Source organism: Falco biarmicus, chromosome 1, assembly GCF_023638135.1.
Source record: "Falco biarmicus isolate bFalBia1 chromosome 1, bFalBia1.pri, whole genome shotgun sequence".
Classification (NCBI taxonomy): Eukaryota; Metazoa; Chordata; class Aves; order Falconiformes; family Falconidae; genus Falco; species Falco biarmicus.
In genome coordinates this window covers 101,735,117-101,878,043 of record NC_079288.1, presented here as the reverse complement: position 1 = coordinate 101,878,043, position 142,927 = coordinate 101,735,117, and the positions used below count along the sequence as shown (strand labels likewise).

Sequence of the window (142,927 nt, the reverse complement as noted above, 5' to 3'; positions counted from 1 at the left end):
TGCTATTTTGGTATGGCAAACATTCTGTCTCCCAGGGAAAGTAAGTTAGTGCAGGTGAGCAGGAGGGAGAGCACATTGCTTACGCAAACAAATATTTAATAGCCATTAAACCATTGCTGTTCCCAGAAAGCATATATGACCAAAGCGATACTGAAGTGAAGCTTGCCTTGCACAGTCATTTAGCTAATAAGCGGAACAATGTTTTGAGGTAAACCCAAACCTTTTTAATGACTTCATATCTTTTACTAAATTTTAAATCAAAGGAATTTTTAATATTTCTGTTCTCAGTGGAATAGGTTTGTCTGATAAAATTAATACCCTTGGTTACTTGTCCCGTGCTCTGCCTTCTGGTAGAGAGCTGGCTAACAAGCATTGAAAAGCTACAGGTGAGCTTTTTAGTCCTGGCTGAAGGGGTTTCCTTAGCTATTTGCTGCCTTACACTTTTCTGGTCAGCCCAGAGTCCAGATGGCTGAGGTCAGTGGGAAGGCGACCCACAGGTTGGGGTCAGCACACAGACCACTGAAGATTGCTGCTTAACTTATGACATGGAACAAGTTTAATTCCCATGGGTAGCACGAAGCAGAAAAGTATGGGTTTCCAGTGGCCCATAGCCTCTTCCTAAGAGAAGGGCCCGAACAACTTCATGCCTGGACGGTCCTACTGCATCGGGCCAGCAGCACACATGAGTGTGAGCTGGCTATCTTCAACTGACGCTGAGTGCTCAGCCCAAACTACCAGGCACCTATCTGCACCTGTTTAAGAGCAGTGTTTTTCTTGAAACAAATCTCTGAGTCATTGTTACCCAGAACTATGCTTTCGTAGCCTATGACACTTCTAAAAGTAAGGGATTGCCCCAGCACTGCTTGCTGGCGACAATGAGACTTCAGAAGAAGGGGATGGTTGGAAGTGGGTACTCCAGAGATAAGCTGTCAGCTGTAACTAGACGTCAACTGCATTGCCCTCATGTATGTTGTGGAAGGCGTGAGAAACTCTGCAAATCCCCTTTGCCAGCAGACATGAAATGATCTTAGAAGTACTGATGAAAGGGATTCAGTCTGTGTGAGACGGGCAAGGCAAGTGTCACTGACACAAGCTGTACCGTAGCCATACTGCGTATGACAGGTGCAGTCGCAATGCAGATGGGAAGGTCAGAGTTTTACAGCAGATGGGCTGGTACGGGTCTGGTCTCAGCCCAGTATCCTGTGAACTACATCATTAACTCATGGAAATCCATCTCTGTGCACCTATGATTTTCTCTGGCCAAAGCTCTAGCGTCTTTCAGAGGCTAAAATCTGTTTAAGACCAGCTCATTGAGCTAAGAGAAGGTGGATAATTTCAGGTGAAGGCTGAATCCTGCCTTTGCACTATGGCTGTGTACTGCGATTAATGATGATGCTGTCTGCAGAGTAGGTGGAGAGTTTGCTTGCTGGACCCGCTATGCCTAAGGATCTCCCTAACTGAGTGTGCTGGGACTCCCTGGCTGTACTACAGCCATAGTTATAGTTAACACCTTCCTCCACATTGTCATTATTTAGTCATCGTAGTCATAATGTCTTAGATCATTACTTTACTCACTCACTAGCTTGAGCTAATTGATATTTTAAAGGAACCCAGAACTGTTTTGTTCCCAGCTCCTTTTCCCTTTTTTTATCCAGTAATAATTGCACCCACTAATACAGACCTTCTTGCATACGCAGATGCCTTCTCACTAAACATCTTTGTGGGCTTCACCTTACCTCTTGAAAAGGCAGGGCTTCCTTCACAGAAACAGTCTGGGCCGTTGGCTTCAATTGAAGCAATTCATGAAAGAAAATTCTGGATGTGTTCTGGTGTAGCCCATACTCCAAGGCCTTATGTGAAGCACATATGTGAGCAAGAAGGAAGGTCCATTGTGAATTTTGAGTGTTTGGCTTGACAGTCTCTACTGCAGAAATGCACGTGTCATCTCACTGGGGCTTGAGGCAAGCATTTCCAGACAACCATTTGCTAGTCTATACCGGGCCAGTCTGAACCCCACTGAATTTGGTGAGAAACCAAGAGACTTCGCATGTGTCACTTGCTGCGTTGACAAACTACAGATATATTTAGGGTGAGGACTTTAGACAGCCACATCCAGATACTCGAAGATCCTTTTCTTCCAGCAAGAATGAAGGGTCTTACTATCTTTGAGTGTCTAGCCCTTCTCCCACAATTTAGAGACACCCAGATGTGTTCTAATGTAACCTTATGTCTCAAGTCACAGGAGGCTCCTATATATTTTTTGTGCAACAGTTACTGTGGAGCTGTTGGAAAGGCTAAAAAAAAAAAAAAAAAGGAAAGAGGAGTAGAAGACTGCTTTCCTAATTCATCAGTTACTGTCTTTTCCTTGGAGCACAGAGAAGTCAGCAGAAAAATATGTGCCTTAGAAATTTCCTGGATGGGGAATGAAGGGTTTGATTCACTGCTAATAAAGAACACCAGGAGCTGCAAGCCAGCTTACTGATGGGGGGACTCCTTAGTGCTTTTGGAACAGGTACTCGCATCTGTCGCAAGCATCTTCCCTTGCTATGGGAGAGGCACCGCTTGCCGCGTTTTTCTCTCATCTAATCCTGCCTACTCATACTCACAGGCCTTTGTTTACCAAAGTTGCCTTTACAAGGTTAGATTAATCACTTTAATCAATGTTGTAGCCAGGCTAGGAACCCAATTGTAACACAAGGTGCACTGACTGCTGCTGAAGGTCTCCCTCTAGCTCAGGGGAAAATACGTACTTGAAATGTGAATGTGCACCCTGCAACCATTTAACTGTGGTCTTTATTTCAGCCCAGGTTTTGCAGGACGTGTGCTGTGCCTGTTGTATTAGCACCAGGCTGCTTGATTTCATACTCCTTCCAGAACTTCCCCAGGTGTCACTGGCATGAGGATTTAGTGCCCCCTTCACCCAGCACATCTCCCCAACTTCTACCCACCATCTATTTCATTGCATCTCGTTCTTGCAAAGTGGTCTCTGCACCCCAGCTGAGACAAGAAGGAATTCACATCAAGCAACTCCTGTCTCCCCTTCTACCTAACATGTAGGTTTGGGCTACAACTGCCAAAATCTGCTAGCCAGTGAATTAATCAACTGCTCTTGATGCATGTATTTCTTCTGGTTATAGATGCAAAATAAGAATTCTTGGCCCATTTCTGATAGATACTGAGGACACAGATACAAAATGGCATTCACTTCAAGCTCTTTGTTGCTTTATAAAAAAATGTTGCATATACTCAGTGATTTTATGACAGAGGAGCCTCTTTCTATTTAGTACAGGGAAGGTCACCCAGTCATTATATAGGAGATAATATAATGGATCCACTAGTCACAGCTTGAAGAAAACTGAGATCCCGTTACTTCGACCTCCCTCTAATTGCATGTGAGTTTATCTGAAGAAGTGGAAGGTCTTCCACCTCATGCAATAATAGAAGAGAGGATTTCACTAATCCTTTTCTGCAGTCGGTTTGCAGAAGCGAACAACTTCACAAGCGCGTTGTTCAACAAGCATCGTGCTTTCTCTCCATTCTGGGGTTAAGATCTGAGGGCAGAAGCAAACATGGAGAAGAGAGCTGTCCTGTGACTATAAACGAAGATGTGTGTATTGATACTGACATCTCCTATGGCTTGAGCAATCCTGGACGTGGGGCGAGGTCATTCACACTTTCATGTGCTAGCCAGCGAGTTGAATTCTCACACCCTTATCTATTATACTGGCTAAGGCGTCGCTCTGTTTTCTCTTCTATCTGCATAACCAGGTGTTGAGCAACTGGAATGTCATTCCAGAAATTCTGACTGGTTTGGGTGTGTGCTCCTTGCAGGAATTACTTCTGGGAATCGCTCAGGAGAGCCAAACAATATGGTTTCCAAAAATTATGTTACTGTACAGCATGCATTTAAGTGAATTGCATAATTTAGCCAAACATGATCCCTCCATTGCACAGTAGCAGACTTCCCCGCCTGCTATTTCAGAAGGTGACCCAGCTCCTAGGAGCTGTGTGCTATTTACATAGTTATAATGTTTATTTATATTGTTTATGTGCCAGCAAGGAATTAGGGTTTATTTAATATTTTCTGTTGTTTCAAAGTTGCAGCAGCCCTCTTCATCCTCCCACAGCCCCATGTCTTCATAATTCAGCCCCATCATTCATTTCACTTGGCTACCAGCAGGACACATTCCCAAATGGAACTGACACTGCAGGAGGCACAGATGTTGGGAGGGAGCAACCTTCAACACAGGCACACACTGCTTTCTATGGCTTTGGGCAAAACCCTGGCATCTAGAGCAGAAGACTGCATCATGGTAAGCAAGTGGGCACAGCACACAGTAACGATCAGTGAGCCAGGGAGCTGCCTTCCTGCTGAGCCCCGATCTCTCTGGGCACACAAGTCGGGGAACTCCTCACCAAGGGCTGCCACAGGGCTGTCCTTGGCCAGAAACAGAGCACGGAATGAACTGCACATCCCTGCCAGGCACCACCGTGACATCAGGAGTCCCCCAGACTGGCCCAAGCAGGCAGAAGGTTGGGAGCAGCCTTGAGTGGCAAAGTCTGTTGTCTGTGTTGTTGCAGCATCACGGGGAGTTGCTCTGGCTTTACCTACATCACATCAGTGTCTGAAGCTTACATCTCACTCGCTCATCATCTGTACTGTTTATAAGCTGGCTGGCACTTTGGCTTTCACCTGAAGCAAATCAGCTCACTCTCCAGGTAGGAAAACTCACTCCCCAGAGTGAGAGCTGGTCACACAGAAGCTCCACCCTTACTGGTGGTGTGGCAGTGCTTGGCTGTTGGAGCAGCAAAGCCCAGAGTGAGAACAGCTGCCAGAAGGCACTGGATGTAGCTCAGAAAAGTATAATGCAGAATTCTGCCCTTTTTCTTCGCTTGATGCCTTCCCTTTGAAAGCTTTTTTTCCTGGGACTTCAGGGGAAGCCGGAGGATCTGACAAAGCAGACAGGTTAAGTGGAACTCAAAGGAAAGCAAAGCTGAAAACTCTTTGAGTGCCTGTCAGCAAATCCCAAGGGTCAGTTTGAGCACTGGCAGCTCAAGAGTCCAGACACGGAGAAGTGTCTCAAAGGGAATTTGAGACCCAACACACTTTTGCTGGCAGGGAGCAGGCAGTACAGAGCTGTTCACTGTTCAACACAACATGGAAACTAAGGGCTTAGTCTAGGCTGTACCTCCAGAGCTCCATCGGATGTTATCTGATGGCCCTAGGATACAGCTGGCATTATATTTTAAATATGATCCAAAGCTTGTTTATCTGAAGACTATCCAAGAGCATTTAAATGAGACTATGACAAAAGAAGAGAATCAGGGCCTTGAAGGGGGCATAGTCAATGTTCTTTCAGCAAGCCAATGTGATGAGACAGTGGCACTGAGTCATGAGAACTGACCAAATCTGCAGAATAGGAAAGAAATTCATTCTGTGCTTGTGTGCAGCACACCAGCCTTTAGCAATTTTTGTAAAGCTTGAGATTTCCATTTTGTTAGCATGGGTCTGCTTACGCTCGTTGCCAGGGCTCACATAAGCATGTGACTGTGCAGTTGCCCAGCCTCGATGGCTAGCTCGCTGCTTGCGTGGCTTTGGAGGGTCGCTCTGAATAGCTAGTCACATCATTGGGCCTACATCTCCCTTCACTCTCTCCCGCTTTGAATCTTGGTGCACAGGGCTCCCTAAAGGTTAAAGGACAATGTGCCGTCTTTGATGCTTGAGCTCCCTGTCAGTTAGGTTCAACAATAGGTGACCAAGGGCCTTCTGGAGATCTCCTGAGCTTTTGCACAGGGAAGGCAAGGACCACGTGAGCTCATACCTCCTTCCAGACCATGGTCAAGCATGCAGCATTGAAGTGGAGGACTATGCTAGAGTTAGTGGCATGACTTTGTGATAGCTTGAAATGTGGCCCCCTTCAGAGCATTTATAATCAAAGATAATTTGATTTTAAGCTGTAATGGTAAGGAAAGCGACTCATTTAAAAACTTTGACTAGCAAACATACTTCATATAGTTGGGATATGTTCTTAGCTTACTGTACAACCACATTTCAGCTGTGCATTATGCAACTGCTATTAGCATTAATGAGTTACAAGGCTAATGTACTGATACTGTTCCTAGAAACAGTCTGCCCGGGAATGCACTCTTTTGGACTAGTTAGGGCAGTTAGATGGAGCAGGGGCGACCTGTGTACTTTGATGCTTTATGGGATACCTGGATCCAAACCCAGACGTGAGTCTGGTCTTCAGCCGTGAATTTCAAAAATGGAAAAAAAAAATATGTAAAAGCTGCTTCTGTCTGGGGTCAAATTTGGATTCTGATTAGGAACAGTGTCTCTCAAATGCTGATGAGTTTGATATCCAGCCTGTTGTGGATCTAGGGGACAAATTTAAAAACCACTATTTAAAACCTACTAATTGAAGAGCAAAATTACATTTACCCCTAGACCGTGAAGACAACCCGACATGGAAATCTCATTTAGTCCTTATTCTGAGTAAGATGAAAACAACTATCACTTGTTAACTTTTCTGGTACCGGTGTACAGAAGTTAAACTTAGAAAAAGCCTCCAGCCTAAAAAGGAAGACCTACAAGGGCTGTGAGTGTAGCTTCACCCATCTCTAATAGATAGTGATGTCAAGAAATTGGCATTGGTTTCTAATGACTGGACTTCTTGCTTAGTTTTGAGATAGCATAGTAAACCCCAGTTTTCTGGGGCTGCCAGACATCAAACTGAGGTCTCATATTTGTGTTGCCTCTCCAAAGGCTGCACTTGCTCTCACCAAGGACTATTTGCATGTCCAGACTAGGCAGTGGTGCAGCCAAGTACTCAGCTGCACAAACCGGTACTGATTTTGCTTGTGCAAAATGCAAACACCCTCCATTACCTGTAGAAAATCCTCACTGAGGCTTGAGATTTCTGATCTGCTTGGATGTGGCACTTCCTACCATGTGCCCTGGCAGCTGCACAGGTCTTCATTTGGAGCCTGGAGGGAGACAAGGGGGAAGATGGTAGTTTTAGTTGAAAGGCAAATGGATCAAAGGCAGGCGATTAGCATCAGAGCCTCTCATCGGGACAGGGTGTCTGAGTGCAGCCTTCCTCTGTATCGCACCCTAGGGACGGGTCACTCCTTTGTTTGCATGAAAGTGTCTCGGGTAAGGGGCAACCTGTGCTTGGGTCACACATCAAACAAGTGCAGGCAGGAGCCCAGACAGACCACGTGGCTGGGACCAGCAAGATGTGACTGGAGATTCCCAGGACGCTCTCGGCCAAACACGAGACCTGAAAGACTGGTGGGAGGCAGGTTACCAGAGAATAGAAGCTGGGGTTCTTGAGCACGTAAACAATAGAAACCACAAAACAGCCACACTTGCTCTGGAAAATGGCACCACACTTTTGGGGCCAAACAGCTGGCCAGATGCTCAGGCTTGAAAGGCAGTGACTCAAACGCAGTTCCAGCCTCCGATTCGCTGCCTCGTGCCTAAAAGCCACGACATCCTCAAAGCTGTGTCAGAGTGGTGTGGAGGAGAAAATTGCCCCATCGTATCTCTGTTGTCTGCTTTCATGTTGGAGATACTGCATGACAGGCTGCAGTGCTGAGCCTAACGCTGATCTGTGGATATAGATCAGGAAGAGCCTGGCTAAAGTAAACAATGATTCCAGAATAAACTGGGAACAAGGAAGAAGTCTGCAGACTTCATTCACACGTTCTCACGCTGTTTTGCAAGCCTGAGCAATCCTGTTCTCTGTAGCCAGACTGCAGAAGTGCATTTAGCTGTCTATACATAATTTGGTCTGTGGCACCCCAGGACCCTGTGCTACTTGGGGATGTTTGTAGGGATTTGAGGGCTGAGAGATAGCTGGGGGATTTCCTGAAGCATCAGAGCAAGCTAGGCACTCAGGGCTGAATGAAGGGCTGTCTGCTGCCTCAGTGGTATAGTAAGTGGTGCTTGGAGAAGACTCCCTGAGTATATCCACCACTTCTTGCCTATTCCCTTTGGGTCAGGGGAAACATCTTCAAAAAGCTGTGCCTTAAGCATGTCACCCCAGGCCTGCCTTTCTCTAATTATCTCCTTTAGGCTGCACAGGGATTATAACCTTTTCCAGGTAGAAATTTAGCCGTTATTATAAGCACGTAGACAGGGTGCTCTGGCGTTAGCCAAATTCTGCCACCATTGGTGTCACTGACAGCTCCGCTTTAGGGGAGTCAGAGCTGGACCACTGCAAGCACGGAGGGAACCCTGCCCTTTATCAGCGTCTTTCCACCTAGCCCCTGTGCTTTCCTGGGATGCGGTGCCAGGGATCAGGCCAGCCTTTCAGCCGTTAGCTCTGCCAGTCCGTATACATTAGTGCGGTCCCCATAGTTCCGTAGTGTGTGCTTGGTACCCTAGCATTAGCCATCAGAAGAGGAGACATCAGGTCTCTTCTGACTGCTCTCAGTGGAAAGGTGGTAGGTTCACCCAGAGGGCAGTTCCTGCACCCTGTGCCAGATAACTACCCAAGAACAGTAGTCTGAACTCTGGGAAGATGAATGTCCCCAAAACAGAGATTGCTGTGTACACAGAGGAGGCTGTGGACTTCCCACAAGTAGTTTTCCTGAGTTCTGTAGCTTGTACAGTTTTACAAGGTACTCATTGTTCACAAATGTTTGGAAATATTCTTGTATTTGAATATTGCAAGGGAAAAAAATAAGAGAGGGCACTAAATATAGAGGGAAGTCTTTTGTAGGACTTGGCAAGTACCTTCAGCTCCCACTTTGAATCTCCGCAGCCCTCCATGCTGGGTATGGCTGTGGGAAATATTCCCAGATCTGTATGCTTATGCATAGTCAGCATATACAGACTCACACGTGTATGCCCAGCTCCCATTGTCAGCAAAAAGAACATATGCTCAATATTGTCTTGGGATAGACGTGCTCCGAGGCACACGTCTCTGGTCTGAAGTAAGCTATCTTCACAAAAACCTGTCAAAGGAGAGTTTGACTTGTAGATCCCACAGGAAAACCTCCGTGTTCAGAAGGTTTCGTACACCCATCTAGTTACTGTTCAAAGGACTGGGAAAACCTTTGCTGTCTTCTGTTCTAAATTTTAGGGGAATATGATCTATTCATTATGGCAGTGCTAGTAAATAATGGCTTATTGGTGGCAGCCTCCAAACTTCTTAAAGCTGTGCAGAATATTTTTGTAAAATGCTAGGTGCAAAACCAGGCACCTAAAAGAAACCCAGGGCAAACCTTACTAAAAGCAACACGTTCCATACGAAAATTTAAAAAATCTTTCCTTGGACTGTGGACTAAGGACATTCTAGAAGGTGCTACCTCACATGGTCTTCACCAGCCATCCCACGTCCCTGTCTGTCTCCACCAGTTTTGATACCAAAGAGGGAAAGGCCTGTCTCAACTGTGGGTGCCTTTGCAACCCTTGTGACCAAAAAAGTCAAGAATAGTTGATACAGGGGGATTATCGTGGTTGCTTACCATGCTGCCACACATCTGTAAAATCATGGAACAGGATGCATATTCCCCACAGGATATGCTGATAAAAAGGTTGTGCACTTTGGTGATGCTCAGAGCTGACTGCAGCTGGCAGGGTTTTGCTTGTCTCAGGCGGCACTGTTCTGTGCTTTCAGGCCAGCGGGATGCCGTTTGAAGTCTAGAGGGAGGGTGGGAAAGCAGTCAATGTGTTTGTCCATAGACATCTTGTTTTCAAGCCACTTTTATGACAAGTCAGGTCTGTGGGTTTCTACGTCTGTGATCCAGCCCTGTTGTTCACACTAGTGGAGACATCAGAAAAATTTCACTGAAGATTGCCTGATGAGTAGCAGGAAAATCTTTCACAGTAAGGACACAGAAATGATGCCCAGGTCCTTTGTCATTTACATGCCTGTGTGCCTCTGGCCCAACTGAGTCAAGCACAACCTAAGATGCCAATCTCTTCACAATAAAACAACCTGATCCTACTCCTTCACAGACTGTTTTCCTGGTGTCTCCAGGAACACTTGCCAAACAAGACGTGATGCTGTATGGAAAGATCTGTGCCAAACTTAGACTGCTGCCTGCCTCTTGAAATAGCTTTCCACTGAAAATGCCCCATTTTCTGGCACCCAAGAAAGAAAAAACTCAGCAACCTACTCTCTCTGCTGTGTCAGAATTTGCAGGAATGCTGTGCAACAGCTTCCAACAAGGGGCATCCCTGCTCAGATGATCTCTCAGCCCAAGGCTACAGGGACAAGCCAATGGAGGTGATGAGGAAAGAAACAGCAAGCAGTCTGTACATCTGTGAGGGAGTTTGAGCAGAAGCAGTGTGGTTACTTACTATCCTCTTGCCCTGTTACATCGCCAGGTATCCCTCATATTCAGAGATATTTTAGTTTCCAGAAGAGTTTACTGCAGTGAGCTATTTATTAAAAAAAAGTCTAACCCTGCAAAAATACATACATGCACTGTCTATATATTCCAGCTCCTGCCTGCCAAGAAGTGCATCCTTTCCCTGTACAGACTGGAATGTGCCTTTTACAGTGGGACCAAGACCAGCCAGAAAGTGCAGGTAAGGTCATGGGAATGTCTCTTTTTAAGTCATAGAAAGCATGTATGATTCTCAAACAAGGTGCCTGCCCTTAAAACACATACACTTACACAACAAGGGGATGCTCCCCAGAGCCTAAAGCCATCCCTAAAACCATGTGTCTTCTGCTTTCTCAGGGCTGGAAGCGGGCACCCCTGACAGAGCCACAGAGCTGGTGGCTGCAGCAGACTTGATGGGAGTTGGTGTGGACAAAGCAGGGTCTGCTCTACCTTGCAGACAATGACACCACTCTGCGCACAGACGCACAGACAGCTCCCTTCCCAAGTTGTCCTCACTTGCTCCGACGGGCCCTCTTCTCGTGTGGTACAGACAGACTCAGTATGGTGTTTCCTAATCCAAGCAGCAGGAAATAAATCCACTACAATGGTCTGCGTCGTATATGCAGAGGAAAGAAGAAATCGCTGAGAGCAGAAAGAGGAAGAGGGGTTCTCCTGAAGTCCGGGTGCTGGGTGTTAACACAGTTGCTTTCTTCGTGCCCAGTTAGAGCCTGATGCTATGTACTGATTTCTATGCCAGTTTTACAGTCCTGGATGCAGTGTTAAAAATAAGTAGGGAAGGAAAATTTTTTTCCTTCTCTGAGGCACAGAGATGAAGCTTAAAAAATGCTTCCTATGACCGTTACCAAATAATCACAGAAAAGAAACACCCCCAGACTTATAGGGGAAAGAGATGGCTTTAGCAGAAAGTAAACCTCTCTCACGTTCTGTCCATCTTGGGTGCTAAGACACTGGCATACTTATCTCTCATTCCTTCTGCAGATTGGCTATGCATGCTCTACTCTCTAATTAGGCCCACTCCAGCTTTGTGGAGGAGGCGAGAGCTGCATATGCAAAACGTGCACACAACAAACGTGCGTCTGCTGTACTGCCATGTTCCAGTCCAGAAAGACAGCATTCACCTGCACACCTCTGTGTTCTTTGTGGAGCTCCTAGGATGTAAAAGCAACTCTCTGCCAAGTAAGGTGCTGCAAACAAAACGTGGTTAGCTGTGGGAGCTGGTTGCAGGGAAATTCAGGCTGCAGGTCCAAGGGATTCAGAGAAGGGGCCACACTGTGTAGCCCGCTGCATTATCTGGCTGACAATTCCTCCATCACTGCACTGGTGACAGCTGGGGGCCTTTTCTCAGACAAAATTTCTCAAAATACTAACTTTTCTTGACCTTGGCACACCAAACAAGCAACCCTTACTATGTGACCAGGTCAGCCACCCCAACCAGCATGGGACACAACCAGCATTTCCACAGTTATCAGTATGGATAACAAAAACCCCCTATGCCTGCGCAGGAAGGGTGTATAGCTACATTATCTTACATGAAGAAGGCTATGGCCAAGCTTTAAATGCAACAGCTGCTTGGCCAGCTGAGCACCCTGTTTGCATTCCATATGAAATCCTTGCACAGCTCCAGACACCGATGACCTGACCAATAATTAACAATGGAAATTTCATTCCTGCATGCCCTTGAATAACAGAGCAATTTAAAGGAGGTGTTTTTCTTAGCTTGTCAAACACCTGAGAGCATGTTGAAAAGCTGGTTAATTTGTATGGGTGCTGTGCTTGGGATGAACCTACCTACAACAAACGGAGCATCCCTCTCTCTGTTCCTCTGTCATAGGCCTCTGTGGGACATTGCATCCACCTTGCTTGGGTACAGTTTATAAAAGCTCCTACATGATTTAGGATTTCTGCACACAATTCAGCAGCCAAGCCCTATAGTGTGGATGCAGTCAGGGCTCAGAGATGCAGAGAGCCGATATACCTCACTGAGCTGACCAGCCTTGGAAAGCTATCCCAAGCATCCATGATTTTCAGAAGAAATCTTTCCAGATAAACTACTCCCTCAAAAACTGTCTGCTCAGACCCTGCTCTGTACAAGTGCTTAGCTCAGTCCCCATAGGGGAAAGTCCACTTTGCTGGCCACGTTGTGGGATTAAAGTAGCCCTTCCCATGGTGCCTGGCAATGCATTATGTCCGAACTGATGTGGACAGGAGTTGGATGCCAGGCATGCTAGTGTCACAGAGAAGCAGCAAGGGGAAAGGCAGAAATAAGACCTTTGTGTGTGAGGCCTTTATGTCTGTGTTATCCATGAGGCAGGCAAAAGGACAGCATAGCGCTTCTCCATCAGGCCTGGCGTGGAAAAAGAAAAAGTTCTCTTTTTTCCATCAGCTTCTCTTCAGAAAGCCTTGAGATACACAGATGGTGGGGCTTTTGGCCCAGGGATCTGACTGCACATAAAGGACACTCAAGGGCCTTCTGTACGAATGCTTCAACCCCGATCTGCTCGTACCACACCACGCTTGGTGCTGATGTGGACACAGCCAACCTGAATGATGCATGGCTGCACCCAGATGGACATGTTGGGGCTGTAAGGTGTGTGTTTCCTCAGGTAGTGGGTGATCAGGGAAGTACCTGGGTTGTGAGAAAGTGTGCAAGGGCAGGTCTGTGGATTCTCCAGAACCAGCAATCACTGAAGAAGGAAACAAGCTAGAGGGATTAGCTCTGATGTTTGTGTTTTAACTGCACCTTCTCCTCCCAGGGCTAATAACTGACATAGAGATGAAGACAGTGTTATTGTGGCTGGAGCAGGCTGTGGAAGGTGAAAGATGACAGAGAAAGCAAGTCCCCACTTTTATCAAATCTCCCCTAGTAATCCTCATACCACAGCTGGCTCCCTTTGGAATAACTGCACTAAGAAGACCCTCCCTCTTCGTATGGGAGAATGGCAGCGGGACTCAGAGCAGCAGTTCCCAGACTCGGGGATGTCAGCCTGAAGCAGGCAGTCTTGGTTGTTTCAGATGGGAGTCTGATAATGCGGAAGCAGGAGAGTCTGTCAGAAAGTGCAAGGGCCAGCAAATAGAGCTGGTAGGAGCTCACTGAGAAAGCTTGGGAACTCTTGTATCTGACATCACCCCTGTCATTAGTCCTCTTCTGTGGAACTGGGCAGGCCACTTAACCTCTCTGCAGACAAAATGAGTAGAGTAAAAGTCTCACCTTCTGGTCTTTTCTGGGCAGTGTGTTTTTTCTCACGGCCCACGAACTGCTCACAAAGCAAGTCACCAAAGCATTTAGTAAACACCTAATGATTTCCATACCTAACGCTCATCCTGCAGAGCCTATTCTGAGCTGCACCTTCAAATTTTGTGCTTTATGGTGGCAATACAGCGGTCCCAGGGAAGTCCTGCCAACCCCCCTACTTCAGGCAGCTTTTCACAGAAGTCTCTTCCCCAAACATTATCCATGCCTAAATTTATAGTCTGGTAGTATCAACACTTTGGGGCCTCAGCAAAAGCCCTTGCATAAACAAGCTAATCCCCTGTGACTAAGCAATCAGCTGCAATTTTACAGTGAAGGTGTTTTAAAGATTAAGACATGTTTGACTGTGGAATGAAAACAAGTGTCTCCTCGCTAGTGGACTTTAGCATTTATAGTTCTGCATGCAGAAATTCTTTTGCTTTGCGTCTCTTGTTTTCGCTTTCATGGTAATAGCTGGGCATGAATTTGTGGGTTTCTTTGTTTGTTTTTAAAGGCAATGGATGGAGTTGGAAAAGGTTTTCTGTGCAGGAGCTCTGAGCCTATTGGTTTAGCTCTGAATAAGGCATCATAGAGTCAGAAACACGGGGAAACCCTGTTCTGGTAAGTCTGGTATGCATTCCTTCAAACTTCTTGGCATCTCTCCAAAGGCAATAGTGATTTATGTAAGGTATTGTGAGAGAATGACGGAAGCGTGAGTATAAATCTGCCTTTTGGTGAGAGGAGAAAATATGCTTGCTATTTCGTTCAAGCTTATTCAGGGGTAGAGAGAAGGGTAGGCAGGCATAATGCTGAGTAGTAAGGTAGGCGTTGCCAGTATCCACTAAGGAAACTGGGGTGGTTTCTCACATTAGTAATGGTTCTTCCTCTCATTTTCAGGTGAACAGTTAAAAAAAAATCAGCTTGACACTGCCTGAAACTTTTAAGAGCTTTGGGGAAAAGGTCCAGTATCATAGTTCAAAGCAAAACGACAATGCTTAGGAACACCTTGGGTTTGAAAGGATGCGAAGGCTGACGCTGGGGTTAGCCAGGCTGTTCTAGATGCAGCTGAACCTTGTAAAAAGGCTTCTGCCCTTGTCATTCAACACTTTCCCACCCAGGGGGAGGAGGTTGCCTCCCACCAAACTGATCCCTGGTGGCTCCAGGAGGAAGCAAGCTGAAAGCAGCAATTTCATTCACCAGCAGGAGCCTACCTCGCATCTTCTGTGGCCAGACCACACACACCCCTTTCTCGTTCTACCTTCCTTGAGGAACGAATATTGACTTGCATGGTGAAAGCATTCCCCTCTTCTCGTGTGCATGTGAGTTACATCCCACATAAAGCTCTGCTAGGTTCTGTTTACCCCCCAAACTGTCCCTTTCCCAAAACACAGCTCTCATAGGCTCCATTTTCTTCCCTGTAGTGAATTTCCCCCCCTCACCCCCACCCAAGAAAAACTATACTTCTCCCTCTTCCTGCTTGCCATGTGGATGAGCAATGATTCTGCTGATCCAAACCTTCCAAAGTGCCAAACCCATTCTGATTGTCTTTTTAATTCTCATTGGTTGCACATAAAGATCCTTTGGAGTGTACTGGGGTCAGAGATGCTGGCAACACCTCCTGGGCTGTAAATCTCAGCCAACCCACAAGGTCACTTGTTGTCCAAGAGGTCCATTGTTCTGGCCCTTTGTCACGAGGCTCTTCACACTCTGGGGTGAAGTTTCTCAGCTGGCTTTGTCCAGGCCCCGTGCTTTGTGCCAGGAGAGGGGCGCCTTTGCCCTCAGTGCTCAGCGATCCCCCAACACCTTCCATAGGGTGAGTACTCCTTGCAAAGCCAAGGTCAAGGCTGCCATCTACTGAGTCACCAGAGCTGCCTCTAGTGACACCTGAGAGTGCCTTTGAGGTTTCGAAGCAGGCAGGCAGGCAGGCACACCGTGGCACAGCGCTGTAGGGAAGGATCCTAGTCAGCGCAGGATTCAGCAGGACTCTTAGATCTGATTTTTTCATAAGCAGCATCAATCTCTTGCACTGTGATTATAGACACAATTTTTTTTGATAGAAGGACTTTGGTGTGAGTTTTCTTGATGCAGTCTTGCTTATTAAGGAAGAATCTTCTTCAAAACAACCCCAAGGATGTTACTCTGCGTTACCTGTTCATAATGTGGGGCTCCCACAGTAGCTATTAAAAACTGCTGCAGAGTGTTGTGCCCCAGATAAAACACTGGGGAAACCAGCTGCACGGTAAGTCAGGTAAACGCTCCTGAGCCTTAAATGCTGATGCTCTGACTAAAGTGATTTTTGACAACTTGAAAGGATCAGAAAAGAAGAGCTTTTTCCCCACTTCTCAGAATCGTGAGATTAAAAGCATTTGGTCCCCAAGAACTCTCGTGATCCCTGTCAGTATAACACACATACACAGGCATAGAGTAATTCCTGTGTCTTCAGCTCTCCCAAGTAAGTTTTTAACTCTGTGAGGAATTCATTCTACTTGAGAAGTGCCTCCTCAGAGCTGCATGCTGCCTGGTCTGGTTGTATGGATCGTTAATTGCATGGCTGCTGAAATCTGCAGATTTCCATTTCTGTCCCATGCATACTCACAGAACTTGATACGAGTCAGGTAAATGATACTGATCTCCTCACTTGGAGACTTCTTTGCCGGATGAGGCATCAGTCCCCTTGCACTTCTCACATCAAATTTTAACACTGAAGCAACCTTCTCTTTATTCTCAGACTCAGGTCTCTGTGTACATAAGGTGGGCTTTATTGTAGTCAGCTTCAACAGTCTGTAAGTTAGGCATCTCACACCTATCCTCCATTATAGCCAGTAGAAAGAAACATCTCCAGTGCATGATTCATCTGGATTGTTTTAAGTACCTCACTTTAAATTAATTTCTCTATAGAAATACCTTCTCCTTCACTGTCTGTCTCAAAACAGCTAACTGAAGTTTGGTACCTGTCCTCTCAGCGGGTAAATATGGGGTGGGTGAACACAGCATTAGTTTCTATAGGTAATTCAATACTTCAGAGCCCCCTGAAGTAGAAAAGACCGCAAGGGATAGACTGTATAGCAGTGGAGATTTAGCAACTGACGTCTTTAACAGGAGTGGTACTAGAGGCCAGATTTACTAGAATCATATTCTTAAAGCAATTAAGATCTGATTGTATAATGAATGAATTGGAGATCACCACAAAGCTGTGAGTTTCCCACCCTTGTTTCAAGTTGCAAGGACCTGGGATCATCTCATTTAAGCATCTGTTGCAAGTACAATTTATTGTGCCGTTGCTGGGAGGATTATGATAAGGGAACAAAGCTGCAGAGTTAATTAATTAATGGAAGTCAGTGGTGGGTGGGGAGCACTTCGAGGCTACGGGGTTCTCCGTACCTTTCACAGGGCTCTCGTTACCTTGGAATGTACTCACGGCTGCTGCCATGAGGTACGATCAACTTTGATCTGCAGTCACAGGCCTGCTTACAGCCAGTGGGTGTGTTAGCACTCATCTGTCGGGCTTGATGGAAGGAGCAATTAAAGCCCATTTATGTAGGAGATAGCCTCGAAACAAGAGAAGTCAACACCCCAAAAAATCACACGACATGGCCTGCGCAAAGCGAGGCTGCATGGGTGGCTGGCAGGGTCTTGCTCTTCAGCTTATGTTCACTGTGGGAAAATGTTTTGTTGCTGTTTGTATTAAGCGAACTTGTTGAGGAAAAAAATGTTTTCCTTGTTTTTTCCGATGCCTGTATTTAATCAGTAATTGAGTAAGCCCAGATAGCTTTTAGGTTTAGTTGAATGGAACTCTAGCCTGACTACCTGCTGACAGAGGCGAGGCTGAAGGGCTATGAGTGACAGCACTGAAAAGGCAATGATAAAACTTCAAACACATCACTTTATCAAAGCATGATTCAAGGCATCACTCAGCAAGCTGCTACAGACGTAAGTTATCAACTGAATACCAAGCACATTCCAATAACTGCCTCTGAAGTGAGGAGAGTACATTTCTTACTCAATATTGGTCAATATTACATCCTTCCCCTTTTGCATAGATATGAGAACTTTTTTTCTTAGCAGACATGGTAGGCCTGGGACTCTCTGCAAGTTCTGGGAATGAGCAAAACCTTCTAACAAGAAGAGCTCCACATTTTTAAAATGTCTCTATTTGTTTAGAAAAAGAAACAAAGAATATTTGCAAAAGCTACGACAGTCCACTGAGGAGTCTGGACTTTCAGAGACAAAGAGGAGCCATGGGAGCTGCTTCACTACATGTGCGTATGGACTGGTTTGTGCTGTCCTCTCCCTACAAGAGCAGTCTCCCCAGATTCAAACCTGAAGTGACGAGAGGGAACCATGGGCTGGAAATGCCCTTTGTTTCTCTGCGTGGATTATCATGCAGTGAGTCACCCTTGGAGGAGAAAGCAGCTGTCAAGGGCACAAGGGACGGACAGCCTGCTGGAAGCACAGCTCTGTCCTGACCTATGCTGCCCTGCACCCTGGCCGCTGCTGCCAGGGGACTTGCTCGTGAAGGCCACCCTTACACACCTTTTTCCCCTCTTCAGAGAGAAAGCTGCCTAAAGCTCATGTGCCAAAGTGCTTTGCGATACAGGAACCTTATGTTACTCAGTGAAGCCACAGAAGGCCTGCCACAGTGCTGCATCACAGTGCAGTATCTTTAGCTTATTTTCTGAAGGAAATGAGTCTTGGCTATTGTCAATGCATGTCTCTCTTAGTCCCTCTCTAACAACAAGTCAAATTCAGACACACATCAGGGATCTCAAGAGTATGATGTTCATGTCTGTGTCATGAATACAGTTCACTGGAGAAAGAACAAAATCCCTCCACCAAGTAGAAACTGCCAGTGCAAGCTCACCTCAAAAAGCTTGCAAGCTCCAGCTCTAGACACCAGTCTGGAGGAAACCTGGGATCATCAGTCCCTGGGGAGCAAGTCCTTTAAACAGGCAACACAGGGACAGACAGAAAAGTGAAGATAAGAAAACTGTAGGAAAAAGCCTTTCTAAAGCTCAAGCCCATCCTTCCTTTGTTCTTGCTCTGATCACAGTGTTTATGCAAATAATTTGATAAGCCTTAAGAAGTTGAACCGGTTGGCTGTTGACTTAAGCAGTTGTCAGCTCACTGGCTGAGGGCACCCACTGGTCCAGCAGGATGAAAGGTCAGCGTGAAGCTATAGTCTAGCTTAACACTCCTGACCCATGATCTGTGCAACACAAATGAGAGAGAAAGTCAACAGAACTTTTCCCATCACCTTTCTCTCTGACACCAAGCCACTGTTTTATTTACAAGGCTCAGGCAGCTCATTGGCCACAAAGCACGGTTGAAAGTGGTCAAAAGAGCATTCAACTACAGCTATACGTTATAGACCACATCAAGCATGTAAAAAATAAATTACTGGGCCTCATAACCTTGATACTGCGTAGAAACCGTATTATTCTCACAAAAATATGTATTACAGACACTTTCTCATTTGCCAACTGATTTCTCAGCTCGTTGGATGCACTGAAATCATGTTTTCAATTTTTTTGTCCACAGCCATGAGGGACGGAAACCTGTTTTAAGGAAAAAAACCTGAGATTCCTGCCTCATTCAGAAATCCCCATCTTCTGGGGTCTTAAGGAGCACTCAAAATATTGCCAAACTAGCCAGAGCTGTCAATTCTTAGTCTAGTATGTCAGAGAAGTTTGCATGGATTGTACATACATATAGTTATGCTTATGCCAAGCATTTTGTCTCCCAGCCTGCTTGAAATTTACTGATGCCTGGAATAAAGTTGTCTGCTCATCTCAGAGAAGCAGCTGCAAACATGGCCAGCGAGTCCTGGGCATGTGAAGTGGGCTGAACGCCAGCTGAGCAGCCCATGTGGCTGGGGATCTCATTCACTCAAATCACAAGTGAAGGGCAGGGACAGTGAGCTGCAAGGGTCCTGGACAATTGTTTAGCAAATACATTTTACTTAATCCTATTAAAACATGCAGCCTTACATATCTCACCAGCGGTTGTCTCCCTCCTCCACCCAGGGTCCAGTTGCCTTTAAACAGCAGACAAGATTCAAAATAAGATGTGTAGGGAAAACATACCCTTCCTTTCACTAAATGGTATAAATGGGACTCTGTGGAGAGGTCACAAATCCAGCTGTGCATCCCTTCAAGAGCTTCTCTAGGGGAGATACATTTTCTGGATCAAGGCCCTGTCTGTTCTCCTTCTCTTCCTAATTTATGAATACCAGAAAGCAACAGCATCCTAGCTATGCATTTGGTGGGCGTAAAAGAATGACTTATTAGCTTAATGGAGAGTTATCTGGGCAATAAATGCATGAATAAGAATATGTGACAGTGAGTCACCAATTGATTGTATGCCTGGGTGGAACAGATGCAGGTACCGTTTTGCTAGGGATTGGTGTAGAGCAGGGTTCAAGACAGGTTCAGGGAGGATAGGATGCTTTTTTTATAGCTTAACTAAAGACCTGTAGCTGTAAGATACAGTTGCCAAGTTTCTCTAGATTCACTTCACTAGCAGCATCACCCAAATAGGATGAGTCTTGCTGGATGCAAAGGTCTCGGAGCTGCTTAGATAGGTTTCCCCTGCAGGAGCCATCTGCAGGATCTCACAAAGAAAGCGCAGTCTTGTCCAAAGCGTGTCCAAAATGGGAACTAACTCTGAGTATCAGCAGGCTGATTTGGTGCAAGTTGTGCGGACGTACTGAACCACTGGACAATCCTGCACAAGCCCTGCACGTTGCTACACTCAGATCACCTCAGGCTGAGCAGCAAACCCACCTGGGGCCGATGAGGCTGTAGGTGGCAGGCTGCCATGCGGAGGGGCTGCAGCCCCCCGTGTACCACCCCACAAGCTGAGGAAGTGACCGTTGTGCCCCCACGCCATGGCAGACTCTCCAGTTTGCTCGTGGCCCCCATTGCACTTGCACTCCTGATTGCCAGCTGGTGAATGTGCTCCGAGCCTCTCCTTGCCCGTTTGCCTGCGTCCTTAGTCCGTTCAGCCCTCCTGATGGTCTCCTGAAACAAATGTAAACAAGAGGCCTCTGAATCCTTCCCTCCCTACCCAACAGACAGCAGCAGTTCAGTCTCCCACATGTATGCCGGTCACCCACAGCACACAGGACAGCTGCATGAAGGGAGACAAGCTGATAGGAAACGCCTCAACTGGACTTATTCCTTGGAGGCAAGGAGCCCCTCTTGTCAAAGTAGATCCTGGGGCTGCATACCCAACTTGTCAGGAAGGCTGGTGCCAGCATCCTTCCAGATGTCCCCCTGCCATGCTGGTTTTGATGAAGCACAGCATGTGGCAGGACTGCTTTGAGGAAAGTGTTTGAGGTGACACCTGGCACCTCCCTGTGAGCTGAGTGTGGAGAAAGCTGCGAGAGCAGCATAGGCTTGTACAACTCTCATCAGACCCTCTGTGTCCAACCCTGCCCAGTGTCTACAGCCCCTCTCACATGTCAGCCAGCTGGTTGCATGATCTTCAAAGCCTGACATGAGGCTGAGCTTGGTCATGTTTTGGTGTTGCTATAAGCCTGTCAGGGCTTGTGGCCTCAGCTGATGCTGGCAGGTGGCCTTGGGCGTTCCAAAGCTGTGTCCCTCATGCCTGTGCCACCGCTGTACCTAAAACCTGTACGGGGTCCCATAGCTGTGAGGATGCATGTGCTCCCTGAAACTCTGGGCAGGGATCTTCATCTGGGGGCTTACTGCTGACATTTTGCTTCAGAAGGAACTTTTGTGACTCATCTTGGGTAAGTGGTAGCTCTGCATCACAGCCTAGGGCTTTTGGTTTTGATGCCTGTTATGAGGAGGAGGTTTGGGGAGGAGGATTGTGCATGCCTGCCGAGATACCTCAATCTAAATGTTCAGCAGTCATGAGATCCTAAGTCACTAGCTGCTTTTTAAAGCTCTGGCCTGGAATTTCTGATGGATGGTAGATGCCACAAAGTGATCATGTGATCAAGTGAATCCTCCCAGTATATGAGGGAGTTACAAAACTTCATTGGCACCATTACACAACAAACAATTGCAGCTGGTTTGGGGAGAAGAGTCTCCACCCTGAAGTATGGTCCATACCACTGCTCTGCTCACGTTTTTCCAGGGACTGAACTGGATTTGCAGGTGCTGGTGAAGTTGCTTTATGTGAGGCTGTACAGTAGGCAGGGGCTGCAGCTGACCCGGCTCAGTCTGTGGGTCTTCTGATAACCATGAAACAGGGTGACCAGGCCTGGTGATGCAAAGGAGGATGTAGGACTTTGCTTCTGTATGGTCACGTGATGTTTCTTGCCTCAGGCTTAATGCTGACTTCTACGAACTCATGTGTGGCCAGTACCAGTGGAGCTGTGGTGTCATCTACAGTAGTGCTGTTAGTCCAGAATCACTGTGCTCCCCACATTAAGCCCATATCATTTATGGAGATCCATCCCATCATTCTCATCGGTGCAGTGACATCTTCTTAGAGGATGATCTTCCCCCAGCAAGCTGAGCCCAAACCCCCAGCCCACCTGAATCCCAGCAGGGAGTGAACAGGCAGCACAATGCACATGTGACTCCAAGCACTGGTGTTTGATGTGGCTCACTGCCCCAGGGCCAGCCAAATTCCCACCCGCCACGGCACTCGGGGTAACAGGACAAACAAGCAGTACCGACATGACAGCGCTGCCAGGTGTTTTGACACTAATGAGTTGGGGGAGTTCACAACGGAATAACAAACAAACAGCACCAATGGCAAAAATACTTTCCTGCTCTGTCTAACAACTCTGCAAAAGCCAACAGCCGATCAGTCCGCGGTGCCACACACGTATTAGGACTAGGTAATTGAATGAAATCATACAGCCTCGTGATGACAAGGCACAGAAGTCTATAGGGCATATTGCCCAACCCTCTTAGCGTCTTTCTATATCTGGAGTGGCTACTCCTCTAGGAGAGAACTGCCAAGGGTATCTAGCAAGGAAATAGCCAAAGTAATACGATTTCTTGGAGCAAATACCTTCAATCAGACCTCAGAATTTGGTTCGACATTTACATACATCAATGCTGTGTGTGTAAATTGTGGCATTAGTGTAAATATATGATGAGTAAACTTTACTGTCTGATATTTTTTCCCCCTGTGCCACATCTGTGCAACACCCAGTGAGGTCAGGGAGCTCTTTAGCACATTCCACATCCACCTTGCCAATTCATACAGTCTCAGAAACTCATAGGATTTGATGAAGCTGAGCTTAAAGAGTTTGGAAATCCTTTCTGAAAAAAAAACAAACAACCAGGCCACAATAGCCTGTAAAATTTGACACTTTTGCTTATCAGAGACTTAAATCTAGTTCTTTGTGCTGGTTTTGTATTCACCTTATATCTAAAAGAAAATACACATAGCAAAAATGCAAATACTTCATATCTACAAAGCCAACAGTCAGCGAAGGTGAAACAGTTAGTGGCTGTTCCAGTGCTTTCCATATGGCAGTGCTATAAACAGCATTTAGTCTCGGGATGAAAGCAGCCACCAACAAGAAACTCAGAAGTAACAATATCAATTAATTTAAAATAAGCTTCTCATTGTTCCCTGGAATTGTATGCCTCAAAGCTTTGTAAATGTGGTACTGATTTAGAGTTTTGTGTGTAAGGTAATCTTCACTTTCAGCGGTGCAGTTCTCCTCTCTAGGGTTGATTTTCTAGCTCTTTATATCTGTCTTCTATAACAGACCCTAGTCCCCTTTGTTTGGCAGATCATGAGCAAATTGACTGTAAGGTGCTTGGTCCATGAAAAACAAAAAAAGACATGGAATGCACTCTTTTTTTTAATTATTTAGAAAGTTTTCTTTCTTTTTTTTTTCTTTTTTTTTTTTAACTTGTCTTGTTATGTACCACAACAAACATTGTGATTTGTCACTGTAGGATCTTGTTCTTTCCTCAAAGAAACAGTGATAACATCAGTAGGCTGCTAGGGAACAACATCATTTGATGTCTGCCACTGGGCTGGTTTGCGTGTAAAGGTACAGTCTAGCTCTTCTGAGGTCAAGACAGAAATTCCCGCTCATCTCCATGAGGATCAGACCAGTGTTGCTAAAATGGTTGAGGGTTTTGGGTTTTTTTTCAAAAGACCAGGATCCAGGAACATTTAATGTGAATCACGATCAGTGCATGGGCAAGTCATTTGTGCACACAAATGCAAATCAGACATGTGATGGTTGTGGTAATTATGGGTTCAAATCCAGCTGCCATGAAAGTGGGCATTTTCCACTCAGCTTAAGACTTCCCGTGTGATCTAACTTGAGTCCAACAGACAGAGTCCTGTCCACAAGCCCAGTTCATTCACCTCTCGGCCTTTTCTCGTGTGCCACAGAGAAGCCAGGAGTAAACTACTGGGGCAGTGCATGCCTACCAAACAGCTGAGTAACTTCTGTGGCACCTGTGGACACTGGCATTTACAGCCAAAAGTCATTTGGGAAAAAGGATGTGCACCTAGAAGAGCAGTTAATCCAGCTACTAGTACGGCAAGGAGAAAGGCAGAGGCCATGTGCCACCACTGTCCATTTGAAGGAGAAAAGGGAGACTGGGATGACTGAGAAGCGTACTGTCACCCTGGCTTTGAGCTGGCACATCTCTCAGAGAACTGATCTTAGCTGCCAAGGGCTCGAGCTTGCCACAGGCCACTGTCACCTGTGCCCTGAGACGGAGAGGACAGGACAGGACAGGACAGGGGAGAGGACAGGGAGAGGACAGGGGAGAGGAAAGGGAGAGGAGAGGAGAGGAGAGGGAGGGGGAGGCCACTGCTTGTGCCAGGAGCATGTCCAGAAGACTGCAGGCAACCCCAGTAACTTGTGGCTTCCCTGGGCATCAATCAGGCTCCTCTCCGATGAGGTAGGTGGGCATGTGTCAGCCGTGCAGTAGCAGACATAATACAAAAATCAGGGCCCGAGCCTGAGGATCAAGGCTCTTTTCCAGAGGAAAAAAAAGAAAAAGCTCCTCTCCCAGTGTTACACCCTTCCTTTCCAACCTCTCCCCTAAATCCAGGTTACCTAATTCCAACATGATTTAGCTCATAGCTGCCACTTTGAAATGCTTTCCTCCTGTCACCCTTGTCTGCCCTCACTATTTCTTAACCACTCTGTCACATGCCTTGCATCATATGACTTAATCGTTTGGGACTTTGGACTCGATTTACATATATAAACAAATAAAAAGATACACACCTGCAGTTGCTTTGGCCAGCTGGCAACTGCCTGAGCAGTATCTGCATTCCTGGATCATGACATTTAGCAGGGCACTAGATGTGACTTAGGCAAGGTGCTCCTCATCGATAGCCATTGGCAGCAACCAGTGCCTTTGATCACCCTGGCCCTTCTCCCCTGAAGATGAGGCAGAGCAAGAGAAGGCTCAGAGCACCAAATCCAGCCATCTCTGCTCCTTTTTGTGCAAGCACCTTGCATCTGCTCCAGCACGTGGCCCAGGAAATTCAGCCAGTACTGCAGGAGTGGTTAGGAGTCTCCATGCAGGAACTGAGATGCAGATGTATCCCAGTCATACACACAGGTAGCAAAGACAGGGCATGTTCCTGAAACATCCTGTCTCCATCCGCTAGCTTGCAATAGGAAAGGAGAACTGGAAGGGTGTGATGAGAGAACAGACACGTTGATGTCAAACTCAGACTTTTAAATATTTAACTAACCTCCTTTTGCCTTCTGCATATGGCAAAAACCTCAGCTATGTTGTCATTATAGTGTGAGCCAGGTGGCAGTTATGGCCCAGGGTGCTTCCTTTGTCCCTGCTACATGAGCTGTTTGAGTGCTCAGCTGTTAAGCTTAGATACAGCTTGGCAAGAGCACGTTAACACCAAGGGCCACCATCAAAGCATCCTGATGTTTAAGTTTGGTGTGCAAATGTCAAAGCTTGGCTCCTGTCTTGAAAACTTTTGACAAAAATGGTTCCAAATATTTCAGACCCCAACTGAACACGGCTCAGAGGCACAGAAAATCTATAGACGGCTATTGCACTGAGAAAATGCAGACATTTCTTCCTGAAAGACTTAAAGAAAAGAAAGATGTAATTAAAGTCCTGCTTCATTTCAAGGACACATTAAGTGCTTTGCACTTTCTGGTGAGGGATTTTGGGTGGACATCTGAGGAACTGAAGTTAATAAATGATCAAACGTGTTTTTAATAATTAAAATTTCTTGTCATTGAGTGAAAAGCATTGGTAGCTCCTGTGGCAGCAATGAGAGCACTCACATGTTTTAAGTCAGGTGTGTGTTTAAACACTTGAGTCAATTAAAACTCCAGGGCAGTGCAAGTTTCATTAATAATCCAGTGTTTCACCACAGGATACTCTAATTGTTTCTCATCAGGAAGATGTGATCCCAGGGACAGAAAGATTAAGCTTTGAAGAAGCTCAAATGATAACATTCAAAGCGCTACCCTAAATGATAATGAATTGCCTGTTCATCTTGTAGACTTTGATGATAGCAACCAAAACACATGCATGTTGGGCAGCTGGTTTTGGGGACAGACTTCCCCTGGATTGCAGCAAATCTCCGGATAGCAACGTATCACAGTTTAAGGAGTCCCAGTACAACATGACACTTCGCTCTTCCAGTTCAATTTTCATAAGACCCTTGGGTGCTTTGCAACCCAATAATTAAGCCTCTCTATTGAGAAATAAGCATGTAAGAGCCACACAGCATCTCAGCATAAGCAATGAAAAATCTAGATGATTGATGTGATTTGGGAAATCCTTTGTATAGATAGCATCGATCCCTAGTCTCAGGTGGCAACTCTAAACTTTACCCAACGTGCTCATCCTTGCCACATGGGAACTGTGCAGAAGGCACTGGCTATGAAGACAGCTTTGGAATTAAAACAGCAAATGAAAGCAACAGAGACCACCAAGAGAGATAAAGACCATCTCAGGGGCACCTGGGGAATGCCTTCTAAGGCAGGATGCATTCTCTCCACTTAACCCCTAGCCATGTTGGCTGCCTCTCCACACTTGTGGAGTCACTGCTTGTGACTCAAACACCTTTAGCCAGGAACCGTGCAGGAAAGATGTCTGAAGCCAGCATGCAACCGCACAAGAGGCCAGTGTGTGAGGTAACTTCTCTCTCTTCATTTCTCACATTTAGAGAATCTCTCCCTGCTTCATTCCCTCTAACCTCTGTTGGAGAACCAACCATCCACTACATGCTGCAGCATGAGGCGAGGCGGGTTAATATCCATGACCCAAGCAACAAAACAAATCAAACTAATGGTCATCACAACCCCTTCTCACCGTGGTCCTAGAAGGCATTTACTCCTGTTCCCTGCAGGGCAGCTCAGACAAGTGACATTTGGGACCAAGCCCCAGGTGGTCAGCCTCTGAGGGGACACAGGGAAGGACAGGTAAGGTTCTCACCCAGCAGGTGACTCCTCTGGCAGGGTTTTATTCTGTGTTGTGTTTTAAGCTAACACCAATAATTCTTCTGCTCCTCACCTGCAGAGGGTTGTAGGCAAAAGTCATGTTATAAAGACAAGAAGAAAAAAATATTGCCATAGTGAAAATGAAAGGGAACTGAAAGTAAGGCTGTGAAACTGCTGTGATAGACTAGAGAGCAGGAGAGTTGTGGTGCATTCCAAGGGATTGGAAAGTTCTCCCCAGACATGTGTGGTGCTGTCCAGAGTAGGTTATGCAGTAAGGAGACATCCCCATGGAGCTCTAGCAGATTGATGGCACAAAGAGAACACCTGGTGTGGGTAGCAACTGGAGCTTAGCATCATGGGCAAAGTAATTAACTAATTAGAAAATACAGGATAAACACATGGTAGAAGCTGATAGGAGGATACGTGACAGAAAGAAGATGGAACAGATTCAGCCTACATGAAGGGTAATCATGGGATATATTCAGAGGGCTGGGCAAATGGTACCCTCTCAACATGCTGGTCAGCCACCGGCTGTCACCTGTGTCACCCTGAGTCAAGGGGCCTTCCTGTCAAACCCTCTTTGGAGTCTAGCCTTATGGCTGGGCAAGGCTGGGAGAAGTTGGATCAGAAGCTGTCTCTGGAGCACTTGAGCTATGGCCGGTGTAGGAGCAGCTGCCCTCTGGGCTGCTGATAATGGGAGGGGCAGACCCTGGAAGTAGCAACCACCAGCAGCACCTCGGCATGTCAGCACAAAGCACCTGGGCACCTGGTGCATTGACTCGCTGTGACAGCAAACGTGCCTTTCTGCATCGACAAGAACTCTGGGGAACAGACCCCAAAGACAAGCGGCTGCTGCGTGCGCCAGCAGCAGCCATACGCTGCATGAGGCGAGGAGGGGAGTGTGGAGGAAGCCAGGCAGCTCTTGGGGGTCTGTCCAGACCAGTGCTGCAGCAGTGGAAGCTGAGATGTTTTCCCAGGGCAGGTTAAAGCCGGACAGAAGTCAGCATTAAAGGCAGATCTAGAGATAAAGAAGCTCAGATTTACATAGATTTACTTTGCCACATCATTCACAAACACACTTTGATCTTGAGTCATCTGTTGCTATAATTACTAGAAGATGGTTGATGCAAACACACTTCCCACTGTGGCTGGGTCACTGCAGCGGGGACTTGCTTGCTCTACCACTGACCCAAGCCTGTGTTCCCATTCCTGTCTCTGTTCAAAGGGCTTCGCGTGGCGTGTTATCCAACAAGTGAATGCTCTTTGGATATCAAACCTTCTTGACCGGCTGTCAGTTAGCCCATGCCATGTGTATGAAGCAATTGCCATAGAACAAGGCTCTGGTGTAAGGGAGAGCTATAGAGAGAGCTCATCATGGGCAGACAAACTACTAAGCCATGCCTGGGGGTAGCTGAGGATCAGACAGTTGGGGTGCTTATCTGCGGGTGATCGCTGCACCTTTTGATGTTCCCCTGCTGCTGTTTGGACAAGCCTATTACAGGCGCTGTTCCAGAAAAGCCACTCCACTTTACGGTTTTAGCAGAGTAAGACAGGATCTGATCCTCAATGTAAACATGCCTTCAATAAAACAGGTGCATTTTATCTTCTGCAGCTCCCTACCTCGCAGCCTGCCTCCACCAGTGAGGTCATTCCTGTGTGCCTCCCGCTGCTCCCTCTGCCTGGGGATGGCATTCCTACCGGACAGGCCACAACTTGCCATCGTTTTCTTTGATGCTGCCTGCAGGCTGCAGAAGATATGCCAGTGTGGGGAAGGAATTGCTGCTTCATTAAAAAGGGAGATGGGGAATCATGAGGAGTAAGGTTGACAACAGAAGAAGCCTCTAACCTCCTAGGGACGAGAGAGAAAGGAGGTACTTCAGAAACGCTGTCTCCCTTGAAATGGCATGCAACCATTACTCCAGGGGCTGGAGTTCAGTCTTAATGAAAAACAGTTGTGTACTACAAAGCATCTTCATAGAGCAGCCAGCATTGTTGGTTTTTGTCTTGAGAGACAGCTGATGCAAAATGGGTACTGACACAGCCCTTGGAAACAGCCAGCATTAGAAGAGATCAGTTGCGCAAGCACAGCAGCATGGACTGCCGGGGCGCATCTGTGGGGAGTCTGCAGGGCTGGTGCTGAGACACAGACCCATGTGTCCCTAGGGGCTGCCTGAAATAAACATAGCATTGCTCGTTCCAGAAACAGGACCACAGTGAGATGCAAACATCTCCGGTCGCAGCAGAGGAGAGGCAAAGAAGGCCTGCAGACACACCACTCCCACAGAGGGCTTTCCTTTAGTAATCACTTGAATGTTCAAATACTTCCAGCAAAATAACCCTCTTCGTCTCGGGCTGTATAACCCCCTCCCATCTAGGTGCAAAAATCTTTCACTTTCTACTAGGCATGGTGAAGCCTCGCAGAGAGACCATGCAGAGCATGGCAGCCACTTACGGGAAAGAGGATTTGGCCCCAGCTGTTTTCTGTGGGGAGGGAGGAGGTGTTTTAATGAGGAGGTGGTCAGGGAGACCGGACACCACTGCCTTCCTACAGTTAAGTGTGCAACATCCCACCCGTTGTAAGTCAGAAATTGCCTTGGCCCTATCTGAACTCACTGTTCTTTTTGTCTTTTCATGCCAACAGCAGGAATGACATCAGAGACACTGAGTCATGAGCAGATGTGCCTTAGATTCTGCCACGTTAGCCCTAACGCTGTGCCCTCTGGTCTTTTAGAAAAAACACTTCCTAAAGCAGGTCTCTGTCACCCATGTTTGAGGCCAGTTTACCAATGTAGTCCATTGCCAATCAGGAGAAGGCTTTTTACTGGTTTTATCAGTTTGTACTTTGCCATATCAGTGGTTGCCATCCATGCAGTTTCACTTGCTCCCAGGGCAGTTGCAGTCAGATTATGTATGTTAGCAGTTGCCACATGGTGATTTGACTTAAACAAGTAACGTAACAAGTAGCGCACAGGAAATGAGAGGAGAAAGTATTTACGGGAAGTAGGATTTTTGAGAAACAGGCCACTTCCCAGTGAAGTTTGTTTCAGATGCTTTGTTCGGAGGCTCTTTTGCTTATATGTCACATAATTTTTCAGGCAGAAGGGGGAAGTCCCCTGCATACGTAACCGTAAGTTTTTTTTATAATAAAACCACAGAAGAGGCTCAAGTGGGAGTACAGGTTTTGAAAGGCCAGGATTTCACAAGCAGAAGATCCATGCTGAAAGTTCCAGGTTCATCCTCCCTCTTGCAGTGGCGATACGATCTTTAAGGAGAGAGTTTTCCAGGTTTCTTTTGTCTTTGATAAAACTTAACTAGCTCGCTCCAGTAAGTCGCAGTCCAGAAAGCCTTCAGCTTGTCCAAGACCTCAGTACATCTTTGACATCCTCAAACCTGAGCAGCAAAGCTTGGTGTATCAGTGATCTAGAGCTGGATGCGAGTTCCTCCCCTTCCATCCATGGCTGGAGGGTCAGGGCTGCCTAAATCATTCCAGTGTTGCAGTCCACCTGCCCCAGTGAGGAGCCCAGGACAACTAAGGGTAGTTGTCAGCAGTCATCACAAGCAAATCCACAAGGATATCAATTAAGCAACACCATTCACCATTCCAGCTGCTTGAAGCCCGAGTCCTGCTCTGCTCCTACACCACCCAAGGCAGCTCTGCTCACGAGAATTCAAAAGCTTTCCTGTAGAAAATCTCAGGAGTGAGGTCCTGAGGCAGGGACTTGACATAGCACTGGCCCTTCACCGCTTCCTGCTCCTCTCCCACTTCCTTCTGTAGATCTTCAGCTTTCTCAGGGCATCCTCAGTACCCTTCTGTGCTCCCATTGTAACACAACAAGAGGGATCTCTTCCAGGCCCTGCCTGCTCCCTCCCAAGACAGCAGTTCTCCAGCCCCACCACTCCCTTGTCTCTCACAGATCTGTTGCTACACACAGGAGTCAAGCCCTTGCTCCCGGAAAGCCAGGTCTAGCTTGTCTTCTGGATAGAAAAGGAAAAAATTATGTTTTCTGTGCCAGTCTACCTGTTGAGATGCACAAATGCTTCCTCAAGGCAAAAGGTTTTCTTGAGGCAGGAGGCTGAGACATAGGCGGCAGTCTGGGATCAAGACGCAATACGGGAACATGTTCATCTTTCACATCATGGTGCACGGTGCACCAGTGTTGACCAGGACAGGTGGATCTGCTCGCCAGCCAGCCTCTTGGCTTCCCAACCACTTTGTTGTGTGGGGTATTCTTCCTCTTTCTTCTATTCAGGTTTCCTTTTCATAGGGACTGCTCCCCTTCCCTCATCTACCTCCAAAGACTAATTTTCATTAATTTCTTTGTGTTACAGTTTGCCTTTCACAATTATGTTTAATACTGTCTCAGATCTTAAATGCAATATATCACTACTACCTTTTGACAGACAAATGTTTTCACCATTGTCAAAATGAAACACACTAATGTTATGGCAACAAAGCAATTGCGTTGTCAAAACAGAAAGATCATGTTCTTTAGGATTCCCGCTCTGTGGGAAGTTGCCAGCTCTGGAGTTTTGCTCCTCTCTGACCATGGGAAATTATGGGAAGTCACTGCTGCATGAAAAGAGGCTCCACAGACTTTAACCCTCATGTTTTTCAGACTTCTCTGGTGACTATTAACACAAATCATTGAATACGTATTGCCTAGGTCCATTCCAATTCAGCTGCAGGTGCTTTCTGGAAGGAAGAAACATCTGAGATCTCTCATACCTGAACATAATTCACTTTGCATTAGCATCACCAAACCGATGAGATATTCCAAGCCAAATCTCTGCAAGGATCAGTCACTAAATCTTGTACATGTTGTAACAGCCCAGTTAACAGCTCCCTGGTAGGAAAGCAAGTGGAAAAGTACTGCCAGGACAGACTTCCCTCACTCCCTCATCAAGGGCCAATGACACAACATCGCATGCCTGGTATCCTCCGTTTCTCAAGCATCCTGTGTGCTAGGGAGGGACCTCTTCGAAGTCTGCAATAGATGGAGCTGATAAAGTGTGCCCACAGCAACTACAAGGAGTTGGTAGGTCACATGAGGCATAGTTCAAGGTGGCAGCATCAAGAATTATGTCACATTTCATTGATCCATGTATCACCGCCTCAATTGCAGAAAGGATCAAAGCATCTATAAATAGTTAAGTAACCTGTACCCTTGTGAAGGACTGTGAGGAATACCAGTTTTTAGGTCACAAAACAAGCAATTATGTGCCAAGAGGAAACTGCCCAAATATTTGCAATGCGTTGTTGCTTTTCTCAATTTCACCTTCATGGTACGTCAGTTCCAAAGGGTCAATTATGTTTCCAAACGATACATGTTTCTGTAATTATACTGGGTCTCCAGTTAAACTAAGATGTGCCCTGCGATCAGACACCTGACAATGGGAAATACTGTGGGTATGGGTAAGGCAGGCCAGGCAACCCGTGAGCATCCTCATGTAATGACTGCCTTTCATTTCATGTAATTGCTGGTCTGCCTTGAGAAGCACCGCAGCTTTCTCAGGCTACCACAGAGCCAAGCTTTCTGCCTCTCCTCCATGCCTCGATCATTTCCCAGAGCCCATCAGGGACCAAGGTTTCTGGTGGTAGTGACAGGAGGCAGCAGAGAAACATGGTGGTGTCCTGAACCCAGAGTGGATTTCACTGGGAGAAGGTGGCAGCATTTTAAATATCTGTAGACCCAGAAAGAAGGCAAATGGGATCTTATAACAGACCCAAGGCATCTCATCTAAAGAGGTGCAATTCCTTTATGTTTGATTCTCAGTTTTTAAGTCACTGGATTTGAAATAGTTTGGGAAAATAAAGGCATGTGATGCAAAGGAAAGCTTGGCCCAAGATCCACACCGAAGGTTTTCCTGGCTCACCCTGCCAGCATTCACAGAAAAGAGCTGTCACATAGGGAGCTGTGGGTCACATTTTCCATCTCGCCTGTGGAAAGGGATGAGTGAAGTGTGGCATCTCCCTCTGATGACAGCACCTGAGCAGCGAGGAGGTGCTGAGCCACTGAGCTGGTGTCCAGACAGCAGTGGAGGGCTAGCAGTACACTTCTCTCCTGGGGACCCGAAAACCAGTGCGGTGGCAGAGCAAGAGCCCCTTCTCACTTGTTTCTGCTCTGCCTATTTAGCCCATATCCAGCCAGACATGCATCTGACACACTGGCCTCATCGGACATGAGTAGTTCTGCTTCTGAAATGAGTAACACTAACTGGGAGAGAGGTGATAAACAGCAGCCCACTCCATGAAGCTGTGTTTACTTATGGCAACCGCTCTTGGGAGTTGTGTAACTCTTCCAGCCTCTGCTTTGAGGCCTGCCGCTCCAGCCTCCTTTTTCAATATTTGGGGTTTTTGTCCTAGAGCTTTCTCATGGTGCATGAAGGCTACTCTGCTGGGAAACAAAGGGAGGGGAAGCCCACACGTGGGGAGAGCCCCGGCAGCAGGAAGGAGGTGATCAGCAGGTGGCAGCCAGAGCTCCCACCCACAGCCAGCCCTTCCCTACCAACAGGAGTTTCTCCTGTTCTGAAGTTTATTTGGAAAGCTCTATAAATACTTACTGATTGCCTTGCATAGACCCATTGATATATGAGGAGCACTTGTCAATGTAAATATGCTCCCTTGGTACACTGAGAATTAGATGACGAGACCAAGCTCATACCTCTTGTAGGAGCATAGCTCGTCACCACTGCAGCCCCTCTCTCCAGAAGCCTTAAGTTATTCTTTTCCCTTTATTCATGGTGAGCGGTTTCTGTGCTGAAAAAATGACATGTGAAAATGTGGTGTCTGGTCAGTTTTAGGTCCCATCTATGGCACTAGCCAGAGAACTCTGAAATTCACCCAGGCTAGTCCACCTTTGTCAGCAGACGGTTAAAATGAGTTCTCATTTCCCAATAAAAGCATACCTGGAAAATGAAAGGAGTAACGTGCCACTGCAGAGACACTGTCCTTCTGTTGCAGGGCCTAACCTGTGGCTGTCGGCGCTGATGCACGGAGCTGGGAGCCACAGCAGTTTCCGGCAGGACAGGGAGGTCATGGAATACCACAAACTGTAATGGAGCCAGATGCCTGGTGGGAGAATGTCCATAAAACAAAAAACATTGAGTGAGTGTTTGTTCCTGCAAGATAAATACCCGTAAAGTGAGCTGGAGCCAGTGTGAACTCACAAGGGTATGCTGGGGCAGGGGAGGTGTGTGGGCAGGGAAGTGGAAAACTGACCGCTAGTAGGAGTGGGGGGATTTCAGAAAAGATGTGTTACTCTAGTGAAGATTCAGGCTAGGTGAAATGGGATGCTGGAGAGAGAAGTCTGGGACTGTTGTCCCAGCCAGCTTCCTCCTTGTGGAGTACTGGCCATGTTTACAACTGTTCTGCCTTAGCCGTAAAATACACACCTCTGCCTGTTGCCCTGCAATCTTTGTCAGCTTTTGGATCTCTGTGAAGGAATAGTAAAGGCAGGAGCAAGGATATTTATTGTAAGCAGCGATCCTTGAAACATCGCATCCCAGTTCTACCAAGAAATCTAGCCTTCCTTGCAGCTCGTGGACTTAATTCCCTTTCCTCATCCCTCAGCCAGCACTGAATGCCCTGAGGCTGTGACACAGCTGTGTAGAGAGATACTGGCTGGTAGAAGTGCTCCTTTGACACCTGCATCATGATGAAGTGCCATTGACTCAAGGAGATCAGGATCGGGCCTTCAGAGAGGAGGGAGGTAGCAAGGGTTGATTTTTCACTCATTTGATAACGTACTGTAGAACTAAGAGTGAACGTCACTCACATTCAGTCATTTGCAAATAATCAACCTAAAGTAAACCATCCCCAGTAACTTCTCCTTCGGGTGGAGACAACTTCCAGGTCCTGGCTGGGTGGGGGATTTCCTGTCTGCGTTTAGTTTGTACCTCTTCCAAGGCTTGTGGTTTGCCAGGTGCTTCGTGCCTTCCGTTAACACCTGCTAGATATTTAACCCTTTCTTAATTTTGTGACTGGAGGAATGAGTTGTGACTTCTGCGGCTGGCAGAATTCATCCTGGCAGATGAATCTCTGCCACTTTTCTCCCTGCTGTGAGCCAGAGGGTTTGCTCAGTTTTATTTCACTGAAAAATGCCTTGGTAGTGTAGAAACGGAAACCAAATAGACAGAAAGAGAACAACGCAGGAACATAGCTTCCGAGTGGTCTTTGTTAATTTGCCAACGGGCTATGCAAGCCTTGCATTCTTTCTGCAGACTCTAAAACAAAGCACCCTCCACCCTCACAAACAGAAAGGAAAACTCATGAAATCTTCCCTGGCTACGCATGAAGCTGCTTCAGATGAGGCTGGATCAGTGATGCCTGGGAAACCTTTTCCTGGGCACAACAGAGGAACCAAAATCACCCACTTTCCTAAACACCTGTGAGCTGCCAGTATTTATGAGTACACGTAGTCAGTTTGTATTCTGAATTAATAGGGAACCAGCTTAACCCTCTTGTTACCCAACTCCAGATCATACCAGATCAACACAGTCAGCTACAGCAGCCTCCTCTTTGGAGCAGGCAACCACAGAAACTCACTGGCTTTCAGATGGGACTGTCAGTTTCACTGAGCAGAACGGGCACTTCGTCTCGGTCCACTTTTCAGTCGAGCAGCGTTTGCACCTTGTTGTCTGGTGGAGCTGCATCACCTTGGAAGTGCTGCTTTTATTTTTCAGTTTCTGCTTCACAGAGTAGATATATTTAAAATATATCTGCTGTGAGCAGATACATTTAAAAAGCTAGATTGAAAGAGGCATTTTCCTCTAAGGAGGAACAAAAAAAAAATAATCAAAGACTGTCTTTTGCGTCAACCTGAAAGCATGTTTTCCCCAGAGTGAAAGAAAGACTCATAAAAACTTTGTTTGGTGTCGACCAAAACATTTCCTTTTTTCAGCATCTAATCCCAGCTATTTTTGCCACAAACACATTCAAAAAGGAAAAAATCCAAAAGGTTTCCTTAAAAAGAAGCAAAATGATATGAAAACAAAACGAAACAAAAATGAAGAGTGCCACCCCCTCCTAGTCCTTGACTCAACCAAGTGTATTTGCCAAATCCAAGCTATAATCCATGTTTCCTCGGAGTGTGTTTCTTTGAGCATAGAAATAATCCACTGGATTAAAATAATATTAATGCATCCAGGGGTAGTATTTGAATATATTCTTACCACCGTTCCTTTTCAAGTTTCACACCACAGTAAAAGATCTTTACTGTTTTGACAAATACTAAGTCACAGGCTTAACAGGAGCTTCTCACCAGCAGCTGGGCGTTGTGCCGTGGTCCCATGGGGGTGTCCTGGGGGCAGCTAACCCCAGCACCACAGTAGCTCTCTTTCCAGATAGATACTGAAGAGGAGCCCCCGTCAGTACAGTTTCTGAGGTAACGGGGAGGAGCCCCCCACCCTGGTGATGCCAGCTCTTGGCACGGAGGGATCTTTGAGGCACGTGGAGGTGTTCCATTGGACCTGTGGCCATGGCAATACATTTCGAGTCCTAGGCAGTTTAAAGGTACAGTAACGGATGTGCGTCTCCATACTCATGCAAAATCCATTTCTGAGGTGCAGTGTTTGCTTCGCATGCCATAAATCCATCTCCAGGACACATCTCAGTCTGTATCATAAATACGCAGTTGGCATGAATGCAAACAAGCTGCTTTTTAAAGCACCTCCTTTCTTGAGCCCCATTCAAACCTTCGTGTCATAATAATGATAACAAAATGCTTCTACGAGGCCCCTGTTGTAATGACTTTTGAATTGCATGGAGAGGAGCTGGAAGGTGTTAGCGGACAGCATCCTGAATACTAAGTCACAGCTACCACATCTGATTTGCTTCTGCTAAATCCAGAGCAGGCTCACTTTGGCTAACCTCTGGCTTTTCAGCAGGATGAGCAAGTGCGTGTATGTAGATATACACACATACAGATGTATTATACATACATTATAATATATATGCAATTGGTTTTGTTGGGTCAGGGAAAACTGTGAAGTCAGATTTGGGAAAATACATGCTCATTCTATAGTTTCCTCACCGATACCAGGTATAACTAAACTTCTGGCATTTCGGTGTTAAACAACAGGCCTCCCCACACAGCAGAGCACAGCTCAGATAAACCAAAACTGCTTAGCACAAAGCCAGAAATCGCCAGAGACCAGGACACCAGAGATGCAGCTGCCCTGTATGCCATCTGCCATCGTGGTCTTCAGAGTTGCCGGGTCTGCAACTCCCAGGAGTGAGTCGTTGTGTCTTGAGGAAAACAAAGACCCTGGTACAGGAGGGCAAAACTGCTTCTTGTACCCTCTGCTGTCAGCATGGGGTGTGCAGGATGTTAGCGTGAGGCCGTGTTACCTGTAAGTCTTTATTCTGCAGTGGCTGGAAGCTTCTAAAGAAATCCTCCGCCACTTAGGGCTGGGCAAAGGGAGCACAGCTGAGTCAGAGACCAGCTCCTGGCACCAAGGTCTGCGCGGTGTGTGAGGGATGGCTGCGCGTGCTCCGGTCATGGAAAGGCAGTGGGAGGGCTGGGATCTGTCCGAGCAGCCCTGGGTTCCCGAGTGCCTTTGTTCACACAAACTGAGCAGCTCCCCTCTGCGGGTGGCGATGGGACAAAACCCAGCTCCACACAAAACAAACACCCCAGCAGAAACTGTGATTTTACAGAATACCTCCCACTGCCAAAATCTCGCAGGAGATTGCTCACCGTTTACTCAGGAGACAGAGCTTGTCTTTGCCCACTTGGTCTTCTGCCAGGCCCACTCAGTTACGGGCTGCTGCCCGTTGCTCTGACATGCAGCTTTTGTCTTCTGAGGTGTTACAAGAACCTGGCTTGCATGGGGCAGCTCCTTCCTCCCTAATTTGCCTTCTGCTTTGATCCAGAAAACATTGAGTGACAGGATCTCTCCTGCTTTCGCTCGGCTGAGGTGTTGGAGGGGCTGAGCAGCAAGGGGCTGTGCACAGGTCACATGAATGACATTGTCTTTAGGCCACAACTGCAAGGTGGTCCCCATTTCTCTCCCCATTAGGGTAGCTTTTCCATCACACCAGCAACCCTCTCTCTCTTGCTCTCTCTTGTTCTTTGGACAAAGAATGGAGAGATGGAGGGTTGAAATTGTTTTGTCCCATGCTTGCCTGTGTCCGAAGGGACTGGACATAAGGGGCTGCTGTGGAAAGCATGTAGGTGGCACATGCGTGGTGTGAGACCTTTTAGGAGAGAAGCCTTTTGAAATGGGGATTTCCCTCCCTCTGTTTCTTTCCTGAGGAGTCTAAGACTCGTGTGTTTCTTTGGGGCCTAGATGGATGCAAGACATGCACACATGCCTGGAAATCTGCCTGGAAAACCACGGTCAGAGACGCAGGGAGAAAGCCCTTCGAAGTGGCTTCTTCCTTTCGAGCAGCACCACGGTCTCTGGCAGGGCCACAGGCTCCATGTGTGAGCCCGCAATAGAGGCAGGTCCCCAGGTCTTCAGCAGGCTCATGAACTCTGCTGGATGCCTGGCACAACAGGCACTTAGAAGCCCGTATTTGCCAGCATCCTCCAAGGAAAGGGGTGCTGCTTTCCCCTGCTGGCAGGGAGGGCTGGATGTAAGGAATGGCACTGGCAGAAAGCAGGGATCTTCTGTGCAGTTCCCGGTCTCACATTGACTTATAGCTTCTGTAAGTCCTGTCATCTTCTCATAGATAGAAAGATAGGCTACATCAGTTCTGTTGCCCTGACGCTTCATTTGGGACATTCTTCAGGGAAATACAGCAGCAAATCTACAAGTATTTGTAGATAGGTCATTCCTGAAACAGCAGGTACCTGGAAGCAGCTGTTTTGACTAATGTCCTGTCACATACCATGAAGCAACAGGGAGGAAAGAATAACAGTCACATTATCTGCTCAATCAGAAGTCAGCACAAACCTCTGACAAGGAGCTGGGAATGTCACCAGGAACATTCAAACAGGAGTTGAAGGCTGAAGAAAAATCCCATATGTTGTACAGTATTGTAAGGAACATGGTAAAAGTTACATTTCACAAGTAAAAGCAGAAATGCAAGGGAATTACTCACTTGGTCTTTTCTGCTGTCTGCTGAGGTCAGAGCGGGAGATTTTGAGAGCAAAGGGCAGACGTGACTCAAACATATATGAAACTTCACCAGGAAATTGTCTCAAGTAGTCACGTCAGAGCACTTCACCCACAGCACTGGGCCCAGCTCGGACACTGGCACGCTCTCGGTGCAGATGGGAGGAGTACCTGTCTTCAGATGGACAAGTCAGTGATTTGTACAGATGATGCAACCAGCCCAGGAGTGCACATCTAGAGCATAGCTTTGGACAAAGGGCATCCTTTTGAACCTCTCAGGTGTCTGACAGAGCTGCCATAAGTCCAGCCACTTCTGTGGGCTTGCAAAGCGCACTGTAAAGTAACTGAAAAAGTGAATTTGTGACACTTCTTGATGTTGGGATAGCCCTTCAAGGCCACCGACTCAGAAGAACATAGCACTGTTGGCAGGACGGCTCAGTACCATCCATTCTTCAGGGAACAGTAATGCAGAGTCCTCAGGGCTGCACAGAGGCTTGAAGCGAGGCCACGTGCGCAGTGGCACAGCCACGTCTTGGAGCCCACTCAGTCGGCCAGTGCAGGCAGGACAACCTGTGGAAGTGGGACCTCACCGCCCCCACAGCACAGTGGTGCCACATGGCCGTAGCTGACATACGCTGGCTTCAGCGTACCCAGCACACAGGATGGGAGGGTCAGGCTGAGCGGTGGCACATGATAGTGTCAGTGATAGGTCACTCTTCAGCATCCCGGCTTTATTTTAAAAGCAAGCCAAACCAACAGATGCCTGTGCTGTATCCAGCTACGGTGGTTGTGGTGGAAACACCACCAACACAACACACCTGGTCAGCACCAGGGCAAAGCCTGATCTGCCAAGAGCTGGGAACGACAGTCCCAAGGGGCCTTGTTACCCTGTTCCCCTTTGGCTTTGGGCATGCGCTCACATGTGTGGGGAATTGGGAGCCACATGGGCTGAACATCCTAGAGAAAAGGTGCCTCTAGGTCTGCTCTTGGATTATGAATAACATTTGGAAAATATCGTTGGGGATGAATGCATAATCTCCCTGCTGAAAGCTTCTAGCCTGTAGATGAAAGGTACTTACCCTTCTCGTACAACAGAGCAGACAGTGGGGGACACAAGCAGCAGTTGCTCCGGGGCGTAGTGGTGGCAGGAGGAAGGCAGACCTGCTTGGGTGGCCCAGAAATTGCCACAACTCCCACTAAGTCAAGCCTTTCAGAGCCCAGCCCCAGCCCCATTAGTTCTGGCAGGGCAGCCGGTTGTGTGGCCCACAGCTACACGTGTTCAGAAGTACTTTTAAGAGCAAGTAGACTGGGCCCGGCCAGGAAGAGGAGTGAGTAAGTGGCTACCTGCAGCTGAGGTTGCTCAGAGTGGAAGCCTTGTGTCAGTTGCCCAACCATCACCCCCTTCCTTCCCATTGAAGTGCATTGCGTGCAAGATAAAATCAGTTCCAGACAGCTTATGACAAAAAGTTGCGTGTAGGTGTCTGAGAGATTTTAAAAAAATAATAGAGAAAGTTTGTTCTTATCCAAGCGGATTTCCTGGAGTGATGAGTGAGCCTGGCATGTTTCTACTCTACCTTTGGCATGTGCCCGTACACCTGGGCGGGCTGACACAACTCTTCCATTTGTACTGGGGCAGGAGCAGTTACGCTTACAAGTACTCTGTCCTTGCCTCTGCTGCACCAGCCCTTGTGCGTCCCTGCTGTGCACCCTCTGGAGTGACTGCGCTGGAGGGAGCAGGGCAGAACCAACCCCCGTGGAGAGCAGCTCAGCGCTGTCGCCTTGGGGTGCCGTACCTGCTGTCTTTGCTTGCTACTCTGGGCCAAAACCCAGAATCTCCTGCCATGAGCAGCTCTGGGAAATCAGGCCCTTGGCAGCCTCCCATATTCCTGTACTCGCTGGTGGCTGTGACCATCAATATAATATATTTATATTGCTGTGACAGGCAGGAGGAGCCCTTTGTGCATTCACCAGGCATCCTAACAGATGCCCTCTTCTGCAGCCACCTGGGAAAATCTTTTTCCCACCACGGATGTTTGGGAAAAGAGCTCCCCCAAAAAGAAACCAAGAAACAACCCTCCCAACAAATAAACAACTTCCTACACTTAAACCTTTGAGGCAGTCCATTCCGGTTCCTGGTGTGTGTGAGCAGAGAGAAACACTGACACATTTCGCAGGAAAAATGTGGAAGAGCTAGCATTGGCTTTATTTCCAGATTTCTTTTCCTTTTTGGACTTTAAAGCAGCTTAGAAACTTTTAACAAGATACCTCGAACACCCTCGCCTGCCACTGGCGCCCTGTGTGATCTCAAGCATGCCGATATTTCTGGTCAGATAAAGCTCTTCATCAACCTGGGTGACTTTTTACTAACTCCTTGATTTACTGAGATATAAGGAAACGAGAAGCCCTCCAGTCACCTTTCAGTGAACTCAGGAGCAGCAACTTAACAAAAAGAAGTCGGGGAGAGGGGGGAGGAGAGGATGGGAGGGCAGCACAGTGCCCGAGCTTGTCCTCGTCCTCAGCCTGGCAGCTCGCTGCACCTGCTTTCTCACCTGCATGTCCCTGGAGCCCCCCAGCCAGGGACGTTTGCTCCATAGCCACATACAGCACAGCGTGCATCACTGAAGTTTGCAAAAACCCAAAGGAAAGAAGTCACGTGGAGGTTAAGGCAAATCAAGCCACTCATTTGTGGAGGTCGCACAGTGGATCACTGGCAAAACAGGTCTTTTGCCTTGATTCAGCACTCTCCCTCTTAAAACTGTTGCTTCTGCGTCGCAGAGTGGAAAGACAAGCCTTCAGGTTCCCACGTCTGTCACCACAGCGGTGAATGGCGTTTGGAAGGTTTCAACCCAAGTGCGCACAGCGCTGGCTTCAGCCAGGCAGCTGGAGCAGCAACAGGCTTCCTTCTGTCCCACCTAAGGAGTAGGGACAGGGCGACCAACCCCCCTGAAACTGCCAGGCACATCCGTCTTTACTGGGGAATTCAGCAGGAGAGCCCCATCCGCTGCTTACCGGATACCCAGCGGAAACCCCAGGATTTCAGAGGCCACCGGGCGGGAGCACCCTAACGGGGCACCACCGTGGGCATGCGACGAGGGTGCCCAGGAGCAGGGAGCCCACGCTGGCTGTGCCCTCCCGCAGGGGCAGGCTCAGTGTGCATGCCCGGAGCAGCACAGCTCTTCCAGAGCCCAGCCTGGCGCAGGGGGCCCAGGCACAGCACAGCCCCTGCCCCGGCCGCACTCTACAGGTGGGTGCCCAAGCCAGGTCCCATTACCAGCTCCGGTTCCAAGCCCAGCACCGAAGCCAGGTCCCGTTACCAGCTCCGGTTCCAAAGGGACCTACTGCTCGGCTCAACTCGGACTGTGCAGCTGCTAGAACTGTGTGTGGTTGAGAATGACTAGACTTCGGTAGCGGAAGCTGTATTACAGCTGTTTGCTCTGCAACTCTGTTTAAAACTAAAAGCAGCCCCCGATGGAGCGGGGAGCCCCCCCCTCCCCCGCTCGGCGCCGGGGCTGCGCGCCCGGGGGCTCCAGCCGCGCGCGTGGCGACCGTGACCTCTGGCGGCCACGCTGCAGCTCGGCCACCAGAAGCGTTCCCCAGCATCACTGTGGCAGGCCCAGCGAGCTGCAGAGACACGCCGAAGGATAAACGAGGTCTGACTAATTACCTCCGCAGCTTCCTCCCGCCCGAGCCACACGCCGCCCGCCCGAGCCGCCCGCAGCAAAGCTGCTCCCTTGCATCGTCATTTCTGGGCCTGAAAGCGTGCGGATGAGGAGCAGGGTCCCCCAGGAGGGCAGGTGGAGACCGAGCTTGCGGCTTTGCACTGTCACCAACCAGCTTGCCTGTGTTGTGGGAGATGACACGAAGGCAACATTTGGCTGTACTTTGGGCTCAGTTTAAACTGAATCTTGTCATGAGCGGTCAGCAGCGAGAATCTGTCACCAAGGTGCGCTTCACCTTCCGGAGGTGCAGGAAGGCTCGTACCAATAGCTTAAACCTGAACATGTCTCAGGACACCACCCCCACCCCCCATTTGGGGGGAGCCCCATTCCCCCTTTGCATTTGGACCTTATCCGTATCCAGGAGCTAAGCTCTTTACCCAGTGACATGTCCAAATCCAGGACGGATTTACTGGTGTAAGTACACGCCGCAGAGGCAGCCTGCAGCGTCAGAGACGTGTGCGTGCAGCGGTGCGGGCCTTCCTCCGCTGAAGGGGCAGAGATCCTACCGCTTTGCACCTGTTCTGTGTCTTAAGCTGCAAATAGCAGCTATGCAGACCCTGCGTTCCACACCACGCTTTATTCTGAAAAAGGAAGTGTGAATAGACAGGACAGGCTAAAAGCTGGGGTAAATCAGATGCAGAATGAATAAGAAAGGTCTTTCAGGTAACACCCCTGGAAATACATTAAGATACAGGCAACAAATCTGTCTGCAGGGGGAGGAGCAGGTGACTGGGAATTCAAGAAGCAAATTTAGTCATGCAAGTGCTGGCAAAGCTTCTCCTTAGACTTGTGCGCTTCTGCAAGTTGGCTCCTGCTCTGTTGGAAATCTGTGGCCATCATGATTGAGAAGTGCACAGGCACCAGCTGTCTTTGCCCTGGCGTGGCCCACATGGAGAGCCAAGAAGCTGAAGAGCAAGCTGGTTTCCTATTGTGGATGCAGAACTTGCCTTCCTTGGGCTCACCACACGGCTCTGTGGTGTAAGACAGGGTGTTTAGAAATCCCTGCCCTGCCAAGAGACTTGGCTACACCAGACAACTCAGCAGCCATCAATCAGGGAAGCTCTGGGAACCCCTTGTTGTGAAACTTAGATATCTAAGAGCCTTCTTGCTCTCTGGATGTGGGGCGTAGTGCTCCCGTGCCGATGGGTTTAGATGAGGGCAGAGACTGCGGAGCCAGGCACATATCCATACTGCCCAGCTGATTTTCTTGGTGATGCTTCCAGGCGCAGCGAGGGACTTGCATAAAAGTCAGATTGGTCTTCCCTTGCCTAAATGGAGACGCAGCAACAGGAGAGTCAGAAACTGTTCATTCCTGTAGCATAGGCCTGATTTTGCAACGTGTGTGCTCAGTGCCAGCCCTGGGTGCTGGGAAGCACCTCTCCCACCTGGTCTGTCACGTAGCCCCAACACTCCGGGTCAGTACAGAGATACTGATCTGGCTGCCGACATGGCTGGGGGGGCGTGTCTCAGCTGTCCTGCACCTCAGGTCTCACTGATGATAGGGGCCAATTCATTTTTCTTTTTGCTAAGCTCATCTGTCGCTTGCTGTCACAGAGGTCAATCTGAGGCCCCTGTAACACTAACCCTTGAGCACACGCTTTCTCAAGAATCTTCCTGGATCCCTGAGAACGCAGCAGCCTGAACAGCAACGGCTCTTCCTGACCGGTGCTGCTATCTCCCTCAATCAAGCAGGCTGTCTGCCCCACGATTTATTACCGCTACTAGTGAAACACATGCTGCCTGCAAGCAGCCGTTGATGACCACTGCCTGTCCCCTCTTTGCCCACCAGTGAAACTTTCAGTTTCAAGGCGCAACACTATGCACCAACGGTATTTTCAGCCTTGGCCTGACCTTCACATTAACCTCAGGATCCAAGTCTGTTGCATCACAGTTTACTCCCGGTAGGATGTCCTTTATCACGAACAGTGTCATAAGGTTACGGGTTTCTTATAGAAGTGGTAGGAAGTGATCACAGGCTTGGCCAGACCCATTTCTTGTTTCTGAAATGTCATTTCAAACAAACGTCATATTCTGTGCCTGCTTCATGGAGCAAAGGAGTCCAATATGTGCAGAAAAACCTACAGCCTTCCCCACAGGGCTATATATTTAGCAGAGAGCAGTTTGGAAGCGGCACAGCTACCTACATAGTGACACAGATTTACCACTTGCCTCCAGAGAGGGCCTATGGTTTTTCAAAAACCAGTTTTGTTGGATCGGTGAGCTACAGCATCTTGGTTGCTGGGGAGTCGAGCTGTAGCTGTCCCTTCCCAACACCCTTTTCTGCAAAGGGTGACTGACGGGGCTGTGTCACACAGGCCACACATGCATTGCACACACACAACAGTGCCACACAGGTAGGTGTGATTTAGAAACATGCAAAATGGCATAACAGAGAGAAACAAGTAGTGTAACAGAGTCCCACCTTAAATAGCAGTTGAGAGGGATAGCCAGCAAATAAAAAAATGCATTTCACATCTCTTTTCAGAAAGGAGTTGCACTACAGATGAAAAGCACACTGCTCAGCCAACCGCCGGGGCTTCGCTCTTGTTTGGTGGCATCATCCTTCTGCATCTGCCATCCTTTCACTCATGAAAAGCAAGAACAGGAGACAAGGTCCTGGTTCTCCTCTAGAGTCTCTTGGGGGCTGGGGGAGGAACCACCCTCTGGGATAATGGCAAACCTTGCACATGGGATGGATTGGTTCAGCGAGCAAAGTGACCAAGGGAGCGCAGAATGGTGAATAATTCCTTCTCACTGGAAGGGAGAATGATGCTGCTGGTGGTATGAGTGCAGCTGACCCATCCTGAGAGGCGTCAGGTTTGCCAGGATCAAGTCCCACTCACGCTGCCGAACACTGACTGCGCTGACAGCTGGCCGAAGGGCTTTAGTGAGCAGCCGTGTCTCATGGACACCCACACCTGCACGCTGCACAGGCCGGGGATTTGATTGCTTGGCAACAAATTCTCCCCCTCGACCAGTCTCCAACCTCTCAGCATTCAAATTTTCCCTTATTCCTATAGTTTAAAGAAAGGAAGACATTAATTCTAGTAAAGTATTTACAAAAAAAAAAAAAAAGAATCTCTTCAGCCTGCACACACTGCTGAACACTCTAGTTTGATTTCATTTTCTAGGAAGAACTTCACACAAATGAAGAGGATTTAGCAATTTTTGAGCTTGCAGAAGACCAGCGGCAAGCGGAGCCCACGTAGCACAGGTAAGGCTGCTTTTACTTCCCTTAAGTCCTTACTTTGCAAACAACTGATCCAGAAATTGGTGTAGCAGCCATCTTAAAGAAATTACAAAGCCTTCCCCTGTTCAGATCAGGCAGCACTGGACCTTTCCTGAAAACCCTGGCACTGAAAGGGTATGTATGAAGTGACCCACACTGCCTGGGTCTAGACATGGTGCATAAGCACCAGCTCTGGACTCCAAGCAGGTTATGTTGTTCTACTGTTAGCATACAATAATGAGTACTTGCTTCTGCTCACCACTGCTGGTACTCGCTGCAGCTCAGTGCCCTTGGCCTGTTTATCTGTATCAATGTCAGTACGCGAAACAAGCAAGCTAGAAATCTGTGATGTATTCACCTCCTGACTATCATCAGCTGCTTGCTTTGACAAAGAGACTATGTGGAAAGGATCCAGACACTGCGCAAAATGAGGAAAAACACCCCGCATTATGTCCCAATCATGATGGAAAAGATTCCAAAGAACTAAGAAGAAATCTAATTTTCCTGACACGGCCAAGAACGAGATTCACAGAGTCAAGCGAATACCTCCTGGGCAAAGGCCACCCATCTGACAATAATACAGTTATAATCCAGACGTGTCTACTACCTGCAGGAAGATACACCACTAGAATGATGCAATAAAATAATCAACAAAACAGGTTTTCTAATTGGGAAAAGCACTTTGAACAGGCTTTAAAACCTGTTTGTAACCAGTTTGTCTGTCTCCTGAACTTCCTACCCCACCTAGTTGTCTCTTCCTTCGTTTTTTGCAATTTCAAACATTTAGAAGTTGCATCCAAAAGGACAAGCTTCCCCCCAGCCTAACACTGCAGCGAATGGCAACAAAATAGCGTTGCAGCATGCCATCTTTCGGGAGCAGCCCCGATATCCAGGTAATAGCCAGATTAGCAGCTCCTTATTAATATCTGACCAGACCATCAATCCCATGCCTTGTTCCTTCACATACTGAGTCTGTGTTTATGCTTATTTTCCAGCTGGTTCCACCTGATCAGCATAAGGAAAAGGTTCATTTATTTTCCCTTATCTTCCTTTTTCTGTTCCCTTTCCCTCTCCTTTGGAGAGGCACGCCTGCCTCCTAGGGCACGGTCACATTCTGAAGAGCAACTAAGAAATACCTGTATATTTCTGCCCACAGCATTTTGAGAGACCTTGCAGAAAGGCACCCAGAAGACGAAAGTAAAAACATCTGGGGTGATGTCAAAGGTGTATAGAACAGACAAAGAGCCTGCAAGGTCACAAATCACCTAGTGGGATGTGGGGAGGGAAAAGCAGATTTCCTGGCTGGTCCAGCTCCACGGGCCGCATCAGCTTTCCAGGCTCTCCGTAGGTGACAAAACCACGAGGCCTCCCAGCACCACTCCACTCCTCCACTGCCACCTTCCCTCTCTACCAAAGGATCCAACACTTCCAAAGAGAAGCACTGCTTCGCAGGACAGCTGGCAGTGATGGGGAAAGAAATTCAAGCAGACGTAAATAAGTAGGTCTGCCTTGTCAAAGTAGGGTAGGAGAAGCTGTCGCCGCATTTGCAGGGGTGGTGCTGCTGACAGCAACAAAAGGCAAGGCAAGCGCTCGCAGGACACCCGCGTACTGAAGCTGTCGCCTCTACCAGGGTTCCTTAAAAAAAGCATTTTTTTCAAACTGACTCCCCAAGACATGCAGAAAGGAGCTCCCATTTCTTTGGGCGATAACACAAATGGCTCCATGCAAACTTAAACTCCTTAACAAGCGAGCCTGCCCTTCCTTTCCACTGTCCTATCGAAGTGCTGTTCATACTGGCATCAGAGGCCCAACACGCCCAGCTGTGGCCCTGGTTAGATCAAAGCACCTCTCAGTGACCTCCAGCAAGCCCCAGGTTAGGCTCTGGGTTACAGTAAAAATCTCTCTGCAGTTCTTATCACCACCATTTATGTAAAGAGACATTGAAACTAGCAGGACAGGTCCATCCCCAGTCTGATCACTAGCTAATCTAATTGTATGTTTCGACCACGGTGGAATTAAGTCCAGTGGGAATAGTTAACAGGCCTTGCAGCTGGTTGGGAGACAGCACAGGGAGCAAACAAATACAGCAGTAAACGAGAGCAAAACTATCTAACGCTTACATGCACTGTAAGGAGAAAGGGCAAGGCACATGTGGCTGCCGATGCTCAAAAGTAGTTCAGTTTAAAGCTTACAGAAGACATCATCATGGCAAAATTAGATTTAGGCAAGTCTCACCTCACACGAGCATTAGAGGACCTAACAACTAAAATGGTCTAGTCACTATAGAAAACCAGTACCATAAAGTCCAGATTTAAGTTCACTTTTTCTTTAATAGATTATAGGCACCATGCTTAAAGACTCCCATTGCATAGTGCCTGAACAAGAAACCTTGTCGCAGAATTTTCAAGGGCTGAGAAATACCAGCCTATATCCATGCACACAGTGGGAGCTCGATACTTAAATTCTTCGGCTATTTGTAATAATCCCAATCTTGTGACTGTACTACCTGTGAGTAAGGATGGTAGCATACCTATTTACCTACTTTGTTCTAAATCCCAACACAGAAAGCCTGGGCATCAAGGATGGTAGTGTACCAATTTACCTACTTTGTTCTAAATCCCAACACAGAAAGCCTGGGCATCAAGTTACACTACTTTCTATTATTATTCCCCTGCTGACTTTAAAAGCCATGTATCTCTCAATCCTGTTTGTCACAAGAGCTCCAAAATACCCTTGGCAAAGCAAATACCCATCACTTCTCTTTGCACTGGAAAAAAAAAAAATAATAATTAAGACCCGTTAGCTGACAATGCTGCTATTGTACCACCTTCTGCTTAGTAAGTGGCCACAAGGTACTCTTCTTCTGTTTCATGTCAAGAAGTGAGCGTAGTCACACTAGGAAGAGAGACTTGCCTAACTCACTAAATTGGGCTGAAGTCATCTAATGTCTCTGTGATGAAGGTTTGCAAACAGCAAAGCTGTCCGTTGTTGTAGAACTTCTTTACATCACTGAACAAGCAGCAAAGCACTCCAGGCCGCCTGTGTTGTTTTTTCTACCTGTAGTTTGCACAGCTCCTGCCTTTAAAAAAAAAAAAAAAAGTACTGCCTCAAAACCAAAGTACACTTACCAATAAATCTATCTGCAACTCTTGCTGCATCAGAAAACATGGCAAAAGTCATCTAGAATATCGTTCAGGGGCCTGCATGCTTCTGTCCTCATTTTTGGATTTTGCACAGAAAAGAGATGGTGGAGAGGCAACACTTGTGAGCTGCTCACTCACAGTTCCTCGTTGGTGTGCAATGTTCAGCAAACAGCAAGTCACACTGAAAATAAGAACCAGGCCTTGTTGTATGGAAGTAAGCCCCCCCCAGTCACACAGTATTTCGGCTCTTGTTCTACTGTTGCTTCTCATCCTTGCTCTTTTCCAGACAAATCTGCCCCAGGACAGAATGCAAGAGTGGAGCTCATTTAAACTACTCCTTCCAACATTTTTATGTTAAACACACATTTAAGTGTATGACGTGACTTCAAAAAGTCTTTCTTTCCTGGCCTTCCTCAAATTATCATGATTAAGGAATCATTTATTTTTAAAAAAAGGTGTAAAGGAGGTTAAGCAACTGCTGCAGTCTATATTGGCAAAAAATGCAAAAACTGAACCAGCACCCCTATGTACTCATGTGATGACAGCCCCAGTACATGGTGTTTTATTACTTTCATCTGCCACCCTAGACTAGTTTTAGACAATTTTACGTGCATATTAAAATATACTTTATTAAAACAGGACAAGAAAATTAAATGAATGAGGACTAAGTGGACATACCTATTTTTATTACCAAAAAATGAAATAGATGCATTTACTGTATTGTTTTTTCTTTTAAAATTTTTTCTTTTATTCACTCATCAAGAGCCAATAAGTTATATAAATCATAGTAGTTTTCATTTCCTTACTGAAGTAGTCTACAAGATTTTTACTTATTGTTATCACGCTGACTCGGTAGCACATTTGAACTCTAGAAAGAGTGTATTGGTCTCTGTTTTTCCATAAAGATTCTTCTTAAAAATGCTACCTTTCTTGCGCAGGTTTCCGTGAAACCTCTTCGACGTTACCAGCATAGCGTTGCGGTTCCCCCCGGGAGGTTCCGAATGCAGCCATATCAGGTGTCAAGGCACTCGACGCTGTGCAGGTCCGTTCGCACCTAGAGAGCCAGCCCACGAGGCTGGCAGTGGCCACCACACACTGCAGCCACCCCAACCCTTCTACCTCACCACGGCTCTTTAAAGGAAGCCACGAATTATACTGAAGCTCCATGCTGAAGGCAGGGGCAATGATTCCATTTGACAGATGTTAAACCAAATACTTTCGTATTTAATTATGTTAAAGAGTTCCAGAAGGTTAAAACCGTAGACAAATGCACAGAACTTCTGTCAATGACAATGAACTGAGGCAGCAACATTGTCATCCCCATGCTTTAAACTGTGTCTAAAGCAACTTCTAAACAAGTACAATTTGGGCTACTCATGTAGAACTTAAACAGTGATTTTTTGTTTGCTTTACCTAGTATGAAGGGGTTTCGAACACTTCAGTAACTTATAACTAGTCCCACGGTTGCCATTTTCCCATCTGCTCCTCATCAGCAGATATTTTGCTTTGTACACCAATAATACATTATTTTTTCTGCCAACAATGCAATCTAGTTTTCATGGTAACACTCAAAAGCATTCTAGTCTTGCTCCTCTTCATCCCCATCCTCATCTTCATCTCCTTGATCTCCAGATTCTATATCATCCTCATCTTCAATCTGAAATTAGGAAAGATCTGTTGTGAGCAGTAACATCCCTTAACTCTGATCCAGCCTTCTCAAGGAAAGACAAATGCTGACAGAGTGAAAATATGCTTAAAACTAACCAAATGTTATCACACCGTAACAATTAGTGCTTAATAAGGGCAACAGTCATCTTGTAATGTCACACAGTTTTTAACTTCTCTGCTAAGGTCGGCTGACAACTGGGGACAACCGCCTCCACTCAGCACCATCGGTTCTGCCCCATACATTCGAGGAAGCAACTTTACATACGCTTCATTTTCCTATACAGGTGCATGAATTAAACCCCACATTCTTCACCAAATAGGCTGGGGAGGAAAATGTGTCTGTCCAGTGCTTTGCAGTGCCACAAGTGAAACTGCTAACGTCTTCTAGGGTACTCTTTTTAAGTCATTTAAAAGTCAACAGACTCAAAGATTCCGTGGCTGCACCTAGAGGATCTACACTTGCCACACATGCCATTCAACAGAAGTAATGCCTCTGCCCACCGCAGACTCTTTAAAACCCAATTCCTGCAGCTGAAGCTAAACCACGTGACTGCCAAATACCAAAACGTACCCTTCCTTTCAGAAGGATGGCACAAATGACAGAATGACAGTCTCCCAATTGGAAGCCCAGGCTCTAGCCTGGTGTTGATCCACAGTATCTGCAGCACAACAACTAGTTCCATCCACCTTACAGACACATCCCCAGCTCCGAGTCACAAGGATTCTTGAAAGAAACCTCCTGGAAGACAAGGCTCCCAGAAACTGCCCCAACAGTCTGCAGTGCTGCTTAAGAAGCAAACTAAAGCTTTCTGGTTCTCACTTGTATTATCTGTGGAACGATCCCTTAGGATTGTAACACAGCCGTCATCTGCTTTCTAGTTGGCAACCAGGACAAACTGCAGCAAGGCCAGGTATTGTTCCAGACATACACATGACAAGTAGTTTTCCTCACAGGAGTTTGGTGGGTACCTCTCAACATCCCTAAGCCAAACACTTCCTTCAAGAGGCAGTTACCATCTTTTATTGATGGCTGCCAATACAAGTTGAGAAGGCAACTCCGGTAGATTCGACAGCCCTCTATCTATAGAAAGAGGCCTCAGCAGACTTACTGGATCACGTACTGCTGTACTCAGACCTGACTCGGACCAGAGAACTCACTGGACCCATTGTTCTGCTTACCGGTACACCAAGATCCTTCAATTTGACCTTCAGTGCAGATAGTTTCTGATCCTGGTCAGCCAAGAGCACCAGAAGATCATCCTGCTCTTTCTTTGATTCTGCAACTTCTTGTTGAAGTTTACTTTTCTCATCTTGCAAGATAGCAACCGTACTACTGGATGAATCCAGGTGCTGTTTTAGTGATTCTTTTTCCTCAGAAAGGGCTTTGACTTCACTCTGGCAACAGGAAAAATCCCACGCAGAGTTACACCATAAGCACAGGACCAGCTGAAGCCCCGTTTCCTACAAACACATGCCACATGCTACCTGTAAGAGCTCCAACGCCACTAAGGGCCTGGTGGCCTTGCTCCCACATACTTCCTTACCCAAACTCCCCTTATTACCCACTAGGAGCAAGGTAGGCAGGAGTCTTTAACAGTGGCTACTTTCTTCCCAGGCAAACTGGACCGCCCGTGTCAGAATAAAGCTATTGCCTAGACTGTGCTTACCAGCTCTTTGAAGGCAGACAAGGTCTACATTTCCCAAGTGAAAAATGAAGGAGGAGACTCATCTGGCTTCCCCTACGGAGCCTGAAAAACTTCAAATGCTGAGGAAATAAACCACTTCCACCCAAAGTCTTTCCTGTTGTAGAAGTCCTCCTAACTAAAGGCCGAGTATCAAGCAACTTGGTTTGATGTTCATACACTACCAACCTTCAATTCTTTTATTTCTTGCTCAAGTCTTCCCTCCAATTCAGAGTTGTTTGCTGCTGTTGCACCGCTGCCTCCTAACACAGGATCTGCAGTTGCGTTCTGTGGACAAGAAATTTATTATCAGAGCATCGCATGCCTTGCACACAAAGACAGCAAGCTAAGATGTTATACAGTCAGTCACAGAATTTAAAAGCCTATTTTCTTCTTACAGCATAGCCAAGGTGTGGTAGTTACATACATCCTGCAAGGCATCAGGAAAGATCTGTGCTTCCTGGAGTCTCCATAAACACATAGGCACGTGCGCACAAAAAGGAGCCTTATTTCATCAAAATGCACTCTATAGAAGCTGTGAGGTTTTTTCTAGGCAGACCCTGTCTATTACAGGCCACCAGCCTTCACCGAGATGCTTCTTGAGTGCCAAAGATGATAAAAAAACTATCAGGCTAAACATCCAGCTCTTGTATGGGACTAGTAAAACTAGCAATAGTTTAGTCTCAGACAGCCCTTTCCAAAGTTTTTCTTTACAAAATGCGGCAGCTGACTTTCAGCTAAAACTGCAACACGGCATGAATTCAAGACAGTTACTTCTGCGGTTATGCCACAATTAAGCCAAAGCTGTAGGAAAGGCAGGCAGTGTGGAGGATGGCAGTGAGGTGGTCTGACAACTGGTGACAGCACGGAGCACGTGAATGTGCCTCTGCATCCTGAGCACACAAGGCCAACGCATGCAACGGCATCCTGTATCGGAGCAGCTGAGACTTTCGACATTGGAAGTGTTAAAAGCTGCCTTCTCTCAGATCATCTGCACATTAAACACCTGGTATTTTGCCCACACCAGTCCTCTCAGAATACCGGAATTAGAACTTGGTGCATAAGTCAGAACCAACCAGCCAGAACCAAGAGTTTAAGCAAGTCCAGCTACCACAGACCAGCTACCCTGTTTTCATTACAAGCAGACTTGTCAAGCAGGGCAGGCAGGAGCTACCCTCGTTCTGTTTGACGCGTTGTCATCATGTCAATCATGTGACCCACACTCCTGCAGCTTTATCTGTTAGCTCTGCCGTGGAAAAGTCTAACATTTTCATGCAACTCATTTGAGTTCTCTAGCTCAACATTCACTTTCGAATGATAGTTTTGAGGACACGATCACATCTATTTAGCTATTCTATAAGGCTTTATTAGGTAATTTTTCAATACATAGCTAAAAAAAAAAAGAAGCTCTGAGGCATTCAGAGGTCTGTACAGGCAGATGCACCCACCATTCGCCATTGAAATAAATGTATGTCAACTTCCAAATTAGTATCATCAACTTTGTAAGAATAAGGATCCCTCCAACATACATGACACCATGCCTGTGTCACACGAGACTCTTCCTTTTGATTAGGGTATAAGCTTAAAACACTGCATAGCTGGTATTTCTTTGTTTAAAAATACCAAGGACCCATGGTCGCATGGTACACTGACTTACCTGGAATTCCCATCTTCCCTCATGAAAGATGTTGTCAAGTTAACACAGTACTTCATTTAAAACACTGTTGGAATCAATTGCTAATATACATTCTTAAAACAATATTGGTTTAGGACAATAGCTACAGACAGCATAAGCAGGAAACAAGCCTTCAAAATTTAGTCCCCAAAGAGAAAATAAGGAACTTTCTCACTGGTACCATTACTTGTAGCTTTTGATTTTCAATCTGAAGCTTGGAGATTTCTGCAGACTGTAGTTTTATCTGACTCCTGAGCATTTCTAATTCCTTTAGGAAAAAAAGACAAAACATACTTTTAAGTTAATTCGGTAAAGCAAGGTAGTTAAGTCTTAAGTTGAATGCTACCAGACTAACAGCTTAATACTAGCACACATGAGAGAAAAGCTGTATCCTTCAAGAAGGGCACAGGAACCATTTCTCTGGAAGAGAAAACTAGCCAGCAACACACACCATTTCCCACCCTGCTCTTACGGACCCTCTTCTGTGGCATGCCCAACCAAGGCTCCTGTCCAAGCCTCACTCCTGTTTCTAAAGGTGTTTCACACCACTAGCGCTTCCATTAGCATCCTCTACGCACTACTGTTCTTGGCACAGAAACCCACGGTGACTTATTAATCCAGAGATTATTAGCTCTCCAATCAGAACCTTTGCTAGGTATTTTTTGAGCAACAGCTACCCTAAATTACTGAATCCACAGATATTTAAACACTTGATCTATACTGTACATCTAATACCTGGAAGATTTCATATCAACATTTAAAGATACACTTTACAATGGATAAATAGATTTTTCAGGTCTGAAGAGTCAGTTGAAGTGTCTTCTGCTGGTTCAAACCTGCTTAGCAAAACCAGCTGATTCATTTTTGGATGCACCATCTTGATGCGCCAAGTAGTACCATCATCACATAAAGGGACACCATTAAAAACATCAACATGCTCAGGAATCAACGCTCCTCCCTGAAGTTGGGCAAAGCTCCCTTCCCATCCCGAGCTACTACTGTTCACCGCAGCTTGGCTGAAATAACACAGGTTCACCTTCTGTAGTTCATTATTGTGCTCCAAGCCACCAGATTTGCTGGTCTGTGAAGACTGCTCCATTGTTCCCATTTCCAGCTGTGAAGACTTCTGTAATAACAACAGGAAAATCAGCCATAGAACTAGACAGACTACATACAGTCATGTTGTTAGAACACAAAGCAAACCATGTGCTTGCATGATCACAGTTCCCAGCAGAGAAGGTGCAAATGGGCTAAGATATGCACAGCACAAAGCTCTGATTAAATGAGAACAGCTGGATGGTCCCCTCTAAGCTGGATGCAAGTGTCTTTCACCAATTCAAATACAGAGGACGCGCACAAAATAAAAGCAGCATGCACCATCCTGCGTTGTGACAAGCAAGCCACTAAATGTGTGTCTTAGGCATTACCCTCACTAAGCTCCTAGGAGACACCAATCATTTTTTTCTCCCCAAAACATGAGGGGGAAAAAAAAATTAAAAAAAAGACTGATTCTACAGTAAAACAGGTCAGTGGCACAAATTTCTCTTGGGAATAGTGTGAAACAGAAAAGGCTCTGCTCAAGCCATCTCCCACCGTATTTCCTATTATCATCATTCTACCGGTTACTTGACTACTGTCACAATGAGGATTTACACAGCTTAAAACAAATTACATCTGAAAACAGGAATTGGAAGCTGCATCAAGTTCTGCCCAGATAGTGCTTACCAATTTTTCAATCACTGAATCCTTTTCCCTTAACTGCCCTTGCAGCAGTTCATGCTTGTTTTTCCATTCTTCCAACTCCTCTTTCAATTTGCTCACTTCTTCTGTCTGAATACCATTCATCTGAAATGTATCACTGTGGGAATTATGATGCTGATTGTCCTTTCCTGAAAGACAGAGTTCATAAACAAAGGTCATAAACACCAACATTATTTTGAAGTTAGCTTCACACACACCAATTGAAGTATTTATTGGCTGTTCTCCTCCCACCCCACAGGGCAACACAAGCCATTTAACTCAAGAATGAAAGCAGAGTATTTAAGAATTCTCTACCAAAAGCTGAATAAAGAGCTCTAATTTGCCATCCCTTCAAGCATGTACTCATGACTGCACCTGCATGCTGCTTCAGTTGTTCAGTTCATCCAGAGTAAGTTCATAGACAAGTCATTCTATAGAGGAAGGACAATTGTTTCCTTATGTATTTTTAATCATAAATAATCCTGAAGGCAGAATTACTTTTTGAAGTCATGTCATATCCAGTTTATCAGGCATCTTGACCTGGGAATATCTTGAATATACTGCCCTGATTTAAGCATTCAGTTAGCAGTCTCTCCAGTGACAGTAACAGGCCTCATCTTGCACATCTGCTGTACCACTATTCTTCCCCAATTCACGCTTTCATTCACAGACCTGAACTTCAGCACACACCATGGCCCATCCGTTCATGTTCCGAGTGTTCTGCACAGGCAACAACTGTTTTGGATTAACTTAAGAAACAAAGGTGTAGAAATCCTTTACCAGCAGCTCTCTGGAAGCCCACAGTTCCTACAGCAAGCTTCAGCTCTTACACCTCTCCCCAGGCACACCTGCAGGAAAGTAGCTAGGGTGGCAAGGAAGGGCTTGGCTTGCCATTGTGAGCAACCAAAGTGATACCTAGATCAGGTCAGAAGCTATTGCTAATCCCAGTATTTCCACACATCCATCTAAGTGAACTGTCTGGTTTACAGTGGTCTTCTTCAGGTGCTTGTTTGCCCCAAGACCAGGCCTATGTGGTAGACAGATCCTAGCTCAAGCGCTCAAACAGATCTTGCAGAAAACAGTACCATTATTTCAAGAGACCCAAAACTTAAGCAAAAAGCAAGAACAAATTGTATCTCATTCACATTTTCAAGTTGTCTTCTCAGTACTCGCTGTGCTTCATTCTGTAAGTTTAAAGGCACTTAAACTAAAACCTAGTACTTCTAGATAATGAAGCAAATCTGATGCTTAAACAAAATCATTTGCAATGCTGAACATCAACTTGGAAAAAAAAAAAATAAGAGTATTTTATCTCTACGAATAGTTTTCATATGCTGCAGAACATATAAGAGCATGCCTGAAGTGACAGAAGGTTGTCTGCTGGGGCTGTAGCTTGCCATAAATCACACAAGATCTTTGCACTAACAAGATTATTTTTTATTATTCTTTCTACAGCCTACCTAGCTGTACTTTAAGGAGATTGTACTGGTCCTTATGCTGTTGGATCTGCGACACTTGCTGTGTAACTGTTGCTTGGAGCTGTTCATTTTGAGATGTTAAGGTGTTAACGCGTTGTTTTAATTCTTCAAGCTCCTGGTCCTGTGAAAGGAATAAAAAAGGCACTTAAGAGTAACAACACTTTTGAGTACAATGCTGTTGGGAAGGCAAATAAAGACAGAAAAACTTTTAACTCCACCATTACACACTGTTGCCTAGTGACACTGTTAGTGATACATGTGACAGATGAGCAGAAAAGCCTCATGCAAACCTGGATAGCTATTCCTAGGAAAAAAGCCTGGGAAAGACAGAAGCAGCCTGTCACACCAGACCAATGCCTTCCAAGTATTTTGGAAGAGACCTCCAGCATCCCCACACCAGAGACAGCAGGGCGGGGGAAGGAAATTATGAAATCTGACAATTGTACTTTTTCTCCACCGCACTGAAGCCTGCACACGCTTGATCCACATCAAGAGTCTTTAAAGAAGTTGTGGTAATTGCAGTCACCCCATGTTCAATAAAGCCTCACTGGTGGCTCAAAAGTGCCCCTTAATTCCACATGTACCACTATACTCTGCATCCATTCCAGATCCCTGAACTCTATTATAAACACCTGCTCCAGTTCCCTGTTAGCTATTTAAGTTAATTAACTTTGCTCCTCTACTTCTCAATCTAAGCTGTGGCAACAAAACAAATGAACTACTGTTGGACAAAAATTTTGAGAGTCCAACCACAGGCAGGTATACTCAGCCTTCACTGAAAAACTTAATTTCTTCATTCAGCCACACTTCATCTGTCATCTTCGCAAAGGTGAGAGCACAGAAGTAAGAACTGTATCTCTTTCTGAAGGGCTATAAGACCTCCACTTACTCATTTGGAAAGGAACACTTAAACACAGGAAAGAGCAGATATGCTCCCAGGCAAAGAATTAAACTTAACCAGTATTCTAAACACTGGTATTTCAGTTGAACCAGAACTTGGATTAAGTGTTTTTAGAAGTGCTTCTGCATTGCTATTTTCTTGTTACTTGTTTTGGAACATCAGGTATCAAACCGCACTGCAGCACCTCTGAAAGCCAGAACAAACAACTTCTAGAGGCACACATACAGTGTAACTCCCTCTTACCTGCTCTCTAATGACTTTTTTGTAGTGAGTCACGATGTTGTCATGCTGTTCCAATGTCTTCTTGACCTCCTCCTCCTTTTTATCTTCCTCACTTGACTTGTAAATAGCTTTACTTATGACACCTGTCAAAAACAGTTTCTGTTAACCAAAGCCCAGTTCACGTATCCTCAAAACAGTCTCACAGCCTCACTCAGTTTAACTGCGTTCATGGTCTTAGAAACTCAACCTGCACTTTAAAAAATAATAAATACAAGTGTCACAAACAGGTTTAAGAAAATAGGAAACAGTGGGGTTTTAATAGCAAGGTTTGCACAGTTACTGCTTTACTGTTTCAGAAAAGCAAATGGGTGTTTTGAGTCCTTCCTATCAGAGAGGGTGCATTTGGCTTGCATTATGGCTCCACTCCACTACAACTGTTACCCAAGTGGCTGTGCAAGTAAGCGAAGGACTTACGACTACAAGGGCAACATGCAGAGGAAACATGATTGGGCAAAACTGTCTTTAGTGTTGCTGCTTCAAGGTGTTTTCCAACTCTAGACTGATTTAAGCCAGGCAATATTAAGAAACAGGACATTAGATGTTACAGGTGACAATCTGTCTCTCTTGTGAGGGACAAAAACCACAAAAGAATGTGCCTATCGTTTTCTAACAAGCCAGGAAATTCAGCATTCATAGTTTTTCTTAATGACTCAAAGAGCAAATATCTGGTTTGCATACTTCCACGAATCAAGCTCCTGTGACCATCACAACGTGCTCAATACTTCAGTCTCTTTGTAAGCACAGGTAAATACACATCTCGGCAACTCAGAGCATGTACTAACAATCACTTCACCCAAGAACAGTTACCCAGTTTAGTACAAGCCCTGATTTTGGGCTTGTACTGGGAGTATTTTTCCTAAATACCTGAACAGCGAGCTTCGGTATATTATTACTTACAGCTATTACTGTAACATTGTTTTTCAGAATACTCCATTTTAGTATCATCACACTGCTTTCAAGAGGGTTACATTCACCACGTTTAGTAGTTCAGTCATCAGTTCATCACGAAAACTACAGAAGCGAGCCCAACATTCTCACCTTCCAATTCCTTTACAAGCTTGGTAAATTCATGATCAAACATCATGTGGTCTGGACTAGAGAAACTAGGCTGGGGTTTCTGAGCAGCTCTAGAATAAAGTTCGTGTTTGCTAATGAAGCCAAGCTTCTCAATGAAGTTCTCCCTGCCAATCCTCTTTTCAATCAGCTGTTTCAGCTTCTCTCTAAAAGGAAGAAACAAATTAATCGCAGTGCCATGCTCGGAAAGAAATAAACCCATCCCTCCCCTCAAGGTGGTTTTTGCAGTTATAACTTTGATTATCTGTCTCAAGTCTTAACCGCACTAGATGCTTTGCATTCAAGATGGGATTTTTCGGTGGCCGCTGACATCTGTTCTCAGCCCAGGAATACACAGGTCAGGAGGACCTATGCAAAGTAACTGCCTGCTTTGCCTAGCTAGAGGTGGGTCAGTCATTTTGCATCCCATAAGGAACATGCATAGGAAACATTCAACCAAATTTCTCAACTGCACCACCTCAGTTAAAAGCCTCTTAAACCACCATCTGCCATTCACAAAGCCTTTCCCTACAGTCCTCTTATTACTTCTACATCATACTTACTTCCTGTAATTTTCAAGGGAATTGTCATTGTAGTAGATGGAAATGCCAAGCAAAAGTGCACACAGGCCTTGGACAAGCTGCTCCTCTTCTCCAAGGTTTTCGGCTATCTGCCCTGTGAGCTAGAGCTCTTGTTAAGGATATTTTGAGATACTTCATAAGCACAATACATGTAACATACTTCTCCCTGTATAAATACCCAGTTAAAATTATTTTCACATGTAAAACCAAGCTTGATTAGGAAGCAGGCAGAACAGCTGATGAAATCCTTGCAAAAGCTGGCTTCTATTCTGAAGGACTCTGGTAATCTGTGGTTTCCATGAAATTTCTTTTCCCGGTAACTGCTTAACCTAAGAGATTTAGTTGTTGCAAAACAGACTTCCAGTTTGGATCAGGAGACAGTTTAGCTTTATGTACTTCAATCAGATTTTTTCCTGGAAAGCTAGCATAGAAGTAAGCTCCAACAGTAGAAGGAAGCATTCTTTCTACCTCTGGGGTATAAGAGTAAGTCACACTAAAAACATCAACAGGCTTGTCGTAATAAAAACCCCACACTTTGCTAGCAGAATGCTGGCAGCTTTCCACTGTACTTAAATTTACATCTGCATCTTATAGACAGGTCAGCGTATGCAGAGCACTGTCAACAACAGGCTGGTTACAGCTCTTGCCCCAGCGCATTTTCTTTTATGTCATATGGTATCACTGCAAACTCATCTAGATAAACATTTAAGTGGAATGTGAATAATCCAAATAACTTCTATGCAAGTGGTTCTACTCTGCAAGCAGGTCAAGGATACGAAAGGTATATTGGCTGGGTTGTGAAGGAAGTGCGTGACAGCAATTGAGCAGTTGCTTAGCCAAGTGCAAAGCAACATCAGTAGTCCAACCCTGGTCTGTACTTTGCTTCCCTTTGAAAAGAATAAAACCACCCATTGTTATCTTTCCACAGTGGAGGACTAAAACACCAAAAAAATCAGTACTGATTCAGAACTCCCCCGCTTCCACCACAACATTTTAAAAAACACAAGTCATGTCTTTCAAAAAACCCATTCGTTAGTGATACTGAACACAGCTTTAGTGCTTTGATGAAACAACTATTAAATCAGTCACATTTGACTGTTCTCAGAGCAAAACAACAAGCAACACAGATGTGAAATAGGACTCAATGCAAATTAACATCAATATAAAATCATAACAAATTAGTTCTGCATTTATAATTAATACTAGGGTAACATGAAGGAACATACACACAACCCCTGTAAAGAATGAACACGGTGTAAATTAAGCGAGCTAAGGATTCCCGGTAATAAGACTTCCCCTGCTGACTAAAAATAGCCATGTGTCCTAATAGTATTTTCTAAGTAAAGATAGAGAATACCAGAGTGGCTTTTGGTTTGGACAATACACACGTTAAGCCAGCAAGAAGAATGCCAACTGCAGTATTTGTTTTCGCTAGCTAGGGAAAATTACGTTTTCATCTGAAAATTGACTGCCTCTTTAATTCTGTCTACCTTATCTCTGCTGCACTTATCATGGGCACAGCAGCATTAAGACAGCCATACTTCTCTTCCAATAGTCAATATTCAGAAAGCAACCAAGAAAAATGTTCCCTGCATGGAAAACTAAGCTTCACACAGCACCAAGTACATTGTGTGAAGCAACTGGAAGCTCAAGGCAAGTCTTGAAGGCAAGATAAGGCATATAGAACTACTGGGATATCTTCAAAAGAGGGCAAGAAAATACACTGCAACAAGTGGTCACCGGGATCAAGACAGTGGCAAGAGAGAGAAGTATTCATCAATGACAGAGTCTGTGCTTGAGACATTGGACTTCCACCCTTGCTTCTGATAGCCCCTATGCTTCAGGGCTGAAGGCAGTGTAGTTTTTAACTTTAGCTAAGCATCTTAAAACAAACAAACAAAAAAACCACCAATGTCTTTGTGTAAGCCAGTTTGCCCATCAAGATGGCCAGTGAGTAGCAGCCTGGTTAGAAGATCTTCTGTAGTAGGCTCCCAGCTACCCAACAGCCCCTATAGACCACAAGACAGATAGGAATTGAATCTAGCAACTCTGGAAAAAAATACCAAGCTCTGAAGAGACTGCCTTCAAGGACTTCCTTCTGAGGTCCTGTGATTTGCTGCAGTATACCACCATCACTAAGACGAAACCATCTCCTTAAAGGAGAACTCAGACTACAGATGGAGACTGCAGCGGCCATCCCTAATGCTGCACACTTAGGTAAGGGAACATCTGGCCCTTTTTTATCACCATCACTACTTCCAGAAACCCAAGCGCACAAAGTCAGAACAGCAGAGAACACAGGTGCCCTCACCAGCCACACAGCACCTGCCTGTTGTGTTTCATGAGGAGTACTACATGCCCTACTAGCAATCATTGTTTAGTCTTTGCTATAGGTTTGTCTGCAGCTTTGTTGTGACCCTGTCACGCTGCATACACATTATCTTCCTGGCTGCTACACTTCTAGTTGAATGCCACAACTGGTGTCCACTGACCTAGACCTCACTGCGAGTTACCTAGTCCCCACCAAACTATTTTCCTCTTGCCCTCTCTCTTCCTCTGGACTCGCTCATCTAGCTTTCCCCATCACTACCGTGCATTTCCCCTACCCACCCTGTAGCTGGTAATTAGTTAACGACTTGCATGCAATGTGACACTTTCAGATCTCTGCTCATGAGGTGATATTTATTTCCAAGACAGTCTAACGACAAGACACGTTTAAGAGCTACTTGCATGCAGCAGGTTTACCCACAAAGGCAAGACAGGATGCCCAAAGAGCTGTCTCGCCACTTTTTACCCGCTAGGTAAGGCTAAGGACTGTGTTCACACCCCAGTCTTCAGGTGAAGCATGAACAAAGACACAAAGTGGCATATCATAGGTTTTACAAGCTTATATAGAAAATCGTCTGCCACGTCACATTGGTGTAGTGACCTACAACAGTATTGTCTTGTCAAGCACCTCAGCTGAAGAACCTGCCGACAACCACACAGGCCCTTCCAGCTGCACCAAATGGCTACATCACCATTATCTGCGCAAAGACATCAGCCACGTGAACATTTGTCAAAAAATCAAGTCGATTCTCCCCTAGCTGAACAAAAACAAATGCCTGCTTCAAACAGAACAAACAAGCAGCACTACAAACCCTTTTCCCCTCACTTACGTTTACAAATGCAGGCTGTTACTGTCCCAGTACTATTATGCAGTTCATACTCACTGGGAATTACTATAACTGGCAGTCTTGCCCTGCAGCACATGGGCACACATGTGCTTCAAAGAACACTGGTACAAGTGTCCCTTGTCAGAAATGCAAAGTTACTTCTGCGAGCGAGACCTGGCATTTACAGCACATTATCTGCTGGAAGCAGTTGCAAAACACATTTTTTCTCCAGTGCTGCATGATATTCCAAGGTCAAATTAACATGTTCTGCCTAAGTGTTTCCACACAGTCCAAAACACTTGCCTCAAAAAAACCTCCACGCAGCTATTTTCTAGGCATACCATGATAACACCTAGTGTGATAGATGACACCTCCCCATGGCTGCTGTTCTACAGTTCAGGGCTGGTAACAATACAGCCCCAGCCCTTAGAACAACTGTGGTAAATAAAGCAGACGATTCCACAGCAGCGGTATTTCAGAACTGTTTTTTTTCTGCCGCTGATAACCAGCTCAGCAGTGCTGTATGTAGCACGGCCTGAATGTCAAACTCACTTCAGGGGTCTCAGGGGTCATCTGCTACTAATGAGATCCCCACTATTCACAACTAGTAGCTCCAAGTTTAAAACTTCTACTGGTAAGTAGAATGTACGAAGTGGCCAGAAGGCAGGTAAAACACCATTTTTCTTTTAGCAGTCAGGAAATCAGCAGCATGTGCCCACTTCAGATCATACCAGCTGTTTGCTACAGGCCAGTTTGAGAAAACAGTATTTCTAACAGTTACAGTTTTTCTTACAAGAAAGCACATCTGTTAGGCGAACAGATGGTGAATGAGTCCACCCCACCAGAAAGAAAGCACCCGTGCTACCCAAGATCTTTATCCCATAGTTTTGTGGAGCACCCCCCGAGAATCCCCTGGAGACACAGAAAGAGCTTGTTATGCTAGGAAAACCCCAAACCCAACTGCAACACAAAGCTGTAAGTGGAAATATGTCAAAAAGCAGTTAAAACCTCCCCAGCAAAACCCAAGACAAGAGGAAAAGGCCTGCTTTTGGCAAGAAAATGCCAAAGCTGTGCCAAAATATACATACCCGTCTGTCGATCTTATCACCCTGCAAGTTACATACATATTACTTGAGAACCTTGAAGCGGAACACATTTCAGAAACATCCCCCCAGAGCCTGAGTCCCTTACATCATTTAAAGCTAAAGAGCCACAGGCAGTTTTACTGACTCAAATTTACCTCAGACAAAAATGCCAGGAAAAGGATAAAAAGGAACACTGTCTGTTTTCAGGTAAAGCAGATTTTAAAAAGTCGCATGAACAAATTCAGGATTCCACATTCTGCCATTATTCTTAATCACAGAAAAGTCTAATTGCTGACAGAATTAACTAGCTTATTATTACAACCATTTGGGGGAAAAGTGTGCCTAACAAGCCAATGTCGCAAGAAAGTGCGGGCTAGGAGGTGAAATTCAGGCACTTGCCATTTGCAATGCCAGGTGTTAAGCAAGTTCAAAAAATGCTTTTAGCTTTGAATAGCAAAACCCACAACAATCAATACATGGGAGCCTGGTATTTTCAAGATGTTTCAAGTTAGCAGTTACAGGTTAAATACTAATCAAGCAGTTCTTCAGCAACAAAACGTGACTGGGGATCCTGCCAGTTTGTCTTGTCTTTTAAACCACGTTTAAGGTCTAGATGCTTTAGGACCCTGCCCTGGTTTCAGCTGGGATTGAGTTAACTTTCTTCTCAGTGGCTACTGCAGTGCGGTGTTTTGGATTTGGTGTGGGAACAGTGCGGTTAAGGACTTTTTGGTTTCTCAGGCCTTGCCAGCAGGAGGGCTGAAGGAAAACAGGGAACTGTGAGGGGACACAGCCAGGTCAGCTACCCTGAACTAGCCAAAGAAGTATTCCATACCACGGGACATCATGCTCAGTATATAAACTGGGGGGTTGGCTGGGGCAGCAGATCATTGCTCGGGGACTAGCTGGGCTTCGGTCAGCACGTGGTGAGCAGTTGCACTGCACATCACTATCTTTCTTTTCTCCCTTCCCTTTGGTTTTCATTGCTCTCCCCTTCTCCCTCCTTCTCATTATAATGGTTATTGTTATAACTATTGTTCCTTTGGGTTTAGTTTATCTCAATTGTTAAACAGTTCTTATCTCAGCCCTCAAGTTTAGCATTCCTTTCTGATTCTCCTCCCTGCCCCCCTGGGTGAGGGGAGAGTGAACAAGCAGCTGCATGGCACATAAATACCAGCTGGGGTTAAACCACCACAAACCCTCTGCCTACTGAGAGTAGACAACATTAAGCAGCAACTGCTGATGAAAAAGCACAATTTGCTGCTTTTCTCCTCCCCCTGAAGCATAGAGCACTTTAAGCAAAACATAAAAACAGTTCGCAAAACAGAGTGAACAGTCATTCATGTCTTGCTGCCACACGCCTGCACAGAAGCAGCGTTCTTCCTAGATACCGGAGTTTTAACCCAAAGCGGGGGGAAGTCAGTGCTGTACCTGCGAGAGGATGTTGGTGCACTGCTGCAGCAGCGACACTGGTGGGTTGCCGATGCTCGTTGCTAGCTGAACCCTCAGGAGCTGTTCTTTCAAAGTGGCGTTTTCCTGTAACGCGTGGGCCAGGGCCACAGCGGCGCACCAGTTTGAAAGAGAGTCCGTAGAAAAGAGGCCCCCACAGAGCAGCTGACCAGCTGAGACAGAGTTACCTGTCGCTACCAGAACAGGCAAGAGGTATAAGCACGATTAAAACAAGCCACAAAACCAGCAAAATATTTACAACATCAACAGTTAAAACACAGAAAAATTAAACCAGTGAAGTTTTAGAGAAATCATAAGCCAGATCCTCTTGCTTGGATCAGACACTTCATGGCAGGTAAATAATTTTGCAGAACGCATCGGTTGATGCATTACACCTCAGAGCTAGTACACAGCTCACTGCAGAGACGTTAGCTTTGCGTACCGTCAATAGTAGATGGCAGAAGCGTTGAAACGATTTCTCCTTGTCCTTTTTGGTTTTTGTATAAAAAGCACTGGAAACAATAAAGAACGGCACAGCGTAGCACAAAAGGCTGCCTTTCGTTTACCATGGACATGAGAAGGACTACAATTGCAGGCCTGTTTGGAAAGGGAAGAAGAAAACTGTTAGGACAAAGTTGTGAATGAAGACAACAGCAGACACAGAATTTGGAGTGTAGACTTCTGTCTACTCTGTAAAACCATTGATTTTACTACCAAAGTTTTTCAGTTACTTAAACCACAAAACAGCATATTCATTATACATGACTGCACTGAGCTACTGCTCCTCCACAGTATTTTCATTTCCCATCAAGTCCCCCGCTGCTCCCTACTAGGTTCAAAAACACTGTAGAAGATGTCTCATAAGGCCACAAGCAACTCTTAATACAGAATGCTCTTTTTCTACCCGCACTCATATTCAAATGCTGAGATGAAGATCTCCTTAAGCTAACACTTGCTGCTCCCCAGTCTGAGTAAATATCAATTAGCTGCCTATTTTCTGACCCTCTAAATCCTTTTGTAGACTGGCTAACAGCGGCAGCTTGTCCTGATGTAGGAATTTCAACTATTGCTCTTTCTACTTTTCAGGTACCACAGAACAAATAAAATCAGTTCTAGGCCTCATCTCTGTGGAAACACACCTGACACCTTCATGCTATATCTAATACACCCAGTGTGAACTTGAAGCTGTCACTCTGTATCATAATTCCAAACTCTGAATTCAGTCCTCTGGATTAGACTACCATTCTCCCATACCAATACATCATTACCTAACACAGTTAAACACTTTTCTTCCTCTACCTTGGTGGATTAGAAGGTGCATTTACAGAGGCAAAGTAGTCTTGATTCATCTGGCATCCTCGAATGACTTCTGATACTGTATTAATGGTCTAAGAAAAGGCAGAGAAAAATATTAAATGGATAGTTAATTGTGAGCCATAGTTTACTACCTAGATCACTCAAAATTATTCAAGACTACCCTGACAGCTCAGTATCAAAAAACACACACCAAGTCTCAGCATAGAGATTTGTTCAATAAAACCATTTCAAATGAAATCCCAACAGCTAACAGCTGTGAAGCATGCTGAGCAAAGCTTAAGGGGCAGAAAGCTCAGATGGGTTTATTATACCCTGTTACCTCCAGCTTTACTTTCTATGTCAGATCAGTTTGGCTATGACAGCCAGTTAAACTGGATATTTTAAAGAAGTCAAAAGGTGAAACCTTTTAAGAAGTAAAGAACTGGAACAGAGGCTGCTCCAAAGGAACCGGTCTATGCTCAATCTAAGCACATTGTTGTATCAAGAGGCAAAAACACCTCATCCTAACGGCTGACAGGGCTTTCTAGAAGCTAGAAATCCCTCATCACTGGAAACCAGCTGAGGCAGAATGGTTCTAGACTCTCTAAAAAGAAAAACAACAACAAAAAAACCTCACCCCCAAAACAGGAATCAATTCAGCCACTCTGGGATATGCTGAAATCCAACAGAAGGAATAAGCAAACCCGAATACATCCTGGTCACAGAATATCATGCAGAAGACTATCTTACGTGTACATTGCCCACACAGGAAGCCGACATCTCTGGCATCTGAAATACTTTCTTAGCAAATACTGTAATTTCAGTTTGCAGCAACCAGCTATCCCTGTAGACCCCTGCTTTCACCCGTTTAGTTGTCCCCACCCCTACATCCTTTTGCTCCCTCTTACTTCTGTCAGGATATCAGCAGGAACTCCAGTTGCCATCAGGATTGTGCAGAGCTGCTCTAACAACCCACAGTGAAACATTGCCTTCTGACAACTGCTGGTAGCTCCAGGAGGATTTGTGGGAGACACGAGTACCCGCACAAGCTAGAAAAAAAAACCCAAAACATTTCTATGCGAAGAGAGCCTGAGGCCTTCTGAAATGCAGACCAAAGCAGATTTACCCGTTTAAAGTTTAGCCATGAAATACGTTTGTGCCTAAAAATGGAGGTAGAAGACAATTAAAGAGCACATTCATCTCATTACCACACGTGGCTGTTTGACTTCAAATTCATTGAAAGCCTCTAAAATCTCCCAATATTGGACTCTGTCGCAAGTAAGCGATGAGAAATCAAGCTGTAATTATTCTGTTGTCCTGGCAAATGGTGAGCCAAATTACATTTCATGAAGTGAGAAAATGCCTTCATCACAAATGTTCAGCTTCCACACAAAGTGCCACAGAACAGAAACAGCTTATTTCATTTATTTTTTTTTTGAGGGGTGAGCAGAAGGGAGGATGCCCAACACACAATAATTACGAACCCATAGTGAAGACAGCTACTGAAATTCAGTTAATGCACCACAGCCATACATGAATTCATACAGAAGGATTCTTTATGTAGAACAACCCTAATTACGTATTTAGCTTAAATCACTGTTACATCTTGTTACGTGAAATGAAGTTACGTGATATGCCAACTGTTACAAATTGACAATTTGGCAGTAGTATTTGTGCCAAAAGCAGTACACCTCATGCATGTTGGCAGCTAATTCTGAGCTAAAGACAACACGTGGATTTTGTAGTCACCTGTTACCTTACACTTATTCTTCATTGCAAGAGAGCTGAATAAGCGTTGACATCGGCACACAGGAGTTAGATGAGGTGTTTTACCTGCAGCATTAGATGAAGATTAGTTACTTTCTGTGCAGACCACCCGCAGTTGTCATCTCCAACTTCAAACCAAGGCTTCATACGCTGAATGTATGAGCCTTCTTTGAAGAAATTCTGATTGGAATTATTATTCTTCAACAAGCTTTGTAATAGGAGGAGACAGTCTTCCACTACTATTCCTGGTGAGACAAAAAAACCCAAAAGATTAAGCAAGAGGTAACATGTAGAAAACTAAATAGCTTCTCCACGCACTAAGTATGTTCTAGATAGAACAGAGCACACACTTCTAAACTCTTCATTCTTAACAAACATTAGATTTGGATCAAGAACTGTGAACCTTAGGCAAGAAAAAAATAATTAAAAGGTCACTCTAAATTAAATACATCGATGTTGATCCAGCATATTTCCAAGGAAGCTGTATTTGTGTTTCTTCCACAAGTCTGAAGCAAAAATGTTATTTCCAAAGAATATATAGTTTGTATGAGTTAGTTGGGTAGGAACGATAAGAACTTCAAAGCCTCACAATCGCTTTGTGTCTTGAAGTATACCTACTTCAGAGTCAGGCTACATAACTGTCTCTCAATATTGTAAGCACTAAAATGACATTCCTCTTGAACTGCATCATGATACAAATGGCAGTTCTTACTGGCTTACAGATTCACTCTCTTTAATCACTAGCTACATCTTCAACTCATGTCAAAGCTACTTTTCAGGTTATTTTGGTGGAGAAGAAATTCTTAGAAGCAGCCCTTAGAAAGAACCAATTCAAACTCAACACCTTGGATTTGCAACAACTTTTTTTTTTTTTTTTTTTACCCTCAGGTTTTATCTGTACTTAAAAAGCACTACAGCTGCTAATCAACTATCTACTCTGTAAAGAGAAAAATATTCAGACAACGCTGCCCAGACAACAACATGAATAAAGGCAGCCTGCTTCTGGTATTGCTGGGATGCCTCCAAATCTGGACTCAACAGAAAGGATAAAGACTTCCTCCTTGCATTTCTGAGAACACACAGGCAGTGCCAGACCCAGGAATGGGAGAACAAAGACCAGCTGTCACACTCCCCCTTCCCACTCCTGCTGCAGAGCCACAGCTGATAACCCAGCCCTCGGCAGGGCTGTGGACAGGAGGAACAGACACAGAGCAGGGAGGAGGGGGAAGCAGGGAATTCTTAGTACTCAGGAATTTACATACCAAGTCTCCTAAAATTATTAGCTGCCTAAAAATAGCAGCTTTGAATCAAAGGCTTGCTTAATCCTTCCATGCCAACATACTTGGAATAATTCAGCTGGGAGAGAAGCATTAACTGCTCCTGCAACCCACAGAAAGGTCACGGATCAGCAAAACTGTCTCATTACTGAAATAGATACTGTACCAAACTACAGTTGGTGGTAAACTCATCATGTGTTGCTAACCAAAAAAAATAAACAAATCACACCTGAAGTGCTACATCATTTTTGCTCGGTTTTTTTAGCCTTTTTTCCTATGCCCTAACATGTAAATGATTTGGCAAGGAGCTGACCAGAAAGGTGAAGTTATTAGTGAGGCTGAAGAAACTAAGCAAGCTTTTACTTCCAGTCACTCCAAGCATCCAAGGATCTTGCAGGAGGAATACACATGCTTAACTCTGTAAGTGACAAATGCAACACACACATATCTGACACTGTCATTCAAAACATACACATTCACAGACTTACTCATGCTCAGAGAAATTAACTGATGTTTTAACTAAGTACCTCAAGACCAGTTTTCAAAAGATGCTGAAACCCTGCCTACTTGCTCAATCAGGTTTTGCTTGTTTTGTTACAGCTAGGCTGTCTGTTTTGATCCTTCTACCCACTGACCTAGCTCCAATTACGTACTTATGTCAGCCTGTGAACACTGTCACCTAATAGAAGCACAAGAGTGTAAGTCTTAGATTTTTCTGTACCTCCATCACTGTTTCCTTCTTCTGTTATGATATCCAAAAGTCTCTCAAAGGCATTTTCAAAGGCAACAATCTTCTGTATGGCTGCATTGCTTTTTGTCAATTGCTGTAACAACAGGACTCCCTTGACAGGTTGCGGAGAGAAGAAATCAAACTTAAGTCTTATTAGAACTACATTGCTTTTCACAAGTCACAGCTCTTACAAGGACGCTAAATCAGCAGCATAATTCTTGGCCAGAATCACAGGACAGAACTGCATCTAACAGCTCAGCGCATCTAACAAAACCCACCGTGGACACCACAGAAGAGTTCCCTTGTGCCTCACTGCACTTCGACATAGAAGCACAGTACTGTTAAAAAGGACACTAAGTGGCCATAGAGAAGAAAGAGGAAACCTGTAAAGAAACTCATCTTTTCTGTAGTAATTAAAGCATTTTGGCATCCAATGAGTAAAAAAGAAGAACTGAAGTTAACCTGGCAGAAGGCCAAGAGAAAGATCAGTTAACACACCAGAAAAACCCTACCCAAGGGTCAATGTTTGCATTTAATACACAGTAACAGTTTGCCTTTCTTAATGTGAATTGTGGTAAGACATCTGAAAACCACACAACTGACATCTTAAATGTTTTCAATTAGCAACCACAATGGATTATTCACATTTGTTTAACTTAATCCAAATTCTGCACAAGTGCTAAGCAATTCAACTGGCAGTTACTACTTATTAAGAGAATAAACTGCCTTTGTTCTGTACTTACATCATTTCGTATAACCTCCCTGGAGTCTGCTAGTAAATCCATGAGTCTGGAAACACCTGTAAGAAGTGCATAAAAAAAAAAAGTATAAAAAAAGGTGCCGGGTTTTTTATCCTGTAGATCTTTAAAACACCTTGCTTGAGACTCCTCTAGCCTTCTGCCATAATGTGTGCTGAGCTTCCAGCTTCAAATTTAGCAGCAGTAAACTCAACTGCTTACCCATAGGGCTGACAAGAATTATCTGCTGCACTTGAGGTCCTTGCTGCTTTAAAAGAGATGTAAGTAGTTTCACTCCAGGCCAACGAACATGGAAATCAAATTCCTGCAAAGATGAAAAGGAGTACATTAAGTAATAAATTCCTCAGTATTCGGCTTTCTCTTCTACACACCAGTTATGAACAGACACCAAACAGGTAAGGGATTTAATCTCTTCTCAATTGCTTTTTCCATCCATCCTATTACAGCACATGGCCAGCAACTCAAAACACTGTTGTATTCTGTGGTTCTTTCTATTTTATTATCAGCAACATGAACTCCCAGCAGTTTCCTTTCCTCCATCTCCTCTCAGGTAGCGTTCCTAGCTATTTCTTCCTTCAAAAAAACAGTAAGTCACATACTCCAGGGGTCAGCCCATACTCCCCAGAAATCCAAAAGGGAAAGGAAAGCAAGCCCTTTCGTATCTTCTTCCTATTCCAAAACAGTAACAGCAGCTTCTTTTAAAATTGGGTCTCATCAGCAAGAGAAAGCTCAAGAACTAAATGAGTCCATTGAGCTCAGACTTGACCAACCACAACCATTTGGGCTCCCCAAGTCAGTTCAAACTCATTCAACAGCAGTGATGGACCTACATCTCAACTGAATCACCTCACAGAGCTTTCTGTACTTCTAATCCTGCTCGTTTTAAAGCATCACCTTCAAGTAAGCCAGCAGATCACTAATTTTGACAGGCAGTCTTATTTTAACTCTGTTCCAAGTTACAAGTGAAAGATGAGTGCATGTCATCCTTTCCTCAGCACCCTACCTACCTCAGTCACTGGCTGAGAAAAACACCTCCACCTGCTGCAAAAGAGAGGTGGCAGCTAATCAGTCTTCTCACAGTCTCACCAGACTAGATGATTTATAAAGCTTTTTCTAAAACTGACTCTTGTACACGACAAACCCTGAATTGCATGTATTTCTAGCAACGAGGATGCTGAACTAAGGCATCTGTAGAGAAAAAGAATGGATAACCTACAAAACACATCGCAGGCTTCCAGCTCTGCAGAATGCTATACACCTTTTTATCAAATGACACTTCTGTGTGCGCTTGTACACCAAGCTCATTTCAACAGTCACGCAGCTACACCTATAGGTTTCACCCATCTTTAGGACAAATGCTTGCTGTTTTGAACTTGCAGACCTCAAATTTGGATCAATAACATCACCAGCACCCTGCTGCAGAATAAGACCCTAGTCTACCTTGTAACAGATACATCAAACAAGTACATCCTGGATTTTCCTAAAATACATATTGCAATTACGCATCTCAGGAGTGTATTTATAAACCAACCTTTCACACTCACGAAGTAGTTTTACAGGACTGTCAGCCACAAACAAAAGTTTCAGAGATAACTTTACTAACTCACTAACCATAGTCTACAAAACTGCTCCTGATTTGCATTTCTATCTATTGAGGCCATAATCTGGCATTAGGGGATATAAGCCTCAGATATACTGACAAATGTTTAAAACCGCTGAAAACATGACTTAAATTCCATACGGAAAGAGTAGAACATCATCTTTTTACTAAAGATGGACTCCAAGGAGGGGGAAGAAAAAGAAGAAAAAAAAAAAAAGGAGGAAAATAGATTCACATTGCTCTTTCTTTCAAGCAGGATCATATTCTTAGTTTTAAAACAAAATTTTTAACAGCTGAGAACAGAGACAGTCCTTGCTTGAGGATAAAACCACTGGAAAAGGAGTTAAACATCATGCTGATAGAAAGCAGTCACTCTTTCTACTTCAACTGCATTTCAACAGATGATATTATCTCATTATCATTTAATGATCACCTGAAAATTATACTTGCACATGTGACAACAGTTGCAGTTTGTGGAGCAATATTTTTCACTGTTTCCAATCAAATATCTAAAACCCTTTCAGTGTTACCCTGCTTGAAAAGCTGCACTAATGGCATACATCCAGGTCATAGTCTTCACTCACCTCCAACCCCATGTTCACTATGTCTAAGAATAGCTCACAAATGACACAGGCTTCACTAGAAAGACAAAAACATAGCTTTATCCATCAAAATAACCTCCCTGGACAGTGCTACACATCCCTCAGTATTGCCAGTATGATACTGTTACTCACCTCCACAAGAGTCAACAAGAGTGTGACATTTTCTTGTTGTTTAATGAAAATCTCTGTGAACTGACTTCCCAAATCATCAACTTGTTTTGGTAAGTTTTCTTCTGTAATAGTAAAAAAGTGTGTTACAGCACATAATTAGAAGGACTTCAGGTAGCTGTGATTTGTATTGTTACAAAAACAGGACCATGGGTGACAGTTTTATAGAGTCACTGCTATAAGGTTAACTGACTTATTTTCAAAACAAACACTGCTGGCAAGCTTTGCAAAAAAGAGAAAACCTACATTATTCTAAACATAACTTCTATTGAGAGATACTTTGTTTTAAATGCAGGAGGAAACCAAGAATCTACTAAACAAACTCATTTCATCATTAAAAGAAAAAACCCACACTATTTCCATTGATCATATCCAATCAGATTCACAGTTCTCACCCCCATAGCTGCCTGTTAGAGATATAATCAAGCACATGCCTAAGTGAGGAGAGAATTCCGGGAGAAAGAGAACCCTCCCAGCAGAGGAGGCACAGAAAGTCTCAAAGCAGCTACGTTCACATGCAGCTGAACTGATCTGGTAGAGAAGTTCCTCATAGGGACCATTCACTAACGTGCAAAAGCAAAGTACATTTCATGCCAAAAGGCTTGAAGCGAGCGGTGGGGAATATAAACCATCTAAAGCTAAATGGCTCAAACACCTCATTTACTTATTTTGGTTTAGCAATAGAAAAGACTCAAAATCAGGAAAGGAGAGTAAGTTTGAAACAGATGAGCATCAAAACCTCTCAAGTCTTGAAATCTGAATTAATTTCACATGGGTGAGGAAGTGCCATTCTGTTATTTACTCTTCAGTTGTGCAGAATTGGGGTAGCACACAAATTCTGTCTTACACCATTGCTTCATGTGTCATTGTTGCACAAACAAAAAACAAATGCAAAACTGTCCCACAAAACAATAGGAAACATGCCAACAGCATCTCTGCACTGCTGCTGTTTTTCTAGGCTGAGTGACAATTTACAAAGCTATTTCACAAAACAATGGCATGTAGGTACTACTCATTAGTGTAGTTAAGGAATTTCCATAGAATTGCTCTTCCTCAATTTTTCAAATTAAAAGGGAGGTTTTTCACTATACTTTCATTTTGGACAGGAAGAGAAGACATTTCACTCAAATCCAGCAGAGTTTCTGAGACTTCAGCATTTTAACTACTCAAGAGGAGTTCAAATCCAGCCCCACTCAACAGGGATGGGAATTCAGTTGTACATGACACCACTGGCTACCCTGTGTGAAAGGAGTCTCTCACTTTCTTAAAAAAATAGGTTGGTTCTTTGCTTGGTCGTCTTTACACAAGGCCTCTTGCAACAGTACAGAAGAGTGGTGAGCACAGAGTAACTGCTGGGAGGGCAATACAGAAGGACACGTGCACTTATGTCTGACTCCAGCCAAGCACCCTTCTCCCTACAAAGCTTCCTCGCCCTGCGCATCCCCTAAACCACTTCCTGCTTTGCTGCCATCTCTCTCCAAACCTCTAAGCCCCTCCTGTCCCACAGAGCATACTGCCACCCACCCAGGCTCTGCTCTGTGTTTTAGGCAGCTCAGAGAGCTCAATGCTTCATTGAAGAGCCACAGCAAAGGCAATACTGTGCATCTTCTGAATCAGGTTGCCCTGCAAATCACGCAGATGCGCGTTCAGTGCTGCGCCATCCCATGCTAGCTGATCAAACCACAGGCACAGGAACAGCTTGAAGCATATAGCACAGAAAAAACATGGAAAGCCACTGAATTTCTGACCAAACCCAAAGGTCTGATTTGATTAAGTGAAGGCAAAACAGGGATTTTCCCTCCTCCTTACACTGCAGGATTTACAGCCTTATCAAGGAATCACCAACAAATTGTTAACAACTAAGCAGCTATAAAAAGGGTCAAAAACCACCTGTAATTTTCAAACTCTGTACTTTGTTAGGGGTATGGCAAAACAGAGAAATCAAAAGACTCTACCATAAAAATCTGGCACCAAGAAAACAATTCTAATTCCACCAACGCAATTCAAACTGTTGGCAATGACAATTCACTGCAAAGTATCGGGTTAAGATATAATTTTTAAGGATTTCCAATACAGGAAAGACATCAGAGTAGCCAATAATTTCTTTGATGTAGTACAACTAATATTTCTCCCTTAAAGCAGGCTTACCGGTAGGTAGCTTACAAGAGGGAGAGAAAAGTAGCATTAGTCTGCTGTAAATTTTTAGCTGCAGAAACAATAAAATACTAACAAAAGATGACAAAAGGGAGAACAGACTGGGAAAATAACTCTGGCCCAGGCACATAGCATCTAGCAGAATACAAGTCCAATACTGAGCTCTCTGAAGCTGAGGGGCTTATCCAGCCTGGGTTGCTACTAGTTTACATGAACAAGCAAAACAAACAAACCAACCAAACCAAAACCACAAAACCAGGTAAGCCAACTCCACAGAAGTTCAGTTGCTGCACCTGCTATTGTAGAATAAGAGGCAGCTCAGCTGAGAATCACACACACTACAGCTTGCTGCAAACCAAGGAAAGCCCACAGACTTAAACTTTTTTTGTTTTAAGTAGATGCTTAAGTTAATATTTTACTTCGAATTTTCTGCGAGCTGTGACTGAACACCTTTTCATTTACCCAGACGCAGCTACAAATAGCAAGTATTTGAACTATGTATTCCTCCTAATACCAGCTCTTAACCTTGCACAAGCTGCAGGTGCTAAGGCAAAACCTGAGTAATATACACAGCCTCTTACAAGTTTGATGTAGTTTCTATTTATTCCAAAAGCTTGACTCTAGTTCAGGATGTTTAGGGTTCTTCTGTAAAAGGGTCAAATTAAAGTTGTGGTAGATTTTTTTTTCCTTCTCTCGACACTTGCTTTTTCCTATCAGTATTTCTTCTATTAAACTTAAAAATTAAGAAACAGAGGCAAAGAGAAACTGCATCTTCTGCTTCTGCGGATATACCACAGATCTCACAATTCCACCCATAATTGCTTCTTAAATCCACACATTCACAGTGCTCAAATAAAGAGAATTACTTCAGTTTGCTAAGATTAGCTCTTAGGGATTCACTAACAAGCAGCAACACAAAATAGAATTTAAGCTTAAAATAAACAGATGAAGTGCATTTTGATAAAACCAGTTTAAACAAGGAGAACACGTTAGTGGTAACTTAGGGGAGAAGTGAACACTGTATTTTAACATGCATTGCTTAAAACAGACACTGTGAAGAATGCTTACATGCAGTGCATGCACTTGTGTCGAACTTCAGGGCTTCTTGAAAACAGAAACTCTGTTTACAAACTTTTGCCCATTCAAATCCTACCAGTTCTGAAGCTGCACGCTTTCATGACATCCCAAATGAGAATTTATCATTATTACAATTGCTGGTGATCTGCTGGCATTCAACATGCCCAAGTCACGTAAGAAACAGATTTGGGAAGACACTTCAGCTCCAAAGAAAATGCATAGAGCAGAAAGCAAAAAAGCTTTCAGTAAGCTGCAATGCAATTCTTTACAGTGTCCTTTTCAAATGGCAGCGAGTGTTATGGGTGTGAGTAGCAACCAGACCTAAAACAAAGAGCCACATTTATGTAAGTAAAGGTTCTTTTACCTTCAGAATCATCTGTCAGTGCAGATAAAAGAAAAAGAAACAAGAGAATGGTTTACAAGTTGAATAGCTTTCCAAACAGCACAACCAACAGCAGCATAAGCTCAGATTTTCAAAGCAGCCATCCTAGCTTTCTACAGCAGCAATTACTCCTTCAGGTAGTTCTTATCAAAGTGGCTGAACTAAACAACTCTGCACTCTTTCAACACCGGGGTTGTCACATACATAAGTCTGTCAATTGTTCGCTCTTCCTGAGTGCGCTAATAACATTCTTGTTGAGTCCATAATCAAGGCCGCTACCATGAACATATGGATTCACTAGCACTGTAAAACTCTCATCATCTCGTTCAAAACCTCTTTCATCAAGATAAGGCCACTGGATGAACAAGGAAAAGAAGGGCAAGTAAGCAAAGCAACAATTTGAGAGATGGTTAAGAATAACGTATCACAGAAGTATTTCAGCTTGTAGCTACCTAAGACTAGACAGTTCACTGTAGAAGGCACTATGGAAGGACATACCGCACAACATAATGCCAACATATTAGCAGAAATTTATTCTTATTGGAGAACCCTGACCTACCTTCCATAAGGTTATTTATCACTTAAGGAGCCTTTGAAGAAACACTTTGGGGTAAGTACTGCAGACAAGAGACTTCAACTCAAGCAACAGTATCACCTCATATTTTGCCCATTCACAGGAGCATTTACACTCCACCACAAGTATCTCATTTTTTGGTTACCGTTACAAGTGCCATCAAGGCTAGAAATACTCTTGAGATCCACAGCAAGCGCAGGATGTTAGGAACCCACAGATATTTCATCACCTTGAGCGTAGCCTTCTCACACTGTATTCACACTTGCCTAAAATCTGATTATTTTTTTTTGGACAAGCTGGTACAATGGATTTTCATATTCATTCACTCAAAAGCAGAATGGATATCCTACAAGTCTTTTTATTTGTTTTTTATATTTTCCTCTTAAAACCTTGGCAAAAAGTCTACAACTGTTTGGCTTACGTCCCTGGTTTAAACAGTGATCAAGCAAAGACTTGATTTGCAAATACTAACAGAAGTGGTGTTCCAACTAACACCCACAACAAGGCAGAAGCTATACATCAGAAAGGTCAGGTGAATCCCGCAGTTGGCTCTACTACACAACCTGCTTCAGATTAGCAAATAAGTCACCTGCTGCATGACCTTAACTAGTACCTGGTCTCCATTCTCCCCAATGATATCAATGAGAGCAAGCCATACAGGCTCAGCATCTGACAGACATTGCTCTTGGATTGAGGCTTCCTCCCAAGGTAGCACTTGCATGGCCCTCAGCCAGATCCCATCCCCACTCTCCAGACATGTCCTTGATGCGAAAAACAGGGAAACTTGGACTGTCCAGCTCTCTGCACCATTCACCCTTCAAGAGCCTGAAATAGTTATTATCAACAGATGTTTTACTTGCCAGAAGCATCTGGCTCTTCTTCAGCCTGGGCACTTGTGGCTCCTACTCACATATTTAGTTTTAAGAACATTCTTCTTGTCCCAGCCCAATTTGGGTTACTGCTGTCATTTTCCTCAGCCTGGTGGTCCTGTGAATAGGCTTATTTTTGAGAGCAGCAACCATTTTACTGGCCTTTGAGACCAGTTTTGATGGCCTATTAAGAAAGGCCTTTATAAAGAAAAAGGCAGAAGAGGCAGGGAGTTGGACAGCCCAGCTTTCTACCTCTGCATCTATCTTGGGAAGGTCAGGTCAAGTCTCTTTGTAAAATGGCACAGCAGGGCTGGAAAAGAAGGTTTTCACACTTACATATAGCCACCTTATACAATAGGTACCTGAGATTTTTATCTCTCAATATCCTTGTTCAATCACCAGATAGCAGTGTCCCATTTGACAGTAACAGCCAGAACTGTCCTTTCCCAATAGCAAAGAAAGTCACTATTCTTTATGTACAAACTAGAAAAAACAATTAATTACCCCACTCCAACCTGGCTGCTGTTCACAGAACACAGATTTTTTAATTAGTAAGAGATCCAGTACTACTGTAATGCAAGCTCTGTACAATGAGATTTTTAGCACTGTCGTAACAGCTACACAATAACAAAGCAAGTCTCAGCATTAGTAAATCACAGGTATTACAGTTTATAATTTGAACAAAACCACCAAGGAAAGCACCCCCACAGTTAATACAACTATGATTACCAAGTGCTTACCTTGCTCCTCCTCTTCTAGGTCATTCGATATTACATTGTAGAGAGTGTCCAAGGCATAGCCAATTATTTCAGAATCTGAACTGCAAATGAAAGAACCGTTTTTCTTTAATAACTTATTTCCAACTACTCTTACAACATTGTTTTTCTGCACAGGCAGTTCCCTTTAGATCAAGTGAGAAGGACTGATGCTGACACACACGTTGTTATGCCACGTAACCATGAGCTGTCTGGTCCCTGAATGGAGTCAAGCTCCTTTTCCCAGTTCCATTTCCTCAGGTGGCCACATCCAGAAAGTCTGGTGACTCCAGAGGACCACAGGAAGCTTTGCTATAAGCGTGCCTTCCATTTTCAGAATCACTCTTTCCAACCTGCTCCTCAGGTATACCAGGAGAAGTCTCTGGGATGGCTTCAGAACCCTTCCCAGAAAGTCACCCAAGGAAGCTGCAAACAAGCTTCAGCACCATCCCAGGAAAGACCCTCTCCACTACGTTGTCAGTGAGAACTAGGGGCCAAAAGCTTGCACTCCCCGTGAATGAAATGACAACAGCGGTGGATTCTGGCCAAACAGGCCAGCCTCTGTGTCACCAACTCTGACTACACCCAGTTATTAAGGGTTTTTGAACTCCAAAGCTTCCCTGGGAAGCTGCTGGGCAGCCAATCCAACCTCAAAACATTAGTTCACCTGCTTATGTGAAGACTCTTCTCTTATTAAGCCCTGTTTTAAGTGAGACCCATTTCTGCATTACAAAGACCCAACAACCTGTAAGCCCTGCAACAAAGACACAATGCAAGAGATTGGCAGGGGGATGTAACCACTGCTGCTGCTTGCTTTGCTGCTCAAAAACTAGCAAAGTATGATAGCACAGCTGGTCAAGAACCAAAGGAAAATAAAACCTAACATCACAAAGGAAGGCACCTCATTGAGCAGAAGGACACACCTCACAGCTATTTTCATGTCTTGCCCAAGCATCAGAAGAGCACACTGCCAAAACAAGACCTTTCATTCAAGCTTTTATTTGCTTCCACCGATCTCCAAGGCATACAAATAAGGCCTCCACACCAAAGATAAATTTGCATTTTAAGAAGCTATTAGACCAGTTCAGAGCAGAGGCCTAAAAAACAACCTAACCAGCAATCTTAAAAGTCAAGCCTTAACTGAAGCCAGCTATCTCTGCTAGACCACTACAGGACAGACCTATAGTAGAAAGAACACTAGAGATGCCTCAAGGTGATCCACCATCTTTGAGAAGAGAGAACGGGTCAATTTGTACCTGCATTTCTTGTACCACTAATGCAAGGGCTTTAGTGAGCTGTCAAAGTGACACCTCACCTCCCTTTCTACCACTTTCACACTAAATCAAAAGGTAGAAATCATCAAGTGCCAGTGTAGTTTGTTCTTTCACATTGGTTTTTGAATTTAATCCTTGTGCTGCTGATGCCCTCCCAGGACACATCGGTTTCTCCTCAGCATGTCACTCAACTCATACCACCTGCTTTTAAGCTGGGCTGTAATGGAAGCAAAAGGGGAAAAAATTATCTCCTCCTCTGCCAAACTGTTAGTCAAGGCAAGCAAAGGAAGCTTTCAGTCCGTGTAAACCAGGGGTCCTCAAACTTTTTAAGCAGGGGGCTGGCGCGCGGATGAAGCGGCAGGCAGCCATCTGCGGCTGCTTGGTTTCCCCCCCCCAACCCCCGGCGGGGGGGGGGGGTGGGGTGGGGCGGAGGAGGTGGTCAGGGGGGTTCTGTAAATACCGGGGGCCAGATTGAGGACCCTGGGGGGCCCGTAGTTTGAGGACCCCTGGTGTAAACAGTCTCATTCAGCAGGTATGCTCGCGTTTCCAGCCTGCTTATGCTTTCCATTCATTGCAATTGCAGTTCTTCAACACTATACTACAAAGCCAATCCTTTCCTTTTTGTGCAAGTGAAACAATTCCACATCTGAAAACCACTTAGAAAATACTATTCCTGGAGAACTAAAAACCAAAACAAAACAAAAGCAAGCTGTAGCCTTGCTTATCCTTTCCTTTGTTAAGGAAATCACAGAAGCTACAAAAGACCAATTTTATGTAGATGTGGTAAAAGCAGGCCTTGTTTCTTATGTTGAAAGAGGAACACATCACAAAATTAGGACAGCAGCATCCTGTCTTTGCTGTTCATTGCCCTGCTACCATCGATGTGCTGTTCACCACATACAACATTTACAACATTTTATTGATTATTCTGTTCAGACTGAAGCTGTGCAGCTTTTGCTCTGTAGTGGAACATCAGTCGAGAGAGAGACTTCCTGTCTCTCATGCATCCATAAAAGATGCAAACTTTAGACAATGCAAGAATCCAGCATAAGCCACCCTGGGCATCTTGCCTCTGCTTGTTGTGCTTTTGTGTGGCACTCAACCCAGATGTCAGTGCAGCACTCCATGAGTTCACAAACAATAGCAGGGACTAATCATATGGAAATTAAGGCACCCACGTATTGTCCTGCCCAGGTAGGGCGCCTCAAAAATCCTTTTACCTATTCTTCTAAAATTCCGGCATTTCACCGTCAGAACAGAGACAAGCATCATCTATATTGTCAAGAAAAGCATGGAAAAGCACAGTGTTTCTATCATGTCATCAATCACAGCATGCCTAGAAAGGAGGGCATTTTGTTACCCCTAAAAACTCAAGTCATGGAAAAGTTATCAAAGGGGTAATGACATTTATATTTCCTCTTAAGAAAGTTTTAATGAGAAGTGTATTACAATTCAAAAATTTGGAACTAACAGCACATAAATAATTGAGGTTTGTGCCTTAAGGAAAAAAAAATTCTTAGGTTCGTATTAGGCTTCAAATTATTAGAATCATCATGTTGAAATTAAAAACCTTGTTAGATAAGTAGAACCAAAGCAGTAAAGATCAAGCCGACTTCTGGCTCTGGTGCTTTCTGCCACACCAACAGTTAAGTGGTACTGGCCCATCCTACAGCTGATGCCAAATTTTTTTCAAAATAATCCCCGGTGGGATGTGGCAATATCTAGACAGCAAGTCAGGAAAAGTCCTCTAGTAGATCACAGTTCCTACTTCATATTCCAAAATAAATACATGGCCTAAGAACACTGGTGTGTACAGAAGTCTGTAAGATTAAAGGCTGACTCAGGAGCGTCATCAGGTTCTGGGATGGCTGATGCACACAGAGGTAAAAAAATAGTGAAAAGTCAGTTTTCTATAGAACAAGTTTTAAGCACTTAGGCAGGAGCTAGAGCTTAAAGCAATCTTTAAGTAAACCATTTAACAAGTGAAATGATGTCTTCGTGTAAGAGACAGAAGTGGTGTGTTTCTGTTCCAGTATAAAGCCTGTAAATAATTCCAAGCAACAGCATAAGATCTGAGGACAGAACTGAGAACAGAGCACAAGAAGCACTAACCATTTCAGCACAGCCACACAAAACAGGCCTCTTCCCTACTAAAATCAGGAGATGAAGCTATAAATGCTTCTCACCCTGTACTAACAACTTCAGAATTAAGAAAATATTAGTATGCCTTATAAAGCAAAGAGCTGAAGAAAAGATTCACTACAAGGGAAGTAAACATGCTGCAAATGGAAGGAAGGAAGGAAAGAATGAATTACTACTGCAGAGCTGACACTGTACTTGTGCTCATCACTTCAAATTTCAAGGGAAGGAACAATTGATTCACCAAATCCAGGAGATAACTGGCAGTGAATGACAGCTACTTTTTACTCAAGGACTACACTAATAATAGTTAACAATTCTCAGAAAAGAGCTGTGCTATGATACTTGGCTGAGAAGGTCTTAAAACTAAATTACTTTTTGATTAGATACTGATTTCACAATGGCCTTATTTGCATTAGGAAATAATCAACTCCTACCAGCAAAGTTGCTTCAGTTTTTCATATTGCTATTACATATTCCAGCAAGACAAATGCTGAAGATCGAACAGTTGTGCATCTTGAACTATTCCATTAATTTCTGGTAAATACATAATAGGAAAGCACATTTGCACGTCACTGTTCTCATGTTACAGTACTGTGTACATCAGCTATCCATTCCAATCACACACTCAAGTTCTGCAAATTTAGAGACCCATTCCTGCTGCTGGCTCATCTCCCATAAGTCATGCCACCCAAACATCCCATCCCTACAGAAAAGGCTGGAGAGCCAATCAAGCCTCACCTGACATGGCCCAAACAAGCCCTGCTCCTACTCAGCTGGGAACTAAGAGGAAAATCCCATGGATTATGTTCCCACAAAACACAGCAACTACAGGCATATATCCCAGATGACACACAGATAGGAGCGTACCATCTCCAGTCCATAAGCTAACAACCATCAGCATCTTCATGGCCAAAATGCTTCACCTCAAGATCTCAGTCACCCATCTGCAGACCAACCTAGGATCAGTGAAGAAGCAGACCTCCCTAAAGCTAAGCTACAGAGAAAAACAAAAGCCACCATTTTGATTTTAGTATACTGGTTTCCTCGTCCTTTCATATTTCTAATCAAGTTAGACCACCTGTAATCTTAAACTCCACAGCAACACAGTCAACGTACAGCACCAGCACATGTGAATCACTCACATGAATACAGTGACATGTGAGAAGACAACTTGAGTCAATCACCGACTCCTGTTTTCTCTGAAGTTGCATTGCTGCTACTTATTAAAAATAATCTTAAGCAGCTACAATGCAAAAAAATAAAGGAGGAAATCAGCATTTTCCACTTCTGCAGAAAGCTTCAGGGCACCTCAGGTGGACACTGGAAAAGTCCAAAGGTCATACCTACATACACACGCTGCAACAGCAGCGACAGCACAACAGCAGTGACCTCCATCACACCACCATCCTCTCAGTCCAATAGGCTGGTCAGCCCGAGCACTGGGGACAGCTGAGCCTGTGACTCAGTTATCAACCAGTTACTCAGATGAACTGGCTTTGATTTCTATTCCTACAACTGCAAGTCCCCAAAGCCTCACCTCTACAGCCACTGACACCAAACAGTGCACTCACACCACCTGTAACACGTACCTGAACTTACACAAGACACAGTGGCTACAGCTAAACATCTCTCAAATGAACCACAGCATCTAACACTGAGGACAGCTGATGTGCTGGTCCACTGACAAACATGCAACAGGAAATCAGCCTGTCAATATTTGTGGAAGACAGCTTTTTTTTCAGCTGGAAAACCCCAAAGCCAGAAAAATGTATTTACTGTTTCTTGAACTGCAGACCAAGTCACACAAGACATCTGCACAGAGCCCCAGCACACACAAATTCCAAAGGGACAACTGGAGACCTAAAAGCACAGCTCTCAAGTTCCTGCCCGGAAGGGTCTGGGTTAGTCTCAAAGGAAAGGAGATCAGCAGAGCCCCGCCTCCCTTCTCAAAGTTCAAATCTGCCCTCAAGAGCAGATAAGTGGATGAAAGCAGCCTCCTTGACCTAATTTTTCTGAAGGGTTTCCCCTTCATGTCAGTGACAGTTACTCCTATAACCTTCCCTCTAACTGTTCGCACCACACAAGCTGCATGCAGGCCAGACATCCATTTTTAACTACCCAGCCAACAGAATGGAATACACTGGACTCGCCTAGACACCAGCCCCAAACCTTCCCTTCCAGCCGGTGTAACTGGCCAGGCAAGGGAGGCCCCCAGCAGCCTCCAGATGAGCACCAAAGGGTTTCTTGTCCTACATACGTAAGCAAAGCACAATGCCTCCTTCTAGACACTGAACTGCTGCTTTTCTAGTTCCTCCCTGTCTTGACATTAGAAGACACATTCCTGCTTCCCATGTACACACATGTAATTATTCCAAGTATGCCTTTATTACTGTTTTTTAATATATATTAAATTTACCAGCTTTACATTCAAATCCAGACCAAAAGACCATACCTAAGCACCAAGAATGCGCAGTACTTGAAGCTTAAATCAGAGCACTGTAAACAGGATCGAAGTCACGACATGTGGGTACTATCAAGTACAGCAATGCAATTAATTGCAGAAGGAGATGGATAGTAAAGACACTTGAATTGCTAGTTACGTAAATTCTAGTCCATGTAAAGTATTTAGACTAATGTCATCGGTCTTAACAGCAACCATGGAGTCCAGCTCTCCTATTTACATGAACCCTTCAATATAAATGCATTACTCCCCATGACGGAATCGTTCTACCAATCCATCTGATGACACACATCTGAGAAAACACACATTTGCTCACTTCATTCGTTTCCTCTTAATTCTGTCTAGTTCACCTTTTGCCCGGTAACATGTTGATTTGGGTTACTCCAAACCCTGCATTGAATTAATATTGTGATTTTGGATTTACCTTTCCAGAGCAGTGGAAACCAACCACTAGAAAGCATTAAGACATGCTGTGCTACCACCTTCACTCTAGAACTGGTCTTTCCATCCCTCATGCAAGTTTCTGGAATTCTGCTCTTTTTACCTCTGATTACAGTCTGATTAGGTTTACAATCATAAAAAGCCACTGTGACAAAAAAGCTGTTAGAAACCCTACTCCCCTCCTTGCTTTATTAGCACAGAGAACAAAGTCTGTGTTTGTTGGTTTCAGCAGCAAAGAAGGGTTGGGTTATCAGCTGCAGGCAGCTGCCAAAGTCAGCAACGTGCTTACCGGTCTGTCTGAAGAACATGGATGAGATGTTCCATAGCCTGTATGCCTACCTCCAATCGGTATTTCTGTTTGGAGAGAAAGGGAACAGTTAATGCTCTAGGCCAAAATCCAAACACAGTTTTTTAAGCAACACATCAAAAGAAGACGAAGAGCCGTGCAGCTCTGCAGGAAGCGCAGTGTTTACCTTGGATAACGATTTGAGAGCACGCACAGCATCCCTTCGGTCATCCAGTAATGTGGAAGAAGCTACTCGGTCACACAGCTTCTGAATCTGGAAGCGTACAAGACACGGGTGATGAACGATAACATGCCACGACTCCAAAACGCCCCCAAAAATCACAGCTCGGCGGCGGTAACCGCACGGGAGAGCGCTGGTTCCCCACGGCCAGCCGGCGACTCCGTCCCTCGGAGCAGCAACGGGCCCCGTATGCCCGCAATACCTGAGCGGCCCAAAGGCTCCTGGCGCGGCCCAGGCACAGGCGGGGAGGCGGCGAGAGCCTCCCGCGGCTGCCCCCGGCCCCCGAGCCGGGCGGGCAGGGCGCTCCCGGCCCCGCAGGGCACCGGCCGGCCCGCCGGGGCCCCTCGCAGCCGTCACCCGAGAGGCACCGAGGACAAGCCGCCGGCCCGGCCCGGCCCTGCCCTGCCCCGCCGAGGGACCCGGGGCCACCGCTAGGCCCCGCCGAGCTGCGGCCCTGTCCCGCTCACCGTCTCGGCGCCGGAGGGCTGCGGCCCGGCGCTGGGGCCGCCCATAACGCCCCGCAAGAAGTTCATGGCGGCTCGGCGCGGCCAGCGCCGCTCGCCCCGCGCCCCCGGCCCCCGCCGCTCCCGGCCCCCGCCAGCCGCCCCCGCGACGGAAGCGGGCGCCGCGCCTGCGTCGCGACGTGGCGCCGACGTGGCCTCCGCCGGCGGGGGGGCGGGGCTGGGCGGGGCTGCCGGGGCCGCGGCCGAGCCTGAACGCTGCCGCCCGGCTCGGTCGGGTCGGCCCGGCCCGGCCCGGCATGGTGCCCTGCTGCCCGTGCCGGCAGCCGCCTTACGCTTCTCAAATACAGTGGAACGCAGGAAGGAGCTCAGCCTTCGCTCCCAGCTGACAACGCTTTGCGCCAGTAGGGCTCGCTGCCCACCTTCGGCCTGCATTTTTCACTAGGGGGAAAAAAAAAAAGCAAGTGCAAACCAGAAGGGTTTGCTCAGGGTAATCCACAGGGGCTGCAGGCATGAACCTGCCTCAGCGCCAAAGCCAGCCATCCCCTGTAAGCCAGTTACACACACCCCCCCAACATCTCTGGGGTCTGCGTGCCCACAACAAATCAATGAGGCCTGGAATTCAGAAACTGTTGGCTTATAATGGAAAAGGACAGTGGTAGCTGGGTACAGTACCACATTTTCAGAACCAGAATCAGCTCAGTGAGAAACAGCAGCTTAGCCAGACACCAACGATACTTCAGCCCACAAGCAGAGCACGAAGTAGTTCAATTTCTTTCAGATGCTTGATTTCCTCTTGCTGGATGCTACTGCAGCACTTTCTGTATTCCTGCTGAGGAACAACAGCCAAGGACCAGCCCTCCAAACACTTCCCACACCGCATCTGCACGTGAGCTCCCAGCCTGGTGCGGCCCTCCTGGTAGTCACCCACAGGATTTATGGGTTCCCAAAATATGGCAGTATTTTGGGGGGTTCTGCCTATCAAATTACAGCAACTTTTCTAGCAACAATGGCAAATATTGATTTGCAAATATTGAAAGAAACTGATCATCTTACTCGGGACCAAACTAGTTTGTTTCACTCCAGGAGAAAACGCCTCTCACGTCACAATTTAAGAGCTTTGGGGATTTTATTTTCTCCATCAACTGAGAAATTAAATCAACATTTTAAATTACAGAATTGAAAGCAAACATTTACTCTTTCCATATTCTAAAACTAATAGCTTCCTCTCCCATCTAAAGACAGACACTAAAAATCAATTCATTTGTCTAAAAAAGATGAGCTATCACAGCAGTCATTACAAAATGGGCTTTCATCAAGCAGTTTTGTTCATCCCTTGTAACATTAGAAGCGAAGCCCTGAGCACCTCCAGTCCTTGAGCTACATAGGGTTTTGGATGCAGCAAACCCCCCAACCTAGTAAAAAGAAGCTGCAGGGCAACCTAGTCTCATTTCTGTGATTTCACACACACACACCTGCAATTCATCTCTCACCTGCCCTACATTCCTCTCTGAATTCCACCTGGCATCATTTTCCATAACGGGCAAGAAAACCCAAACTTACTCTGCAACTCACAGAGCTCTCTGAGGTGCCACCAGGAACACACCGAAGCCTCAGGGCTGGCCACGGTTTCCTTTGCCATTACCCCTTGTTTCCCTGCACAGACATCCCTCAGCACATGTCCCAGAGCACTTCTACCTTCCTGGGCAACAAGGAAACCTTCACTGAGGCTTACTCACACAACAACCAGGTGCTTTTCTGCCAGCACAGCCGCATCAGCAGTTTCATGAGCCACAGCAGGGCAAAGCCAGGCTGCAGTCACAGCATACGCCTAATGCTGGCTTCACTGTCCTCCCCGATGCTGCGACCTAGCACAGCACGCTGACCTGGAGGGGCTTTGCATTGCTGACGCTGCTTGCCCACTTCCCAGCAGCAAGCTGGCTCGGCAAAATTCAGCTGGAGCCAGCTGACACACAACTGTCCTAGTCTGTAAATTCCTGGGATGCTATCTTGCACTTCATTGCCTGATAGCAGAAAAACAGGTTTTCGCGGGGGGGGGGGGGGGGGGGGAAGGAAAAAAATCCTTCTTTTAAGTAAAAGTGCTTTGGATACCATCAAGGTCAGGAAAGGCTCCCCTCCTTCCCAACCAGGACAGGTCAAGGTACTTACCTTTCAGTGGCAGCCACACAGCAAAACTAATCAGTAAGGTTAGGCATGAGGAGATTCTGGCCCACATCAAGAAGAAAAAAACAACATAAGCCAGGTTCTCACACAAAGCAGAGTTCTTTATTATAGTATTTCAGTGCTTGCATCCTCACATACACAGCCTCAAAGAAAGAAAGGGATTTGCCCCCACCGAGAGAGCTATTTGATGGGCCCCAACTGCTAGCAAAGCCCTCCCAAACACAGGGTTTGGTGACTTAATACACCCCAAGGTCAAGCTTTTGTCACACTGGCTAAGAGTTATTTGATGTTTAACCTACAATCATTATTTTAGACCTCAACATAACTCACAAGTTTTCTCTGTTTCAGTGCAGAGCTCTGAAGTTTTAACTGAGCTACAGAAAAGGAAAGAGCTCTAGGCTGACTGCACCCCGTATTATGTAGGCTGCCGGAGATGTCCGCCAAAAGCAAAACGGTGCTCCCGTTGAGACGCCGCCGAGCCAGAGAAATGAGAGATGTCAGGACAGCGGCTACCGGGCCCACCCCGGTGCACTTGCTTCCAGCCAGCCTCCGCACCAGTACCCGGCCGCGCCACCGCGACGGGCACCTGGGCTCTAACTACGGCAGGGCTGACAGCACAGTAAGAACCGGCCACACAGACACACCTTCCGCGGTACGTGAGAACGCCACAAGATTAACAAGGAGCACAGGGCCCCTCACGCCCACCCAGAGGCCCCGCAGAACTGGGCCGAGCCCCCCGCCTCCCCTCACACACGCTAACGACCACCCGCCCCGCCAGCGCTCGGCGGGAAACGGGCGCTGCGGGGTACGTCACGGCGGAGGGCGGCGGCGATTGGCGGAGGCGCGGCCCCGCCCTGCGCGGGCAGAGCGCAGACAATACGGGCGGCGCAGGCGCGCCCCCCTTCGCCCCTCCCCTGGCGGCCCTGCCTGCTCTCTCCCTCCGCGCAGGCGCGCCCGCACGCACGCACAGGCACGCGCGCCCGGGAGCCGCGGCCGCCCCTCCCCCGCTCGGCCGTGACATCGCTGCCGCCGCGCCCCGTCCTGCCCCCGCTGCGGGACACGCCGAGGGACACGTTCGCCGCGCCCGACATCAAGCCAGACCCAGGGGGGGACGTGCCCCGGCCCCGCGCACCGAGACTTTTTCCCTAGGTGAGTGGGGGGGAACGGGGCTAGGCCCTGGGGCGGCGGGGGTGGCGGCCGCTTAACGGCCGGCAGGGCTGAGGGGAGCGGCGCGCACGCCGGGCGACAGCGCCCCGGGGCCCGGCTTTGCCCTTCGCCGCCCGCCCCGCCTCGGCGCAGCCGGGCCCGGCTGCTGGCTCCCGGCCCGGCTCCTCGCCCGGTGCGGCGCGGGGGCGGCGGGGCCGGGGCGCAGGGGGGGTGGGGGCTTTTGTTCGCCGTCACCTTGGCGGCGTGTCGCCCGCCGGCGATGGCTTCTCCGCCGCGCCCCGGGCGGCGGGGGGAGGCCAGGGAAAAGGCGCCCCCTCGCTCGGCTGCCGCTGCCGGGCGGAGCGCCCCGAGCCCCGTCATCCCCGGGGCTGGCTGCGGCGTGCGGCCCTGCGCTCGCCCTCCCCCGGCCGCCTGCATCGCCTCCCGGCGGCCTCGGGGGTGCTGGGCCGCTGGCGAGTGCGGGGCCGCCGCCTCGGCCTCGCTGGTGCTGCAGGAGCCGCCTCGGCTTCCCACCCTGGGCGCGGGGAGCCCCCCTCTTCCCTGACGGTGGTACCGCGGCGGCATCTCCAGCTGGGAGATGTGCCGGCTCCGCAGGCCTCGCCTTCCTCCGCTTCTCTTTCCCCGGCGGCAACCTGGACTGCTCTGTTCTCACACCTAATATGGCTGAAGTGGGTGCGAGCACCTTTTATTCTGCGGATTTCGATGCCAGGAGTAGATCTTCTCTGAGCTGCTCTCGTTTATAATGAGCTGAGCTCGGTGTGTTCTCAGGCTTTTGCTCCCCTTAACCTCGGAGGGCTGAAGTAGAGGTCATTGCAGATCCAGTGTGGGTGCGCAGGGGCAACCCCACGACAAAGCTTTTACATCCCTTGCTTAGTGGGGTGACCCTGGATCTTGAGGTTGGTGCCAAGTGCTGCTGCGTGAAAGAGCCAACACAGCAGATAATGAGAGTAGACGAGATTGTTGTTTGATTTCAACCTTAGTCAGTCACGCAGGTTTTGTTACTGTGGCCTTCCATGTTGGTTTGGCAGTTCTGTAGTCCTCTGTATGTTCTAGGCGTTTCAAGCTCAGTGTGCAAGTGTTCTGCTTTGCTACGGGAAGAAATGTAAAGATACCCAAGGCATTTTTGAGCTGTTGAAAAATAGGGTAAGTTATTTTGTTCCTTGCTTAGTTTGTGTGCGGGTAGACTACTTATGCACAACGTGTATGTGTAAAGCCAAGCACCAGTATTCTTTGGTCTGTAATGGGATGGAGGAGTATGAAAGATGTCCTCTCTGAGTAAGCTTTTTTTTTTGGGGGGGGGGTGTGTGTATAAAGCACTTTCTGCTGTCTCAGATATCTCAGGGTGGGGTTTTTTGGTTTTTTCTCATTTCTCATATGGCCACTTTTAATGAAGGGGTAGTAGCAGAATGAAGATCGGTGACAAACTTAAGCAAGAAATGGAGGAAATGGTTACTCTGCAGTGTAGGCCGTGCCATCCTGCTCAGTGCAGTGTGGCAGCCTTCCTGTGAAGGAATATGGAGCAAGTGCTGCTATGTATACCCAGGTTCCTGAAGGTAGCATAGCTGTATTACCATAGCACTGTGAGTGGGTATTGAGTTTGTCAACTTGCATTCTGAGCCAAGATGATGTTACTGACAAGCCAGTATTGCTTTAGCTTTTGGAGTTAATTTATCATTAATGAGTCATTCTGTGTTTATTGTGATTATAAGTATGCCTACATACCATCCCTAGGAAAGCCTTTTCATTCTTAAGGATTCCTTGTTGTTGTGGATTCTAGTAGCTTGGGTGTAAGAGATGTCATCTTGGTTCATGATTTGAAATGTTCTTCTAATGTTCTAATTGGCAGGCAGATGTGGGCTCATCATGTGCAATGACCTGCATCAGATGATTTTTTCATTGACAAAATCTTTTCTGTGATTGCTACCTTAAACTGCAGAGAAAACAGCATGAGCTGACCATCCAGTCTACTTACCTGCCCGTGCCCCTATGAGTGAAATGTTTTCCTTTGTGGAACTGAGGTTTCAAATTATACATCCATTCTTACACTTAAAGAAGATATTATGGTGCTGAAAATGTGCTGAGGAAACATGGGATCTTAATGCAGTGTTGAACTGGAGTCTTCCTTCTTACTGTAGCAGTTGTGACACTGGATTTCATTCTTTTTGAGAGTATTTGATAATTGAAGAACTGCATTGCATCTCAAAGAACGTGTGAAAAGGTTAATACATCAGACTAATAGATCTGATGAGGTACCAGGAGAAAGGCGCTGAGCCTGGCATTGGATGATGACAGAGAAAGATGCAGCGACTTCCCCAGAGCGTGTGGTGCCTTTGATTACAGTAGCTATTGTTACTGCTGTTCGGGTGGGTGTTAGCTCTTTTGCATGGTGCAGCTTAACTGCCCAGAATATGGTCCCTTATAGAAGTCACGAGCCTAAAATAGAGGGCGCTATTAAGTGCCTCTCAAGAAAAAAGAAAAAAAAAAAAAACCAAAACAAAACCACAGACAACCAAAAAAAACCCAACCCTGCAGGACAGCTTGATTTGAAATCATTTCATGCTGTGCCTTGAGGCTCAGCCAGTTCAGATTGCAGCAGATTAGGTAAAGGAGATCATGAGGTAAAGGGATTCCGGTAGATTATACAGGTTTGATGGCCCTTACTGCAGATGGAGGATGATCTGAGTGCTTACCTTGCAGAGCGTGAAAGCGAGAAGGTGGTTTCAGTACTGAACCTGGTGGTTTGGAACTTCCAATTGCTCTTTCAATACTTTTCCATTTCAGTTGATGCTTCTTTTGCTTTACGGTGGAGTACCTGCCAGTCTTTGCAGAGCTGTGTTACAGATGCCCTGGCTCATGTCAGCTGGACTGTCAGTTGCTGCTCGGCTTTTTTAGCTTTACTCGAGGTGGCTGCTCACATGATGTGTTGTCATAGTGGCATCTGAGTCGTGTGTATGGTTCACAGTAGCAGGTACACTCTTTAAGGCATTGTTTGCGTGCCTGCAGTAGGAATTGCAGTTTAGAAGTGATAATCTGGATTTAGGAGAAACCTGCCCAAGATTGTGAAAGCTCCTCTTCCCTTTTCTTCTCTTTTCCTCAGCCCTTATGGTGTGGGAAGCAGCACAGTGTCCCTTGTGGCTTTACTTTCTATGCCCACTGTGTGGGGGGCATCTTTCTGATTTGCAAGAGCATTTTGGCCAGTTTTATTTTCAGTTTAAGTGGTATATTCAAATCTGGTCAGTCACTTGGACACAAGTTGCAGAATTGTGGATTTGAGCAAACCACGCTATTGCAGATTTATGTAAAACTATAATAGCTGGATGTCTATGTGCCTTTAGTCATGGACAGATTGTTCTATGGAAGATTGAGGAGATTAAATTTGCTTGTCAATAAGACAAAATATTTTACTTGCGTGATGAGGCCTGCCTGCAGGTCCCTCCCAAAGTTTAAAAGTGTCTTGATGGAGGTTGCCTTCAAGTTCAGGTGACACTTCTCTGAGATCCTGTCAGAACTCTTTGGCTTTTTATTTTAGTAGAATTGGTGAAGCATCCAGGCAGTGCCTCTGTTGTTGGTCTGTCTTGAAACAGGATGGAGGTGGCTTTGTAATACCTCTTGGCACAACCAAAAACTTTGTGCCAAAGTTTATTCTCTGGATACCTAGATTTGAGCATGTATGCCACCGTTTGCCTCAGGTAAACTTAATGCATTGCCACAGCTGACTAGTCATGCTTCTGTTTTTTCTACAGAATGAGGGAAATGATAATGAGAAAGCTTACATGTATTTTAGGGAAAAAAAATATTTCTGTAATGGTAGAGCTACTTATTGAGCAAGATGCCTGCCAGTGAACATTTTGACTACTCGGCACATGGTGGCCTGCAGTACTTCAGAAACACATTGCTGCTGCCCTCCTTTGCAAACTGATGAGTGATACTCCGGGGTTTGGTTGGGTTTTTTTACTCAGTTGAAGAAGTGACAAACACAGTTTAATAAATAAAGATTTATGAATAAAGATAATTACAGACTGAATGAATTTGCACGCTGTTAATTCAGTGTGGACTTGAGAAATTACTGTAGCAGTTGGTTCCCAAGTACTTCAGCACAATTGTCCTAATGTGAGCTGTATCTCATCCTTCTAGCCCTTAACAGTTTCAACTTGTTGCAAAGGCTAACTTATTGCTTTATTTGTCATGGCTGGTGTGTGTAATCCCAGACCATCAAAAGATGCTTTTCACAGAGCTGAGGTAAGTCTGTAATAATCTGGTACCTCAATCTAACAGGTTGTAGCTGGGATGTTGTCACAAAGTTAAATGAATGGTACTATTTAGTTCAGCAGTACCCTGCAGTTGCACTTGGTGTTGCTCTTCGGAGCGAAATATCCTTTCAGCTTTTGTCCATTTGCTTATCTTTGCATGCAAATAACAAATAATTCCTTTCTGTGCTAACTTTGCCATTGTTTTTATTTTCTTGAAAGAAGTGACCATGGACGAACCTTAGGATAGGAACTTGGTTGTTTGAGGTAATGGTGACAAGCTTGTCCAGTCCCGCCTGGAAGCTTAAGTTGTTATGGACTGGAGTCATGCCAAATGAAGTTGCAAGAAGCAGTGCACTGGTGTGTGTGGATGTTCCTTCAGTTTTAGAATCCGGTCCCTTGATGGGTGCCTCTGGGTCCCTCACCTCTGAGCCTTGTCTGGAGAAGAAAGAGATTCCACGTTTCAGTTAGTCCTCCAGTACTGAATAGGGTGGAAGTTAAATCTTGTTGATTAATCGTTATGTCAGCACAAAAAAAATAGGCAGGATTACCTGTGGACAAGCAGCAATTGCATGGGTGTTCATGTTACCCTGTCTGTGTGGCTAACAGCTTTTATCAGTGTGCATGGTGAAAACGGGGGGCTCTTAACAGTACAGCTGCACCGTAAAGAAACCAGCAGATAAATTTATTTGATTTCTGGTGTTTGACATCTCAGTTCCAGTATTTTGTTGCTGGCTGGTATGTATGTGAGTGCCTCAAGCAATAAGTTCTCATTAAGACACTTTCCTAGTGGCTGCTCAGGCTGATCTAAGAATGTGACTCATTTTGAGTGAGAAGAGTGCTCAGATTCTTCTTTCTTAGCTGTTATTCCTTGACTCTTCAGTATGTAGCAGTGAAAAATGGAAAAATAGCTTTTATAGAGTATGTGTATCTATGGGGCTTCCATTAGTGCCTGGTAAAACATGGTGCATGGTAAAACTCATAAAACGTGCATAGTGCATGGTAAAACTCACATTCTCTGTGAATTTGGACTATTTAAATTTTTGATGCCAATGCCTTGGGTTTTCACTGTAGTCTTTACCTCCAAACCCCTTGGGCCTGCTAAGACTCAGGCCCTTGACTTTAAGGAGGTGCTGTACAAATTGGGGCACATGGAGATTTTTAATCTTTTTTTAAACCTGGTTTCATGGCACCCATTTTGATAGCAAGGAGTACTTGCATTTTTGTTTTACTGCCTTTTAATGACTTGGAGACCTGAACAGTTTATTAAACCTCTGCTACCCCTTTTGAGATCTCTGAAGTGATAATGAAAGGAAATAATACTGAGACAGGTGAAGAATTGTACTGAGATACCCTGTAAAATACTGTGGTTCTATGATGTAAATCAATAGTGCTGTCACTTGAAATATGGACAGAGGTGGACAGTACTCATCTCTTTGGCAATGTAAACAGACTTCTGTTTCAAGTTGTTAGGGAAGAACTGGCTGTGTGTGATCATTGCCTACTTGCCTTTGTCAGATTTTCTGAAAGCTTTCGGTGGCCTTTCCTGAAATAGGGCAGCTTCCAATGAATAAAAGTTCTAGTGTGATACAGATCTGATGTAGTATAATAACTTACCACAGGTTATTATGTTTTGTACCCAGAGGCATTTTCAGTGTTCTTGTGGTATGCCAGAAATTTGTTAATGCACATACTTTGATTATTGCTAGATTCATAAATTTGTGTGTTGGCTATCATCTGCTTATTCATAGGTTCTTTAAAAGTAAATACTTTGTGATGAAGCTCCATCCTTGTGTATTCTCACAAGTGCTTGTGGTGAAGATTGTGTCACCAATTTTTTGTTCATCAACTGCTTGTGGGGCATGGGTGCAGAAAAAAACCAACAGTCTCATCTGTAGAAACTGAGGTCCGTATTCTTTTAAGGTTGGTTGTGAAGTTTCTGGAGGGAATCTCATGACTGCAGATGCTCACCATTCATGAATTCAGCCTTCCTGTCATGAGCTGGAAGAAGTGACATTTCAGTTGCTGGCAAGCAATCAAAAAGACTTCCAGGTGCTGAAGATCATTTTATGACATGGATGATCTGTGAGATGGTATGGATGGGTAGGAGCATAGCAAGTAAAACTAAGAACAGTTCGAGTCAGGGAGAAGTGGGGGATTTATAGGTTGGCTGGCTTCTTGATCCCTGTGAAGGCTTGTAAAGCAAATCTATGATCCATAAAGGCAAGGTGTTTGTAACGGCCAGTGCAGATTTACCCAGGACACGTCATAACTGACCAAGTAGCTGGCCTTTTGTAGTGACAGGAATGGCTCACTGGGTGAGGCATGTGCAGTAGATGTGGTTTACCTTGATTTTTCTGGAGGGTTAGGATGGAGAAATGACCATCAGGAACATCACAAAGTTCGGTAAAGGCAAGTTCCCAAGTTCTGCAGATGCATGGAAGGACTGTGTGCAAAAGTAAAGGCCGGGAGATGACTGAGTATAAAGCAGCATTGTACAAATGGACCTCGATGTGCTGGCAGAAGAGTTGAACTTGAGTCAGTGATGTCCCTTTGCAGTGGTGAGGGGCGGTTACTTTCTGGGCTGTCTAAGCAGGAGTATAGCAAGCAGAAGTGATTCTTTCTTTCCATTTGGACTCTTGTGACACCCCGACCCTGAGTATTGCTCCCAGTTTTAACTCCTCCACACAGCAGAGAAACCCTGTGGGATCACCAGGATTGTTAGAGGATTGGAGCACCTGGAGGGAGGAGACTTTGAGAGGGCTGGGCTTGTTCAGCCTGAAGAACAGAGGACTGCAGCCAGGGGATGAGATGTTACTGCTACCTACATCTATCTGGTGGGAGTGGGTGGATCCATACTTGTCCAAGGTGCACAGTGTTAAAATGACAGCTGACAGGCAGAAACTGCAGATGGAAGTTCTGCTTTACATGTTAGCAAATAACCTTATTCAGAACTTGTTTTAACGAGCAACATGTTAGAAACCGGTCATGCTTTGCTCCTGCGATTGAACCTGGTGACCCTCACAAGTCCTTTAAAACTTAAATTATTCTGTGGCAAATGTGAAGTGCAGTTAGGTTGGACAAGTAGTACCTATGGCTTTGGTCATCTCTGGAGCATAAAGGTTTCTCTTCCCAGACTTCAGGGAATGCGAATCCAGCCCTCATAATCACTTCAGAATATTGGAGCTACCATCTTCATGTTACAGATGTGACAGCAACATTTTGAAGCAGGTGTGCTTCAAGGTAAAGGAATGTTACTGGCTGATTTAAGAAAGTATATCCCTGTTTGTTTTGCAGTGCTGTTGAACTTGGATTTTTAATTGTTCATCAGTGTATTGCCAAAGGGTTAAATAAATGGCGCTAGAGGTTTTTGACAGGGTTTTTATTTGTTTGTTTGTTTGGGTTTTTTTTTTAAAGCACCTGTTCTGTAAGGGACTTTGTCAATATAACACAGGAATTGACTGAAATCTTTTTGTTTACTTAAAGGATGTGTGGGGGAGGGTGTCTGGAATTGGTGGAGTAGTTCTGTGTGAATTAAGTTACTGTTTGCATAAATGTTTCAATTCTAAAATCATTATACTCATCCTTTTATGGGGAAGTTGTAATGCAGAGAGCTGTCTTCAAACTAACCTGAATATTTCCAATTACAGCATTTGACACTGTGTACCAAAGAAATGGTGATGGAGAAGCCAAGTCCCCTGCTTGTAGGGCGGGAGTTCGTGAGACAGTACTACACTCTGCTAAATAAAGCTCCTGACTTCTTGCACAGGTAACACTTTCACACACACCAAGTGACTAATGTTTCTGAACAAAAGTCTGTACTGTTCATTATAAATCAGATAAACATTAATTTCTGAGTGTAGGAGGAAATGGACCTGGCTAACTTTTGGACTCTTGTAAAACTGTTTCATCTTACTGACTAGTCCTTAGGCTATAGAACAAAGTCTGGTCATATGGATGTATGGCATGGTATCAAGGTATTTCCTGTGTGGGGAAAGTGAGCTGCTTCTCAGCTGATAAAATGGCAATGTGGACATATTCCAGAAATACTTTTTAGAAAAGACAGGAAAGGAGATAAAATGGCAGAGGAAACACTTGCATTTGGTAACAAAGGTAAGCATGGTAATTATTTCAGGTTAGTATATTGTGCATTGCCTCTGAGAAGTTTTTATTCAGATCATGATTGGAGATGTAAGTATGAATGTCATGGCCTGGACAAAGTAGGTGGATAATACAATGGGGTTTTTTATCCCCTGTGTCCACTATTTAAGTGGTGCTCTGAATGTGTTTCTTCCTTCTTCTGTGGTTTGTGTGGTGGTGGTTTTTTTGTGTGGGTTTTTTTTTTTTTTCTTCCTCCTTTTTCTGGTTTTGATTAGCTATTTACATCTTGTCACTTAAGATTTTGCATTTCCACATTTGGATTTAGATCAGCGTGGACTTGTAATAAATAAAGATAAAAGTAGCTTTGCCAGTATACAAAAAGAGAAAATCCCAGTCAGTGGTTGGGTTGTCTCAGAACTTGACATAAAGTTGATGGGGAAAAAATTGGACTGTTTGAGCAAAGTTAAGAGCTCTCAGATGGCTTGCTTTAGAATTCAGTTTTTTGAATAATGCCTGTTTTCATCTATAGCTTTCAGACAGGGAAAATTAATGGTATCATTTTTACCTAAATCACTGAACTGCTGTGGAACCAAGTTGTTTTCTGTGTTGAAATCTGTTTTTAAGGTGTCTGAGCAGTGTAATCCAGACTTTGCTAATCTATGTTTAGTAATCTAACAGAAATTAAAGGCAGGATTTTCAGTGATTGCAGATTTTCCTCACCCCCAAATCTTCAACAAATGAGTCAGATCAGATCAACAACCGGAGAAGCATGTCCGTGTAACACATCAATACCTGCAGCACAAACTGACAGGTCTCTCTTGAGCCCAGAACTGTGTTCCTTCGGAATGTGTTGTGCTGGGGTGTTTTCTCAGGGTGGCCTGGGAGGGGACATCTTGCCTTGGAGTTAGCTTCGGAGGCACCTTTTAGGCAGGTCTGTCAGCAGTTAACATTTTGTAATAGCCAAGCAATTTAAATTATTTTAAGAGTCTTAGAAAGGGTGTGACTGTACCAGTTTTTCAATGCAAAAATTACGTTATGAGCAAACAATGCAATGGAAATCCTGATATTGGAGCAGCAGGGTAATTTTTGAATGATAGAAAAGCCCAAGTTAAGAAGACAAGTTTCATGTGAAGTGTATCATCGTTTTGCTTTGACACCCAGAAATTGTTTGCATAAACAAAAAGATGGAGAAGAGTTTGTAAGGGATGATGAGGCTGTGTTTCACAGCTTAACACCAAAAGCAAGGGGAGAATTGTATCAGTTCTGCAGTGAGATTGCCTTTTCCTTTTGTAACGGTTATTTTCAATGGCGTTTAAACTGTGTATTGGTATAAATCACTCATGCCTCAAACTTAGTGTTGAAAGTAGTCTTTGATTTTGCTCATAAGAGCATTTACTTGTAATGTAACCTGTAACCTTGGCAGGATTTGGAGGGGGGGTATGTGTGTTCTGATTTAAGGAGTACAATACTCTGTTACGTTTTTTCCTCCCTAACTGCTTCAGTCAAAGAGCAGCCAGCTGTTCCAGGTTTGCCTTGCCTCCTGCTTTCCCTTGCTATGGCAACGTTACTTCGGTTGCATCAATATTAACTCATGCTAGGGGAGCATTATAGAGCTGGTGTTCCTGGTGCATTTGGGATGTAGACTGATGTTTCCAGATGGGGGTGATAGGAAATCGGCAGAAGTGTATATGTGAGGAAAAACGGTGTCTGCAAAAAGCCTGTTGGAAGATGACTTCGGTGTTTTATAGGAGGTACTCCCACCCCTCTGAATCTCAGGCTTTACTGGAAACACTGAAATGGAGCTTTCCAAATTATGCTGTATGCGTGGTATGTTGAGTGGGAATGCAGAGTTGTCCACAAAATTTGCTGTCTTGCAGGAATTGTGTTTTCATCAAGGGCTCTAGTCCAAGAATGTTACAGAATTTTTTCTTTTCCAAAGTGGAGGGGCTGTTGATGACCGGTTGGTTACCTGTTTCCTGGAATGGCCCTGCTGAGGTCAGGTGAGCTAGATAGGCACTCATGAGGTAGGCTTCCCTGGTGCGGGTGGTACTCTGTGCTCACAAATATTCTCTGTCTGCTTGAAAGGTGGCACAAGTGTCACTAACGATAGCATCAGTGAAATTTCTCTTAAATACCTCTGCATAGAAGCATCCTAGAGGTTTTGATCTGGTTTGGTTGAGTCACAGCTGATTCTTGAGCTGCTGTCTACTAGCCAGTTTTAGTCTCTGCTACTGCTGTCCCTTTTTTGGGGGAGTGGAGGTGGCTGATTTTTTCCTAGTCAGGCTCAGATGTGGAGATGTGGATGCCTTTCTGTTCTTTGGTCCCACCTTGTTTATGAGTGACGTTCTTCTGAGAGGGCGTCTTCTCTTCCCTCTTTCTCTTGCTGTTAGACTGAACAACAGTTTGCTCACTGCCACAGAAGGATTTTGGTTTTCATGGCTTCCTGCTGCTTGATGTGCTCCTTCTACTAAAAGCTTGAGAAGAGCACCAAGTATCCTGTGGCTAGTCATCCAAAGCTTATCCAGGGGTTACGGATAAGCAGAGATCAGTTTGCCCTCTAAATGGGTGTTGCTTGGTGTAGTTTGCATGCCTGTTGCACTTTAGGTGAATTTATATGGCTTTACTTGCCCCTTAACTGAAAATCTCTAATTCCATGTAACTGGGGACTTAACTTATACTGGTTTCCTGATCTGCAGTTCCCCCGTGTTAGGTTTTCTGCCTACCAAAGAGTTTGAGCAGTTCCTTAAAAGCAAGTTACAACTCTTGGTCCCCCTGTGAAAGCACTTAGTAAGATATGCTGACTGTCAGAGGGCTTACTTTAGAATGTAGAGAGTGAAAATAAGTTTTCCTATCTGCTTGTGCACTGCTGCAGCTGAACCTCTGTTTATCCTTGCTGTTAGGAGGTGCTGGACCATGCTCAAAAACTTGGTTATGCAGTTGGTACCAAAGAAAACAATCTAGTATTTCCCAGACTTTCTCTGGATGTAGTCATGGGAGTTACAATCTTGGATTGGTGTTTTCAGGAAAACAGACCTGGAAAGATTTTCTAGGTTTAGTAGGATAAACCAAGAAATGGCAAATGCGGAAGTTCTAGTACTTAATTCTGTATCTGAACACTGACTCTCTGCATTGGCTTCTTTGAGAGAAATGCTCTGTATCCTTGCTAATCTGTGAGACAGTGAGTTTCCAGAAGTACTTAATGAAAATTTTATTTCATATATACAGTACAAGGGTGGTTTATAATAGTATCTTGTATAACTAGGGCAAGTCTTAGCATTCAGACCTCATGGGAATCACTCCCAAGGCAAAGCATGCTTCTAAATAGAAAAAAAGGTGTGATATGATGATTTTGTCTGATCTATTAATGTAAATGTACAGAAAATACTAAGCATTTGTCACATGCTTTATAAGCTGGGAGTAAAAATCCAAAACAAAACTTAAGACTATTCTAGGCTCAAAATTTGGAAGTGGAATAAAAGCATGAAAAGAACTCTGAAATGTAAGAAAAATATTGAAAGCATATGTATGCATATTACATATAAAAAATATGAGATTTTAAAATCCAATCCAGAAGCTGGGTCAAGAAAGGATCTTGGGGTTTGTTTTCTTGGAGTGGTCCAGAGATCTATGCTATTTGAGACGAAAACCACAACTACTACGTGTTGAGTAGTATAAATAGGGAATATTAGTTTTTAGTCAAAAGTCACACAGTGGAGGCTGCGCTCTAAGTGGTGATTTAGTTATTGTACACAATAACGTGATTAATGCAAATGAAATACTGTTCACTGCCTAAATGTAAGAAGCACAGAGAGAATGTTGCCTTTGGACTACACCTAGTACTGGATTTATCCCTTGGTGTGGCAGCTGTAAGATGCAGTTTTGTTTGGCCTTCTTTTGTTCGCTGTTTTTTTTTTCACTTGATTTCAGACAACATTTCTTCTGGGGGTTTTGTGTTCAGCTGTGGTGCCTAGGAGGAATAAGGTCTTTTCTAATACTTCAGAGGTTTGTAATGAGTCTTTGCCTGTTGCTTCTGAGAAGCCAAGTGTGAAATAACAGCTATGGATAGCAGAGATACAGGATAGATGGGGAGGTGGGTTGGCTGGTTGGACAAGTTGTCAGTACAGCCTAAATCTAAGGCAGAATCCCTCACTGTTGCCCAAAGCTTTGAAGAGAATGGGGGTTTGGAGGAGAGGCAGGTGGGTTGTTCCTCCCTAGGCTAACACCTTGGCTGGGTAGCGCAGCTTTAATGCAGGCAGATGGTTTTGACGATGGGGAACCTTCAAGCCAAAATGGCCACCTTGCTTAAAGGAAGCAAGTGAAAGGCTGAGGTTGTTTTAGGAGCTTGCTACGTATCTTGAGCAAATGGGAATACTGAACATTAAGCTTGTTTGTTCCTGTATTCTTGGAGCCTTGAAGCTGAAAATATAGCTTGAATTGCTGTTTGTGCTGAAATTCCCAATGCATTGAGCTCTGCAACTTTTGGCTAAAATACTTGCTGAATTTGGTCCTATTTTGTCACTACTATGACCTTTATGTCTCTTTACTTGCAGGTTTTATGGCAGGAATTCTTCTTATGTCCATGGAGGGCTGGATGCCAGTGGGAAACCACAAGAAGCAGTGTATGGTCAAGCTGTGCGTATCAGAAACAGTCCTGTAGTCCTCATTAACATTTTCAAAACTTACTAGTATACATCAGTATTTTCTTTACCAATTATTTTACCCATTACTTTGACTTTCTAATCTGGTAAATAACATGTGACACTGCCTCCTGTTTGGAGGCAGATAGGAATTTGTTGGCCTGAATTTTTTTGTTTGATTGTTGCTGGTTTTACTGTGGGATGTGTTTGATTCATCAGCTTTGCATCTGGACTGCAGAAAATATATTTAGGCTGGGAGACAGAAGCAAGAGGACCTCTTAGACTGCTGCTGTTGATGTATCTTATTTCAGTTAGAAGTGGTTTCTTGGGAAGGGTGCTTTGATCTTTGTGAGTTACATGGAGTTCTTGGTGTTACCAAGTTCTTCTGTGAATGGAGTTTTCTTAAAGTGGAAGATAATTCACTCTTCACGACTTAAGTCCAGGAAACACAAGTTTTCACTTTAGTTGTAGCGCTTTATTAGAATAGTGTTTGTCACCTAGGGGCATCAGTTCATGTGGTAGCCCCATCTTTGAGCAATGTGGCTTTTAGCCCAGGGCAGGGTTGGTTTCTTCTCCTTTCACTGGCAGAACCTGACTTGGCAGCCCAACAATCATGGCAGTGCAGATGTTACCCCCTCCTGTGACATTTGGATACTTTGTGAATGCATAGAGGGTTGCATTTTTCCTGTGGGAGGTGGTGTTTTGGCTTCTTTTAAAACACAAGGTAAATCCTGGCCCTCTTGCAGGCCCTTTGAAAAATGAAAGCCTTAAATTAGGTCGTATGTTATAATACAGCTGGAAAAATTGGATAGCAAGTTGTGTGCTATTTGACCACTCTGAGCAGGACATGAGTTGCAGTGGAAAACTTCAGAATAAAAGTTAGATGTGCTCAGATAGACTGTTCCTGGCGAAAGACACTTCTTGGTTCCTGTATTTCATTTACCTTTTGAGCTTCAGTGGGGTGATTTTTTGTGTTGGCTTAGATTTCGGTATTCATAAGGTGTAAAGCTCTGTACAAAACTCAGTGTAGCTAAAATGCAACTCTTTATTTCTAGGAGATACACAAGAAAGTGATGTCATTACAGTTCAGCGAATGCCACACCAAGATTCGTCATGTGGATGCTCACGCTACTCTGAGTGATGGAGTGGTTGTGCAAGTAATGGGAGAACTGTCAAACAACGGGCAGCCGATGAGGAAGTTCATGCAGACTTTTGTGCTTGCTCCAGAAGTAAGTATATGTAAGATTGTGTTTAACTTGAAAATAATGATAGTGGAAATCTCACTGGTTGCTACAGTTTGTCATATTGGGGCAAAAAACATGATTTGGCTTTTACAGCTTGGCCTGAAGGCTATCATTAAATACATAAGGAAGTGTGGAGAAACAAGTGTATCGGACCCATCCTGAGCTGTTTTATTTTCTTAGACTCGAAGTATTGGAGCAGTAATACAAAGCAAATTGGAACTAGCATTTGGGAGCTGACGTTGGCCAAATAAATTAAAAAAACCATGTTCAGCTCTGCAGATCGAGTCTCTGGCGTAGTTCTGTACTTTGTTCCGGTCTGCTGGCAAATGTGAGTATGGGTTGATGCTGCTCAAGTTATTGCTCAAATTTAGCTCTTAGCAAAGGCAGAACTCTGTAAGGGTAAAAGGTGTTTTGTGTTCTTTCTGCTTCTTTCCCCCCAATACATCATAAACTATTGTGTAGTTGGTGATTAATGTGTTAGAGTCTTATTGAATTTGTTCATTGTTTCCCTGTGCAATGCTATAATTATACAGTCACCTTGTTAAAGTTCATTCTGGTTTTTTTTTATTGCAAGGTTTTTGTAATAGTGTAAAATTCCAATTCCTTGATGAAACTGAGGGACTTGATGTTTATTTAGAACCTATGATTGCTGTGACTGAGAAAAATTGTTTTTTTTCTACTTGAAACTTCCCTTTTTCAGTTGGGTAGAAGTTACCAATCAGTTGTTTGCTTAGAGAAGAGGTGGTGCTTGGAAAATGGCTTTAGTGAAATAGTCCTGTTCCAAAATGTTGGTGTGTAGCCCAAAGCCCGTATCTCTCATCTATCCTTGATGTTGACTGCTAGTATACCATATATGCAAAAAAAATGCACGTTGCTGTTTTACAGGGTTCTGTTCCAAACAAGTTCTATGTCCATAATGATATCTTCAGATATGAAGATGAAGTATTTGGGGATTCAGAAGGAGAACTTGATGAAGGTGAGGAAAACTATACATGTAGAGTTTGTTTTGTTCTTGTTCTTCTAGCATGTATGCAGAGCTTTCAGAAATATCCAGAGATGGAAAGACGTGAACTGTATTGCATTCTCATGGATCATAGCGGTTTAGGAGGTGGCTGAGGTGGGGAGTGTAGGTTATGTTGCTGGAACTATCTGCTGGACCAAAACTTTCTGTAAAATGAAGGTCATATGCTAGTACCTTATTCCTTGAAGGGCTAAACTGGCTCAGGGTGGGTGAGGCTTGGCAGAGAATGGAAATAAGGAGCAATGGTACTTTTGCTGCCACTGGTTTAATCGGGTAAACTTAATTTCTCTGATCAGTCAAATTTTTGGGTGAAGTGATTTGAAGATAAACAATCTTGCATTCAGTAATTCATTTCTGTTCAGGGGCTGAACTTGACCTGGGTGGGTTTTTTTGCCCCCCTCTGTTCACTGAGGCAAAGCAAATTAGAGTGCAGCCAGAATGAATGTACATGTGTTCACTGGATAGTTTCTGGAACGTTTTCATCTCTGTTCTGTGGAACAGAGCATCTTAGGCAATCATCCCTGTATTTGAGGTTAATCTTTTTAGTTTGAGGTACTGAGATTTATGAGGTAATAGTACAGGCTTTCTCTTTTACTGCCACCCAGTGAAAAACGTGCTGCTTTAAGAGACCCTCAAACCCTCCTCCCAGAACTTCCTAGCACCAATATGTCTCTAGTTTCTCCTTTTTGTGAAAATAGTAAGAAACAGAGCCTCCTGAATGAGCAGAAGGGTCTTCTGTCTTTTGCAGCTAATTTTGCCTTTTTTTGTTGATGAAGCTTTATTTTGATTACTACTAGTTTAATATGCTTTTAAGTGTGGCTTGTGTACATCTCACAGAGATGTATAAGAAGGTTTTTCTTTTTGTGTCAGAGTCTGAGGAAGAGGTGGAAGAGGAGCAGGAGGAAAGACAACCATCACCTGAACCTGTGCAAGAGAATGCAAGCAGTACTTACTATGAAAACCATCCTGTAACGTAAGAAGTCCGTTTTATTGTATGAAGCTGCTTTTTTTAATATAAATGACAGCATTGCTTTGGCGCTTGATTCTGGATATGATCTAACAGGCAGTTTAGGAAACTACACTGAAGTTGATGCAGATCTGTGTTATGTTAACATTGTATTATTTTGAAAGGTTGGCTCTTGGATGAGAGAAGATGTAGCGCATGTTCTTACCTTTGTTAGTTATTTTCATTTCTGGTTACAAATGTGAGCTGAAGACTTAGCAAGCGTGTTTATGTACACAGTTAATGGAGTCTTTGTTACATAAACTTGTAACAGTAAGTTGATACAATGTAATTTATGTGAACAGATGGGTTAACAAGCGGGTGATTAATCCTAGTTACTCCTCAAATTTGGGTAGCACTGGAAACTCAAAGAAAGGTCCACTTTTTGAGACGTTGCTCTACAGCTGTATTGGAAGAATAAATCTCTGTCCTGAGTATCTTAAAATTTACAAAAAAAAAAAAAGGTAGAAAAATGTTTCTTTGTTTTTATTAGAAAAATACATTTTATTAAAAAACAAACAAAACTACCCTAAAAAACCCAATCCACAAGCACAAAGAAACGAACTGCCAAAACCCTGTGTTTTTATTTAAACACAGGAATGCTTTTTAAAGGGCCAGAACTGACTTCCTGGTTTCCTTGTTAAAAAAACCCCAACAAACAACACTTACAACATCACTAGATGATGTCTGTGAAGTGTACCAGTGATAAATGGTAAATACTGGTCATCTAAGGCTTTTCATGATAAAACATAGGGAAGAGGAAGGGAGCCTGCTGGAATTCTGACAGTGACTTACTTTAATGCAGGAGGTTTTGGGTGCCTAAAAGCTTTGTCAGGTCTTGGTTTTGGGTTACTGTGCCAAGAAGTTGTAAAGGCGACATGCATCAGGTAGTCACCTGGGCATATGCTAGCCTGTGGCAGGAGCTGCATAGATAGAAGTAACCAGAATTCGGTAAGCTTTGAGGATGGCTTCAGAGAGAAGTGAAAAACTTCATATCCCCTTACATTTTGAACACACAGAATAGAGAAGGAGTTGTGTGTGATTTTCAGTAAACAAGACTCATGAAGCTTTTGGTAAGGAACTTATACAACATTTTCTAAATAAGCTGTGGGTTTCATTCCAAAATTGGCTTCATTTATGTGTATAGCTTAGTCTTCCACTGGTCTCTCACTGTGCTTCTGTTCTTTTAGGAGTGGCAGTTCTTGAGTTTAGCATATATTCCTTAAAGGGTTTATATGTCTGTGATTTTCACATTCTCTGCAGAAAACTGTAAAACATGTCTTCACTTCAGCAGGAGTAAAACGTGGCTTTGTACACAACTACAGGGGTACAGCTTAACTTCTAACAGTATTGTATGTACCATATGGTAGCAACTGGAAATAGAATGATCTTTCAAATACCAGCTGTTACCATAGCATAGCTTATAAAAAGTCATAAAATACAAAGCTATTGGTAAGCTGCATAAAATGCATTTGATTATCTTAGCAATGGGATAGAGGAGGCGCTAGAAGAATCGTCTCATGAACCTGAGCCGGAATTGGAATCTGAAACGAAAACGGAGGAGCTGAAAGCTGAAGTAGAAGAAAAGACCCTTGAGGAGCTAGAAGAGAAGTCTCCATCTCCACCTCCTGTAGAACCTGTTTCGCTACCACAAGAACCACCAAAGGTTAGTTAAAAGTGATTATCTGTGCTTTTAGGTGCAGATGGTAAACCAGATTTGGTTTTGAACTTAGCCTTTTGGAGTGGCCAGACTGGTACCTCTTTTCAGTGTTGGTACTGTATGTAAACAGCTAGACTTGAACCTTGAACTTGTAAAAATGCAAAGTCTCACTAAAAAAGGAAAGAATGTTATTTTTAAGTGCTGCTCAAGTCACCTATCGTAAATTGAATGCTCAGCTTGTAATGTGCGTGTGTGTGGGTTTATGCATGTGTAAACCTTTTTACATGTGGAGTTAACATACCTTAAGAGAACACCTCAAGCTACCACCACCAAATATCTCATACAGTGGGAACCACTGCTCTTCCTTGAAAAGAACCACATAATGCATTGACACTTGCAAAATTGCTGGCAGTATAGGTTTAAAATCCATATGGGGGCATTGGCTGTCTCCCTTAGAGGCAGGATGCCTAATCTTAAAACCCACCGAGCACACTGTGTGTCATCTGGTATGGTTACACTTAGGTAGTTTGAAAGAGGTGGGAGGAACCAGTGGAAGCTGGAGAGACGTCTAGCTCCAGCGTGTCTCCCATATATGTTTTTTCCAATCCCTTTTCTCTTTTCCATTTTTACTTCTAACTTCTGGCACCCACTTCCTTTCTTTGTGTGGAAGACACTTCACACTACAGGGTTTTCAGTCCTAGGTTTGGTTACATCGTGGAAAGCAGTGATCTGGGGATGCTGAGGGAACTGGGCTCACTCAAGTAGCAATAGTGGACACTGTGCACAGTTGCTTCACGCTGTTGAAGTCCACAGATGGCTAGAACTGCAAATCCCTCTGTATCTTCGTTGTAATGCTTGCACAACCGTGATTTAATAGTCAGATGTGAACCGAAAGTGTATTTTCAGCAGACGAGTTTCCCTGTAGGAATGTCAGTGGTTTGCCATGATTAGTAGCCTAGGTTTGTTGCATTTCCTGCAGGCTTTCTCTTGGGCTTCAGTGACCAGTAAAAACCTGCCTCCTAGTGGTACTGTTTCTTCCTCTGGAATTCCACCCCATGTTAAAGCACCAGTCTCACAGGTAACCCATCTGTGAACACCTTGGATTGTCTCATTACTTCTGCAAACTGCTTCCGTTTTTTAAAATTAACAGATCACTTTGTTTGACTTAAATTGCACAAATTAATTGTGTCTTAAATGTTAATGCACTCACCTTCTTGTCACAAGCGAAGGCACGTACTACACGTAACAGGTGTAACTGGGTGATGGTGACGTTAAAATCTGTTCATATGGAAACAGGAAATCGCTACTGAAATTTTTTTGACCTGTCTTAATGGGATATGGTTTGGTTTACAAGGGAAAACAACAAAAACCCAGCTCCCCTCAAAATGGTATTTTTGTATGGTGTGTTGGAAAGGGATATTTCATTGGCGGGAGCGCCCCAGCAGTAAAAAGGAATGGCACCGTTTCTGAGAACATGCAAAACTGCTTTGTAAGGCTAACATCTACACAGAAACATGCTGGATTTCATTATCCATTTTACATTAACTTGTCACAGAACCCTGTACCAACTTATGACTGTGTGAGGAATGGAAGGATTCACATTTCCTTGACAGGACAATGCTATCTTTCCATTCCTAGGTTGACTGGGTGAGGAGGGGAAAGAGGAAGGGAAGTTTGACCGGGTGGTTGCTCATGTCCTGCACATGCCAAGCTGGTGTAAGACAGTCTGAGACTCTCAATTCAGCTTCCTCCATCTGTATAAAAATCCTCAAAATAGAAAATGCGTGCTTTAATTTTTCTACTGCCGCTGTGTACCAAAGCCCTGTATGTTGTGGTAGCTCATGTCCAGCCTTTTTTAAAAGACTGCAATTTTCAGTAGGCCAGCTGGGTTATTGCAGCTGTTGTTTTTGCACTTGTTTCCTCTCTGTTTTTTACTGACAGTGAGGAACCTGTCTAGGATTGCCTTTCAGCCAAATGCATGTTAAAAAAGAAAACAAAAAAGAAAAAAAACCCCAACCAACAGAAAAACAACACCTTGTATGGTGTTGCTTCTGATCTGACACGGCTGTCATGGAGATAAGATACTGGCTATGTAATGAGTTGGGAAGCCTGTCTGTCTTCATCAGCTTCACCAGGGCTTTGAGCATTTGGGTGGTATTTGAGCTGTAAAAACTGTTGGTTTTTTCTAGTACAGAATAGATTTTCCTTGTGCAAAACCAAAATTGGTTCTGATTTATTTGTCCTAGAGAGGGTGGATTTTTGTAATATGCCTGCAAAAGTAATTTAAAATTATCTGTAAAAGGGAGCAGAATATAGATGTCCCCTTAAACTCCTGCGTTGCCTCTGCAGTTTGTCATGCTTTCTGCCTTCTAGATTACTTTTGCTGTGACTTGGTGTTTAAGTAATTCTCTGTGGAAGTTTCTGAACAATACTGAAATGGCAAGAATTTCAACTCTCAGCCCTTCTGGGGGCAGAATTAGTCAGTTCTTAGCTCCTTTTCTTGCACACTTTTCAGGCATGGTATACAGAAAGCTGGTAGAAAAAGCACCAGAACAATTTGTACAAGGGGTTACGGGATCAGCAGCAGCTTTTTCCTGTTCTCTTAAATCCATTTGCTGTGCATGTAAATGGGGACAGTAGATTGCACTATTGAGTGGGTGGCTCCTTTGGGATGCTGCTGTTCTAGCCAGCTTCAGTGCTGTTACAAAGTAGCTGTTAACTGTCCTTCTCATTCATTTCTCTGCATCACTCCAGTTTTCCCCCCATCTTTTATGAAGTTAAAAATATAGCCTCTGTAGTATTAACTCTGAACCCCTCAAAGGCCTGCACATGTACTGACAGTTCAGTTCCTGTTTATTTCCAGCTGTGGACTTAAAACAGGTCAGCGTTTCTTGCTCTTTTTCTTGTGGACGGTTAGAAATGGTCCTACACTGATAAACTGGGCCTTCTCTTTATAGTGTTTTCAGGTATTCTGACCTTCTGTTTGCATTAACACATCCACTGTCTTAGGGGTGCTGGAGGTGGGCAGGGTGCTCGCTGACTCTTGTCTTCTGGCTTGGAAGTGGTGAGTTCAGGGAAAGATTTGTTTATAGACACTGCATTCTCTCATTGCCTTAAATCTGTTTGGACTGTGGGTAGATTCTTCTGTAATCTATAGTGCCTTTATGGAGGTGATTGACAGGTGGCTTTAGTAACTTGTGCAGTTCACATTTACCTCAGAGAGTAGCTATCTGAGGTACACATCTAACCTAGCTACTGGAATTCTGGTGAGATGATGTAGGTTTTTTCTTTTTGTTTCATGTCAAGTGTGGTTTCTTGTTTGCTTGGCTAGTTGGTTCTTTGCATGTGCACATTTTGATTGTGGCAGGCATCTCACCCTAGAGAAACTTTTAAGCCTTGTAAGATTTAAAAAATAGAATTGCACCAGCCTTTGGAGCCACCTGTTCTCTTGCTTGTTCTGTCTCCCTCTGTTTCAGGGGGGTACTGAGTTCCAAAGTTGGTGAGTAAAGGCTGACTTGCAGCTGGTTTTGCTGTCATTGCTAGTAGCGTTGCTGTAGGAGAAAGAGGTCCCTTTCCCTCCTCATGTGAACTTGTGAAGAGATGAGATGATGCCACCTTTTCCTTAATTGTTCTCAGAGCTCCGTTAGGCTGAGGTTTTTGGCACCCTTGGCTCCTGGGCCGAGGGCTCCTTTAGCCACTGTCTATGGAAATCCTTATTCTGTGCCTTTCATCCACTTGGTGCAGTCTCTGTGAAATGAGAGTTGCAGTTAGCTGCTGCTGGGGCTGTAAATGGCAGCCCTTAACAGGCATCTTGTGTTGCTGCTAATAATTACAGAATTTTGGGGGAGCACGGTTTTGCACAAGCGCTTTCCTCTTCAGGCAGTGCCAGAAACTGAGGCAGTCTTCCTCTGTAAAAAGGGGTGGTAGTGATTAGAAAGCAACTAATGAGATTAGCTTTCTGTTGATTGGGTAGACAGAGTATTTGTGTGATAGAGAAGTTCAGTGAAATGCAAAGCAAGCGGGTAGAAGTTAACTGTTGTTCGGGATTTAACAGGAGATCAGTGACCTAGGAGGTCTTTGCTGTGGTTGACAGAAGGACTGTATTTAAGCCTGATAGCTGTAAGTAGCTAAGAAACGTGGGTCTGAATGTATTGAGTTTGGCTTTTGAGGTATACTTTATAATGCAGTAAAGACGTGTGACTAAAAGACGGCAGGGGAGCTCCAGTGACCCATAAGGAGGTATAATGAGAAGAGATTCTACAGTAAGGCTGATTTTTCTACCTTATTCTTGGAATTGAAAAAATGATCCTAGAAATGCTGGAAGAACAAGGTAATGCCTAGCTTGGTAGAGCACAAGTGAATAGGAGGGTTGAAACATTTATTTGTTGCATCATACCTGCATGTTTCATGTAAAATACAGGGGGTTTTACCCCTGTGAGGTACTGTCTGGCTGGAACCGTCAGTTGTCTTGTCCTTAAAGAAAAGTAAAGGAGATGTTTAACATAAACTACTGCTCTGCAGCAGTCTGGGTCTACAGCCGTTGTCCTTGTGTTTATCTTCCTTGGAGGCTAGTGTTCTTTACAGTCCTAAGGATAATTTTGGTTTTCTAAGATAAGAGCCCAGCACAGCAGCAGCTGCTGGACTTTTGTACAGAAAATGGTATTTTAAATGTTGGAAATTGCTTTGGTAACCAACAGGCTGCACAGAAATATTTTTCATTGTTACATGTCTCTCCCCGCCCCCCCCCCCCCCCAAGTATCTTTATAAATGTATTTTTTGCTTGCAAAAAAGGGAATAGCTGTTCTAGTTCCTGAGAATATGAAGGGTGTGCTGGTCTCGACATCAGGAAAGTTAAAGAATATCCTCAGCAGGTAGTTGGTAGAAATTGCCATTTCAGGTGGCTTTGTTGTATCAGAAATACTTACTGCAGCACTTTTGAGGGGTTTTGTTTTGTTCTCCTTTGTCTTTTTGGTAGTTTCCTTATAGTTGGTCTGCACTCAAGGAAAAGAATCCCTCAGGGACTCAGACAGAATGTGAGATTTGCCCATCTTTTCATGTTCATCTTGGACCACCTCCTATTCATTGAAGTTTGAGCTTGGCATAAGGAAGCTTTTCTTTCGTCTATGTGGGATTTTTAGTCAGGTTGAAGGATTCTTGAATAATGGAGTGCTGGGATCTCAATGCCTGGTCAAACATGGAAAATTCACCTTAGCCATGTTTTAGGGAGATGCTCTTGAGAGATGCTTGCTTTGCACCTTTTAGCACAGATAACTGAACACTGCAGTCCTGGATTGGTACAGAGGAATTTATAGAGGTGAAAAAAACCACGTATTCCCAAACACATTGACATGGATATATATCTTCTGGAATTAATTTTGTGCATGCCACTTACCTGTCTTGTGTTGTGGGGTTTTGTTTGTCTTGGTGAGTTGTAGGGTTTTGAGGTTTTTTAGCTGGGCTGGTGTTTAATAACGCATGTTCTCCTCCTGTTTTAGCCAAGAGTTGAAACTAAACCTGAAGCTCAGTCTCAACCTCCTCGTGTACGTGAGCAGCGTCCCAGGGAAAGACCGGGTTTTCCACCCAGAGGACCTCGACCAGGTAATGCAGATCAGCTTGTGTGTCTGCTTGGGACTAGTTAAGGAGAAGTTACTCTCCTTGACAGGTCTTGTCTGTAGCTGTATTGTATTTGCCTGATAATGAACTCTCTTATTCCTACTGCTGTCAACTAGAAATAGGGGGATATGATTTGGAGTCCAAGCTGGTGATGAGCTGTTGCAAAGATCGGGCGTTATTTCTGATCTTATATTTTGTTGAAGTGTTTTTTAATAGTCAGGCCACTCGCATATATGCTTGAGTACTTTTTATGTGGCTTGATGCCTTTCTGAAAAGCTGGTATGGAAATCTGATGCTTTTTTCCGTGTCCTCTAATTTTGCTGAACCTTGGAAGCAAGAGCTCTTGAATGCCTGGTATTGCTCTTTGTTTTGGAAGAAAACCTTCCCGCTGTGTCACCCTCAGTCAGTTAATAATTTTGTATGTATTTTTCCATCTTGTGTAATTGTCTACAATACCATTCTCAGTTTGGCTGCCTTGTGTTTTGTCTTAGTTTGTGAGCAGCCAGCTCTGTGCATTTTCTTACCAATACAGAATATCCAAATACATAGGATGGGTCTATCTAGGAAACATGCTCGTTACTGACAGCTGTCAGAAGTGGTGTTGAGAGGTGAAAGCCTGAGTTGCATTCATCACTCCAGCCTGGTTGCTTGGCAAATCTCTGTGCAGCGCTGGGCAAAAGCTATCTAGTCAAAGGCCCAGAACTACAGGTTGCTGAATAGTTCCTCATCTTCCCTAAGTGTGAAAGTAAGTCACGAGTCCTAAGGGGAGGGGTGGTACTTGTGATTATCGTGTAGAGCTGGCAGAGCACTGCCTGCCAAAGTGTTAAGTCTCAGTGACTGTAAGTGTCTTCACCAACTCTAGCTAAAATTGGTTCTAAAGAAGGTTTTCAGTAAGTGCATACCAAACTGTGGTACAGATTGGGCTTAAAAGCGCTTTTGGCTTTGATCAGTGCAAGTATATCTTTGCTCAGGGACAGCACTGAAACTTGAAAGGGTTTGAGGCACAGAGACGGAATCACGACATCTGTTAAAGGTTAACATTTCTTGTTATTTTTTTAACATGTCATCTGGAGCAGGGAGAAAAAGCCAGAACTTGTGGCTAAATCAAGTTGCAGACCTGCAATTCTACTACTCTTTGAGTGTATACAAATCATACAGAAAACATGTAACAGAGTCAGAGTCTTTTCATTTTGATCCCAAAACTGCTGGGGCTGGGGGTGGAAGAGTCAGGGGAGAAAAAGCTGAAATCTCAGTTGACCAAATGGTAGAGGTTTCAGCTCTATGGTCTTCATTTTCAAAGGAAGTCAGCAAGCTGTTTTACCTGCTTAAGGAAACCTTTCAAATGAGCTAGCAAGCTTGCTGCAAGTGGGCTTGTAGGGGAAGCTGTTGAAAGGAAGGGGTACATACCTACGCTGTAATACTTTGGGTATAAAAAGGGTAACAGCGTGCTTCTGTCACACTGCAAGCCAGGTAATGATTTAGTAGGGAGATATACTCAGAAAGATTTTACCTTGCATGCTGCTAAGCCTACTAATACTTCAGTTGAGCTGGAGAGAGCATGAGGAGCTCTCACTTGTGTTTGGGACAAAATGGTGGAAGATGAAAGCCAGAAGAGGTGACTGGCAAACTTTGTTGATAATATGAGTGCCAAAGTAAAGATACTGTTATTATGCTAAGGAGTTGATAGAGAGGTGACTTAAATCCATATCTTTAAAAAAAATGCATTTAAATAGGTACCAGGTTGCTCTTCAGTGTATGATTTAAGATACAACAAGAACCTCTTAAACAAATTTGCCCAGTATGCCAGCTGTTTTAGTTAGCGTGGATTTTATTTAGCCTAACCACGGAAACCAGACCAAAAAACCCCAAATACTTTGTTGTTTTACTACAAAATTGTCAGGACTATGTAAAGAGGAAGTTAGTGTCCTTCCTGTTGTCACCCATGGTAAACATATGCTCAAGAGCTGAAGGTACAGCACTGGTTGAGCAAACGTGCCTGGTGCTGTCTGTATGTGTTCGTCTGAATCTGCACACATCTTCTAACTCAGTGGCTCTACCTTCTTCTTTCTATTGATGATAGGGAGAGGGGACATTGAACAGAATGAGTCGGATAATCGTCGAATAATTCGCTATCCAGACAGCCACCAGCTCTTTGTTGGAAACTTGCCACATGATATTGATGAGAGTGAACTGAAAGAGTTCTTCATGAGTAAGTAGCAATTTCAGCTGCAGAGACTAAGAAGAAAAAGCATGTTGAAAAGTCACATAGTGTTCACTTAGTCACACAGGGGAACTTCATGATCTAATGCCACAGGTGTTGTCTCGGACAAGCAGAGGAGTGATGAAGCTGGTACTGTGGTTGTTGGTAATGGGGCTTCTCCCTTGTGTTTTCCCAGGCTTCGGAAATGTGGTAGAACTTCGCATAAATACTAAAGGAGTTGGAGGAAAACTGCCTAATTTTGGTTTTGTGGTATTTGACGATTCTGAGCCGGTCCAGCGAATTCTGGTTGCAAAAGTAAGTGTTGGCATTGAGTAGCCTTCAAAGGATGGACTGAATTCCCTGAACCCCAAGTATTGTGGGTCATCCCAGTTTGCATTGCTGCTGTTTCTGGCATTCAGACAACAGTTGTAAGAAAAACATAGTTTTGGCATACTCGTTCTGTCAGGAGTGTTCTGTAGCTTACAGAAGTGGTGCCAGCATTCCTCAAACCACATCTTACCAAATTCAGGTTTTGTACCTCTGCACATAGACACCACACAGAGGTCAACACTTACTTTTAGAGATTGTTTAAGCTGAAAGTTGAATACGTAACCTTTTGAAGAGCATCGCACGGATCTCTGAATTCTGTATCCTGGGGCTGACAAAAAGGAGCAGGGTTATTTGCAGTTGTGACTTGAGGAACTGGAGAGGAGAAAGCAGCAGTTTTCATGTCTAGTATGTGGGAGTGAGACCTAGTAGAGCAATTTTTCAGGAGCTTTAGCCCTGAAGTGGAAAAGCTAAAGCCGGCAGTGGAGAGGCTAAAAACAACACTGCCCTTATTTGAGAAAGACGTTTAATTCCTTGCATGCCAAATGAATTTTAAAATGCTGTTCCATTTACCATAAAACTCTAGGGCGGGGGTTGTGTGCTGCTGGGAGCTGTTAACAGTTAATTTTTTGTCTTTCGCATGGAAGTGAAGGTAGGCTGAGGTATGCAGCAAATGCAGTGTTTTCATATGGGTTGTATAAATGGACTTTGTGAAATTGTGACTAATGTGTGCCTTGAACGCTTTTCCCTATAAGCCTATTATGTTCCGGGGTGAGGTGCGCTTGAACGTAGAAGAGAAAAAAACAAGAGCCGCTCGTGAAAGAGAGACCAGAGGTGGAGGCGATGATCGTAGGGATATTCGTCGCAATGATAGAGGCCCTGGGGGTCCCCGTGGAATAGTGGGTGGTGGCATGATGCGAGACCGTGATGGAAGAGGACCCCCTCCAAGAGGTGGCATGGCACAGAAACTTGGCTCTGGACGAGGAACCGGGCAAATGGAAGGCCGTTTCACTGGACAGCGTCGCTGAAATCACCACTGTGGGCAGACAGTCTTGGCAGTGGTACATAATCCATCGTGTTTGCATTCTTGTTAATTTTTTTTGGCTTTGGAATGTGACACAGCCCTTCTGATCATTTCTTTGATGTGAAAGCATCCTTTTGGTTTCCAGTTTAAATTGAGGTGGACGTTCTTTCCCCAGTTTCACAACAGGAGTCACACTGTTAATTTATAAATGTAGACTTGGAGAATTGAGGACTGAAAAAAAAAAAAAAAAAAAAAAAAAGAAAAGGAAAAAAAAAGACCGGTTAACTATCTGCAACAAAAGTGAACTAAAGGACATGCCCAATAGAATTCAGGTCCTTTCAGTCAAAAACCCTCTGCTGCACATTTTGTGTAAGTGTTACTGTTTCTGCCTATTACTGTTGGAAACACAGATAGTGCAATTTGTGCAATTGGAGAAGCTTGCCTTTTTTTTTTTTTTTCCTTCTTAGAACACTCGGCTCCAAACAAACTCGTGTTTACGCACTCATCAAAATGCACTAATGGGTACTCTGAACTCATTTATATTGACATCTGCAGGAGGCATCGGAGGAAAAAACCTTCATCCTCTTATTCAGACAGAATAGCTTGTGAAACGATGCGGGCATCTGATCTGCTTGCTGTGACCAACATATGTACACACACAAACCTTAATAAGACTACAAGTTTATTCCAGAAGGAATCCATTTAGCTGTAAACTAAACAGAACCTAGAGTTTCAAAGTCGTGGCCCTGAGTACGCAACAAGTTTGATAGCTCACGTCAGATTTTTCTATCTGCCCCTCTTCAGTACAGGGATGGCTGCTCAACACACTCCTCCTTCCCCTTTCCCCTTCGATAAGCATTGTACAGTGAATTTGTCTTGACTGTATTTGAGTTCTCTGGTAATGTAATAAGCATGATGGTGCCTTCTATGAATACATCATTCCAGTCTTGCTGGTGATTTTGTACAGTATAGTGTATGAATTTCTGTGCTGCAAAGCCAATTGGCTGCAACGCATTTAAAGGAAGTAATTGAAAAATTGTATTAAAAAAATTGCAGTATCTTTCAATCAGTAAACGTTGCTAAAATTATCATTCACCTTGCTCTTCAATTAACAAGTTTGCCTGTTTTTTTGCAGAGGGGGGGAAGGGAGGAAGAAGGCATCCAAGTAGTCTCCAGGTTGTCTCTTCTTTTTAATCAAAGTTAAAGAAAATGGAGTTGAAATCTCTCTTGGACATGAGTTTCAGAAGTCAGTCAAGAATGGTGAATGCTTTTGGCCAGCTTATAATTAGTAGAACTGAGCATCCTTTGTGAGGGTGAGCTTATCAAACGAGGATACTGCAATTTTCAGAACAAAACAGCAGCTCTTAAGTATTTGCATTTTCCAGTTGCACTTTTTAAAAAACTCTTACTCATTTTGCACATAACTCTCAGCTGAAGTTGACACTTACGTGGCTCTGGACTGAAGGATAGAAAGGAGACATCCTCTTCTTCATTTGACTGGTGCGTTTTTCCAGTGGAGAGGTCTGTTTCTGGATGACGTTCTGGAGCGCTTTTCCGTAAGCTGCAGCTGCAGCAGACAGTACAGTTCGGCTCGATGCCAGGGCGTGCAGCAAGCGCCTGGCTCTGAGGCGGCAGGAGTAAAAGAGGGGGGTGTGTTTGTGTGTGCGTCTGTGCGAAAGTGTCACCACTTAAAGCTGCTTCTAAGCACGGAAGACCTCAAATAGAGTAATTGCAATTTCAAGCAAAAGCAGATAGGGCATCATAGCAATCTGTCTCTGGATTATGCAATCATTTGCTGTTTTTTAGTAAGTTGGAGGATTTTGCACATACTTTTCTGATACGTTAGGCAAAGTGAAGCGGCATCTTTCCATTTTCTCCCAGACTCGAGGTCTTCTGTGTTCAATGGTAAGTCTTGCACTATTTTCATACTCTTTTTTTTTTTTTTTTTTTTTTTTCCGGGGCACATTTCTACCAGTTTTCATTTTCATATTTCAGTTTTTTGTTGAAGGTCTTGCATTTTCATCTGTTACCTGGAAAACTGTAGTACTTGAACTGCTCGCCACACAACACCACTACTTATGTTTTAAGCCTTCAGACAAATTGCTGTCATCAGTTTGCCACCAGTGTGGTTTGCGTGGCTTTTTTTTTTTGTAATTTTTTTTTCCTTTTGTAGTGCTGCAGTGTTTTGCTGCCACCTAATTAATTTGTATGGCAAATGGCACTGGGAATAATTTCAACACCACAAAGCGGAGTATTAAAAAGAGCTACTGAGCCATTCTGCTTTCTGGCTTGCTTCTTGTTTAAGTGACATGAACAACCATTGGAACGTCATCCAGAGAAGTTTACATGGTGATAGCTCACCTGCTGTACTGTGGACTCTTATGTGTTCTTGACCCTCTCGATAGTAAATGTACCTCTTAGAGCAAAGGAAGGGATTCACTGACCATTACTGTTAGTTGCTGATTTGTGGATGGTGGGAGTATTTTGTCATTACGGTTCTATTTCAACAAACTTGGCTGACCATCTTGGCTTTAGTAGGTATACAAGACAGTGGATTACCATCTTTATTGCTGTAACGTGTCAAGCATTATATGCTAGTAGATTCTAGTTTAATTGTTGCAGGTGGAAAGTATTTTTACTTTTAAGTTTCCATTCTGAATGTGTTTTGACTAAACATACCAATAAACTACTGATGTCTGCAGCATTTATCCATGTCCCTAATTCTCTTAAATGCAGGTCACTGTAGAGCACTGTTCCATCCCTTCCTATACAGAAAATGCTTGTTTTAAGAATGTTGTTGCTGGCTTGTCAGGTGGCAGTGAGAAGCCATAGTAGCACAGCATCACATATTTTGGTTGAAGAGTCTTGACTTGAGCAAAGTTGATAAGCTCTGGCTCGTCGTGGCTGTATAAACTCCCTTGCTGGGACACTGGCTTAAGAAGACACAAAGGTCGGAAACCCTGCCTGTGCCACTGAGAAACCATGCCTGGTCCCCTCCCAGCTTGGGTTGCTCTGGCTCCAGAGCTGAAAGGCAAGGAAAGTGGGCACAGTTTGTTCATTCAGTGGTGGCTGGTAAGGCATGGCCCCCCACACAGGTTGGTCCCCTCAATCTGGTGGCTCCTCTCACCTCGGGGTGCAAGGAGGATGCAAGCTCCTCTCGGACATGTCCCAGCTGAGTTGTGGGGGCTGCAGCATCCAGCCTGGAGATACGGCTCACGTGGAGGCTGTGGTGGTACTGGGAGGAATGTGAGCCCACTTGTCTTAAAAAAAAAAACAAACCAACCAACAAATCTGGAGTTGTTCGCTCTCAAACTTTAGTGCTGCTTACTCTTGATACTGTGGAACTGATAGTTGTGCTGCAAGATAATTCCTGTTTTTTCCCTTCTTGTGTTTGGTGGCATTGCCGATGCCAGCATTTACCCAAAAAGGTTGGTACAAGGGTTATTCTTGCAGTGCTTGTAGATAAATAGTGTTGAGTCATGGAATCTGTGCAGAGCTGTATTGCTCTGGGTCTGGTTCCTGGTAGCTGCTGCCTGTTGAAGTCCTCTGCTGAGTGCCTGCCTTGGCTGTAACGTTTTCTGCTAAACCGCACTTCGGAAACATCTCAAAAGTTCTGTGGTTGTGTGAGTTGAAATACTGAACTGAAAAAAGGAGATCCTATAGAGGGCTCCTTAGCCCAAGTCGGCAAAAAATCATCTGAGGAACAGCCTCAACAGCGAAGAGATCTGTGGGCACCAAAGATCCCTGAAGAAGCAGGATCCCCTGGGTGCTGTCTCCCAATGGCCTGCAGCATTCAGAGCCATATTGCTTTACAAGGTAGGCTGTGGAGGCCCCACAAACTCGTGTTTACCTGGGGCTGGGGAGGAGATGGCAGAGAGAGCGGTCTCGGAAACCAAACAAGGTCCGCCGTGGCGGACCTTGTGCCACATAGTCTTTGGTCTTCAAAATCATTCAAGAGCACGTTTTATCAGCACCTGAGCTGATGTTTAGGCTTTGTGAATGACTGTGCGTACTGATCGGCCTGCTTGATGGTTTTGGTGGTTTGTTTTTTTTCTTTTTATGTGGTTGAAATGGAGCAGGGTAAAAGTCAACCCACATGCTTACTGTAGTGATAGCTGGGGGGCTTTTAGTGGGGATTAAAAAGTGAGGAAATGCCTTGGGGGCAGCTGGAGGGTGTCAGAAAGCAGTGACACGTTGAGTGCTGCTCCCTTGGTGGAAACTTTATGCGGACACAGCCTGCACTACAGTGCCGTTAGGAAATTTTGTGGACATGATTTTAGAAGGGCCTTTGCAGTCACCATGGTTGCTGGGGCTTTGCCTTTCATATGGAGAAATACAGTTTGGGAAAGTGGATTTATTGGACACGATGGAGAAAGACAGCAGGGTGCCTGACAGTCCTTGGGAGGGCTCCTCTTGGTGCCTGTGGTTAAAGTTTGGGTTCTTGCAAGGGGAAGAAAAACGGCTTGGGACACTGACATACCTTTTGCTCGCGTTCTGACTGGCATCTCCAGGGCTGGAGCTGAAATGAGACATATGGGTGCTACTGATGGCCGTCGCCACGCTGTTCCTGTGACAAGCAGGTGCGGCGGGAGGTACATCCCGCGCAGGGGTGGTTGCCGGTGGGTGAGTGAAAGTCGAGGACAGCTTCTGCAGGTGCTGAGCGGGGCTCTGCCAGCCCGCCCGTGTCAGCGCGGGTTTCACTGCAGGTCTTGGCGTCCCTGAGCGCCCTGGGCGGCAATTGGACCCGCGGTCGGTAGAACAAGGCAGCAGGTGGGCGTTGTGCCCTGAGAGCTCTGCGGCGAGCGAGGTCCCCCTGCACCTGTTCTGGGACACGTGTCGCACCGTGGGACCAGGGATGGGACCCCCAGGACCTGCCGCGCCAGCCCCGGCCGCCTGGGGGCGGGGAGCCCTTTGGGGTGTGCTGTAGGCGGTCAGGGGGGCGGTGGGGGACCAAGTCCCCCGCTCTGGCTTGGCTCCCCTCCCCAGCGCCTTTGCGCAGGGCAGAATGCGGCCCCGGCAGCGGGGGACTGCGGGCCGCCTCCCCCGCCCCTGCCCCAGCGTAGTGCGTAGCCGGGGCCCCGCGGGCGGCCCTTCCGCCAGCGGCGGGGCCAGCAGGGGGCGCCGGAGCGGCGCGGGCGGGGCCACACGAACCCGCGGCGCCGCAGTGGCGCGCAGCGGCCGCCGGGCGGCGGTACCGCGGCGGCGGGGCCCGGCCGTGAGCTGTGAGGGGCCGGCAGCGAGGCCGGCGCCGCCCGCAGCGAGGGGGGCCGGGAACCGCCGGGCCCGGGGCGGGCAGGCGCTTGTTTCTCTCCGCCCGAGCGTGCCGAGAGGCCGCGGGGCACGCCCGAGGCTCTTGGTCAGCCGGGCCGCTCCTCAGGGGGAAACGTGCCGCCTGACCGTCCCCGGGCCGTGCCGGCAACCCGGGGGACCCCTCAAGGCTGCTGCTTCTCGGGGGACGAGAACGCGTCAGGAGACAGAGAAGGGGCCCGGGCGGGGGCCCGGAGCCGTGTCCGTGCCTGCGCGGGTGCTTACCGCCCTCCCCCCGCGCTCGTGTAAGGCTGGTGAGGGGCCGCGGAGCCGCCGCAGGGCTGCCGTGAGGCCGGGGCTCGCGCAGAAGAAGCGGGACGACCTGGGGAAAGGCCGCCGGTCAGCGCCTGCCAAATGAGCACGGGAGGGACTGAGCCTCCTGAACGGGCCCAGCACGGCCCTGCCCCGGCCCTGCCCCTGGGCCACCAGCTGCGGGGCGGGGGGCGGGGCTGGTGGGGGCTGATGGAGCGGGGGGCGCTGAGGGGAGCGGGGGCCGGTGGGAGCGGGGGGAGGCGCTGAGGGGAGTGGCGAAGTGAGGGGAGCTGGGGGCGCTGAGGGGAGCAGGGGGCTGAGGGGAGCGGGGGCCGGTGGGGTCTGAGGGGAGCGGGCAGGGTTGGGGGGGGGGGGCGCTGAGGGGAGTAGGGGACTGAGGGGAGCAGGGGGGCGCGCTGAGAGGAGCAGGGGGCCGGTGGGGTCTGAGGGGAGCGGGCAGGGTTGGGGGGGGGGCGCTGAGGGGAGCAGGGGCGGAGGGGAGCGGGCAGGGTCCGGGTGGGGCGCTGAGGGTAGTAGGGGACTGAGGGGAGCTGCGTGGGGCGCTGAGGGGAGCTGGTGGCGTCTGAGAGGAGCGGGTAGGGTTTGCGGGGGGGGCTGGGGGTGTGGTGGGGGCTGAGAGGAGCGGGGGGAGCCCTGCAGCCAGGGAGGAGGGGGAGGCAAAGCCTCCACTCTGGCGCCGGGCCCAGCAAGGCCAGGAGGAGCTACCCAAGAGAGTCTCCGTGGCTGCTGCGGGGTCAGGGTTGTGGCTGCCCGTCACGTCTCTGTTGTGCCTGGCTGTTGCTTGGGTAGAATATCTCTTTGCTTGCAGCTGCTGGTTGTGTTATGTGTCCTGCTGCAGGGCAGTTTGGGGCTGTGCTGGCAATGCTCCTGGACAAGGAGCCCTGACTGCGGTGGGCCAGGTCAGGGATTGGGCTGTGCCCCACGGTTCTGGGACCGGTCACTGTGGGGCAGAGCCACCCCAGGACAGCTTCTCCCCACACCATCAGCAACCACCCAGCCTGCACCCAGCAAGTTCTGGCGTGGCTCTCCTCACAGCCACACTGGGGACAGCCCTGTCCGGCTCCCCCTGGAGTTCCTGGCTGTTCTGGGCCCCTCCTGAAACCCACGTGGCTTGGTTCAGCTTTATTTGATGTTTAGCACTGGACGTGGCTACGACATCTAGCAGGATGTGAAGCACAGCCTGCAGCTCCCCCAGTCCCACTCCCGGGCAGGGTGAGGGTGACAGGTGAAGAGGGGGCAAGTGTTGTACTAGGCCGTGTTCTGGATGGGAACAGTCTATCCTTGGCCCCAGTATTGTGCAGTGTCATAAGTGCCCCTTGCTGAGCAGGGGGGTTTCAGCAATGTGCACATTCTCACCTGCTCTTGGGGGAGGAACATGTTTTTTCTGGCTGAGCCCTGAGCTCTCTGTTGTCATTTCTCCCTCTCCTCCCTTGTGTTGCCCATGTGTGGTGCTGGGCAGCCTCTGCCAAAAGCAAGGGACAGCAGGGAGGGGAAGGGCTGCCCTTGCCCAGGACAGGGGCAGCCATCTCATGTGAGTTATGTGGGGTTGTGCTGTGCTTCCCAGGAGCCTGGCTCAACAGTTTTGCTCTTCTTTCACAGGTACAGAGGAGATGCTGGCACTGCCTTGCCTGCCCCAGGAGATCTGGGGCACCCCCAGTTCACTTCTGCCCTAGGGAATATAACTGGGGGAGGCCCTCTGTGCAGAGAGGCATCTGGTGTGGATTTAAGCCCCAGTGGAAGAGGCTGGGCTCCCTGCTTCTCAGAGCTCCTTGCTGGGGACAGCCCTGCATGTGCCTGCCTCGCAGTACAGATCCAGCTGATGGACACCTGGGCTTGTTACAGCTCCAGGTAATTTGAGCTCCAGCCAATTTGAGCTCCAGCCATGAGATATTCCTGCTAATAGTCACTCCTTCCTGTTACAGTTGCAGGTAAGCTCGGCTCTCTCTAATAGAGGTGATGGAGAGCAGATGCTCTCCTGTTCAGCCGTGCTGGGAGTGTAGCCCTGGCTGACGGACATCACAGCTTGCCACAGCTCCAGCAACTTGATGCTCTGGATTAGAGATGTTCCTACTTCTTTCAGCTCCTGCTGACAGACTCTCCAGCATGCTGCTGCTCAGGGTATTTGAAACTCCAGCTAATTTCAGTTCTTGCTGCTTGTTCCAGTCTCAGGTAAATTCAGTTCTAGCTGCTGGGTGTTCCAGCTTGTTAACAGTTTGAGGTAATTTCAGGTCCAGCTTCTTGAAGCTGCAGCTCTGGCTATGAGATCCTCCTGCTGATGGAAGTTCCAGTTTGTTTCAGCTTTGGCTGATGAATGCTCCAAGGGGGTAAGTGATGTTTCTTGTCACCAGCTCTGGCTTAATAAATGCTCCTTCTGTTAAAGCTCCAGGTCATTGCAGCAACCTGGGCTTTTGGCAAGGTTGCAAATCAATCAACCAATCACTGTTAATAACTTGTATATAAATATGAACTGTCATAATTACACATTGTCTAAATATGTACTCTTGGGTTAATAACTGTTCCGGTGGTTGTACACACCTTGAATAAGGAGTTGGATACACAGTGAGTGTGAAAAGCACCTTTGACTCCAGAGCGCAGACGTTTAATTCGGTCTGATGCATGCCAGCATCCCAAGCTTTGGGGACCAACATGACTGGACACCCACCTCTGGCAGGGGTCCACATACCCCCTCCCCCCCCATCTCCCACCTGCCTGCAGTCCCCCCAGCGTCATCCCAGACTCTGTTTGGGGGGCTGAAAACAGCCAACTGAGCCTGTTTCCAACTCTCAAAACCACAGCACTTAGGTTTGGTGGTTATGTTTTTTTTTTCCTGGAGCCCAGAAACACAGGACTTAGCCTGCATTTTCAAGAACCGAAAATGCATGACTTCCGTCTTTTCCTAAGCCTCAGAAAAGCGGCAGCCACCCTCTGCTTTTGAGCCCCCAAAAATAAAGGACTTAGATATTTGGGTTTTTTCTGAGCTGTGAAAATGTGGGACTTAACCCACATTTTCAAGTGCTGAAAATACAGTACTTGATCTTTTTTTCTGAGCTTCCGAAACAGAGAGCTCTGCCTCTAGTTCTGAGGCCCAAACCCAGTTGCTAGAGCTTGTGTTCAAGGACCCAAAATGCAGCACTTCTTAATCTCTGTTTTCAAAAGATGAAAACTCAAGACTTGATTTCTGGTTTTAGTGCCTGAAATACTAAAGGACTTGATATCTGTTTCCAACTGCTGAAAATCCATGACTTGACCCCTTCTGGAGCTCCAAAGCCAACCCACTCACTATGTTTCCAAGCCCCCAAAACAGAACACTCACTCTTCATTTTAGGGGGGTTGAAACCCAGCACTGAAATTCTGTTTCCTGACTCCATGTGTGATGTGATGTGATTGTGGGGGGCAGGGGAGGAGTGGAGCCCACAGCAATTTGGGGGAGTGCTTGGGAACTGGGGTGGAGGCACCCTCCCTGCTGGGGGTGTGTGTCTAGTCCTGTGTCTGTGGGGCAGCACCAACAGATGTAGAGAATCACTTTATTCTGCTTTATTTCACTAGCACCAGCGGCCCCACACCCCAGACATCACCTGCCAGAGCACAGCAGCTGCAGCCCCCCACAGGGAGCCTTGCCCGGGCACCCTGGTAGCACAGCCTGGCCAGGCAAGGAAGGCTGCAACCCCCTTCCAGGGAAGCCCTCCCCAAACCTCCTCCAGGAGGAAACACACCCCAGTGGTGAGCAGCCTGGGGTGGGATGGGGCTGCCCTTGCTCCCCCACCCAGCCCTGGATCTCCCTGGATGCCCTGAGAGCCCCGTAGGCTATCCACAAGGCTGTGTGTCTCCTGGCCATGTAGGAGGGGGTCTCCGTGCCCTGTGGGTGGCTGTGCCCCCAGGAAAGGGCTGGTGGGACCTTTCCCTTTGGGCGGGGGGCTGTGTCTCCTGAGCTGCCGAATGGGCATCTGCCCTAGTGCAGGGGGGTGCTGGGGCCCTGGGCTGCCTGCTTCCCTCAGGAGGGTCCAGGCTCCTGTGCCTTCAACAGCCATAGCCTACCAATGCATGGCATCCACTGTCTCCGTGGGAACTCTGGTGGGGAAAAAGCAAACCTCAAGAAGTCATTAAGTAATTATCTAAAGGAAGGTGTGTCTTGGGTAGAGCTGAGCAAGCTCAGCTGCTTGGGAGTGTCCACTCATTCGTGCTTAATCTCACCTGGGGAGCAGCTGGGTCCTGCTGAAATGACACATCCTAGCCCTCAAGCCTGCAGAGCTACAAGCAAACTGCCTTTCCCACCCAGTCTCGAGCCCCACGCACACTGGCTGCACCAGCGAAGCCAGCGCCAGAGGCTCTAGGGCTGCTGAGGTACAGTCCCTTCCTGACACTGTTGTGAGACCGGTGAGAGGCATTGTCATCCACGCTCCCCCCGGGGAATGGAGCATCAGCAGGGCACAAACCTTGGAGAAAGTGCAGGAGGAGGTGTCCCCCTGAGCTAGACATAGGCTGCCGGGGCAGGAACCCACCACCGCGGCAGGTGTCCTGCCCCTGGCCCACGCCTGGGCAAGACTGGCACTCGCACCTTGTGAGGCCAAGAATTACCAGCGCAAATTCTCTCCATCTCAGCCTCGGGGGTGAGGGAGCTTGATGACAGCACATCTGGGGACACAGGGATGGTCCTCAGCCCCCAAAGTCCTGAAAACTGGGATCCCTTAGAGACCTGCACTGCAGAAACAGCAACAGAAACCAAAGCAATCATCAAACTAACACTAACAAAACAAGAAATACAACCAACCAGACAAACCCAAACCAAAATAAACAAAGGCTAGAGGAAAAAACAAATCTCCCCAGGCAGGCACAGACCAAATAAACAAGGCAGTTTTTGGCCCCATGGAAATGCTCCTTTCCCAGCTGTACCAGTTAGCCCGGACTGCCAGGCAGCACACAGCTGCCTCCAGTTTGAGGGCAGAATGGCAGGGCCACCTGCAGCAGGCACCAGGAGAGAGGGGAAGGCAGAGCACCTGGCAGTGAGGAGACGTGGGTGGTGAGGCCCCAGCAGGCAACCATCATGAACAGGCCAACATCTTCCTCCCAGAGGGTCAAAGTTTATCCATGAAGAAAAATGGAAGTAAAAACAACTGGAGCAATCTGCCCAACCAGGCGACGAAGAGGCTGAAGTGCTGCCTCAGCACCACGAGCAAACATGACCTTGTCCTGGGCAGTGAAGCCCAGCCCAGGTGCCCGTCCTGTTTGCTCCACCTGCAGGGGCACCCATCACTCGAGTGTGCCTCAAGGAGCAGCCTCCCCTGGGGCTGAGCTGGGAAGAAGGCGTCTGCCTTCCCTGGGTGGCACTGCTAGGCTGCAGGAGGATGGGAACCACTCCAAGAGTGACAGCCTCCATGCTCTGCCACAAAGACACCACCTCTGAGGTGGCATGGGTGATCTGCAGAGACACTCAATAGACACTGCCAGTGAAACCAAGGCCTTTTCCCACCAGCCTGCACCTCCCCTTCTGCAATGGCCCTGCAGACTGGGAGCTGCAAACTGCCTCGGCTTCCCCACTGCCAGCACTGCGCAGCACCCCGGGGGCTTTGTGGGCATTCACACCGTGCCCCAGGCTCCCTTGGGATGAAGGGTAAGTCAGAAAGGCGAACGAGCTGCACAAAGGTATATGCCAGAAACACACCGAGCAGCTCCAGCGTGGCCTCAGGTCAGCAGAGCTAGTCCCAGGTCTGTCCTTGCCCGAGTTCTTTAAGTGTTCCATTAAAACCTTTAGGATGAAGCGTTTCCTCCCCAGGGATCCTCCACGGCTCCATCACATCACTCCAAGGGAGCAGAAGTTACCCGTCAGCCTGTGGGCTCTAGTACCTGCATTGCTGTCGACACAGCCAAGTGCCGAAGGGGCTGTCGGGGACCAGGCTCTGGCACTGGATCTGCCTGCGCTCAGGCTTTCCCTCCCCAGAGGGGCAGGACCAGCATCTTTGCCAGCTCCTCCTCAGCCACCAGACCGCCAGTCCCCACCTGCCTGCAGGGGCTGGGGCAGGACTCGTACCTGTCCCGGGGCAGCTGCGTCTGCAGCGGGCTGTTGACAATGGCCACAGGGTGAGTGAGGATGCGCACAGACACCGTCTTGATGAGAAACTGTTAGAGAGCATTGTGTGGCGTCATCAGCACCTGGATGTACAGAATACTGAGGATTTCTGGCACCTGGTTGAACAAGACAAGAAGAGCTCTTCTGTTCATCCTTACCCCATCCTCCTACAGTGTACAGACATGACCATGCGGATGATGAGCAATGTCAGTTCCCCTGACAATTTCTCAAGATGCAGCCCTAAATGGCACCCCAGCAGCTTGCAGTGAATCCTTTGTGCACACAGAGAACACACACCGACTCAGCTGCATTGGTCTGATCCCCTGCACAAGATACTCGCCAGCCCTTCTGTACAAACCCAGCTCTCTGAGGACTTTTTTCTTCCCTCCAGCCTCCTCCTTTCCCCCATGCCCACCCCTTTCCCCACAGGAAAAGACCTTCCCCCGGGTCTTTGAAGCTCGAAACTGCAGCTGGGATCAGGACAGCCAAACAATGGGATCACCGTCCCATGGAAGTATTCGGCTCCTTCTGATGGGGCTGGCCCCCAGACAAGTGACATGGGCACCAGTCGGTCTCTCTCTTCGCTGTGGGTGATGGCCGTGCAGCCCAGGGGACACAGGATCGCTGGGAACAGCCAGGCTGAGGGAAGACAAGAAGAACCAAAAGCTGGTATACAGTATCATAACATGCACCAAACACGGGGAAGATCGTGGAGCTGGGGACTGACAAAGCAACAGCAAATAAAAAATGTGTTAGAAAAATGTGTAAAAAACCCCTCAGCGGTGCCAGGGGTGAGGAGGAAGAAACCCCCAGTGTCAACATCATATTCTTCCTTGGGAAGGACTCGGGGGTGCCAACAACTCGCTGCAGCCCCCCCACCTTCCTCTTGCAGACAGTGGTGCTGTCGCCCTTAGGGCCCAGGGCAAGGAGGGCTGAGCACCCAGCCAGGAAATGGGGAGCAACTGGGAAGTCTGGGTGTCTCAGCTGTAACTGTCTGAGTTATGGGAACAAGCTGGGTTTAGCCTGGGAGCGTTGGCCCCACCAGACCGAGAAGAAGTCCAGAAGGTGGCTGCCTGCATTCGGGTCAGACAAAGCCCTCGGCTGGCAACACCACATGTGGCTCTGTAGCCCACAGCAACTGCCCGTGGTGTGCTGCAATAGCTGATGTGGGAAGCTCAGAGCCAAGGGGGAAAAAGTGTCTATTTGACCTCTGATGGTAACTGCCCCCCTTGCATTTCTCCTGAAGGTCACCAGCCACTTGCTGGCTGCCTGAACACAGGTGGCTCTGACGGGCAGCATCCCATCCAGCACAGCAGAAGTGAAGTCTGCGTGGCCTGTGCTAGGGGGATGTATTTTACGTCTCCACAGTCCAGAGAGAGATCAGAAACAGGAGAGATCGTATCGCAATTCTGGCTCTTCAAAAAAGGGAGGAAACTCAGGGGCGTGATTAGTGGGGCAGCCAGTTAGTCCTTGAGGGCACAACTGCTTTAACGTCCAGCTGTGCTTGCGGGGCTTTTGGTATTCTGTGTAGCTAAGAGATCTGGATGTGCATCCCTGGCTCAGCTCCAGACCCCAGCTGGGAGCAGGGCCACAGTAGCAAGGACCTGCCACATCCGTGCCACGGGCCCTGTTAGGGTAATGAGGGCTGCGCCTTGGCACGGGCTGACACATCAGCCTCCTCGCCCCTCACCACTGGGCAATACAAAGTTGCAACCTACCCTCTCGCTGGCAGCTGCCGCTGTGGAGAAGCTTGGGCTGATGGATGTGCTGCTTAGGGATACTAGGAGCTCATCAACAAGAAGCTGCTGTTGATGTGAAAAACTTGGATATGAAATTGGACACAATGACGTGAAACCAGGGTGCTTTTATTGTCTTGCCAAGGTGGTGTGTCGCACCCAGTCATGGGAAATCTCTGTTTCTCTGACCATCCTCTGCAACAGGAGGTCCCTAACATCTCTGACCCTGCTACTGCCAAGCTTGAAGCTTTTCCTGCCACCCATTACCGCAGGCCACCACCTCACTGATCTGCAATGCTGCGTGACAGCCCAAAGCAGAGGAACCCCTCTAAACCATTCATTCAATTCTCCCCCTCTCTTGGGGGTCTCAGTAGATGAGCTCCCGCTGTGGGAAATTCACTAAACAAGGGCCTGTAGGAAACCACTGGGAAAAGAAGGAAACAATGCTAGCAGAAAGCGAGGGCAACCTCAGAGGCTGAGGAAAGCTCCCTGAGCACCAGAAAGGCTGTGCGCCGTGTCTGACACCCGTTTCTCGCAGCCCCGTGGTGCGGCACAGCAGGGACAGGCACCGGCAGTGTTTCAGTGCAGAGGCAAATGCTGGGGACCAGGGACATCTGGGGTACATGGCAGCTCTGGGGATCTGTGACACTGACTCATGGCCATTCTGGGACTGCCCGCTGTCCAAAGGAGCTTTTCTGCAAGCCACATAACAAACAGGTCTCAGGTACAGTAAGAAGCCAGAACTGCTGGAGGATGTAGGATAATTCAGGTTGGAAGAGGCAGTGGGAGGTTGCTAGTCCAGCCTCCTGCTCAGACCAGTCAGCCATGGGTTCAGACCAGGTGGCTCAGGAACTTATCCAGTCGGGTTTAAAACACCTTGAAGGATGAGGATGCCGCAGCCTCCCCAGGCAACCCATCCCGGTGACTGACTGTCCGCCTGATAAAACACTTTCCCTTACATGCAGTCGGATGCAGGAGCTTGTCTGGTGGGAGCAGGAACTTGTTGTTGTGCAATTCATGAGCAGCCCAGGGGCACCCTGCGGTGGGGGTCAGTACGGATGCCTGCTGCAGAGCTCAGTTATCAGTCTCCTGGCTTTTATGAGCTGCCCCTTTACCCCCTCACTGCCAACTACCTCTGTAAATAGTGCAGCAGATCAGCTGTGAGCGTCCCTGGGGTACCCATGGCCACGCTGGCCAGCTGGCAAGCAGCTGAAGAAAGGGAGGATCAAGCACCACAAGCTGGGCTGCCTTTCCTGTGCAGCTTTTTCCCCACAGCCTCGCCGAGTGTCTCTGGCTCCACCATGAGGTTGGGAACATGCTGGGCCCCGTGTGTGAGCATGGAAACATCATCTGCTGCGCAGCAAAAGCTGTAAGCCAGCACTCGCCGAGACAGCCAAACCTGCTTGCTCTTTTCTCCCTGCCTCCTCGCTTGTTCCTACCCAGCACAAGCAACAGAAGCATTGGTGTGTCCCCGCAGCGAACTGCATCAGGGAGCTGACTTGTCTTACGAAGGACTCAGCTCGTCCCCCGTGCTGATCTCGCTCTGTGCAGACTCCGTTTCCCCAGGGGCGTCACCGCATGGCTGCGCTGATGCTGGTGCTGGGGCACGACAAGGAGCAACAGGCTGGGGAGGGGTGTCTGGCTAGCTGAAGGAACTCCAACGCTGCACATTTAGTATTAATGGACCCAGGCTAACTGGGTTTGTGCTAGATGTGCTTTGATCTCCTTGAGACTTCTTGCCATTCAGGTATTTATGAAAACTTGCTATCTCAGCTTCACAGCCCTGGGAAATATTTGGAGCCAAAGCAAGAATGGTCTCAGGTCCTTCCACATCACACATTTCATTGCCCTGCAGAGCAGAGGGGACAAAAAGCAACCGCAATGCTGATCTCATTTAGCACACAGACCAAGGTCTCCCTGGGGCCAAAGTTACCCTTGCCTGAAGGCCAAGTTCAAGTTCTTGCCATTTGCTCTGCTTTCTACCTGCCCCTGTTGCACTTCTGTGGGACCAGCAAAGGGTGTTTGAATCAAGTGGTTGTGTATCCAAGTGAGAAACTGGTGGGTGCTCTGCCATGGCTGTACAGTGCCCGCAGGACAGCGGTGGGGGGAAAACACCTGAGAATGTGCTTTCCAGGAGTGTCTTTCATTGCTTCTTTCAGTTCACCCAGATCAAATCCATGCAGAGGAGTTGGAGTGGACGGGAGCACAGAAATGGGAGGAAGCTGGATTGTTAAACTGAGCAACCAAGCATTCCTGACAGACTGAGCTCATGCCCTGCCTGGGGTTTGCTTCCCCACCCCTGGGCATCTCTCTCTGGTTTTCTGTGTCAACGGTTTGAATGCTAGCAAGAGAAAGTGAGATTTGATTATGCGTATGGATCACTCTCTCTTTTCCCCCCAGGTATGGCTTTCACTAAGTGCCTGCTTTTCCTTCTGATTGTTGGTTAACATTGCTTTACAGCAAAGCTCCGGTGCAAAGTACTGCAGTCCTTTCTGAGGGTACAGGACAGAGAGGTGGGTGAGAGGAGGAGGAAGGAAGCCCCTTCTTCCCTGCAGGCCAGTGAGTAATTGCGAATGAATGAGAAGTAGCTGTTAGCAACTCTGCCTCCTACTTGTCACAAATTCATCTGAGAGACCTGTCAGGTAAATATCTGCCATTTTCATGAGCATCAAAATTCTGTTCAGTATCCTCCTTCTACCCCATTAACCCATTAACCCCTGTATGTGTCTTCCCCCTCTTCCAGCATGCTGAAGAGCTGAAAAGTGCGTCAGCTTCTCAAGGCTTTGACAATATGGTGCCTGTAACTGAGAGCTACTTGACTGACATGTTCCAGGTCTTAATTTTAGTACATGTAGTACAGCAGGACCAAGCTGCTGGCTGGCAGGTGACCCAGTCATGCGGAGCACTGCATACGCTGCAGCTGGGGAGTCCCTCTTCTAAGCATCCCCCCCTCCCCAGCCAAACTGGTGAGTACATGGACAAAAGAGAGGTCCCATTTCCACAGCTTTGCTGCTGGAGGACATGGGCCCATTGCCTTGCCAGAACTTTTCTCGCTCCCTTCCTTCTGCCTACACATGCTGGGTTACATCTCAGGTGTGTTGTGTGAATATCTGAGCCGTGCAGGGAAGGGGGTGCTGCAGGAGCTGGGGAAACACAGCCCAGGGCAGGAGGGAGAGAGGGACTGTGGGTTTGCTCAGGCTGCAGCCCCCAGAGGGACAGACAGACTCAGTATCCCCTCCAGCATCTGCCTGCCCAAACCGTCGGCCACTGCCGAACCACGAGAGCTAGCTTGCGCCTTCCTCGCATCCCAAGGGAATCTTGCAAGCAAGCGCTGCGCCTGAGAAGCTGCCCCTCTTCTTGTTACAGGCTTGGCCTCAGGTGAGGTAGCAGACCAGGAACACCAGCCCTTTGTGCCACAGGTAATAGTTTCTGAGTGCTCTTACCTCCTTTCCCCCAAACTGTGTGAATTCACCCTTTCTTGGTTGGGTTTTCCAGTTATTAAAACAAGTTTTCTTGTCGCTTCATCTTTGTGATGTTTTGTTGATTTAAGGTCAGCTTGTTAGATAGCAACAACCTCCCCCACTCCAAGTTCCTGGCAGTGCCCGTCAGGAACACTGAGTTGCTCAATTGAACAACCCAGAAAATATGCTTTCTCCCATGTTTGTGCTCCTGTCCACTCCTGTCCTCTGCAATGTCTGCAGAGAGAGACCTCAAATGATGCAAGCGTGGAGATTAAATTGTGTGCCTTTACACAAAGAAACGGGCTCTGCATCCAGACCATGGGTTGGACAAAGGAGGAAAAGCTGTGCGGCTGCCTGCATCTCCTCTGTGACTAAGCAGAGCATTTAGATATCCGAAGCTGTCAAACAGTAATAAAAGTTTCACTGCATGTGCTAGAAATCTTTCAGTGCAGATTAATGTATATTAAGTCAGCCTACTTGTCATCTTTCTTCTTATGAAGAATTAGCATGAGTGTTAAATCTTGTTAATGTGATATGAAAATTAATCTGTGAATATATATATATGCTACAAGCTCAATTTTGGTATGTTGCTACACTGAATAATGTAGGAGGGAGCAGTGACTGTCAGTTATCCTTATGCTACTATTAAACACAATCACTGCAGTTGGCCTACACACGTAGGAGACCTCTGGAGGGAAAGGCAGAGAATGTTTATAATAATGAAATCTTGGCATCACAATTGTTATTCCGAAGTACATATTTCTTACTGATACCTTTTGTTGAGGTAATTACTCTGGATAGTATTCTTGATCTCAGGAAGTAACTTACGTGTATGGGCTTCCTTGCGAGCGCGTATCAGCATGTTCCTAAAGGAGTATGTTGGCTTCTCTTAGGCATGCAGTGTAGGGCGAGCAGGAGTGGTGTTTACGCAGTAATGCTATAGCACGACTCCCTGCCGAGCTGTGCTCGTGGCAGGCCAGACACAGGCACTGAAACTCGCGGCTTTCACTTTCAAGTACCTTTGGATCTGACTCCAAATTAATGCTGCATTCTCTTGTCTTTAAATCTGTACCCAGCAGTAACAGCAGCATTTAATCAGCCAGAAGCCCAGCCAGGAGAGCCCTTTCGGAAAGAGACGCGGGCTCAGTGCCCAGCACTCCAACAGACCCGGCAGCCCCCTGAGGCTGTCTGGACCTACAGCTGCTCACTATTACTTTAAAACATCCAGCCTGTGACAACTGATGCAGGCTGCCCAAAAGTGGGATACAGTCAAAAAATAGGGTCATGCTTGTTTCTGTAGCTGATCCTGGTACTACCCGTATCAGCTCACAGCTTTTCACCACAAATCTTTCTATTGATAAGCACCCGTATGATTTTGGTCTAGGAAGGCGACTCACCCTACTTCCCTTTTTGTATAGGAAGTGTTTGAACTTGATGGTGTTGAAACTTTTTTCTTATAACCTTGACATTCAGCGTTGGATCCACGTGGCCCCAGACCACATTCACTAGCCACTGCTACAGCAAATGCCTTTTCCTTCCCCAGCCCCTGCACCCAGCTGTGCTTGCTTTCAGATAACCTTGCTTGCTTGCTTGCTTTCACCCTCCCCTGCAGATCAGTGACCTATGGGGAGATCAGCTGGGATGAAGCCATCCCCCATTACCGTCCATTGATCTCTTTTAGTTCTTTGAAATTTTGTATGCCAGCTACACGTAGAGTCTTTGTTTAGGCTAAATAAGACTCAAGAAGGTTTATTTCAGTTTTCACAGCACCGGCCTTCTACAGTGATCTTTTCCCTCTATGTCAGGACCAAACCGAGAGAGTTTTCTTTCAGTCTGAAACAGAAAATGGTCTGATGCAAACCTTAAAAAAGAGAAGTGAATACCATTTTCCTGTATTTAGAACAGGATGAGGATTTAAAAAAAATCCTCATATAAACAAAATAGCTCCTGGCCCTCAGGGGGATAATTTTGTACCACCCCTGCTGATGCATGTGATAATACAAATATTCTCTTACAAAAGCACATTATAAGAACCACTATGCCATCATGCTTCAATCAGAAAGACCCAAGGGTGGGTAAAGTGGTTTGGGAAATGACACACTTCGCTGTGTTGATTGAGGTTGTTTTGGTAATTCATTTTTGCCTTGGTTTCCACAAAAACAAAAAAGCTATTCCTATAGCCAGGCACAAATTTAAAGTCAGGGGAACTGGGGACATCCAGACTTATATGCCTGTAGCCAGCCCTCCGTGCTCATTAGTCTTTGTGGTTGCATGTGTGTGTGAAATGCTGTCTAAAGGTACTGCTTGTACTTGTAAAAAGGCCACCTGCTTTTTTAGTAGCTATTTTAGCCATTTTAAGCACTTCTGTTATCCACGCTGCATGGCAGAAGAGGCAAAAGGCTAAAACTGTACGAACAACTTGCAAAGGAAGATGTGCAAGTACAGTTAAATGACACAGTGCCTGAGAAGGAAGAACTTTTGCTGTGAGATACAAGGACTTATCTTTGGAAACAGGCCTTATGTGATAAAATTTGACATTTGAACAGCTTCCAAATATAGCAAGGCTATAGAACACAAGGATTTTTTTCTTATTGCTAGAAGACAATCAAATAAATAATAAAAAACCCCTACAAGCTCACATTATTGCTTTCTCAAAATCAATGGGGCAATACTTTTACTCCATGGGTTCTTCTACCTATTAAGACTCATGTACTTTTGCAAGTCTAAAAGCCAAGTAGTGCAAATTAGCATTTTTTAAACACCTGAGAGGAAAGCTGTTGTTACAGTGCACCTTCTGTTAGCAAAACAACACAGTGATGCTATGCACATAGGAAAAGTTGAGTTGGGATTTGAGGACTTTGAGCTAATGCAGGTCATCAGTGTGATGCATCTCAAGACCTTCTCCACATCAATTTGTGAGACCACTTCTTCAATAGCGTTGGCAGTTCCCACGGGATGCTGCCGTCAGCTTTCCCTACCTTTACCGGCAGGAGGACTTCTCTGAAAGTCTGTATCTGGAGAGTTAAGAGGGACCTTGAAGACTTTCCAATAGAAATGAGTGGAGTGAGGCATTGAGAGCCATTCCGTTTCCTGAACAAGTGGTGTATTAGTACCCAAACCACAGTTTCTACTTGCTTTATTGGAATTGATTGAAATATTTGCCTCGCATGTAAAACTGCATCTTTTATACTAACGATATTTACACTATGTTCATAGTCATGGAATGGGAAAATTTTCTGCATCATGCAAAAAAAAATAATAATTCGTTAATCTTATTTTTCACAATAGTTTAGGTCATGTTGAATCCCAAAATGAAGATGAATTCTGCATTTTATAATGCCTCATACCAGGATGAAAGACATGCCAAGCTCGAAATTCACCTGCTGAAGAAGCAGTAACAATGCACAGCTATGGAAATCCCCGTATAGGGATTCTTCTGCTAGTCTTCGGAAGAGGGAGAATTTGGAGAGTGGTTTGTGGTTAGGTCAGATCTAACAGAGGGGAACAGAGGGTACGATGCAGTGACAATGTTCTTGTTCCTTCTCCCTTTGGCAGATTCACTGCAATGCTGACGAGAAGCGGGTTGCAGATGAGAGTACACTCACCACAGTTCTGTGCTTTAGGAGCAAACATCACCTGAAATGAAGCACCTGGTCTGATTGTAAACTGTTTGTGAGATTTTTATTGAGGTTATTATTTCTGCAGACCATCTTAACATGCAGACATGTTAAATTTAGAGCTGAGCTGACAAAGGCGGTAGCACTGTCATTGCTGTCTTAGCATTTGAAGATTTCAAAACTCTTAGCATTAAGTCCTTAGAATTTCTAACATGACTTGTGAAGGTGGACCACACCACATCAATTTCAGGAAGCCTTTAACCAGACTGAAGACTGAAGCAATTGCTCTAGAGCACGGCTTGCCCTAGCTGAGCACTCCTCAACTCAGAATCAGTATCCCCCCACAGAGCTGCATATCTCTTCACCTTTGCTGAGACAAGACAGGATGTCTGATCTTAAATCCTGCAGCAAATGTTGTTTTCCCTGGTCTCTCAAAAACAGCTGGGATCATGGCACAGGTCTAACACGATAGGTCAACATAAATAGAGCATACAGACCAGAGGCTAGCCAAACCTCTGGCTGGATGACTGCATTTGTGCTGGGCACCACTGCGGCTCATGGGATGTACTGCTCAAAAAGTGCTCTCTGTCCAAAAGATGCCTGTAATTACAAAACCTTCATTGGATAAAATTCTTCCCATCAGAAGGACTCAAGTGCTATGGCTGGCTGTCAGGGTTGCAGCTAGCTCGCTACCTGTGCTCTCTCAAGCGGTGCTAACCTGAAGCATTCAAGAACCAGCAAGATCAGGGAGCTCTCGCAGCCGGCCACTCCAAAACAATTTTTGAGGGGTGTCCCATGGCAATTCCTTGCTGTGTCCTACACCTCACTCCTTTTTGTGTTCACATTAGGCATTCAGTGTGCAAGATGATGCAGGTTTCTAGGCTTGGCTTGCTGACTGGTGTAATCAGTGACAGAGCGACTCAGTTCTGGAGGAAGAAGTATGCACAGATGCTGCAGACCCACTTCAGAGACTGATGAAGTACCCTTTGGGATCTTCCAAGTCCCCTTTCCCCATCAAGAGTTTGGCCTCATTGCATTTAATCTATCTGCTGTACTGTCACACCAGGATTTATTTGGAAATTCTACATGTATATGTATCTATACCTATACACAGCTCTTATGTTCCCTACATATATCCTCCAGTGAAACTCTCCCATCATAATCCCAGATTTTCTTAAGGAAGCTGGCTCTGCTAAAACAGTGAAGCTCAATTCGGGTGACCTAGGGCAAAGTCTTCTGCACATACTTGTCTTCATTTCGGTAGTTTAGATGAGAATCTTTTCAAGGCAATCTAAAATATTCCCAGACTGGAATTCCTTAGAAAAGAAATTGCAGCCTGGGTATCTTAATGAACTTAGGCCACAAAGCCTTCATTTAAACCTAAAAGCATCAGCTATAATTAAAGCACCGCTTCATTTTGATAGGATCTGTTTAAACCACTGCCAGTCATATCATAACAGGGGCCACCGACCTTCCGTTTCTAACAAGCAACTAACTCTAAAACACTCAACTAAAACTCAACTAACATTAAAAAAATGTAGTCCTTTAGCAAGTTAGGAAGAAAAAAAGAAAAAAAGAAAACTTCCAATAGGTGATTCTGACTGGTTTTATTTCTTTAGAGCCCCATTTGTCATTGCTGAGTTCTGAATTCCATTGAAATAATTGCATTCACCAGGTACCCAACCCCCATGTCCCAAACCCAAAGAACTTAGCAACTGATTTTTAAAGCAGAAGCAAGTATCTATACCTCCACACATCAGCATTTAGGTCAAACCTCCAAGAAGTGGATGCTAACAATAGCAGAGACTGATTTTTGAAAAAACAGCTGGTTTTCCACTCCCAGACAGAAATTCCCCACAAGCATTACAGCCTCATGGCTCAGCTTGTTTTTTGTTGGGCAATCTCAGGCTTCCAAGGTCTGCATGGCCCCGCTGCTGACAGTCTGTAGAGGAGGAAGGTGAAAGTAAACTCTAAAGGAACACAACATCATTATTACATTTTCCCTGCTTAGTGCCATTTACTTCGCAAAGCTCTTAAATTTTAAGTGTACAATTGCAACACTGCTTTCTCATTAAGCATCAGAGTAAACAGATGCTTATTTTAACACATTTCTTCAGGCAGTTGCTGATGGTTATCTTGCCATGTGCTGCGGTCTGGGTAAACTGTGCTTAAAAATTAGCAGAGGCTGACTCTGTCGAATACAGAGACTGTGGCTGCCTGCAAGGTACAAGCATGTGTGAAAGTACTAACAGCCCTTCAGCAGCTGTAAGCATTAAGAAAACATGATAGAATTGTGGAGCAGTGGAAACACCAAAACTCCCTCCAGTCCTGATTCTCTAGCTGTGTTTTGTCAGCTAGGCACCTAAACCCTGGACTCTTTTGCAAGAAATCCACTAAAATTTGAGTACGACATTCTGCATTTGATCCCACCTTCACGCTGGTAAGTGCCAGCCACAGGTATCACCAATCCTGGAGGAAGCAGTTAGGAGAGGTGAGGACAAGTTTCAGGATTAGTCCTGCTATCTATTATCACAGCAAAAAGAGATCACTATCCTTACAAAGATATTTTTGGCTGCAGTTTTGAAAGTGAGGTAGGAGCGAGAACAAACGGGCAAGCACATGGCAATGTCTTACTCTGGGCAGCTCGGCCAGTAGCTGATGGTGCAGGTGATTTTCTGATTCTTGCATGTGGCCCAAGTGCCAGACCAGGCTTCTCACAGCTGCAGCCGCTGCATCGTCACTTCCACTTCAGCCTGGGTATTTCTGCTCACAGAAATCCTCCAGAAATAACCTTTTCTGGAACTTCTTTGTTGTCTGTTTGTTTTTACTGCATGAGTTTCTGTTTCTGATCTTATGCCTCTGTTATTTCAGTTGCTGCTAATCTGATCATTATCTTGGGCAGTTAAGGACGTAGGCTGTAAAGCGGCTGTTTTCAACAGTCTGTTCTAGAACCCTCACGAATCTAACAGGCTATCACGGAAGGAAAATACCCGTTACTGTGGTGTAAAAAGTCATGCAGGTCGTTCCCCCCCAACTATCACAGCTGTAATAAAGTCATTAAGGTTTCCACACTTTCCCACTTACTTCCTCCCTGCATCGACATTATTTTATATCTCTGCAGGAGGGTTTGGAGACAGAGTAATCTCCTATCTGCTGGTGATCTTATGACCTTCTACAAAATACCAGAGCAGGTGCAGACAAGATGAGTACTTTCTTTTTCATCTCCCAGTTGCCAAATCCGGTCAGGATTTCCTAAAGGCATCAGCACATCTATTTAAATCTATACCTTGTGTGCAACCTTGCCACCAAGATGTGGGAAAACATTTAAAAGAAAACTAAGTCCATAATGCCTTGTCTGAATTTCCCTGCCTGAGCTTTAGCACACTAACAGCCCCAATGTTTGGCAGGCGGCTGTAGCAGCCGGGGAGAGGAGGAGGCAGCTTTGCAGGCTGGCAGCAGGTGGTGTCACCTCACTAGAAGAAACGTGCTGGAAATGGAACATAAAGCAGTGCAGCTAACTGGGAGAAACAGCCGTCTGGCAAGCTACCCAGTACTCCCAGATCCAGGGTCCAGTTTCTCTCCTGAGAGCCACTACCAAGAACACGAGCCCATCCCTGACCGCAGCGAGCCAGTTCCAGAGCTCGTGCATGTCACGCCAGATAGGTACAGAGATCAGCGCTGCCGTGACTCCTAAACTGTCATAACCCAAAGCAATTACTCAGAAACTAGGGCAGGAGAAGCTTATCTTGCTATTATCTCGACAAAAGACTGCTTAGGGAACTTCTGTCACCTCAAGCAAAGCTTCCATTTTAAAATGAGAACTAGTTCGACTATCAGACTTATTTCTATGACAGGACGAAGGAAACCCAGGGCAGTCCAGCTCACCTCTGCCTTTGCTGCCTCCTTAACCCTTATGTGGAAGAGCTGCTCGTTGCCCCAAGATCCCTTGCCAGGAAGCCAGGGAGAGATTTTCTGCCTCTCCAGCTACCCGCAGTGACCTGCAGAAGGCATCGCTTTGTTCTACACAGGTCTGTACCCAGTAACGTGCTTTGCTAGCACCGCCGATGCTGCTGAGTTGCCAGAGCGCAGTAAGTCACTCCGGGCTTCTCTGCACCCTCACTTGGCAGCTATACCGGCGGCAGAGCCCCCCCCAGCGCTGCCTGCCCCCCTGAGGGCAGCCAGGCATCTCCCCAGCTCCACCAGCGCGGTTTTTCCCAGTTCCCACGGCTTGGCAGCAGAGCAGGTTACTCAGGCCAGCATTGCACACAGCCTGCTGCAGCACACCCCCCTGACATGTCCCCGGGGTGCTCCTCTCAGCACCTCTGGAGCATCGCAGGAGAGTACAGCAAGGCACTGCCCAGCTTGATGTCTCATCTAGTTTCGGACACATGCGAGTACCAGGCAGTGCCCAGATGGGCACACAGCCTTGAAGTCCCTCACAGCACCCAAGAAGATATTCTCAGCAGGGGCATGGAAAGACTTGCTGGTGCAGGTACCCATTTTGAAGTACTTTAGTGCTTTGGTGCCAGAAAAATGCATTTGAAGGAAGACATGTTCTTGGCCATACTTGAAGGTGCAGGGCTTCATCCACACCCTCCTGTTTCAGCATGTGCCTTGCCCAGTGTGGTGGCCTTTGGATTAAATCATGGAATCATTGCAGGTGCTTTTTAATAAAAGCCATCTCCAGTAATTTCCCTATAGACCAGCTCTGTAAAACAATTACCTTCCCCTGTACCAAGGGCTGCTGTATTTAACTCGACACAAGATTTAATAAAACAAAACAAACCACTTGAAAAATCAGTGACACGTTTCTCTTCATGGATCTGGCTCCCACCTTGACAAAAA

At 45.9% G+C, this 142,927-nt stretch overlaps 2 protein-coding genes and 1 long non-coding RNA gene across 11 annotated transcripts; 2 read left to right on the top strand and 1 right to left on the bottom strand.

The window, feature by feature from the left end:
- Positions 1 to 50,338: 50,338 nt before the first annotated feature.
- Positions 50,339 to 87,358, bottom strand: USO1 (USO1 vesicle transport factor). 2 transcript variants are annotated; one of them, XM_056353376.1, is made up of 25 exons: positions 87,203 to 87,358; positions 86,682 to 86,768; positions 86,498 to 86,562; positions 79,876 to 79,955; positions 74,044 to 74,144; positions 71,911 to 72,013; positions 71,695 to 71,750; positions 70,943 to 71,063; positions 69,011 to 69,189; positions 68,086 to 68,226; positions 67,181 to 67,269; positions 66,324 to 66,478; positions 65,864 to 66,075; positions 64,439 to 64,459; positions 60,972 to 61,082; positions 60,178 to 60,296; positions 59,600 to 59,781; positions 58,523 to 58,644; positions 57,361 to 57,499; positions 55,886 to 56,049; positions 55,197 to 55,286; positions 54,342 to 54,428; positions 52,675 to 52,773; positions 51,983 to 52,198; positions 50,339 to 50,792 (listed from the first exon to the last, which is right to left on the bottom strand). In XM_056353376.1, exons 1-25 carry the CDS (start codon positions 87,266 to 87,268, stop codon positions 50,715 to 50,717), a joined length of 2,883 nt encoding a protein of 960 aa, XP_056209351.1. In that variant the 5' UTR covers positions 87,269 to 87,358; the 3' UTR covers positions 50,339 to 50,714. The 2 variants fall into 2 exon arrangements, with proteins under 2 accessions (XP_056209351.1, XP_056209359.1); XM_056353384.1 differs by lacking the exon at positions 64,439 to 64,459.
- A 2,959-nt stretch (positions 87,359 to 90,317) lies between these two features.
- G3BP2 (G3BP stress granule assembly factor 2) lies at positions 90,318 to 120,332 on the top strand. 2 transcript variants are annotated; one of them, XM_056353352.1, is made up of 12 exons: positions 90,318 to 90,529; positions 98,445 to 98,563; positions 103,446 to 103,527; positions 104,588 to 104,761; positions 105,662 to 105,752; positions 106,668 to 106,770; positions 108,286 to 108,466; positions 109,440 to 109,538; positions 113,956 to 114,058; positions 116,154 to 116,282; positions 116,470 to 116,588; positions 117,356 to 120,332. In XM_056353352.1, the coding sequence occupies exons 2-12, from the start codon at positions 98,469 to 98,471 to the stop codon at positions 117,626 to 117,628; spliced, it is 1,449 nt and encodes a 482-aa protein (XP_056209327.1). In that variant the 5' UTR covers positions 90,318 to 90,529; positions 98,445 to 98,468; the 3' UTR covers positions 117,629 to 120,332. The 2 variants fall into 2 exon arrangements, with proteins under 2 accessions (XP_056209327.1, XP_056209337.1); XM_056353362.1 differs by lacking the exon at positions 109,440 to 109,538.
- A 2,486-nt stretch (positions 120,333 to 122,818) lies between these two features.
- Positions 122,819 to 140,720, top strand: LOC130158201 (uncharacterized). Of its 7 annotated transcripts, none has more exons than XR_008825203.1 (3): positions 122,819 to 123,176; positions 124,804 to 133,646; positions 133,748 to 133,970. It is a non-coding gene; the product is annotated as an uncharacterized LOC130158201 (long non-coding RNA). The 7 variants fall into 7 exon arrangements; XR_008825204.1 differs by having other exon boundaries at positions 122,819 to 123,185; XR_008825207.1 differs by lacking the exon at positions 122,819 to 123,176 and adding an exon at positions 138,021 to 140,720 and having other exon boundaries at positions 123,834 to 133,646.
- Positions 140,721 to 142,927: the final 2,207 nt, after the last annotated feature.

Bases quoted from the DNA above. Each gene is read 5' to 3' on its own strand.
- USO1 (XM_056353376.1), bottom strand. From the start codon at position 87,268: ATGAACTTCTTGCGGGGCGTTATGGGCGGCCCCAGCGCCGGGCCGCAG. The intron at 86,563-86,681 runs GTAAACACTGCG...CTCTCCAAACAG, and splicing joins CTCTCAAATCGTTATCCAAG to AAATACCGATTGGAGGTAGG. The intron at 67,270-68,085 runs GTAAGAGGGAGC...GCCTTTTCTTAG, and splicing joins CTGCTGATATCCTGACAGAA to ACCATTAATACAGTATCAGA.
- G3BP2 (XM_056353352.1), top strand. From the start codon at position 98,469: ATGGTGATGGAGAAGCCAAGTCCCCTGCTTGTAGGGCGGGAGTTCGTG. The intron at 116,283-116,469 runs GTAAGTAGCAAT...GTGTTTTCCCAG, and splicing joins ACTGAAAGAGTTCTTCATGA to GCTTCGGAAATGTGGTAGAA. The intron at 116,589-117,355 runs GTAAGTGTTGGC...TTTCCCTATAAG, and splicing joins AGCGAATTCTGGTTGCAAAA to CCTATTATGTTCCGGGGTGA.